Source organism: Dama dama, chromosome 19 (assembly GCF_033118175.1).
Source record: "Dama dama isolate Ldn47 chromosome 19, ASM3311817v1, whole genome shotgun sequence".
NCBI lineage: Eukaryota > Metazoa > Chordata > Mammalia > Artiodactyla > Cervidae > Dama > Dama dama.
In genome coordinates this window covers 682,921-827,099 of record NC_083699.1, presented here as the reverse complement: position 1 = coordinate 827,099, position 144,179 = coordinate 682,921, and the positions used below count along the sequence as shown (strand labels likewise).

Here is a 144,179-nt window from a genome sequence, read left to right as displayed (position 1 = left end):
TTTATTCCTCTCTTTCCTTGTTCCTGTTGAATGTTGTTAATGAGCACTGCCTTGCTTCATCTTTTGAAAGTTACTGCTTATATTTATGTTGTTATTTTCTGTTTTCCCTTTTAATTCTGTTCAATGGGAGCTATTTATTGTATTTATTCATTTGGTCCCTTTCTTTCACGGTGTTGTTTTTTCTCAAAAGGTAGGTGATTTTAGATGAGCTGTTCTTATTTTCTGTTGAGGTTCTAATTTGAACAGGCATTTCTTCAAGCCAAGACAGAATTTTATTTTGTCTTTTAAGAAACTTTATCTTGCTTATAGTCTTTGCTGCAGTTTATTCAGGTCTGGTTTTCCTGTCAACTCAATTCCATCTATTTTTTATCTTATAGGAATTCATCAAAATCTCTGGCTTACTAGGTATTTATATCAAGAGAGATAGAAAGTACTCTGCTTAAATATATTTCACTTTATAATTCTTGGAAACTTTTCAAAAATTAAACACATACTTTCATGCAGATGCAATATGCTGTTTTGGCCCAGTTAGCACCTATTTTTCAACCTTCTACTATAATCAACCAACTCCGGGAGTTGGTGATGGACAGAGAGGCCTGGTATGCTGCAGTTCATGGGGTCACAAAGAGTCGGATATGACTGAGAGACTGAATTGAACTGAATAATTTTTTTTAATTATACATCCATATTAATAATATGATGATTGAAGAGTGGTACTGTTGCAGTATTATTGGCCACTGATGGAGATTTTTAATTCAAATGCAATCACTTTTTTAACTGAAAGAACTGGATGCCAGCTTGATATTTTTTGTATTTCCATTATTTCCAATATTGCTTTTATTTGTAAAATATAGATGCAATCTATGATAGAGATCCAGCCCTTACATCAAATCCTTACATCAAATATTAAATGGCAATCTGCATGCTCAATGAATGACAAGACTAAAATTCTACTACAGTGTACATTATTTCATTCTTCTTGTTAAAATTAAATCTCTTTGAAGAAAAAGATCTTTTTAAAATTTTTATATGCACCTTCCATTTCCTGGATGAGGTATTTAGAGTTCATCAAACAGTTCACACTTTCATGTGTTCGATGCTGGCGCCTGGGATGACTCCTCTGCTTAGAGTTCCCACACTCCTCCTTTGCTCACTGACTCACGTTCCTCTTCAAGATCCAGTTAAAGCTGCACCCCTTATGAAATAGATCCTCAACAATCCAACCTCCCCCAACCTTGCAACATGCAGCTCAGATGTGCTGTATTCTCGCGAGAGCATAGGACTATGATGTCGTTCATCGCGCTGCATTAAGGGTCTCACACCTGCGCCTAAGAGCACCTTAAAGGGTACATCTTGTATCTCTAATGCCTGCTGCTGCCGCTGCTACGTCGCTTCAGTCGTGTCTGACTCTGCGACCCCACAGACGGCAGCCCACCAGGCTCCCCCGTCCCTGGGATTCTCCAGGCAGGAACACTGGAGTGGGTTGCCATTTCCCTCTCCGATGCATGAAAGTGAAAAGTGAAAGTGAAGTCGCTCAGTCCTGTCCGACTCTCAGCGGCCCCATGGACTGCAGCCCACCAGGCTCCCCGTCCCTGGGATTTTCCAGGCAAGAGGACTGGAGTGGGGTGCCACTGCCTTCTCCACTCCAATGCCTAGTTTGTGACAAAAACTCAGAAACACCTAACTATCTCCTAAGCTAGTTTATTAGCACCTTGAGAGTAGGGACACTGGCTCTTTTGTCTTTGCTTTCCTGGCATAGTAGCAATTATTTGTACCATGCCATCTCTCTTATAAGTGATAACCTGTTTATATATATATATATATATAATTAATTTAATCAGTACAACAAATCCTTGAGATGGCTAATATTATCCCATACATTTTTAAGAGAAAGAAAATGAAGCCACAGAGAGATTAAGTCAACTCTCCAAGGTCACCAGCTAGTCAGTGTCAGAACAAATATTCAAACCAAGGAGTTCAGTACCAGAGTTTAAACACTTAATACTGTGCTTGAACAAGCTTGATAACACTGATTTGATGAATATGCATCAGAAGAGCGTAAAGCATACTGTGAATTCTCAACTCTCACAGTTTCTAAGGGACATTGACTATTATAACAACTTGTATTTATAAAAGTGAACAGGATAAAGACACAATTTATTCAAAGTTCTGCAGCAATTTTCCTATGATATTTATTAACTTGTGAGTGAGTGAGTGAAGTCGCTCAGTCGTGTCTGACTCTTTGTGACCCCATGGACTGGCTACCAGGCTCCTCTGTCCCTGAGATTCTCCAGGCAGCAATACTGAAGTGGGCCACCATTTCCTTCTCCAGGAGATCTTCCCGACCCAGGGATTGAACCTGGGTCTCCCGCTTTACCCTCTGGGACACCAGGGAAGCTCTATTAACTTGTAAACAAGTGTTTTAAAACAAATTTAAATTAAATTTAAGAAAAGTCTGTAACATATGCTGCTTATTGGAAGTAAATTTCACCATGTCACTATATTTCTAAATCAGTGTAAATAATCTAAAACTTACATTTGGATAGATAGTATCTTAGTATAAAGGAATCTAGTTTATGTACTTTCAGATGTTTTCTTAAATTTCAGGGTAAGATCCACTTATTCTTTGAATAAATAGATATAAATAATCAAATAGAGGTTAAGATTCAAGCATCAACTAATTTTATACTGTATTGGAAGAAATTTTATCTCAACCCTTTAGATAGATGCAGAATACATAAATTTTTAAAAAATATCTTTTAAAATCTCCATATTTATGAATATTTGAGATTCATTTCTATACACGTTTTCAACCATGTCTTGTTTGAGAACAACAAATAGAGAAAAACACATCTTCTTTATTCTGACAAACATTCTATAGAATAAGCTTTTAAAAAGCTGCTGATTTAAATAAATGTTAATTCATTTTTCTTGCATCAGAAATAAACTCATTAACTCAATAAACCAACACTTGCAAAAATCACACCCTACAACACACACTCACACACAAAGTTAAGTACGGGACTTGTCTGCACACTGAGGTAATTCATTCCAGCCATCCTAACTCTCTCTGCATGGAAGTAATAATATTACATATCCCTAGGTTTATTTCACTTCCTTTTTTTCTCTTCTCAAGCACTGTCGTAAAAATAAATGAATATTGTTCCACTGTGCATGCTTTTTACAGTCCTCATGATGAGAATGGATTCGGGATAACCCATTTATTTTCTTTTCTTCTAACAATCTTTGCAGCAAGAATGAGATGCCTAGATTTTAATGCCTAATATGATCTTTGGAAGACTATAAACTTTTAATAGACTTTTAACATAAAGTGAGGGAAAGGATAAATAGCAGGGAAGTCTGTGGTTGGTTCCAGGAAATCCTGATTGATTGTGCTGAGACCACCCTGAATATGTTCCGAAAACAACTGGTTTATTTTATGACCAAATAAATCATAATTGAACTTACCAACTTCCAACCAAATTAAAATCTACATGAAGAGGAAGGGGCAGAAGAACATACATTTCTTTATGGGAGAAAGCTTCTAGGACTTGTCTCACTTTATTTGCTCTCTGCACTATATATTCCTGCTAATTTCATGTGATTATCACAACAGGTTTGGACGACAGAGGCTTTCTTTTGAGACTTGCCCTCTCTGTGAATCGCTGTTGGATAACTACAAATTAACAGAAAATCAGAAATATTCAACATTGCTCCTAAAGTCTTAAGGGCAAAATACTGCCTAATTTCAGTGGTATACAAGCACAGAATTTAAAGCCTCCTTGGAAGGAAAAATACCTTCTTCAAGATCACATTTAGCAATGCTTACTATATGATTAGAAATTTTGTTTCTATTTCAAAAACTTTTAAAATAAAATTTAAGTATTATGCTCATAGCTTTTTAAAATAAGTCAGCCTTTCAAGGCCTGAATGTAACAAAAATGCAAGTGTACTTCATAACCAAAAAAAACCAGCTTAGGCATTGATAAAGTGCAAAATGCTCATATATATTTTTAAATTTTCTTTTATCGACTCCTTTTAAAAATATAAAATGAATTTTTATGACTAAAAAGAAAAGAAATGACATAATCTCTTGGAGTGATAAAACACTGCAAATGATTCTTCCAAAATTGCATCGCCCTTTAAATGGATTGGAGAAGAAAAGAAAACCGTTAAAAAAAAATTAGTTGGTACTGCTACAACATACACAGCCCCCTGAGCTTTGCCTTTTAAATCAGCATTCTGCTGTTAAATAATAAAAGAAAAGTCCCATTATTTTCCCAGCTTCCCTTTGCTTAAAGTGATTGATGTAGAATTTTACTGCCATCCAATGGCAGTTGCCTAATATAGCTCAAGTAAATGTCTAAAGCTTTTTGATCAAATTGCAGTCTGGGGAATTTAACTTATGTAGTGCACTTGGAACTTACATCAATATATCTCTGTTTGTTACACAGTGAGAAAGAAATATGACTACAGTTTCAATTTATTGTGCATTCTCCAAATTCAATTTAACAGTGAATTACTAATATTGCTGAACATAATTACCTAAATGAATAAATCAACCTAGGCTACTCACTAGAGAGAACATTAGAGCATAATATTAATTTTTACATGCACCTCATCATATTAGTTTAAAAGGTTTCTTTTTGCATTTAACAATCTTTTCCTACCAGGCAAAATGGCCTTTATTAAAAGACTATTCTCAGCTTTACTTCTGTTATTTGGAAGTCATTTGAATCTTCTTAGCTGCTACTGTATATCATATAATTTCTGATTAACATTAAATTGCATACTGTTTTAATTATAATCTCTATTCCTAAATGATTGAGTATTTAGATCATTTCTGAAAAAGGCAAAATAAAAATTATGTCTGATTGATATGAATGAGTTTGTGCTTTAAATATTCAAGCTCAGTTATTTAAAATTCCCAATTTGAGGTAGAAGAGTTGGTGGGTAATAAACCAATTTTATTTTTAACATTGAAACACACTACATTTGATATCATAGGTAAATTGTTATTACAAATTGATATTATAATAAAATTTGAATAGTACTTTATAATTTATTTGTATATCAATGATCCTTTGCTAAAATATAAAAAGTTTAATTCAGTGATTATTTTAAATATAAGGCAAATTCAGATAAATATCTAGCTCATTAGTTAAAAAGTCTTGCCAATATTTTTATTCAACTGAATGTTTTAAAGTTGGTGTGTGTGTGCATGTGTGTGTGTGAGTGTTTGTATAAAAACAGCCCCAGGCTTTAAATATGTTTTGGTACTCTTAAACATCTGAGACCAATAATTCAATGGAACTGAAACACAATAACTTATTTATTTTAAGTGATTTTGCATTAGAGCACTTAATTCCAACTTTTCTTTCTGTTAAAACCTCTCAAGGTTATTGTTTCTCTAAAAGATTTCCAAGTTAAATCCAAAACATTTTTAGAAAAATCCAGGCAGACTTCATGCTGAGAAAGATATTTTTAGGAGCTTAAAACAATTTGAGGAATCTTGGGTGCAATGAGATAAACTTAAGGGCATTTTCTGGTATTAGATGAAATTTGAAGATTTGGTGTTTCCACAATACAGGAAGTGTGCCTCTCTATGCGCTGGGAACCATACATTATAATATCTGATTTGTAGAGGTATCGCAACGTTACAAGTCATGACTTTCACAGATACGAACAATGAAGAAATATTAGGATAGTAGATACTGAAAAACAATTATTGTTTTCAAATATTCCATTTCTCTATTGGGTTCAATTTTTATTTTACAAATTTAATAATTATACCATCATTTAAATCCTCCTTTCCAATATAAAGGTTTTGGTCTGGCAGCTAGAGATCTGTTTTTTAATTATGTCCATAAAGAGAACCTAAAGTTCATTCCACCTCAGTCACATTATTTACAAGATTAGAAACTAAACCTTAAAGAGTATTGTCAACATAAAAATCAGCGTATTCAGGCATTTTAAGAAGTTTGAATAAATTTACACTAATTCTTGTCAAAAGTTCCATTCTACCTATATTATATATATATATATATATGCATATATGTATAGCTGCATACAAATACATTTCTAGACTCTAAAACATTATCTTCAGAAATTTTTATATTTGGCCTCATCTCCATTACTAAATTTAGAAAGTTGTGACTGTTTTAAATTCACAAATTACAGATTCATTTAATTCATATTACTCTATGGATTATAACTGAAGGGTCTCTTACTTTGCTACCAAATGATCACCCTGTTTAATAAGCACAAGTTAGCAATTTTTTCTCCACCTGCCTGCATGTTTAAGCAATTAAACCAAAGCATAAACAGCATCTGCAGTTTTACTACTTAAAACTCATTTGTGAATAGGAACATTTCCACTGATATGATTTCTATATCTCTGCCTATCATTTTGTCATCCAATGCAACAAATAAGTGAGACAAATTAATTTATTATACATAAAACACAAAGTTTTGAAAAGTTTCAGTTACTTGAAACAGCTTGTTCTATAATTATTTGAATTTCTTTTTCATTAACAAGAGTACAAAGGACTATTTGAATACTTTTTACAAAGCATTCATTCACTGTAACTTGGAGAAATATCTGCTTTGTGTTTAATCTAAGATAATAAGGGATACAACTCACATCCATGTGTTTTGTTTGATGTGATAAAAGGTCTGATATGAGAATTGGTATAGGAAAATATTTAATGAATTTGTGATATCTTTAGCTATCAGCGGTGTTCAATACTGTATTAGTTCTTAACTCTAGGAAATATATTTTTAATATGAAATTAATAGCATGTAAATGTATGACATACTATTAATTTCATATTATAATACATGTTCATATACTAAATTGTTATGCCCATAAGTATTAAGCATATTTATGGTGCCTTTTTTAAATGTAGAGAGTGAAGTAGGAAAAAATAATGTACATAGGCCAAGAGACAAGAATGGGTAAATTTTTAAGCTGTACATCTTTGCTGATATAAGTATTCCAAGATGTATTTAGCCGTCTCTTTATCTAATACACATCTTGCTGCCAAACCTTTGCTCTCATAGTTTCATTACATTTTAAAAAATAATTTGGACCAAAGCCTGTTTACATTAAATCTGTGATTAGTTACAATATTCTGTTTGCTCCCTTCTTGAAAAGAAAAATCTCACACCATGGGTAACACAATTCCTATGCCATGACACAGAAGTTCCCACAGCTTTCCAATTTCATCAAAAATGGAGAAGCCCATTATGTTTCTGCAAGACAGCACTGCTGAAGGCTTCTGCCAGCCATCTAATAAAATGATAGCTATTTTGAGTTAAGCATTCTAATATAAGATCCTATCAAACCAAAGAATTTCAGAAGTACAGAGCTTGGTCTTTCTTCCTCCAAAGACAGCATCAAAATCTGATCAAGATAAAAGCAAAAACTTCTGATGAATATACACTACATGATTAAAACCCTAAGTCCCTATGGTTTAAACCTTGAAGACATTTTAATTATCTATTTAACATCTTGCTATTTCTGGAATTCTGACTGAGAACGTTTCTAACACAGTATTTCATGGAATGTCCTTTTCTCATACTGGGCCGCTTTTATACTCCAGATGTAAACACAAAAGCTTGCCTTTCATCTTTTTAAACTCTGTCACATAAAAGGCAAAAACCCTAAAGACTACTTTTTCATTGAGTCTCCTATATATACCATAGATTATAAAATTAATAACCTCTTTTAAAATAGAAATTTCATTATTTTCTTTAATGTTTATGTACTTCTCAAGAGTATATTTAAATTCACTGATTGTCATGATTTAATTTTATTTCTTTGAGAGGGAAAAGAAAGATATTTTAGATGTGGTATATGTACTGAGATGATTGCTTCCTTCACAGGAATTAAGTCACTACTCAAAATTTTCACTAGTTTTAATCTTACCAAAGTAAAGTGATTATAATTAAAAACTCCCTAAATTTGAAAGTAGTATTTGCTAAATAAATTTTCACTCAGAACAGTTTGTCTGAACTAAACTAAGCTCCATAAAAACCTCAGGAAAATTTGAAGTACCATGTTATTAAATGTATCAGTATCACATATTCAGATACTCAAAGTAACATTGATTTTTTATAAGAGAAAAGCAAACATAAGTTTTAATATATGCCAGGTTGTGATTTTTCTTCATATTTTTTGTCATTTTAAATTTTCTTGTCAGAGGGTTTAGCTGTACATCTCTGTTTCTCTGAATATGTCTGAAGGTTTAACTGTATTCTTCTATAATTATATGTTCATTTTACCTTTGAAAAGATAAGTGGCATACCATGATACATTTTATATTGTCACACATATCTCAGAACGCCACAGTCATGAAACTAACTTTTTGAATTTGGTTTAAAAAGTGGGTAATATGAAACAATAGTTATTTCTAAAATGTGCCTAATTTATAATGTGATTTGGACCAAAAAAAAAAATCTCATTTGGGTTTATCGGCCTTATGGCCCTGATGGCTACTCATCGGAGACAGATTTCATCTTAGAAGGGGGTATTTGCTAACTAGGATTGAAAGCATCACGGTGGTGGCATGTTCCCAGATTACCACTTGAGATCCATTGCTAGCTGATCAACGGAGCAGCTTTGATTGCAATTTCACAAAGCCAGGTTCCTGCTGTCCTGGCTACAAGGTTTGTTTTCTTTTGTTGGTAGCAAGAGGGGAGGTGATGCTTGATTTTCTACTACCTCTAAACCTGAAAGCTTAATTTTGGCCTCAGGAAAGAAGACAGTTTCTTAAAACTGAAGTGTTTCCCTTAGTTGCATAAAGTGGACAATAAAAAACAGCCCTTTCTTGTTTTTTTGTTCATATTCCATCTGCCAACGTTTGGGTTGAACCTTCCTTGTAAGTTCAGAATGACCTTGGAACCAGAGATCAAGATAACTGAGGTCCAAGGCCCAGAAGTGGAGACAGATCATTCATACAATAAAGCAATAGTGAAAGAGAAAATGCAGAGGCACCAAGGCGCCCACCAAGTCAGTGCTAAGCTCCTCTGCCTGACAGTCAAGATCTTGGTGCAGCTGGCCACTGTTTTGTTTTGTTTTGTTTTGTTTTTCAGGTCACAGTTCCTGTCCCACGTCATCTGTGATCATCTTCATCTTTTCCTTATATAACTTCACTTACTCCACCATGAATAAAAGCATGTAGAGGAGTATAAAATATCCAGTAGGTTGTGAAATTTGACTGCAAGGTCATATAGAAAGTAACGGAAGACAGGATAAAAAATTAAGTATTCCATTACTAAGAGATCTGAATGACAGCATATGCCTAAATTAGACTTTAAAGAACCACTAAAAGTTGCTTGGATATGATGTTTGTATTTCCAACTTTGGTGTGGCTTGTTTTCAAAATGGATCATATATATTTGATGTCAGAGATTATCATTATTAATATATTTTGCATCACCATCTTGATTTTCATATTCCAAATGTGCAGTGTATGTCCAACAAACTCTTCTGGAACAGAACGATGACTGAATAAGACTAACTGCAATATTTAGTAGGCTAACAGTATGCATTATGACACATCATTCTCACAAATCTTAATTGTTAATATTAAAATGTAAATGAATGGTATTTATTCAAATAACTCATTCTAAAATCAACCACATTCATCTCATACAAAATAATTAGTTCAGTGATAAAATTATTGAGAGTAGAATATTTTTTTGCTACTAAATATAAGTCATGGAAATTATAAATAGATTCTGTCCAACTTTGTGAGAGACTTGGCAGCAAAATCATTACTTACGCAACAGTGTAAGATTATCTAAAACCATGGCTAACTAAACCCTGGAGAAATCATATGTAAGCATTTACATACATACAAGATGGTCCACTAGCGATTATTCAATATTTCAAACTGGTCACCTCCATGCACAGGCCAGGTTCCTTGGGGCTTCTGCCGAGATGGTCTTTATGTCTAGATCAGTTCATTCTTTTGGACAGCAGTTCCTGGAGTCACTTATCAGTCAGTCATTGGTTTTCTCTGGAGTGGTGAGTCTGAAACATCTGCCTAAGTGTGTCTAGAATCATCAAAATGTTTAGCTGCCAATGTATCTGTAACGGACAGCGTTTCCAGGCCATAGAAACTTTCTATTGAATATGGTCTACACAGTCTGCAGTAGGCTCATTTAAGGAATGTTTCCTTAAATTTTCAACCTGGTATGGTTTTATATGACACACTGTTCCCATAAAAATATACATGCTCAGGTGAACATGGTGAATATCAGTGCTTCATATAAGAAGGATGACTGAAATACACTGTCTACTCAATAAATCATGGTTTTGCCAAGGCCACCAAAATGCTTGTTTATCGGGTGACAACAATAATAGCAACAATTTTTTGAGCCCTTCAGTCAGTTCAGTTCAGGTCAGTGCAGTTCAGGTCAGTTCAGTTCAGTTCAGTGGCTCAGTCGTGTCCGACTCTTTGCGACCCCATGAACCACAGCACACCAGGCCTCCCTGTCCATCACCAACTCCCGGAGTTTACTCAAACTCATGTCCAACCAGTTGGTGATGCCATCCAGCCATCTCATCCTCTGCCGTCCCCTTCTCCTCCTGCCCCCAGTCCCTCCCAGCATCAGGGTCTTTTCAAATCAGTCAACTCTTCACATGAGGTGGCCAAAGTATTGGAGTTTCAGCTTCAACATCAGTCCTTCCAATGAATACCTAGGACTGATCTCCTTTACGATGGACTGGTTGGATCTCCTTGCAGTCCAAGGGACTCTCAAGAGTCTTCTCCAACACCACAGTTCAAAAGCATCAATTCTTCTGTGCTCAGCTTTCTTCACAGTCCAACTCTCACATCCATACATGACCACTGGAAAAACCATAGCCTTGACTAGATGGACCTTTGTTGACAAAGTAATGTCTCTGCTTTTTAATATGCTATCTAGGATGGTCATAACTTTCCCTCCAAGGAGTAAGCGCCTTGTAATTTCCTTGCTGCAATCACCATCTGCGGTGATTTTGGAGCCCAGAAAAATAAAGTCAGCCACTGTTTCCACTGTTTCCCCATCTATTTGCCATGAAGTGATGGGACCAGATGCCATGATCTTAGTTTTCTGAATGTTGAACTTTAAGCCAACTTTTTCACTCTCCTCTTTCACTTTCATCAAGAGGCTCTTTAGTTCTCCTTCACTTTGTGCCACAAGGGTCATGTCATCTGCATATCTGAGGTTATTGATATTTCTCCCGGCAATCTTGATTCCAGCTTGTGCTTCCTCTCGCCCAGCCTTTTCTCATGATGTACTCTGCATATAAGTTAAATAAGCAGGATGACAATATACAGCCTTGACGTATCCTTTTCCTATTTGAAACCTGTTGTTCCATGTCCAGTTCTAACTGTTGCTTCCTGATTGAGCACTTATAGAAATCAAATATCAAAGACAGACGTAGAGACAAAAAGTACTTAGGGGAAAAAATAAGTTCACTTGCAGAAAAGTTTTCATCAGATTGCATATTTTAGCAAAACTAGTAAAATTTTAAAGATAGAAAATCAGCCAAGCATTTATCAAATTTGTAGTGAGTGTTCATGGTAGAAAATCAGTAATTTTCTTATAATGATTATCATATTAACAGAGATTGTGACATATCAGCAGTATCACATTAGAAAGATCAGGATGAAATTACTTTTGTTAGCGAGTCAGTCCCAAGAAAGCTCCAGATTTGGTTCAATTTGGGTCTAGAACTAGACAGAATGCTTCTGTTTTCTGTTGTTGTCATTACTGTTACTCACTTTGCTTCTGTTTACCTTTTCTCTCTCCCTGATATGGAATATGATGTGAACCCTTCTTCTGTAAGGGGTGCAGGGCAGAGATTATTTCTTCACAGACATTATACTGGACCTTAATTCACTTAAATTTACCATTAAGCCTATGATGTTCACAGGGTACTATTTACTCACTGAATTTAAAACTACACTAGAGGTGAAGTCTAATTTGAATCAGTAATACATTACTCTTGGTAAATAATTTAGTCATCCCCCTTGAGAATGATCTAAAATGCCAGCACCCAGTTGTAGTATATGTATGGTCAATATTATTTTCTGTTTGAGACTCATGATGAGATTATAGGAAAATTAGAAACTAATTAAGCATATAGGACCAAACTTTTCACTCCCTAGTCCATTATATGCAGCGTATTACTCCTCCAGGAGCTTCTTAAACTTCACTTTAACAAGCTGGAAACACATTATGAAGATGAATGTATCAAGGTTCTAATACATATTTGCATATGATTAACAAAGCCAGAATAAAACACTTGCAGAACCAGACTTGGTAGCATGTGGTCCTTTCCCTTCTGAGATATCTCTTTCATGCCTATTTACTGTTAATAGTTATTATTAACAATATATTGATAACTAAAATATATCAAAAATGTTATATTGATAATATAGCTTTGTACATTAAATTATCTTTAATATTATTGAAAAATTAGTTTAAGAAACTGAATGAAAATAGAAACCATTTGCATTATGTCATATTTAAAAGACATTTTACATATTTAAAAGACACACTTTATTTTTTTTTCTTTCAAAAGCATTCAATAATGAATTGGCTAACACACTAAGACCTCCTTTTGAGCTTGGGCCAATGAGTAGATCATTGTGATTGGCATTTATTTGCTCATTAATAATTAAAGTGCTAGCGTTTTTTGAGAATTCATAAGTTACGGTCTAGTAGGACCAGGACTGCATTGATTATAAAATGAACATTAATTTTTGTCTCACTCAGGTTGGACTGATACAGTCTTCCCTTTCATCCAGGTGGTGGAGGATGACAGACAGCACAGGACTCTGAGCCTGGATGCTAACACTGGAGTGGGGACAGAGAGCAAACGGAGCAAGCCAGGCTGTCGCTGCGTCCTGGGATTCCCACTGCCTTCCGGATGCCTCCGACGCAGCCCTCTTCTGCACCCTCACAGCCTCTACGAGAATTCCAGAAGTACTAAAACAACCTCTTCTCTTCTCACTGGTCTGTCTCCAGGCCCTTTCCATCACCAGCTCTTTTCCACACTAACAACAAAGTTTATTTCTAAAACAAGATAAAATCAAATTTAATTTCCCTTTCTAAAAACCACACACTGATTGAGTAAGCGCCCAATTTCAGAGTACCTCATCTCCATTTTCACTTCTCAACTTTCACCACCAGTATCCCTTTGCACCATGTGTGGCTTGGTTCACATAGCCTCTGATCTATTTTCTCTTCTTACACCTTTTCCCCTCTTCTCCAGTGGGTCCCTATGTTCCATAACCCTGAACATTCTCTTTCCAGTGTTTAGGACAGGACTAAACCTCTTTCCCCCTCCACATTATTAAAATTTAATGTCTTTAAAATGTAGAAATGATTCCTTGTTTTTGAAGATTTTTTTAACCTTGAGTAAAATTAATCTTTTATTTCTCTGTACCTTTATTTCTCTTTCCCTCCCTCTCTCCCTTCCTCCCTGTCTCTTCCTCTCAGGAGCTAATAGATAGGTTGTATTGTGCTTGTCTTCCTGTAATACTTAAGCAGGTCATGTTGTATGCTAATTAAAGGATGAAACAATATATTCTCAAAGGTCATTTGCCTGTTTAAAGAGTGAGGTGAAGTGTGAGTCACTCGGTTGTATCCAACTCTTTGAGACCCCATGGACTGTAGCCCACAAGGCTCCTCTGTCCATGGAATTCTCCAGGCCAGAATACTGGAGTGAGTTGCCATTTCCTTCTCTAGGAGATCTTCTCTACCCAGGAATCCAACCTGGGTCTTCCTCACCCCAGGCAGATTATTTACTGTCTGAGACACCTGAGAAGCCCATAAAGAGTGAAGGACTGCCCAAGCAAATAATAAACAAAGGAAGAGAGTCACAAAGACAGAATCACACGCATCAGTGACAAGGAGACTTGTCTTTGTTGTCATTCACCCAGAAAACTAAAGTTCTCTGAAGACAGGGTTTACTCCCATGTCTACGGCGAGAGTAGTTCAACCACAATAAAGTGTTGGGTAAACTTATTCCAAGGCATTCGGGGGTTCAAGTTATATGCAAATATTACATTTCCAAATGAGTAAAGCTAAAATTTTAAGTATTCCAAGTATGAGAATAGTGTCTTTTATATAAAATAAAGCAATACAATTAAAATATTTATGTTTTCATCATGGTTGCTACCAAGGTCATCATCACTGTTCTTGCTAATGTTAGTTACTTTGGATTCCACTATATAGGCTTAATCTAATGCTTTCTGCACCAAATGTTGCTTGAGTTAAAGAATGTGTCAGGCTATGGCCTCAATAATGCTGCATGATCACCCATTCCAGAACATGGTAGCATTTTTTAGAAAGCATGTATAGTCGACCCTTAAACAACATAGACTTGAACTATACCTCAGATTCGAGGTTGGCTGAATCTGTGTACAGAGGTTGGACTATGGGACTTGAGCACCCACAGATTTTAGTATCTGCAGTAGGTTCCAGAACCAATTCCCCACAAATATGCAGGGAGGCTATTTCTTGCCTTTGCATCCACAGATTGGCTGCAGTTTGACTAATCTAAACTGGGTTTGGTTTTATCTCAGTTTTCTGCACTATGTCCCCTTTAAACTAACAGCTAACCGAGTTATTTTCTTCTCATGAAGAAAGGCAAGAAGGTACGAGGGCAAGCCACACTTCCCAGCACATTTCAAGTCCCTGCTCGCATTCTGTTTGCTAATATCTCACTGATGCCTGGCCAGAGTCTAGGAGATGGGAGATACAATTCTGTCATGACAAGGATGAATATTTGCTAAACAATAAAATTATTGCTAATTTCATCTGACTCAAGGCAGGCAGTGAATCCTCAGATTACACGTGAGTATAATATACGTGTTGCATATATTCCCTCTCCTCCAAAAATCTATACCCTGTGAGCCTCTTCCTTGCTTCTGATTTTAGAGGTGGTCACTCCTCCCAACCTCTCCTAACTTCCTTTAGGGTCAAAGTGAATTGTGCCTTGACTGTAAAGGTTTATTGGTCTTGTATCTTTCAGTAAAGAATCCGCCTGCAATGCAAGAGATGCAGGTTCAACCCCGTTCGAATTCCAGAGGAGATCTGGCAAGCTAAGTCTATCGGGTCACAAAATCAGACCCTGACTTAGCAACTAGACAACATTCTTGCAATTTGTAACTTTGCAGGTTGCTATGCATGTTACTAGTATGTGTGGCATTATTTTTATGAGACAACATATACTGTAGTTACGTATGCATGCGTGCCAAGTCGCTTCAGTCCTGTCTGACTCCCTGCGACCCTATGGACTGTAGCCCACCGGGCTCCTCTGTCCATGGGGATTCTCCAGGCAAGGATACTGGAGCGGGTTGCCACGCCCTCCTCCAGGGGATCTTCCTGACCCAGGGATCGAACCCAGGTCTCCTGCACTTCCTGCAGTGCAGGCAGATTCTTTTACCGCTGAGCCACCAAGGAAGCCCCATATGTACATATATACACATACAGTATATGTAATTTATTTAACTAAATACCATCAATGGCTAATTTGTTACATAGTATTGTAATTTAAGTAAACCATGAAAAATTGGAGAAGTTATCAACATAAGTAGTAAATATTTCTGGTCAAATGCAAGGTAATTTGATCTGTTAACAAGATATTTTTCTTATTTAAATAATTATATTAGGACTTATTTATGAGGAATTTTATTCTCAATGACCAAAAACAGTTGTCAAAAAGATCAGAATATTACACTAATTCCATATGATAGGTTTTGACATTAATTTGTCTTCTAATTCTAAAATGCCTTCCTATTGTAATAAAGATATACATGACAACCTAATCTGTTTTCTACCTTTTTTAGGACTTGTTTTAACAATGGATCAGAAAATTAAATTTGTGTATTTAATAGTATTATTGTAGTCTCATTTTTATAAGTAGGCTTAGCGCCCTGTAAATGATGATACATAATATGCAGACACAAGAATAGTCTTGAGCCTTTACTAATTTTGCTTAGATGTTATGTATAGTTTCTTGTAACTAAAGAGCCTAGAATTAATCAACACATCATAGATTTAGAGAATTAAATATCCCAAATGAGAGGAATATATTTCCCAGATCCGAGATCAAATAAGTTACCATGGAAAATTATTAACAGAGGCCTCGTTTAAGAGGATTTCAGACACTAAACTATGCTTAGTGGGATTAGCAGCATAACGCAGCACAAGGGCGCGGAGTGAGACTTCATGATTAGTGCTTTGCTGTGGATGCAGGTAGGCTCTTGATTCTTGCAGCAAGACGTGTGCCCCACTCCATGTGAGTGAACTGCAGGGAGGCACTGTGGTTTTAGAGGGAAACCCGACAAGCAGAATCAATGCAAGGGCGGAGTCCCAGATTTGCCTGCAATGTTCTATGACCTATCACAAAGTGGTTATAAAATAAGACCAAACAGCCTATCTTTTCTTGAATTTGATGTCACAACTAAAACATTACCTTAAATTTAGCTGTTCTTACTCTAAATGGTTAAATTCACTGTTGTTCAAGATTTAAAATTTAATCCGAAGATTCTTTAACATTACAAAGAAACAAAGTTACCCTAAGTTACAATCGATTAATGGACATTGAAATAACTACAAAGACCTCTGAAATTCTTCTTCAGGTTGGCATAAATGAAAATATTTTAGGATTTCATTTTGATTTGTGCTCCTTACTCCATTAGGAGTCCCAAGGAGTAAAGGAATCAAGACAGATTTACTTTTGCTATAAAAAGTATGCACTTTTCATTGGAGGTAATGAGTTTCTGAAAGAAGAAATTTTCTAATTCCTAAATACCCGACTAGTGGTATCATTTTTCATATATAAGCCTTTTTCACTCATCATGAATTATTCATGCACCTACCTTAATTTTAATTACCAAGCTAACAGACTTAAAAATCACACTGTACCTAAAAATATAAACTGTATCACACTGAAGTTGAGAACGCATTATTCTTTATACATAATTGCTATCATGCTGAGGTTGGGTTGGCACCTTTTCCCGTGAAACCACGAAGAGGTTCTGTATGTATGTCTTCAACATATGCACATGTTAGTTAAAAACAGACCCTTTTGGCAACCTTCTGTCTTCTAATATTTTCATCCTAGAAGGTTTATTAGTTTTACTTTATAGAACGATTCAGCAGTTACTGCTACTATTTAAATAGAAGACTTCTCACCAGATAATTGAGTCAGTAATTCACAAGGAGGACAGAAACTAGGGCTTTAAAAACTGCAAGTTAGAGGTCCTTCTAGGAGTTATTAGTAGCTCTAAAGCTCTGGCATAGTTCACTAGAAATGAAGATCCATAGGATAGTCTGTGTAGGACTGCCTCTAGTAAAGGCTATTCAAGACTGATACCGGTTTCACTTATTCCAGTTACAGACCCATGAGTCAGTGAAACAACTCTTTTCAAATGGTGTGGGTTACCTTTCCCACACCAGGGAAACAGGGAAACCAGGATTGCATTCTGTATTCCAAATATCCTGTAATCAACCCTCCCAAACGCATTCAAATGAATACTCATTTCTTGGCAATAGAAAATATATTTTAAACCTTAAATTTCTAGGTTAGATGTAAGTATGCTATTAACTGTTAATCAAATGCCCTCTTTACTGATAGTGTTTTTTTTAAAAATTATAAATTATTTATTGACTCTATAAGTAACTATCAGAACTTGAAGTACTGAAAAATCATTTTAGTATTATTGGTAGTAAGATGCTTGAAAAATTTTATGTCAAGTTGTAGTCTATATATATATATATGGAAGGTTTTACAAAGACTCAAGATTACAGGCTAAATGAATGAACTCTATTATGAAGTCAGAAGAGCAAATTACAGAAAAGTACTTTTAGTAGGACATGATTTTTGTTAAAATATATACATTAACCCATTTAATCTTTGCAATAACCATGTGAAGAAAATACTATCATTATTATAATACTTATTTACAGATGGAGGAAATGAAGTACAAGTAAATGTTTTTTAAATGGCCAACAAACCAAGATTTCAACCCAGGCAAACTAGTATCAGAGCATAATTCTCCTAATCCAATCACTCACTGCTTTTCTAGAAGAGTGATTTTACAGAGTTAATAAAAAGAAATATATATATATATATATAAAACTTTATCAAGATGCAAAGTATTTCAATATTCAACTTATAAAAACATATATCAAAAAATTCTCAAACTGATTGTAGCAAAATGTACTTCTGTACTTTACACTGACTTCAAATCAATCTCCTCAAATTATTCCAAGTCATTTGGGGGGAATATTTCTGGCTGTAGGCTATCTCTTCTAATAACAAAATAAATCCTTCTCATAACAAAAAAAAAAAAAAAATGCAAAAGGCATGAACATGTAAAATCTACTCACACCTTGCCAAAACTACATACATTTCTTTTAGCCATTTTTAATATATAGATTGTACCCTTGGAGAACAGGTCCTAGATTTGTCAACACAGCATGACAATATTAAAGATATTGGGGGATTTTGTTTGTTTGTTTGTTTGTTTTTGCTTACTAATTACTTGGATGATAATCTTCATGGAACTCTGCAAAGGAGAAAACAGAATACCAATAAACTCTGCAATTAGATCCCTTTGTTCCTTTCTAGAGAACCTGAAAACTTTCAAGTGCTTTATAGTTTGCATCTCTTGTCAATCTTATATTCCTTTTGGCAATTAGATGCCAACTGCCCCAGAACGCATAGCCATTCAAACATTTATTCTTAAATTCCACTGCAATTAAAAACATCTCCAGTTAAGATACATAGCTTAATTTAAAGGACAGAGATTTATTAAATAGTGAGATTGCCCATTTCCTACTATAATTTTTATTACCATATATTAGGAGTATTCAGTGCAGATTTTACCTTGCATTGTTGACTAAAACTGACCACTAACACTATGTTCCAATTTTGTCTCAATCTTTCAAGCTATTATAAGCACTGAAACTGTATAGGAAAATTCCTATGCAACATAATCCAACAATGTCCTTAGTAGTTTGTGAAAAGCAATAAAAAGCCTTTGAACCAAACTCCTTTTTTTGGTGTTTGCTAAACCATTCCAGGGAATGTCATGCCTATTATATGTATCAGATTCCTTCCCATCATGACTTTGCAAGAAACTCTTTCCATATCCAAACACACCTGCTATAAAGCATAACTGTGCTGGGTATTTGCAGTATGTCCAGAGGTGAGCTGGCACTTACTCAGTTGAGGCTTTGAGAGCTGAATTTTAAATATTCAGGAATTTTGCAAGCCTGTTCTTAAACCATTGGAAGTTTAAATGGGCCATGGGTTACATAATGAAACTCTGCCAAGCCTTCAAGATTAGGGGTTTCCCCCGTCTTTGAGAGCTGTTTTACCCACATGCCACTGGGCTTACCAGGTATCATTTCTTAACAATGCTATCTGTTAACCTTATTGAAACTAAGGAATTTGTGGATTTCATACAGACTATCATCCTCATGTCTAGCTACTCTTATGTAAGTGGTTGAGCAAAATTATAAAAGATGGTTTTCTTCAGGTTACTGGAGAAGGAAATTAATTTTCACAACTTTTCTAGGTTTCCCGTTGCCAAAAGATCACTTTATGTGGAAAAATACAGAAGACAGTTCTGCTGACTTAAAAGTGATTTGTCAAGTTGCCTTAAGTGTTTCCTTTCTGTTTCAGCTGAGACTTTGTTAGCCTACAAGCAGCACGTTCAACATCTTGTCCTGTCTGCTCTTTTCTCCTTTATGCCACCAAAGTTACTTGCTTTTAGCAGGCACTGTGGAGGTAGAACAAGGTGCTTTACTACTCAGTCAGAGTTAACTGGGGCCACAAGTGGCCTCATATGAGATCTAGCGAGCAGATGGGCCAGTAAGGCAGAGCTGTGGTGACCAGCCATAAAAGAAGTCCTCCCAGGGTGTCTTAACAACAGCCGAGGGATTACAGGCGTTTCCTCTAGAGCCATCTGGCTTTGATTTTTCCAGCTATTTTTCCTGTTGACACACAGGGCCACAAAGCTAAGGAAGCAATAATTCTTCTCTAGTTAACCGTAACTGCTGATGCAAAACCACCAAGTTTTCTAAAGCCACTCATCAGGTGCAGGGACCCATCTCATTGAAGAATATTCTGTGGGTTAAAAGACTAGTTAAGAGGGGAGTGGTACAACGTTACACTCTAGTTTAAAGTCAGTGTATGTACTCTTATAGGTTGAATTGGTGTTGTTTGTTTTATCCCAATTGAAACTGAAGACCCAGTCATTCCCTTCTACCACTTCTAAAGTGGTAGAACAAAAACAAAAAGAAGAAGACTAAGCAAAATAATGGTACTCTTTTGGAAAGTTCTCCTTCCCCAACTCTCACTCTAAGATTTATTCTGACAATAACTGAAGTCTTGTTAATGGTACCTAGGTAATAAGTTGAGTTATATTTACTAAAGCTTTTGAAGTTTTGATCAGACTTATCATTCAGTTAAGGGAATCTCACAAACATTGTTGAAGGGGAATTTTCCCACTAGGAAAGGGCAAGTGGCTGATGAGGTTCAAATGTAAAAGCATGTAGAAGATGAGGAAGTCAATTAGGGAAGATGAGGTAAATGAAAATTTATGATACTGTTTGAGAGTTTTTGATGAATAACTGGGCTCAAATCAAATGTTACATGTGATGTAAAGACAGAGAATTGATGGCCCAAGATCAACCTTGATGCCAGAGTAAAACAAAAAGAGATGCTTGCCATTGTGGTCTCTCCTAAGAAAGAGTTTAAGGAAAAAGACTGGATTCTAAAAAAGCGGTAAATAAATTAAAACGCTGAGATGGAATTGTAACCAATATAACGAGATGTCACTTGAAGAGATAAAGCCATGAACAGGAAAATGAACCATATTTTACAATCTACAGAAACATAGTCAGGTATTCCACAGGGTGCAAGGTGGATCTGGTTGAAGCCAGAAAGTATGAACAATGCACAGATTCACCAAAAGATTAAGACCTAAGCATAGCACTATAGTATGCTTCCCCTCCCCTACACCTCACCACCACACTACTGCACTTCCTTTCACCCAGTAGATCACACCTGTCTTTCAGCAGAAGAAATTACAGAGCATACTAAAAGGCATTTTAGTCTGAATTGTTTGAAAAGACTTAACTGTAAGAACCCAGAATTGGATATAGCAAGAATGTTGCAATTGTCAGACCAAGAATTTAAAGCAAAAAACACCATGATTAATATCTTAAGGCCTCTAACAGAAAAAGTAAGCAATATACGAGAAGAGACAGATAATGGAAGCAGAGAGATGGAAGTTGAAAGTTTGAAATCTTGAACTTAGTTAAACAAAGACAGTAAAGCCTATCAATAAAATGAGCTAAGACTTTGATATCAAGCAGAGGTAACACACTGAAAATTCTGAGTTGCCAAAACTGATATTCTGTCACTAATTTTCTCTGAGAAAATGATAGGAGGCAGGATTTATAAATATGAGGCAAGAAAAAGCTGCTTAACTGAACTAAAAAGTTGGATTATCTTAACACTAATTTTAAGTTATTCTTAAATTATCTTTAATTTATACCAAGTTTTTTACACAAACACAACATGTATATTTTAAGTGACTTAGAGGGTTGCCTTCTGTGTAAAGACTGCACAAAAATATTTCCATTTGTTCTATATTAAAAAAACAAAAAGGGGGAACCAAAAAAACAAAAAAGGAAATTAGTTTTCACGAGAAATAGGGGTGAGTCTGTACCTTGTCACGGGGAAGTCTATAAGGGCTAAACTTACATGGATATGAATAAGATGCTGAAAAATATGTCTTAAAGCTATATTTTCCAAGTAAGCACATATGTACTTAGTTTACATATGATACACAGGGGAGGAGTGCTAGGTAAGCCACCACTTGCCCCTACTCTGATCATGAACCACATGCTGAGATACGGCTGCCAGAGGTGTTCTGTAGGACATTCAGAGCAGGTACTCAGTTACACACTTAGAGATACTGGGGGGAGCACAAAATTCTTTTCAAGGAAGCAGCATTCTTTGAGTCATACACAGAATACCTCCTCCCCTGGAACATCCAGATCCCAGTATATTATTTGGAGTGCATTATAATTCTCAGTCTTGCGGGGCTTTATAGCATAGCAGAGAATGTCAGACTGAAAGAAATAGTGGAGAACTATCATGATAACAGGTACTAGCTCTTGGTTTTTAGAAAAATCAAGGAATATTGGAGATGAGAGTTCCCAAGATGGCAGAATAGGAAGACCCTGAGTTCACTTCCTCTCATGAGCACACTGAAATTACAACTATTTGCAGAACAACTATTAACGAGAATGGAGAAGGAAATGACACCCACCGCAGTATTCTTGCCTGGAGAATCCCACGGACAGAACAGCCTGGGGCTATAGTCAGTGGGGTCACAGAGTCAGACACGGCTGAAGCGACTCAACACAGCACGTTAACAGGAAAGACCAGTGCCGGGGTCCAGCCCCAGCAGGATCCAGAGGGTACCCTCAGGAGGAACGGCGTCGGCAAGAGAGAGGACACGTGAGACCAGCCTTGATAGGGCCAGGTCTGCGAGGGAGAGAGAGAGAAAGAGAGAGAGAGTGACCAGACGGGGGTGTTTGCAGGGTCTGGCAGAGTCTGGCAATGCTTTATTTTTTACCATGGCACAAAACCAGGGTGTTTTCTGCATACTTCTTTGTTTATGAGGGTCTTGTACATTATCTTCTGGCCTTGGGGCCTATTAACATTTTATGCAGGTCAGGTGAATGTAAACCTATTTTCCGTTTCTATGGTGACCTTAACTGAAAGGTAGCAGTCTCATAGGGCAACAGTACAGAGTAGAAGTATAACCTTGTTAACACAAAAATTAATCCTTCTGCAGAAGTTGTCAGTTGCGTTTATCTAAGATGTTTACGCCACACTGACTCTGCGACTTTGGTGAGGCAGCTTCTGCCTAGCACTCTTGGCTGACAATTAACAACCATCTCATTGTTACCACACTAGGGCTAAGTTCTTATTTCTCTAGATCTTTAACTATATTAACAGTGGTTTCTATAACACAACCTTAGCACATTAAAAGCAAAAACACAGCAAGCAAAACACAGCAAGCAAACATCAACCCAATAAACACTTTTATAATAATTTTTTGTTATATTTTCTAATAAAACTCCTTCACCCCTCAAAAATGCTCTATGTCTATTAGGGCTTTTATATAATCAGATTCTTTATGCTATTTTATGATTAAAATATTATAAGCAATCATGCATATTAGTACCAAGGGCATAAATGCATTTGGCTAACAAACTACCAGCAAAGGAGCTTAAATTAAAACACTCCTTTCACCCTAAATAATCTCATAAAATACCACCACCCAAAAAATTTATAGATTAAAGTTCTAAATTAATTCTTATTTGGAAAGAAATCTGGGAAGGTCTTCTGTCTAAATTACAGAAATTAGGGAGTAGTTTGTTAAAGCAAGCATAAGAAGAACAGATACCATCTTTAAGGTGAGCGCCGGGGGCAGCTTCGGGGCAGCTTTTTGGAATCCCTGAAAACCTGATCCGCCTTGCCCATCAGGCTTTCTCCCTCATGACCTTGTCATGGGTAGGATCTCGTGTGCTGGCTCCCGGCAGACCAGAACCTACCAGAAACATCTTCTGCAACTAAAGACATAAAGAAATAACCTCAACAATGGGTAGGAGGAGCACAGCTGCTATAAAAGTAAGACTCACACACTTAGGTAGGCAATCCACAAATAGGAGGATAATTAGAATAACAAGAGTTCTCCCAAATGAGAAAGAGATCTGAGGCCACACTGGGTTCCTCAACCCAGCCTTGCACTGGGAAGTCTTGCACTGGGAAGATGAGTCCCCAGAATGGTTGGTTTTGAAAACCAGCGGGGCTTACTTTTAGGAGAGGCAGAGAGCTGTGGGAAAAAAAGGCTTGACTCTTAAAGGGCACAAGTAAAATTTAATACAGTTCAGAAAAAGAAACAGAAGCAGTAATTTGATAGGAGCCTGGGTCAGGCCCACCTGCTGATCTTGGAGAGTCTCTCAAGAAGCAGGGGGCACCTGGAGCTCATCTTGGAGACATGGACACTGGTGTCCGCCACTTTGGGCAGCTGGTTCTACCAGATGGGCCCTGGAGCTGGCAAGTGCCATGTGGGAATCCTCCCTCTAACTTACTAGTATCAGGAGCTAGCTCTGCCTCTGCCCATCAGCCAGTAGGCACCAGTACTGGGGCAGCTCAGATCAAGCAACTGGGTGGGAATGCAGCCCCGCCCATCAGAGAACAAGTTGCTTTAAGACCTTCTGACTCCAAAGCCACTCCTGGACACAACTCTGCCCACCAGAGGGCCCAGGGCATGGTCCCACACACCCATGCAGAAGGCACTGGACCCAGGGCCCTCAGGGCCCAGCGGCCAGAGACCCCCAGGGACCAGTTCTGCTCACCCGTGGTCAGAAACCCAGAAACTAATAAAACACTCTCAAGGGACTTCCCTGGCTATCCAGTGGTTAAGACTCAACTCCCAATGCAGGGAGACTGGGTTTCCTCCCTGCTTGAGGAGCTAGAACCACATTCCAGAACTAAAATCGAAAATCCCATGTGCAGCAACTAAGACCTAGCCCAGACAAATAAATAAAAATAAGTAAATATTTTAAAAAGACTCTCACAATATATATTCAAAAATTTACAGAATGGAAGACAGAAATTTATAGTTCTATAATAATCATGCCTTCACAAACCACTTTCCAGACTAGATAGAACAAGATTGAGGGGAATAGACAAAAGAGCATACAGGAAGACGCTGCGCTCGCGGGGAAGACCCTTCCCCACAGGCACACCAAATTCAGAACTATTTACAGAGAAACGTCAATAAGAATGATCTGAAGAGAAGCAAAAAATATTTTCCACAACTAAAGATATTAAGAAGGAACTGCAATGAGATAGAAGGAGAAGCTGAGATATAATATAATCAAGATCCTCACCCTTGGGTAGGTGACTCATAAAAAGGAAGATAATCGCAATTGCAGAGGTTCTCCCCAAGAAGTGAAGGGTCCAAGCTCCATGTTAGGATACTTCACAAGGAAGACAGACCCCCAGAATAGCTGACTCTGAAGACCAGCAGAGCTTTGTGTAGGAGAGCTGGAAGAGACTGAGAATGCACCCACAAAAGATTCACATAAGCTTTCAGATGCTCTGAGACCCAACAAGGAGGCAGTAAATTGAAAGACTTAGGCTTCACTCTTAAAGGGTAGAAGCAAAATTTAACACACTCCAGGGCCCAGAGAAAAAGCCCACCAATGATCCAGCACTAGTCCCTGGGCACCAGGGTTCCACAGCCAGCTTCCCCGTGACCCAGACGTGCCAATCAGCAACCAGTAGCCTCTGTCCAAGGCGGGGCTTGGCAACCACTCAGACTGGGGACCAGCCTCACCTACCAGAATGCTCACAGGAGTCAATCCCATACAACAAAAGGGTGCACACAGCCCACAAAGGGGATGCCCCTAGAGCATATATAGCTCTGGTGACCAGAGGGCAGTGTGCTCCTGGGACATATAGGACATCTGTTATGAGAGGACACTTTTCCAAGGTCAGGAAACAACCAACTTATGAGGTGCACAGAAATAAAAACAGCAAATTAGACAAAATGAAGTGATAGAGGAATATGTTGTAAACAAAGGAACAAGATAAAACCTCAGAACAAGAACTAACTGAACGAGAGACAGACAATCTACCAGACAAGGTATTCATTGTAATGATTATAAAGATAATCAAAGAACATGGAAGAAGAATGGATGAACAGAATGAGAAGTTAGAAGATTTTAGCCAGAATGCATAAAAACTACAATAACCAAAATGAAAAATATATTAGAAGAAATCAACAGCAGTTTAAATGATACAGAGGAACAGATCAACAAGCTGGAAGACAGAACAGTGGAAATCACTAAAGCTAAACAAAAAAAGAAAAAGGATTAAAAGAATGAGGGTAGTTTAAGAGATCTCTGGGACAACAGAAATCATATTAGCATTTTCATTATAGGAGTCTCTGAAGAAAAACAGAGAAAAGGATGGAGAACATATTTGAAGACCTAATAGTTGAAAACTTCCCTGCATGCAAAAAGAAAGAGATTTTCAAGTCCAGGAAGCACAGGGTCCCAAGAAAGGGTCAACACAAAGAGGACCACATCAAGACACATTGTACTTAGAATAAAAAAAAAAAAAATACTAAAGATAGAGAATATTCAAGTACGTATGGAAAATTCTCCAGGACAGATCACATCCTAGGCCACAAAACAAGCCCAAGTAAATTCAGAAAAACTGAAATCATATAAAGCATATTTTTCAACCACAATGTTGAGGTTAGAAATCAACTTCAAGGGGAAAAAAAATGGGAAAAAAAAAAAAAAAAAAAACCACACACACACACACACAAACCTATGGGGGTGAAACAATATACTACTAAAAAAAAATGGATACTGAAGAAACAAGAGTCAAAAATGACTAGAGGCAAATAAAAAAGAAGACCGAGTGATCCAAAAATCTATGGGCAGCAAAAGTGGTTTGAAGAGGGAAATTTATAACAATATAAGCAAGAAAAATACAAATCAATAATCTGACCTTACAACTAAAGGAACTAGAAAAAGAAGAACAAACAAAACCCAAATTTAGTAGAAGGAAAGAAATCATAAAGATCAGAGCAGAAATAAATGAAACCAAACAAACAATAAAACAGTTCAATAAAAGTAAGTCAGTTTTTTGAAAAGATAAACAAAATTAATAAACCTTTAGCTAGATTCATTAAGGAAACAAGAGGACCAAATTAAAAAAAAAAAAATCATAGTTGAAAAAGGAGAAATTACAACAGATACCACAGAAATACAAAGGATAATTAACAGATTACTATGAACAATTATATGGCAATAAAATGGACAAATCCAATAAATGTACAATCTCCCAAGATTGAACCAGGAAGCAAAAATAAAGAGATCAATTACCATTAACAAAATTGAATCAGAAAAAAAAACTCCCAGCAAACAAAAATCTCAGACCGGAAGCCTTCAAGGTGAATTCTACCAAATATTTAAGGATGAGTTAACACCCATTCTTCTCAACCTATTCAAAAAAAAGAAAGAAAGAAAATTCAGAAGAAACAACACTTTCAAACTCATTCCATGAGGCCAGCAATGCCCCTATAACAAAACCAAACAATGATATCACAAAAAAGCAAAACTACAGGCCCATATCACTAATGAAGGTAGATGCAAAATTCCTAAGCACAACATTTGCAAACCAAATCCAACAATACATTAGAAGGATCAAAGACTGGATTAAGTTGATTTATCCCAAGGATGCAAAAATGGTTCAATATCTGCAACTCAAACAATATGGTACACCATATTAACAAATTGACAAGTAAAAGCCATATGATCATCTCAGTCAAAGCAGGAAAAAGTCTTTGATAAAATTCAACATCATTTACTATAAAAACTCACCACAAAGTAGATACCTTAACATAAAAAAGACCATATATGATAAGCCCACAGGCAACATCATATTCAATGCTGAAAAGCTGAAAGCATTTTCCCTAAGATCAGGTACAAGACAAAGATGCCCACTCTCCTTACTTTTATTTAACATAGTATTAAAATCCCTGCCACAGAAATCAGACAAGAAAAATGAATAAAAATAGCAAAGGGAAGAAGTAAAACTGCCAAAGTTTTAGGTGACACTATAAAATACATAAAAAATTCGAAAGATACCACCACAATCTACTAGATGGAGCTCATCAATGAATATAGTAAAGTTGAAGGATAAAAAATTAATACATAGAAATCTGTTGCATTCCTACATCTTACAGAGAACTATCAGAAAAAGAAATTAAGGAAACCGTCCCACTTACAATTACATGAAAAAAAAAAAAACAACAATATACATAGCAATAAGAAGGTAAAAGATTCACACTTGGAAAACTATAGGACACTAAGGAAAGAAAACGGAAATGACACAGATATATGGGAAATAGATACTGTATTCACAGATTGGAAGAAATAATATTGTTAAAAGGATTATACTATCCAAGGCAATCTACAGTTTCAATACAGTCCCTGCCAAAATAATGAGAGCATTTTTCACAGAAGTAGAACAAATGATTTTAAAATTTGTATGGAACCATCAAAGACCTTGAATAGTCAAAAAAAAAAAAAAAAATCCTGAGAAAGAAGAACAGAGCTGGAGTAAAGGTATAGCAATCTCTAACTTCAGAAAAGTGCAGTTATAGCGATCAAAACTGTAAGATTCTGGTACAAAAAAATAGATCAGTGGAACAGAATAGACAGCCCAGAAATAAAACCATGCACTTATGGTCAGTTAATCTCTGTCAATGAGGCAAGAACATACCATGGAGCAGTTTCTTCAGTAAGTGGGGCCCTGGGAAACTACATAAAAATTAGAAATATTATCTCGCAACATATACAAAAATAAACTCAAAATGTATTAAAGATCGAATTTAAGACCAGAAGTCAAAAACTCCTAAGAAATCACAAGTAGAAGATTCTTTGACATAAATTATAACAATACTTTTTGGATCTGTGTCCTAAGGCAAAGAAAATAAAAGTGGAAATAAATAAGCAGGACCTAATTAAAACTCAAAAGCTTTTGCACAGCAAAGGAAACAATCAACAAAATAAAGAAAACCTACTGAGTATAAGAAAATATTTATAAATGATATAACCAATAAAGAGTTAATATCCAAATTATATAAACAGCTCATATAACTCAAAAAATCAAACAATCCAAATAAAAATGGGCAAAGAACTGAATTGGGCATTTTTTCCAAAGAAGACATACAGATGGCCAACAGGCACGTGAAAAGATACTCAACGTCACCTATCATCACAGAAATGCAAATCAAACCCACAATAATATATCACCTCACACTTGTCAGAATGGCTATCATCAAAAAGACCACAAATAAGAAACGCTGTCTGGATGGGGAGAAAAGGAATCATTTGCACACTGTTGGTGGAAATGTAAATTGGTGCAGCCAATGTGGGAAACATTATGAAGTTTCCTTTAAAAACTAAAAGCAGAGGTACCATGTGACCCAGCAATTCCACTTTTCCATACAGATCTGAAGAAAACGAAAACCCTAACCTGAAAAGATACACACACACTCCAGCACTTATAGCAGCGTTATTTACAACAGCTTTGTATGGAAGCAACCTAGGCAACCGTTGGCAGCAAAGGGGGTAACAGACTACTTTCGCCGTTTGCAACAACACAGATGAACGTGGGGGCATTAGGCCTAGTGAAATAAGTCACACCAGAGAAAGACAAATACTGTATGTTATCACTTAATGTGGAATCTAAAAAGTAAAAAAAAATGACTGCAACAGAAATATAAAACAACCTTAGCAGACTAGGACTAGATGAGCATTTCCTTAATTATATTAAGTATATCTACCACAATCTCACAGAAAATATCAAATATCACCTTAATGATGAAGCTGTAAGAACTTTCTTCAAGAAAAGTTGGAAAAAATGCAGATTCCTGGTATATTTCTACTCAACCTTTTTTTGAAGCTCCTAATGAATATGACAAAAAAATATTTTGTAAAAAGTTATAGGAAAGAAAATAAACATTATTTGCATAAGATATGATAATTTATGTAGAAAAATCCAAAGAAATGAAGATAAATTATTAGTTTAAGAGTTCAGTGAACTTAAGATTACTAAATACTAATTTTAATTACAGTATCAAAAAATAATTAGAAAATTTAAATTTTAATTGATAGTATTTACAAAAATAAATTATCAGGCATGTAAGAATAAATATAGCAAAAGTGTGCATTACTTTCAAAGAAAATCATTAAACTTTTTTAAAAGACATAGTAATGGGGTCAGCAGATCAGTTAAGTTCAGTTTAGTCACTCAGTCGTGTCCAACTCTTTGCGACCCCATGTAGTGCAGCATGCCCTGCTGATACAAACTAATAAATATAAAATAGCATGTTCCTCCTACATAGTTCAGGGAACTATATTCAATATCTTGTAATAACTTATAACTAAAAAGAATATATATGCATGCATAATTGAATCATTTTTTTGTATACCAGAATCCAACACAATATTGTAAATCAGCTATCAAAAGTGTTCAAAGTGTTAGTCACTCACTTGTATTCCAACTCCTTGCAACCCCATGAATTGTAGCCCGCCAGGCTCCTACATCCATGGGATTCTCCAGGCAAGAATACTGGAGTGGGTTGCCGTTTCCTCCTCCAGATCTTCTCAACCCAGGGACTGAACCCAGGTCTCCTGCATTACAGGAAGATCCTTTAATGTCTGAGCCACCAGGGAAGCCCAAATACTTCAGTTTAAAAAAAAAAAGACACAATAAAAGGCAACCTAAATAGAGATGCATATCATGTAATGATAAAGAGGTCTTTATAAGGCACAAACAACCTCACCACTAAACCCACTCTATACATTCATGATGGGTCACAAGCAGGCCTGTAAAGCCTAGGAAAAGTAGGCAACACCTGGAAGGAGATGAACAAAGGACATCAAGGGAAAACTTAACTACATCACCATTTTGCTCTAACGAAATTCCACGTTGATAGTTCACAGAATGACTTTAATTTTTGAAGGTTATTCTGAAATCTCTATCTCTATGGTTAAGAGTCTCAAGCTCAACAATGTTCATAGTTGTAATATGTGGTCTGAGGGGGCAAAACATATTGAAATTCTGGGTATATTGAAATTCAAGTGCATAGAGGACTCAGATGAAAGCAATGCTATTAAGGCCTCGAATTCAAGAGTATTGAATTCTCTTACACATAATTTTCTTAAAAGCCTGCATAATTTTACATTTATTGGAGTCGTCACCTTCAGACACTGATTATTTTGGAGAAGCAATCACAGAAACCTGAAAAATCAAGGTATGATGAGAAGCCCTAAATAAACCAAGTTTCAGAATCCCAGATCTAAAAGCAAGGAGTTTTCAACATTAACAATCCAAATTCTATATTTCTTCTCTACTGAGGAATCTGATATTGCACGTATTAAAACAGACTGGGAATACGAAATAAATAATAACTGGGTTAAGAGAAGTCACTCTCAGGTGAGTTAAACTGACATACAAATACAAAAGAAAAGAAAAGGATACAGAGAAAACATCAGCTAATAGAACTTAGAAAAATTATTTAATGTTCGCTTATAAAATATTGCCACTAAAATAATTTATGGGTATGTGCTCAGTCACTTTAGTCATGTCTGATTTTTTGCAACCCCACAGACTGTAGCTCACCAGGCTCCTCTGTCCATGGGATTTTCATCACAAGAATACTCGAGTGGATTGCCATGCCCTCCACCAGGGCATCTTCCCAACCCAGGGATCAAACCCACATTTCCTGAGCCTCCTGCATGCAGGTAGACTGCTGAGCCACTGGGGAGCCTCTTAGTAGTTTTATATATTTACATATAGTATGTGAGTGACCTCACTGTTTACATTTGAATACCTGATCAAATATATTCTATACAATTTTATTATTTCTGCAATTTGCTAGCTAATAGCTAGTTGTTTCAATATCTCTAAGTAATCTGTCTTTTCCCAATAATTTTAACATAAACTTTATATGTATTTCTTTGGCTCGTCTATCAAAGTTGACAAAGGCCTGGGGTTGTTCAGGCCTTAATTGTGCTTGGTTCAAGGTGCAGGCATTTTCAGGGCTTTAAACACCACTTCTATGCTGACCACTGAACAAATTCACATTTCCAGGACAGATCTTTTTTTTTTTAATTAATTTATTTTAACTGGAGGCTAATTACTTTACAATATTGTTGTGGTTTTTGCCATACGTTGATATGAGTCAGCCATGCGTGTACACGTGACAGATCTCTGACTGTCAGATGGGACACATTCACATTTTTACTTTACGTTTCTACAAAGCAGAGTGAAATCTCTTATGTTGCCCACAAAACATGGTTCCTCCTATGATATTCCTCTAGCTCAGGAAGTATCAGTACCATACACCCAGTATTTCAAGCTAAAAATTGAAAGAAATAATCCTTGGGGCAATGTTTTCTTAGCGGTTCTTTCTCCTTCTTGCTGAACCCTTCAGTTCTAGCTCTGTGCCCTGAGATTTATATAGGCACAGTAAATAATGACTGCCTCCTAAATAATCTATAATTATTCACTTTTCATTTTATAAGTCATGTCCATTTCTTCACATAATATCTGGATCTTTGAAAAGTCAATATTGGAGTAAGTATACTACTTTGCCAGAATATTCTTTTCTTCATCACCAGGAAGGTGTTTCTCAAAAATACCCACACCAACCTATACAGAGTAATTAATTTAAATTGGGTCTTTATTTCAGGGAAAAGCACAGGGCAAATATAATTAATTGCAATTATTTTATCATATAATTTTATAACCACACTCTCAGGTGATATATGTTTTTAACCCTATTTCACAAGCCTCAAATCTGAGACTTAAAATAGTTAGCAAACTTCTCAAAATCCATTGTCTGGCTACAAAATTGACTTCTTTCCAAAATGTTAAGGTGCCTCCCGAGAAGAGCTTTCTCAACAATCAATGAAGAATCAGAAATATCCTTCCTTCAAAATCTCCCAGCTGAGCCAAAGTCTAAGTTTCCATGTGCAATCTCACCAAAGCTTTTACAATTTTTAACTACTGCTTCAATGACCTACCTATTCATCCCACACCTGCACACCTACCTTAACACAAAACAATTTAGAAATTAATAAAAATAAGAACTGTTCTCATTATAGCCTCTGACATCTCAACCTGCTTTCCCATAGTACAGGAATACCTGAAGTTCAAAATGTCAGTCTCTGGGTTTTCAATATAATTTTTGTGGCAGTGCAACATTTACACGTTATTTTGCCACAGTGGTGAAATACTTTTGTTAACTACTGTTATTCTACAACAAGAAATAAGCATTGACATATGAGTATGTAGCCAGAAATTTTGTGTACCCAAGGAAAATATTCAGCAATATGCTTCTTATTGTTTGCTAAGTTACAAACCTATAGGTTTCTGACTCTTAAGAAATGCTGGATGGATGGAGTATTATTTGCCAAGACAGAGAAAGGATATGAAGGTAGAAGATTTGGGAAGGCTGCGGGTAGGAAGGAGATACATTTTTCTGACTCTAAACGTGCTTTCCACTGTTTTTGTTGTTTTTGCTAGTACGTCAGAGCACAGTTGCTCAAACTTTCTCAAAGATAAGAACTACTTGAATCTTTTAAAAAATCCAGAGTTCTAAGTACTTTCCTTGGATATTCTAACCCTGTGATCTGAAGTGAAACTTGTAGAACCTCTATTTTTAACAAGTATGTTGAGAGGTTATTGATTACCAAAAAGACAATTGTGAAATATTTAGTGGACCATCTAGGAGCTATGTAGTTAACAAGCAGTTTTGTTTTGTTTTGTTTTTCTGTAAGAGTCCGGTGTTTTGTTGAAATAGGTATTTAAATGTATCCTTTGTGTTGTTACCTACTCACTAAGTCAGATCCAACTCTTTGCGACCCCATGGGTGGTTGTCCATCAGGCTCCTCTGTCGAAAATGGGTTTCTTTCACTACACTCCAACCCACTGGAGTGTATCTTCTTGACCCAGGGATTGAACCGGCATCTCTTGTATTTCCTACATTGGCAGGCACTTTCTTTTAGCCTCCAAAAAAAAATTTTGAAGTTTTTTAGTGAGTATCTTTAAAAATATTTTGCTGAAATGGCAAAACACTTTAATTCATTTAAAGTTAGAATTATAGACTTCTGAGTTGGCTTTTTAGAAACCTTCATATCACGTGTTCCGAAATTTATCTCGGATATCTATGAAACTTCAGATAAACACTATTAAAATATACATGGAAAAAGTAATACTACTCAAAAAATATCAAATTTTTAAAAATAAACAGGAATGAAAGGTATTAACATAAGAGAAAAAAGAGGATACTTAAAAGAGAAAACTTTTAACAACTACTAAAAATGAAAAGATGTTCTTACACACTAGTAATTAGAAAGATACTACTTAGAGCTACATAAAGTTCCAATTTTCAATCTCTTCTCGGCATTTTGGCTAAGATCAAGTGTAGTATTTGTTCTTATCAGTTTAATATCTGATACATCCTCTATCCAATTTTTATTCATTAGCTTGGCAACTTTTAAAGTAATCATACCAATTTCTGACAAGGAATAAATCTGTTGTACCAATCTACAGAGTAATTTAATGTTATATAGTAAGGTTAGGGGACTATAAATTTTATTATTAAACTGTGACTCTTTAAAAGTAAAACAGTATACTAAAATGTAAAGTTGTGTATTATTTAATATATTTATTTACAGACTATTTTTATTACATTGAGGGACCTATAAATAATTCTGTTCAAAACAGCTTTTAAAAATGAAATTCTTCAAAAATTTTAAATTGTAATTGAAGCAAAAGGGAAAAATAGCTTTATATTTCTTATTTAAGCATTAAAAACAGCAAGCAGAATAATTATTCTGTAAAATATTTATATACTTAAAGCCAGTCAATTTTGTCTGATTATTTTCTGAAAAATGTATTTCTCTCATAATAAAGTTGATTATTGATTTTTAATAAAATCATTTGCAATCTTTTCCAAAATAGTTTCCAAAGTTGTCACCACCACCAAGAGTTATCATCAGTGTTTAGCTTCTTAACTGAATTTTACGAAGAACTGATAACATTGTCAAAGTTTAATTTCTAGCAGAATAAACTTCCAAAAGCGTTATTTTGGTTCCATTAATTAGATGCTTGATCAAACCATTTTTAGATCTAATTTCCTATGTGAAACATCTAAATGGCATTATTCCACTGCTTGTGATTTTTCTCTGTTGCTAATGGAGCTAACATATTCACAGCTCTTGCTGCATATTTCAAAAGTACTGAAAAGATCTGGAATAAAACATAAATACAATTTACTTTAGAAAGCAGTAATTTGATCTAAGTGAAAAGCCATGCTTCTCAGAGTGGTATGCTTACACATTTTCTCCAAATTCCCAAGTTAAACATATGAAAGGGACATCTTTAGGCAGTTTTCTTAATGTAACCAATAACTTTTGAAACCCAACCCAATATTGGGTCCTCAGATTTGCATCTTCTGGGTGTCAGGAGATCAGTGTTAACCTTTATGGCCTAAATAATGGATAGAAAATGCCAATGGATATATTGTACCAGTTTTATGGTTGCCCTAAACTTTCTTGAAAGAGAAGTTCAGTACTTACTTTTTAATTAAACACACTTTTTAAAACTCACTACTGAAACATTATTTCAAAGTAAGTAACCAATAAATTAAAGTGGAGGTATCTGAGAGATGGTAAAACCACTCTAGCAAGACCAAGTAGCGACTATGTGTGCTCAGCTTATATTCTGCACATTATTCATATGTACCTAAGTTCTTGTTTCCTTTGTTTTCTCCAAACTCAGCATATGGTGGCCTGCCAGTTTCACTTAAGTGGACAGCATGAAAAATTGTGTCTAATGCTTATCCCACCATTATGCAAGATTGGAAGGCGTTAGTCGTCCCTGGCCACTGCTGACCCAGTGCATATTGTTTTATCATCAACACTCTGCCTGCTGTCCTTGAAACGGAGACACCAGCCCTGTTTTGTTTGAAGTAGGTGAGGAGAATAAGGTCGATTTTCAGATTTAACCCCCTAGGGAGGTTATAACTCTTAATATTTCATTTGTCTCCCATTTTTATACAGCCATGACAAAAGCTGCAAGTATTAGACAAAATGGACATATGACAAATAGATGCTAATTTTTAATCAATGCAATTGCTAAGAATACATCATTAAAACAAACAAACAAACAAAAAAACAGGACAGATGTTAAATCAATCAGAATGTGTGGACAAGAACAGCACAGTGGCACTCACGGGAACGAGAATGCCTGGTCTCCCCAGAAGTGAAACTCTGCACACTCTGCAACCCAGCTCTCCTTCCAGTAGACATTCATTAGCAGCTCATACACGTGCAACTAAAGTACAGAGAAGGATTCCATTATAGCATCTGGATAAATACATTATGGAACACAACGGAATACAGTAGATGGATGTAGGTAGCTCTCAACATGAATGAGTGGGAAAAAATAATATTTGTGTAAACATTAAAAACTCACAGTACATTAATAAGTGTTATATACAGCACATATATTCTAACGAAACTATAAAATCATGAAGGTAAAGCTAAATATCAGGTTCATAGTAATTGTACCTCTGAACAGGGAGATGGAAATGAACTTGTGGTATATTCCAGTTATAACTGAATGTAATATACATGGAACAAGATAGGCATTAATCGTGATAATTTCTGTGTGGGGTTAAATAGGTACTCTTATTTCACTTAGTATCTTATTTTTCCAAATTTCACTCAGAAACAAAACAGTATCATAAGGAACAATATTCAGTTTAACTTGGAATCATATTGTTACATATTTATTTTGCCTACAAAATGTCCTTCCTATGACACATTCAAGGGATTCAGAAAAGGAAGCATGAAAAATATGGTACTTTATTTAAAAAACATTCAGTTCAGTAGCTCAGTAGTGTCCGACTCTTTGCAACTCCATCGATTGCAGCACGCCAGGCTTCCCCGTCCATCACCAGCTCCTGGAGGTTACTCAAATTCATGTCCATCGAGTCGGTGATGCCATCCAACCATCTCATCCTCTGGTGTCCCCTTCTCCTCCCGCCTTCAATTTTTCTCAGCATCAGGATCTTTTCAAATGAGTCAGTTCTTCACATCACCTGGCCAGTATTAGAGTTTCAGCTTCAACATCAGTCTTTCCAATTCAGGACTGATTTCCTTTAGGAGGGCCTGGTTGGATCTCCCTGCAGTCCAAGGGACTCTTAAGAGTCTTCTCCAACACCACAGTTCAAAAGCATCAATTCTTTGGCACTCAGCTTTCTTTCAAATCTCTCACATCCATACATGACTACTGGAAAAACCATAGCCTTGACTAGATGGCCCTTTGTTGGCAAACTAATATCTCTGCTTTTTAATATGCTGTCTAGGTTGGTAATAATTTTTCTTCCAAGGAGTAAGCATCTTTTAATTTCATGGCTGCAGTCATCATCTGCAGTGATTTTGGAGCCCAGAAAAATAAAGTCAGCCACTGTTGCCACTGTTTCCCCACCTATTTCCCATGAAGTGATGGGACCAGATGCCATGATCTTAGTTTTCTGAATGTTGAGCTTTAAGCCAACTTTTTCACTCTGCTCTTTCACTTTCATCAAGAGGCCCTTTAGTTCTTCTTCACTTTCTGCCATAAGGGTGGTGTCATCTGCATATCTGAGGTTATTGATATTTCCCCTGGCAATCCTGATTCCAGCTTGTGCTTCATCCAGCCCAGCATTTCTCATGATGTACTCTGCATATAAGTTAAATAAGCAGGATGACAATAAACAGCCTTTATGTACTCTTTTCCCTACTTGGAATCAGTCTGTTTTTCCATGTTCAGTTCTCACTGTTGCTTCCTGACCTGCATACAGATTTCTCAGGAGGCAGGTCAGGTGGTCTGGTATTCCCATCTCTTTCAGAATTTTCCACAGTTTATCATGATCCACATAGTCAAAGGCTTTGGCATAGTCAATAAAGCAGAAATAGATGCTTTCCTGGAACTCTCTTGCTTTTTTGATGATCCAACAGATGTTGGGAATTTGATATCTGGCTCCTCTGCCTTTTGTAAATCCAGATTGAACATCTGGAAGTTCATGGTTCACATACTGTTGAAGCCCGGCTTGGAGAATTTTGAGCATCACTTTGCTAGCGTGTGAGATGAGTGCAGTTGTGTAGTAGTTTGAACACTGTTTGGCATTGCCTTTCTTTGGGATTGGAGTGAACATTGTCCTTTTCTAGTCCTGTGGCCACTGCTGAGTTTTCCAAATTTGCCGGCATATTGAGTGTAGCACTTTCACAGCATCATTTTTTAGAATGAAACAAAATATGGGACTTCCCTGGTGGTCCAGTAGTTAAGATTTCATCTTCCAATGTAGCGATGTGGGTTCAATCCCTGGTCAGGGAGCTAAGGTCCCACTTGCCTCAAGGTCAAAAGAACAAAACATGAAACAGAAGCAATATTGTAACAAATTCAATAAAGATTAAAACTGGTCCACATAAAAATCTTAAAAAAGAAGGAAAATATATAACCAGTACATCACTGTTCACACTTTTTGACATGTTATCCATACATTTACAATCAGAGTAAGAGGACAGAGAAAAATATATGCAGAATTTGACTCCTAAATTAAGGAAATCATGTTCATGTTTAACTATCTACAATATATATTCTTAAAAGAGATGAATAACATTTCAGAATTGATGTTTTTACAATGAGAAACGATTGAAACATGCCAATAAAAGCTATATGAATTTTATGGAAACAATGAATAATTCTCTTAATGTTTTTTAGTGTATAAAAAATGGGAACAGCTATCTTCTTGCAATTTAACTAGACTTCAGTTTCACGAATTAAGAGAACTAGTTTAATCAGTCAAATGGTAGATTGGTTATAATGGATGTCAAAATCATTCTTTAATAAGTTAGGTTTAGAATCATATCTATTTTCAGAAACATTCAGAAACATATCTATTTCAGAAAAAAAATACAAAGAAAAAGATTGATATTGCAGATTAGTATGGTTTCAGTGGAACATGTATCATCTTCAAAATCTGATAAGAAATTTCCAATCCATAAAACACTAAAAGAAAACTGTGAATCAGTCTAGACACACATTTCAAAGAGCTGATGAAGTTGCAACCACTTACGCCTCACTCTTGAGTTACCTTGATAATGCTCAGCATTTGCAGAGTTTTTTAGCTTCAAAGAGCCTACAAACTAACTAATTAATCCTTACACTACCCAGTGAGACAGTGATAAGAAATCCCTGGAAGACAGCATCTAACTATATACTTCACACTTGCCTATATAGAATTCAGCATATATGTCATGCTGCGTTCCCTATCTTTCTATTTCAATAAATCTTATGAGAGATGATATCCACATGTGAACACATGATGCATAGCTGTCCATTGTGTATAAAATGATGTACCCTGCACTCAATCTGCAGCTAAAAGCTAACAAAAAGAGATATATGCACAGCCAACACATGAAAAACATCTGGTACATTCTGCTGTGTTTTCTTTTCTCATTCATTTTACATCTTGCTCTTGGTCATTCCAGGGTGGACTTGATTTGAATAAGCTACAGCTCTTCCATGGGAATATCCAATTCTCTTGTCAAAGATTATTTTCATTTGTTCTGAAATAAAGGGTTTTAAAATTAAGAACCTATAAATTATGCTGAATGTAAGGGAATACCATATGGGAAAGCTTCACCCAAATGAGGGAATATTTAACTACTGTATTAAGAATTCTTTCTACTAGGATTCCCTTCTCTCTGCAGGTAGCTGGCTACAACAGTCTACCAAAACAAATCTATTCCCGCAGTAAGGGCCAACAATAGGTCACTCAGAGAGAGCACTTTCTGTCTGCAAAGGGCTCTACATCTTTTTGCTAAAATAGGGGAAATCCTTATCCTGTTTCCCTGTTTAACTGAAAATTCATTTTAAAATTAATCCTCTCCTTTCAAAGAAATTCTGAATTTCCTTCAAATTGCTTGACCCTTTTCTAATCTCTGTAACTATCTAAAATTACACAGATATACACATATGCAAGAGAAACAGGACGACTGGATGACCATCCCGTATGTCCATGTATTGTTTTAAAAATTCTCTCATGTACTATTTGCATTAAGGTTGTAATTGTTATTCAATGCAGGATCTATCTGACCAACATTCCAAGGACACCACTGAAGGATGTATACACAATGTGAGTTAACAAGATTTCTACCTGTACACACTTTATTTGTAAATAAATTTACATAGTCAAAACAATCAGCTTTGCTGTCAAAGATACTGCCTAAAACTTTAATTTTTTTAATATTCTTCTTTTTACCTTCAAGAGCCAAGCATTTTTTCCATTAAGTTTATCTAAAATAGACTGTTGAACATTTACACTGAATGAAAAAAGGTAAGTTGAAAATATTTGATTTCTTAGTATAAGTAATAATCTCAGTTTTTCCTTAATTAATTGCATAGGATTTGGGAAAGAGCTAATATGCCATATTGATGTATTATTTGAGCCTCTAGAGAAAATAAGACTTAATTCATTAGTAAGTGGAAATAAACTAAGGAGTTTTACATGGATCTACCTTAAAACAGTTGAGATGTTTACAAACACGAAGCTCAAATTCCTTCCATTTACAATTAAACTTATCATATATATATGATAATATATATGATATGATATATATATGATATATATCACATATAATATATATGATAATATGATATATGACATGGGCTTCCCTTGTGGCTCAGCTGGTAAAGAATCTGCCTGCAACGTGGGAGAACTGGGTTCGATCCCTGGGTTGGGAAGATTGCCTGGAGAAGGGAAAGGCTACCCACTCCAGTATTCTGGCCTGGAGAAACCTGTGGACTGTAATAGTCCCAGGTCCCAAAGAGTCAGACACGACTGAGCGACTTTCACTTTCACAATTAAATTTATCATATATATCCGTGTGTGTGTGTGTGTCTTGGGGGGGGGGTTCCCAGGTGCCTCAGAGATAAAGAATCTGCCTCCCAGTTGAGGAGACACGAGAGGCGCCAGTTTGATGCCTGTGGGCAAGACCTTCTAGAAGAGGAAATGGACCCACCCCAGTATTCTTACTCTGAAAATCCCATGAACAGAGAGGACCTGGCGGGCTATGCAGTCCTTGGGGTTGCGACGAATCAGGCGTGACTGAATGACTGACGTGTGTGGTGTGTGTGTGTGCGATGGGATACCATCGCGCCAAAAGAAAAGGAAATCCTGTCACTTCTAACAAGATGGATTGACCTTGAAGGTATCATGCTAAGTTAAATAAGTCATACAGAAAAAGAACAAAGCCTGTATTTTCTCATTTACATGTAGAATCTTAAAAATGCCACTCACAGATATAGAGAGTAGAACCATGATTTCCAGAGATTGGGGATTTGGGGAAATGGGGAGATTTGGTCTAAGGGTATAAACTTCCAATTTTAAGATGAATAAGTTCTGAGGATCTAACATACAACATGGTAACTATATTTAAAAATACTGCATTTCATATTTAGAGGCTTCCTTGGTGGCTCAGTCGGTAAAGAATACGCCCACAATGCGGGAAACCTGGGTTCGATCTCTGGGTCAGGAAGATCCCCTGGAGAAGGAAATGTCAACCCATTCCAGTATTCTTGCCTGGAGAATTCAACGGACAGAGGAGCCTGGTGGGCTACAGTCCATGGGGTCACAAAAAGTCAGACATGACTGAGTAACTAACTTTTACTTTTATACTTAAAATCTGCTGAGAATCGATCTCAAATGTTCCCACTGCAGCTGCCACCCCTCCAAAAATGATAGTAGCTATGTGAGGTGATGAATGTGTTAAATAACCTTACTGTGTAATCATTTTGTGAAATTAACATACACAGACCAATACAGTGTTCTCAAACCTATACAGTGTTATACTTCAATTATATCTCTGTAAAGCTGGAAGGGGAGAATATCAAGGGATTTTTTTAAAAGAGTAGAAATGATAAAAACCTTTGGCTATAATATTAATCAGAGAAACAGAACAAACAGGATGTGTGTGTGTGTATGCACACACACACACACACACACACACACACACACACACAATATATGTGTATGTAAAAAGAAAGATTTATGTTAAGAAATTAGCTCACATGATTGTGTAGATTTGGCAAGCTCAAAATCCGCAGGATGGGCCAGCAGACAGGAAACCCTGGGAAGCTGCAGTTAAGTCCAGAGGCAGACTTCTGGCAGAATCCCATCTTCTTGGGAAGTCAGGCTTTTTCTGCCGAGGCCTTCAGCTGCCTGGATGATGTCCACCTACCACTGTGAAAGGTAATAAGCTTACCTCTAAGTTTACTGATTTAAGTGTCGTGGCTTCCCTGGTGGCCCAGATGCTAAAGCATCTGCCTGTAGTGTGGAAGACCTGGGTTTGAGCCCTGGCTCCGGAAGATCCCTCACCTTCATCTTAAAAAAATGCTTTCACAAAAACCTCTAGAATAATGTGTGACCAAATATCTAGGTGCTGAGACCTAGCCAAGTTTACACAAAATTAAACATTACAGCATAGAAAGAAATTTTGTAAGATTTAATATGCACTGAAATACCTTGCACGTATTTAGTCTGATTCCATCTGAATATAGACAGCCAAGACTGAGAGGCATTTAGTCTCATTACAGGGATAAGGTTGTGACCTTTTCAACTCAGTCCTAGGACTGCCATAGAAAGGAGAAACATATCTACTGCTCACGCCTTATGAGCAGTCTCTCTACCAATAGATCACAAACTTGAAAACATCTGCCTACACAGAGCCACTGATCTGGGGAGACAGCATCAGAATTTGAGCTTGAACTGTAATGATTAGCTTTGGGATCTCTGACCTTAGTTGAACTAAAAAACCTAAAAGGAGTTCTCTTTGGCAAGAGAAGTTGTCTTCAGTCAAACATTCTATCCTGGGAAAACCTAGCCTAGCGGAATGTTTGGTTATGAGATGATAACAAAAACAATCTGGACCACAGATCGCCAGTTTAATGGACTTCAAGAGAAAGCATTTGGTATACTAATATCAAAGTTTGTTGGAATTAAAAACAATGCAGCATTTCCACAAACTGTCTTCTGTTTTTGGATGTTTCATTTTTGAACAGGAATTTATCTTTACAACTTATTATTGCTTTTAATGACTCATACATGTATGAGTCCTGCAACACTTGCTTATGAGAGGTCAGACGTGGAGAACTTCCAGAAGACTGATAACAAAACCAGGAGTATGGACCTCATGAGATGACTGAGCCTAAACTGAGAGGGCACATTTTGCTTCTTTCTGGGTCTCCCATTTTTAACAAGGCAAACTACAAAATGATTACAAATAAGATCTAAGAAAAGTAGGACACATTCTCTAGTGCTCAATTTGTTCTCTCTTATAAATCCCTTATGTCATCTCAAAGATTTCATTTGAATGTCTTAAACATTGGATCCTGATCTTGTATCCATAAATGGGGAGATTTGGTCTAAACATAGAAATAAATGATAATGCAGATAAGTGAGCAGTGGTCCAGAACCAGATTTCCTAACTGATGCATATATAAACCTATCAGGAATTCCCATATTTGGGTAAATGAAATTGTTTAATAGTGTGCTTATAAAACTAAGCAAAAGGACATCACAGACAAAAGTGATACTGCAAGTAGAAATTTGATCTGGGTTTTGGGTAAATCCTCCAATCACCAAATCAATGTTACATCATAAAACATGTTTGAAACAGGTTTTATATATATATATATAATTCAATTTCTAGTTGATTTTCATTATTAAAGGAAATGTAAACTTCATGAAAACTAACCTTATATTGTAAGATTAACTTCAATAAAATTTACTTAACTTGCCATAAACAAATGTGAATTTTCTTTTTTTTTTTTTTAATGTTAAAATGATAGAATTAAATCTGAATCTCTTTGACATTCTTACCATGTGGTGTCATGGCCACCATGCTAAATGGTAAACTCTGTGCAAAATTAACAGCAGAATGCTTATATCAAGATTTCCCCTCTTCACAATAAGGTTATTTTAAATTATGACCATGAAATGTGTCTGCTAACATCAAGAGCCAAGAAATATTATTTGACAATAACAACAAAACTTTGGGAAGAGTAATATTGCCAAAAGATACTACCACATTTTTATTGGCATGTGAAAAGGAAGTAGAAATTTCTCACCTCGGTAATATTCGGAGTCTTTTAATCATATTTTTCACACTAGTCAAGATTTGTCCCAGGTACTAATTCTAACTTTGAAAATCTTTTTTTCCTGTAGATTTCTGGATATTGTAAAAATGCCAAATATGGTTGTAATTGTGTAAGTTTCATAGAACTTTATTTTGGGGTGAGAGCTTTCGTTACAGTTTATAAAAGATATTTTCCTATTTAGAACTCAGGGCTATTTGGGGACCTACAAATAAATGTGACCCCAGCTGTTTCAATTCTTGATATACACAAGGTTAATCATTTTTAAGTTAAATAGGATATATTATTTAGCAGAAAGGATGTATTTTTCTTTTAACTTCTAATAAACTGTATCTAAAGTTTAAAAAGTGTTAACAGAAAAGATGTTGTCATATAAAAATGTGGGGAAACTGTGGCTACAGAATTAAAAATCACTTGTGAAATAAAAAATAAAATCCTCTTTTTTTTTTTAAACTTTACTTATGAGTTGGGTCAGAAAAAGCCCCATACAACCTCAATCACTGTCCTGATATTTTGCCTGCTTTTGAACTTTGTGCAGAAACATAAAAATTAAATACTGTTATAGGTTGACAAAAAATAGATGGACAAATGTATGATGTATGTTGATTCTCCACTTCTACAATCTTCTTAATCACTATTTGTCTTTTACCTTGCACATTAACACTAAATTTTTCAAAATATAATTTCTTTAAACAGGGATACTAATTATGTTTTCTTTCCCTTTTGTTAAAGAATGATTTTGAACCTTTTCTCTTTTTTAATTTTCAAGTATATCAATATTCTAGTAAATAGAAATAATACTTCTCCGAGTATATATTTACTGCTCATTTTTAATCCCTACGCTGACAACATAATCTATTTATGGACAAATATATTTTTCTTTCTCGATTTATTCTCTGAAGATTGAATAAAAGGCATTTTAGTGACTCCACAATTCTTTTGGAAAGAGATCTCAAAACTAAGTTCTTTCATTCTTCATTTTCAACCCAACCATATGACCAAATGTGCTCCAAAAGTAACTGGAATTGTTCATAATTCATGTTTTCCTGGAGATAAGAGTCTTTAAAATTATTAACTAAACGCTTCTCTGTGTTATGATCAGGTTAATAGAGATTTCTGGGAATTGAGTAGGGTCTCTAAATACATAAAATTAAAGAAAAAATAGTTGAAAAATATGATAACTGAAAGAAATCTTAACTACAAGAATCAGTGAAATATATACAGTGCTTTTTTCCTGCAAATTACATATGGTCCACCCTCCATATCCCCTGGATCAGCATCTGCAGATTCAACCAACTGCAGATTGAAAATATTTTTTAAAAATTCCAGAAATTTCCAAAAAGTAAAATTTGAATTTGCCATGCCCAGCAATTACTTAGATAGCATTTACATTGTATTTATAAGCTATCTGACGATAATTTTAAGTATACAGGAGGATGTACATGGGCTAAATGTAAATACTATGCCAATTTACATAAGGATTTGAGAACTGGAAAATCTGGGAATATTCAGAGGGGTTCCTGGAACCAATCTCCCACAAAACCAAGGGGCAACTGCATATTTTTTTAAAAGGAACAGCTCCTAATGCACTTTTTTGGTTCTTTCTCTGCAATTATGCTAACAAGTATCATGCTGAGAAAGGATTAGTCCTGATGGACAATCAAAGACAATGCTTCCTTCCTGTAAAAAGGTGAGAGAAGACCTTGGCGCCGAGCTGCAGTGATGAGGCGTTGCAGCAGGAGGGCCCTGTGGCCGGTTAGTGAGCACGCTCAGAGTGTGCGGGAGTGGAGGGGCGGGCCCCTCTGAGCCGTCACACGCGCGACTGCTCTGACTCGGCGGCCGGAAGCCACACAGCGCACATCTTCCTGACAGGCCGGCATGGCGTCCTTCCCTCAGCCTGGCAGCCATGACACCGGCCGGGTAAACGCTCCTGGTGGGATGAAGCATCTGGCATAGCAGCAGGACATGGGCACCTGGAAAATCTGAGGGAACAGAAATCATTTCTTAAAAGAAGAGCCAGGAACGACCCAGCCACTTAGTTCTGTATTAACAATAAGATGAGAAAGCAAGATTCAAACACAAGGTTAAAATGTATCCATTGAATTCTCATAATGTCCCCTGTAGTAGCTAATACAGCAAAATGATGAAAAAGGTAGAATAAAATCTCCTGCTAATTTTAATGATATCGCTGAATGATTATATTTTCATACAGTTGTATATTTCAGTTTGTGTTTTTTTGTACGGCCTCCTGAAAATATTTTCCTTAACGTCAGTTTGAAACCCAAAAACGAAGTAAGATTTATTTTTTTTCTTTAATGTTGACATTATGTCAAAACTCAATGCTAACATTTTTGAAATATTCATTTAAGTAGCATAATAGGGTATGTGTTAGCTTGCCCTATATATATTGTAAAGACTACTGATATTAGCATGAGAAAACCATAGGTCTCCAAATGAACTAATCATATAATACTAAGTAAACATGCCTTGTCTAAAGAATACGGGTTAGGTTACATTCCAAAAGGACAACGTGGAATAAAAACATGGTATCTTAGAAATGGGTGTCTAATACAATCATTTTTAATGTACCTCCCAGAGATTGCTTTAAGGCAAAGGTGACCACAAGGCCAGTGGTAGATGGTTACAAGCCGTCTTCCCCAACATCTGTGTAAACAGATTCAAAGAACCAAAGGCTGCAGTTTCAAAAATTAAACTACAAAAGGCCATATCTATAACTGTACACAAAATTGCCTTGTCTACCCCTTCTTCTTACCCCCTACCGCCTCTGGTGCTATTAAAGAAAAAGAATGTCTGAGGACCACCAAGGTGAAAAAGGGCAGCTAGAGGACATGGGAATAGTTATTTTCAAGGGTGCCCTAAAAGTCATTAGTTCTTGTTTCTGTATTCTAGAAAAGGAATATCTGTGCATATAAATCAAGGTAGTGGGCTTAAGATACATATTGGCAAAAATGGGCAGCTTCTATTGTTATTTTTCTTTCTGTTTTACTACTGTCTTAATTTGTTGCAAGAACTTGAAATATGACAGAAAGGAATGATTCTACCAAGTTGACAGTTATGGGCCCTAACACAAAAACTGGCTACCCAAGTCGTCAGCACGAAAACTCAAGGGGCCCTTCTGTGCGTCTTCCGCCCACCAATCTAACATGATCATCCCCAATTAAACTTAAGGGAAAAGAACAGATTTTGATCAAAACAGAAAAATGATGTGAGTGTGAGGTTGTGCCGCAGAGTAGGGGCGCCGTGCTGTAGCTCACGTTCCGAAAGCTCAGCCTTTAACCTTCACTGAAACCACGTGTCAGATGCACAACATACAGCGAAACCACCTCAAGGCAAAGACATTAAGACGCTCAGAGTTTCCTGAGGGTGGGAGAGTTCACATGTGACAGAGCCAAGACCAAATTTACCTCACCTCCAAGTTCTGTTTCTTTTCTCCCAGCCTTACTATATTTCTTCCAGAATTATCAATTCACAGATGAAAACTTTGCTGACACTGGAGTAATTTAAAATTAAGATTCAGGAAAAACTGAAAATATATAGTAGCTTCCCTAAGCAACTAGCAAGCTACTATCTTTCTGATGCGAAGGCTGTGAAATTCACCATGCCTCCTTTTGTTTACTAATTGCTCAGAATCCAATCTATTCTCTACCCAAATAATACCACAGACATTAGCATTTTATTTACTCTGTTCCATGGTCTTTTCTTCCTTTCTCTGTAGCTTTATTACATAATCATTTTTTGAAGCAGCTAGGAAATAAGAAATACGTTGTATAATGTACTATGCCTCTATGATGTGAGAGCATATTTTCACATTCTCGTTTTATTTTCCATTGATTTTTTTTTTTTGCTTGTTCACTTAATGGAGTGGTAAAATAAGACCTTGTTCAAAATGGTTAGCTTCGGTTTCAGATCTTCAGTGATGCCTGGAGGTCTTCTGCATAAAACATCAGTTCCTTGAACTAGGCAGAAATAATCTTTCCTGATCCTGCCTTCTTTCTGGTTTCCCTGCCTTCCACTTTAAGTGCTAGAAAAGCAGCTGCTAATTGTTCAACACATTTGATTTTATATTGTTTGAGATAATCCTGTAAAGAACTGTAATGTCTCCCTGCTTCCTGGAGATTGAAGTGAGCATAAGCTGAGATTTGAGAGTCATTGTTTAGTCACTAGTCATTTCTAAGTTTTCCAACCCCAAGGACTATAGCTGCCCACCAGGCTCCTCTGCCCATGGGATTTCCCAGGAAGAATACTGGAGTGAGTTGCCATTTCCTTCTTCAGGGGGTCTTCTTGACCCCTGGAGACCCCCCTTCAACCCAGAGTCTCCTACATTGCAGGTAGATTCTTTACCACTGAGCCACAAGGGAAGCCTGAGGTTTGAAATGGCAGCTCCACGGTGGCATGAAAACCAGAAAACTGAGCCGTCTCAGAAAAATGTCATGAAAACTACCTTTAAAAGGGATGGACCAACCACAAGTTTTTTTCCTCCACTCGTCCTTCTGATACCCACATTAATACATATGTGATAGTTAGGAGAGAGAGAAAACTTCTAATAACCAACAACCTGACGTCATAAAGCGCATGGAGAAAGTCGACGACAGGACAGTTAAGACCACAGCCTAGAGCATGTCTGAAGGGAAGCCAACCGAGGGGGACGTTCAAAGCTGCAGAATCCCCAGGAGCCTCCAGATTGGGAAATGGGGTCTGAACAATTGAGCCCTCCACCTTTCCCCTCACTCTGGGAGAAAATTTGCAGTCAAGTGTGTCTTCCCCACTTTCCCCTAAAAGCAAATAATAGAATGGTTCTTCTATTTAATTATATGCCAGCACCTGGATCCAACCTCCATCCACTTATTACTAAGACTTAGGTCTTACACTTTCTTTCATTTAGAAGAATCTCAGCATAAAAGTTGATTTGGTCATATGGTAATTCTATTTTTAATTGAAAATTGAGAATCTACAGAGAAGCCAGTGTACTTCTCACTTCAAGTATTCAGGAAAAAATGAGAGAGTCAATTTTCCATAGTAAATACAGCTACTAGTATTAATCAAGGAATGATAAATTGATATACACTATAATTTCCTACAATTTAAACTTTCAATGTTTTTATTTTTTACTGTTTCTTATTTTTATTAAAATATAATTGATTTATAATATAATATTAGTTTCACATGTACGACATAGATATTCAATATTTTTTATAGATTAAACTCTAAGGTTATTATAGTCAGGACATGGAAGCAACCTAAATATTCATCAACAAGATGAATGGACAAAGAAGATATGGTATATATATCAATGGACTGTTATGGCATCGGTGAACTTATTTACAAATCAGAAGTATAGACACAGATGTGGAGAACAAATGTATGGACACCAATGGGAGAAAGAGGGTGGGATGGATTAGAGACTGGGATTGGCATCCAGATACTACCACATATAAAATAGGTAACTGATGGATCACAGCAAACTGTGGGAAATTCTTCAGGAGATGGGAATACCAGACCACCTGACCTGACTCTTGAGAAACCTGTATGCAGGTCAGGAAGCAACAGTTAGAACTGGACATGGAACAACAGACTGGTTCCAAATAGGAAAAGGACTACGTCAAGGCTGTATATTGTCACCCTGCTTATTTAACTTATATGCAGAGTACATCATGAGAAATGCTGGGCTGGAAGAAGCACAAGCTGGAATCAGGATTGCCAGGAGAAATATCCATAACCTCAGATATGCAGATGACACCACCCTTATGGCAGAAGGTGAAGAAGAACTAAAGAGCCTCTTGATGAAAGTGAAGAGGAGAGTGAAAACGTTGGCTTAAAGCTCAACATGCAGAAAACTAAGATCATGACATCTGGTCCCATCACTTCATGGGAAATAATTGGGGAAACAGTGGCTGATTTTATTTTTCTGGGCTCCAAAATCACTGCAGATGGTGATTGCAGCCATGAAATTAAAAGATGCTTACTCCTTGGAAGGAAAGTTATGACCAACCTAGATAGCATATTAAAAAGCAGAGACATTACTTTGCCAACAAAGGTCCGTCTCATCAAGGCTATGGTTTTTCTGGGGGTCATGTATGGATGTGAGAGTTGGACTATAAAGAAAGGTGAGCACCGAAGAATTGATGCTTTTGAACTGTGGTGTTGGAGAAGACTCTGGAGAGTCCCTTGGACTGCAAGGAGATCCAACCAGTCCATCCTGAAGGAGATCAGTCCTGGGTGTTCATTGGAAGGACTGATGCTGAAGCTGAAACTCCAATACTTTGGCCTCCTGATGCGAAGTGTTGACTCATTGGAAAAGACCCTGAAGCCGGGAGGGATCGGGGACAGGAGGAGAAGGGGACGACAGAGGATGAGATGGCTGGATGGCATCACCGACTCGATTGACATGAGTTTGAGTAAACTCCGGGAGTTGGTGATGGACAGGGAGGCCTGGCGTGCTGTGGTTCATGGGGTTACAAAGGGTCAGACACGACTGAGCGACTGAACTGAACAAAATAGTTTAATAATAACATAGTCTGTGTTCATACTTCAGGTCACTTTACCCTAAGAGATATTCTTTCACTGAAGTGCTGTAATTTATGCCTTCTTAGTGTGCACTATATATATTCTGATGATGTCTAAGAATGTCTGCAATGAAACAGCATGGTAGATATAACTGATATTTTGCTCATTCTGCTTAGTTAGATGTTACATTAATATCCCACTTTTTCCAGCTTTGTATCCTCTGTAGCATTCAGTCTGATATCTAACACAGAATACAGGCTTGCTTACCCTTCTTTTATGGATTCTTCTTTAATGGTTGATATTTTGCTTCCTATGCACCTCCTTGATAACCACCAATGCATGCTTCCTATGTATTGATCTCCCATGGATACATTACATTTTCAAAGGTAAGTTAAATAAACTTTATTTTTAAAGCAATGATATAAATGAACCTATTTGCAAAACAGAAGTTGAGTCAAAGAGGTAAAAAACCAATGTGATTATTAGGAAGGAGACAGGAAAGTACAGATAAATTGGGAAACTGGGACTGCCATGTAAACACTGCTACATATAGAATAGTTAACTAATAAGAACTGACTGAATAGCACAGGGAACCCTATTCAGTACTCTGTAGTGACCTATATGGGAACAGAACCTAAAAAAGGAATGGGCACATGTGTGGGGGTGTGTGTATATGTATATGTGTAACTAACTCTCTTTGCTGCAGAGCAAAAACTATCAACATTGTAAATCAACTATAATAAAATAATATTTAAAAGATATGAGGTATGCTGTATTATACAACACTGATAATATAGACAGTGCATTACAAGAACTTTTAAACAATTTTTAAAAGGTTTTTATTGGAGTACAGTTGCTTAGCAGTGTTGCATTAGTCTCTGCAGTACAGAACACTGAGTCAGCTGCGCAGACACATACATTATCCCGGCTTTCTCGGAGCTCACTGCTGTTCAGGCCACCACAGAGCCCTGAGTGGAGAGCTCTGTGCTACACTGTCCGTGCTCATCAGTTCAGTTCAGTTCAGTCACTCAGTCGTGTCCGGCTCTTTGCAACCCCATGAACCACAGCACGCCAGACCTCCCTGTCCATCACCAACTCCCGGAGTTTACTCAAACTCATGTCCATCGAGTCGGTGATGCCATCCAGCCATCTCATCCTCTGTCGTCCCCTTCTCCTCCTGCCCCCAATCCCTCCCAGCATCAGGGTCTTTTTCAATGACTCAACACTTCACATGAGGTGGCCAAAGTACTGGAGTTTCAGCTTCAGCATCAGCCCTTCCAATGAACACCCAGCACTTATCTCCTTTAGGATGACTGGTTGGATCTCCTTGCAGTCCAAGGGACTCTCCAGAGTCTTCTCCAACACCACAGTTCAAAAACAGCAATTCTTTGATGCCCAGCTTTCTTTATAGTCCAACTCTCACATCCATACATGACCACTGGAAAAACTACAGCCTTGACTAGACAGACCTTTGCTGGCAAAGTAATGTCTTTGCTTTTTAATATGCTATCTAGGTTGGTCATAACTTTCCTTCCAAGGAGTAAGCGTCTTTTAATTTCATGGCTGCAATCACCATCTACAGTGATTTTGGAGCCCAGAAAAATAAAATCAGCCACTGTTTCCACTGTTTCCCCATCTATTTTGCCATGAAGTGATGGGACCAGATGGCATGATCTTAGTTTTGTGAATGTTGAGCTTTAAGCCAACTTTTTTTCCCTCTCCTCTTTCACCTTCATCAAGAGGCTTTTTAGTTCTTCTTAACTTTTTGCCATAAGGGTGGTGTCATCTGCATATCTGAGGTTATGGATATTTCTCCTGGCAATCCTGATTCCAGCTTGTGCTTCTTCCAGCCCAGCATTTCTCATGATGTACTCTGCATATAAGTTAAATAAGCAGGGTGACAATATACAGCCTTGACGTAGTCCTTTTCCTATTTGGAACCAGTCTGTTGTTCCATGTCCAGTTCTAACTGTTGCTTCCTGACCTGCATACAGGTTTCTCAAGAGTCAGGTCAGGTGGTCTGGTATTCCCATCTCTTTCAGAATTTTCCACAGTTTATTGTGATCCACACAGTCAAAGGCTTTGGCATAGTCAATAAGGTAGAAATAGATGTTTTTCTGGAACTCTCTTACTTTTTTGATGATCCAGCAGATGTTGGCAATTTGATCTCTGGTTCCTCTGCCTTTTCTAAATCCAGCTTGCATATCTGGAAGTTCACGGTTCATGTATTGCTGAAGCCTGGCTTGGAGAATTGTTAGCATTACTTTACTAGCGTGTGAGATGAGTGCAATTGTGCAGTAGTTTGAGCATTCTTTGGCATTGCCTTTTTTTGGGATTGGAATGAAAACTGACCTTTTCCAGTCCTGTGGCCAGTGCTGAGTTTTCCAAATTTGTTGGCATATTGAGTGCAGCACTTTAATAGCATCATCTTTCAGGATTTGAATTAGCTCAGCTGGAATTCCATCACCTCCACTAGTTTTGTTCATAGTGATGCTTCCTGAGGCCCACTTGACTTCACATCCCAGGGTGTCTGGCTCCTGTGTGAATCCCAATCACCTTAAGATTCACACCATCAATAAAATCTCTTTTCTGAGGTGTGTACAACTCAGTGTCATTCCTAAAAGATATGAATCTTAGAGAAAAATAAACTACTACTAGTTTACATTCCATAAAATCGTCATAGAAATGAAATAATATTTTTCTTAAAAAATGTGGAGAACAGCTTTGAAGTACAAAGTCACTGTGAGGCCTGTGGGGGTAGGGGAATGGTAAAACATCTTTGAATTGGTTGTATGCCTATTTGAGGATCAGGAATTCCTTCATAATAGCTAACATATATCATGGCTAAACAGGATAATAGAAAGTTTGAGAACACTGGAGTTATAGTCAGTTCTGAAAATTGGCAATACCGTTTATCAGGTGCATTAACTTGGACAGTCATTCTCCTTCTCTGAGCTTCAGTTTCCACATATGAAAACTAACATCTAACCTGTGTTTTGTCCAAAACTTTTTAGCTTCACTGTCTCAAACCAGGACATTAGCCCAGTTTTTCCTTAGTATCATTTTTTTTTTTTTTGTTCACAACACCATTTACTTCTCTCAAAGATGGCATTTTCTCATCCAGCTGCAGTTAAAATGGTGCCATTTTTTTCATCACCTATTCTCAACTTACTTCTCAGTTGCAGCCTCCACTAAGGAAGCTGGAAAATCTAAATACTGATTTTTTTTTCAGCCTCCATTGTAACTGTGTAGTCATGTGGTATACTTTTAGTTAATAAGATTCAAATAAAATCCACTGAGAATTCTAGTAATTTCTAGGATTTTTTGCTTTCAAGATAAACATGGATCCACTTGACTTAGGAGGCTCTTATCTCCTTCTTCCCTATTTGAACACAGATGTAATACCTAAAATTACATGCTCTATGGAGAAAGCAACAAGAGAATCACTGAGATGCTACGAGCATGCAGGGGGGCATCTGAGCCAAAGGCAAAGCTTCAGCCAAAGCTGAGGCTCCAACCCTCTGGCCACCTGGTGCGAAGAGCTGACTCGTTGGAAAAGACACTGATGCTGGGAAAGACTGAAGGCAGGAGGAGAAGGGGATGACAGAGGATGAGTTGGTTGGTGGCATCACAGACTCGATGGACATGAGTTTGAGCAAGCTCCAGGAGTTGGTGATGGACAGGGAAGCTTGGCGTGCTGCAGTCCATGGGGTCACAAAGGGTCAGACGTGACTGAGAGACTGAACTGACTAAATTGGGTCACATGTGGGGGAAAAAAATTCCTGTTTAATCCATGGTTTTTTTCTGGTATGGGAAGTCCAAAACATTCCTTTCTGGCCCATTGTTTCTTTTGCTCCTTATTCCCTAACATTTTTTTTGTCTTTTGACATTAATTATTTGTAATATGCAATTTCTTTGTCAAATGCATTCTATGAGGTAGCACTGGAGTATTATCGAAGGAACACTGTCTGAGAAATCATAGGCGCATTTACTCAGTTTTAATATCTATTAGGACATAAGACTTTGGGAAAATATTTCTTGATTTCAGTTTCATCTTATATATGGTAACTTAACTAGATAACATTTTATGTTTAAATCTCAAGAGAATAATCTCAAAATCTTCCCAAGGACACAACCAGAGGACAGGGTATATTGGAGTCCGGGTTAGAATCACCCCACGGAAGATGGCAGCATGATAAGCCTATCTGGGAGGATGCAGAATCATGTAAATGCATAACCCTTGCAAGGGCTTCCCAAGTGGCTCAGTGGTAAAGAATCTCCCTGCCATGCAAGAGATGCGTTCAATCCCTGGGTCAGGAAGATCTCCTGGAGAAGGAAATGGCAGCCCACTCCAGTATTCTGAGTCCATCCAGTATTCCAAGCCACTCCAGTATTCTAGCCTGGGAAATCCCACGGACAGAGGCACCTGGCAGGCTGTAGTCCATGGGGTCGCAAGGAGTTGGATATGACTTAGTGACTAAAACAGCAGCAACAATAACCCCTGCAAGGGGTAGACACATGCTGGCTTCTCTAATCTTCCTGCCCTCTCAGCCTCCCGGCATCATCCCCTGGCTGAACTCAACTAGGAAGTGACTTACATGGGAGCCTGGGACCACGCCATGCAGTTCTAACACAGAGCACGCCCAGGGAGGTGTGAAGGGCGCATCTAGACACACAGGACTACGCACACACAAATATCGGAAATAAACTTGACATCAGGGAATTAAAAGAGAGATGGACCCAGAGAGCACTTTAGATAACATTTGTGAAAGAATCAAAAACAGGAAACAGAGTTTGTGAAACAGAAAATCAAAAAAATATCACCAAAATGTAGACAAAATCAGACCAAATTATAAAGACAAATATGTTTACCTTTCCTTCTTTGGATGTCTTTTTATCCTTTTGATGGCCTTTCATCCACTTTCAGTTATTTACTCATTGATTGATTCACTCAACAAATACTTATTGAGCACCTACAGTTTTCCAGGAACTAGGCACATGTAGTCTTTATTATTCTATTCATGTACACACCATGTTTCTTTTCCCTGGACTTCTTTCCTTCTAAACACTCTTCTAGTAAACTCTTGTCTTTCAAGACCCAGTCAATAGTCCCTGCCCTGAGGTTTCTAAAATCCCTCTAACCCCAGTTAAGAACTTTGTTCTTATTCACTTCAAACATTGAGTTTGTATGTAGTTTAGCACTTGTCACAGCAATTATTGGTCTTATCTTTATTCTCCAACTGAGATAAAAATATTTTGAGAGGAAAGACTATAAAGACCACTTCTTGATCTTTGTCAGAGTTTATTTTACAAAAATATTTGTATATGTTTTAGTGAATTTATGCTGATTTTTGGAAAATAAAATGAACTAAACAACTGTCATCTGCCAATTCCTCTGAACTGTTTGACTATAAAAACTGTCAATGTTTTTGAAGCAATTACATAAAAAAATCTCAAAGTGGAAATTCTTGATTTTGTAACATTGTGATACATTGGACCTAATTTTTCCTTCAAATTTGTCTGTAGTTCCAATGGGGTTTGGGGTCAATTACTTATTAATGGTGACATGTAGCTTCTTATATCTAATTGCCCACTTTTGAATCTTTATTCTGTTTACTAAAACCATAAGAATTGATAGTTAACTTAGCTGAAAACCAACTACATTTTTTTGTCTTTGTTTTTAATTTACAAAGACTAACATAGAGATATATTAAGAATCAAAAGGACAATTATTTTTTTATATAAAATATTTGTCTTTGTACACATGGCAACAGATTGAGGGATTATGGTATTAAACATTATAATACGGGGAATACTTACTCCTTAATATATCCTATACACTATTTAGGCCCTCTGTATTCCTTGCATCATGTTACCCACACTATAGCTTTATGAGCTAAATAAATAATTTTCTGAAATACATATAAACTAAAGTTTACCTAAGAAGTCATAGTTAGTATAAAAATTCACATTAAGTCAATAAAACCCATAAAACGCACAGTTCAGACTGGGAACGTATTCCTCACTCATAAGCACCAAAACTTTTTGTTTTAAATAAAAGAGGTACTGGGGTGACTAAAAATTGTGATGTTATAGACCATTTAAATTGTCTCCAGAGAGGCACAAATGTGTACTTGAGCACACTACTGGGATGCCATATTGCGGGTATAATTTAAATTCCCTTGCTTTGAAACATTTATGCTGGAGCTTTATCATTACAGCTGAGGCATCCTACATGACATGAATATTTTCAAAAAACACCCTGAAATACACATCTTAGTGATCAATTCAGCACTTGCAATTTCCCAAACTTTATTTTAATCAGCAGTTAATGATGTACGGCACTTCTAGTAAGTAAATGAATGTTTGAATTGCTGTAAGTTATTTTAATAATTGCTCAGCTAACCATTTAAATTATCAAAGATCTTTACTTGTGCAATGTCATATAAATGCTGGAAATTAAAAATTAATCAACACAATTTACGTAACTAAAAGCTGCCATCTAATGGGATATTTTTCAATAAGACGACAGTAGTAATTATGCTGAAAAATATTCATTCCTGTAGTTTGAACGATTATAGCAATTTCCACCAGGGGATTTCGCAGTCAGATCCTAGTTCTGGGCAACAGTGATTAATATAATGGTTATTAATGAGAAGTCACTTTGATACTTCTAGCAGTGTTTAGGTGTCAATGCCTTGAATGCAATGTGTTTAGCATATTAATAATAAAGACTGCATTGGACTGAATAAGTAATTTTATTGATATTTTCCCTTATCCTCTATAATGTGGAAGGTCAATTAGATATATAGAAACAATGGAACTTTTCACAGAAGGACCTACCATTTCTCTGTGTTGACATCTTTTAACCATGTTCAAAGTTGACTACAAAGGTAGTTCAGTTACAGGAAGAAAGTGGCAGGGTCAGAGGTCACAATCCATAAAAAGGTGACAATCTCTTGTGGATGCACCCAAGGAGTTGAGTTAGAGTGAGAATTGCCTTTCAGGTTGCCAACAGGGAATGAAGAGAATAATGCCATCATTAATTATTAGTATTGAATTAATTAAAATGAATAATGACAGAGATTTTGTTGGCTTTACATCAAACTGAGTATAGATAAGGTAGTCCCTTATCAGATTCCAAATTTTGCATAGGTGCAAAATTGTAGATTAAGAAAAAGATTATATATGTTTTGGGTATAACCATATAAATATAGATATACATTTGCAAACTTCCAGTTTATAACAATATGTATATATTTATATGCATCTAAATCTATTGGCCCAGAGGTAGAAAAAAATATTCTTCCACTTTATGGATCCCTTTCCTAAAATTTTGTCAAACATATTGTCCCCTTATCTATTTGAACTCTACTCTTTGGACACATAATATATAAGAATATAGTAAAACTACATCAGAGAGTTTGCGGCAGGGAAAAGGATAAAACTTACGTCATAGAAGTTCTATGTTGTGAGGAGACAAACCTAGACAGCACATTAAAAAGCAAAGACATTATTGTACCAACAGAGGTCCGTACAGTCAAAGCTATTGTTTTTCCTGTAGTCTTGTATGGATGTGAGAGTTGGATCATAAAGAAAGCTAAGTGCCAAAGAGTTGATGCTTTTGAACTGTGGTGTTAGAGAAGACTCATGCAAGTTCCTTGGACAGCAAGGAGATCAAACTGGTCAATCCTAAAGGAAATCAGTACTGAATATTCATTGGAAGGACTGATGCTGAAGCTGAAGCTCCAACACTTTGGCAACCTGATGCAAAGAACTGACTCATTGAAAAAGACCCTGATGCTGGGAAAGAGAAGGCGGGAGGAGAAGGGGATGGCAGAGGACGAGATGGTTGGATGGCATCCCCGACTCAATGGACGTGAGTTTGAGCAAGCTCCAGGAGTTGGTGATGGACAGGGAGGCCTGGCGTGCTGCAGTGTATGGGGTCACAAAGAGCTGGACACAAATGAGTGACTGAACTGAACTGAATGTGAAGAGAAAGATAAACTAGGTATCACTATGGATAAAAAGTATGATCTCATCTAACACACAAATTAGTCCATGAAATATACTTCTAATGTTTTATTAAAAATACATAACCTAGGGCTTCCCTGGTGGCTCAGTGGTAAAGAATTTACTTGTCAATGTAGGAGACACGGGTTTGGTCCCCTGTCCAGGAAGATCCCACATGCCACAAGCAACTAAGCCCATGTGCTATAACTACTGAGTCCATGCTCTAGATCCCAGGAGCCACAACAAGTGAAACCCGTGCACCCTAGAGCCCGTGCTTAGAAGTAAGAGAAGTCAATGCAATGAGAAGCCCATGCACCACAACTACAGGGTAACCCCAGTTTATTGCAGCTACAGAAGAGCCCATGAAGCAACAAAGACCCAGCACGGTCAGAAATTAAAAATTAATTATAAAATTAAAAATAAATAAAAAATACATAATCTAAAGAAACTTCAAGTAGAATAACACTACTGGCAAAATCAATGTAATTTGTTACCAATTCCAAACGTAACATATTAAAAATTATTGTATAAGAGTTACAAGAATTCTTTTTGGGTTTCATAAAACTAGTAGTCTCAATGGTATTATTCCTTCAGACAGGAATTTCTGTTTATCATTATATGTTATTTTCATTGTTTTCATTCTCTGGGTGTTATTACTGACTGAAAAAACATTTATATATATGAAACCTCAATTTTGTTTATTTTAGCAACTTAAGATCACAGATAATGTTAATTATATCAGGAAGCTTGTATGTGCTTGAAGTGGTTATTTTAACATTCATTTTCTTGAAGTCTCATAGTTCAGTAGAGATCTGACATGGAGTTGCATGTGATTGCTCTTTGCTTTCACAATCAATGCCAAGTTTTTCATGTAGTGTTAGCAAACAGACTTTCAAGCTTAATTTCTTCTCCCTGGTCTCCACCTCTTTGTATTTGTGTATCAAATATCAAGGTAATATACATGCATCATTTTCTGACATTAGGTGGGTGAAAAACACAAGCACTAACATGACTATTTTCTGACTCAGAACAGACAAAATAAAACTAAAAGATAACTGTCCTCTACATATAGGTCAGTGATATCACAGAGTAGCTGTGAAGCATAAAAGTAACTAAACAGGTAGGTAGGTAGGTAGATATCTCATCCCAACATGAGAGATTAAAAAATTAATGGAAAGTACATTTAAAAAAATTTTTATTATTTCCAGTAAGAGCAAGTGACACTGAAAATTCTATTTTATTATTTTATCACATGGAAATATCACTGTATCTTCAAGTTTTATGATAAAAGTTAACTCTAACTTAAGCAATGGTTGTACACCATTTCAAATGGATCTGCAGCATTATCAAATTTCTAAGAAAATTTTTGGGATTATTATAATTTTGGTTTTTGAATATTAAAACTGATAAAATTATTCTGACTGTAGTCTTATAATTTAATTGTTCTTTTTTTAGTGTTTTTTCTTTTTAAAATGCAAATGTTCCTCAAAAAACACACATAAATATGAAATAAAAAGTCCAGTGCACAATAAAAATTGCACTGTAAAGATACACATTTTCAAGGTTTTTATGATGAGAATTTCACATTAACCATGTGACAAGCACATGCCAGAGATGCTTGTAAGAGTAATGACTCACTCTTGTGTAGCACCTGACATGATACACAGAGATACCAAATATACTCATTTCATCTTCATAAGAATTTCAAACCCCTGTTTCATAAATGAGAGGTATGAGAGTAATATAGAGCAGAGCAGCTACATCTCATGTCAGCCAACGATGCAGGGCATTTGTGCACTTCTGGAAGAGGGAAGAAGGAAAAATCCATGAAAATCATGAACCCCCTTTTTCCAGTTTCAATAGTTCATTAATGTTAAATATATGAAAATTGTTACTACTGCCTTCAGTTATATGTTTCCAGAATTGGCTCAGGATAGCAGCTATCACACCTCTTGCTATGTCTCATTATCTCTCTGCCTGCTGGCACTGTGCTCAGTAAGCATGTGCCTTGCACTCTGCACTTCTGAGTCCTTCACAGAGCACAAGACCTTACTGAACTAAAAGAACTAAACAGACGCTTCTCCAAAGAAGACATACAGATGGCCAACAAGCACATGAAAAGATGCTCAACATTACTCATTATCAGAGAAATGCAAATCAAAACCACAATGAGGTACCATTACATGCCAGTCAGGATGGCTGCTATCCAAAAGTCTACAAGCAATAAATGCTGGAGAGGGTGTGGAGAAAAGGGAACCCCCTTACACTGTTGGTGGGAATGCAAACTAGTACAGCCACTATGGAGAACAGTGTGGAGATTCCTTAAAAAACTGGAAATAGAACTGCCACATGACCCAGCAATCCCACTTCTGGGCATACACACTGAGGAAACCAGATCTGAAAGAGACACGTGCACCCCAATATTCATCGCAGCACTGTTTATAATTGCCAGGACATGGAAACAACCTAGATGCCCATCAGCAGACGAATGGATAAGGAAGCTGTGGTACATATACACCATGGAATATTACTCAGCCATTAAAAAGAATTCATTTGAATCAGTTCTAATGAGATGGATGAAACTGGAGCCCATTATACAGAGTGAAGTAAGCCAGAAAGATAAAGAACAGTACAGTGTATTAAGACATACATATGGAATTTTAAAAGGTGGTAACGACAACCCTGTATGCAAAACAGAAAAAGAGACACAGAAATACAGAACAGACTTTTGAACTCTGGGAGAAGGCGAGGGTGGGATGTTCTGAGAGAACAGCATTGAAACAAGTATACTATCAAGGGTGAAACAGACCACCAGCCCAGGTGGGATGCATGAGACAAGTGCTCGGGCCTGGTGCACTGGGAAGACCCAGAGGGTTGGGATGGAGAGGGAGGTGGGAGGGGGGATCGGGATGGGGAACACATGTAAATCCATGGCTGATTCATGTCAATGTATGGCAAAAACCACTACAATATTGTAAAGTAATTAGCCTCCAACTAATAAAAATGAAGAAAAAAAAAAAAAAAGGCCTTACTGAGGCTATCTGTTGAATGTATGCAATGTCTACACGTCAGTATACACTCAAAGTCACTTGAAAATAATTTTATCTAGGTTTGTGGAACTTTTTTTCTTATTTGTATTTTTTAAAGACCATCTTAAGAATACGTTTATCCTCAGGCTAAAGAGAGAATCATTTAAGGTATTCTCCAATGTTAACTGATACCATTTTAGTTGTGATTGCGTCTTTTATACCTGCTAGCTGCGTTTTCCATAATATTTTATTAATTCTTTTTAAGTGATAAATATCTATTTTAATTTAGGCAAAAAGCATTTTATTTTTAGAAACACTCAGTAATATAGTCTCACAGGTAATAATCACATAATGAATTATTTGTAATTTTGGTAATACCCCTAAAACTGCTTTAATAACTACATATTTGAATATAAATATACCTTTTACTTTTCTCTTATATTTTTTTAAACTTATTTTTTTGTGAAGGGTAATTGCTTTACAAAATTTTGTTGTTTTCTGTCAAACATCAACAAGAATCAATCATAGGTATACATATGTTTTCTTTCTTTTTGCTCTCCTTCCTTTTTTCCTTCTCTCTATCCTTCCTGTTTCCTTCCTCCCTCCCTTCCTTTATCTTTAAGAAAACAGTTACTGAGCTACTATAATATATTCATTCTTCCACGAATCTCAGAGACAAGAACAAAACTTACCTGCCTGGAGCTTAGATTCTACTGCTAGTATTAAGCATGAACCGACTTTTAGAAAAATGCTGCAAATATACAAATCTAAAAACCAAGGAAAGAGTCAGGAATCTCATAGCTGCTTTGATACAATTATAGAATTAATAATATACATAATTTTAACTGAAAGCATCTATGACAGAGTGTTCATGAATTAATCATAATTGAAAACCAGTTGCTCGAGCAAAATAAGGGAAAATTCCTTACCTTCTCCTCAACTGACAATATCTGTAACACATATTTGAGTTTTTTTTTCAACTTAAATACACCCAACTCCATAGCATTTGTAAATTTTAAAAGAAAAATCTATGTGTAAAATACTGGTATTGAAATAATTTTCTATGAAATTCTGTCTATGTCAAATCTGAGAAATGTATTGGAAGAGTAAGTAGATGATGAATCAGATTCTGATTGAGAAAATCAAAACATTCCACATGGCAACATAACAATCACATACAGATCTATTAATCAGTTTCTTTTCTTTATTAAATCCATATTTCAACTAATAGTTCCAACACCCTCAGAGAAGGGAAAGTTATGTACAAATGATCCCAGCCTGAGAAAAGCTGTGATCTGAATGATAGTGAAAAGTGCACAAGATTACACTGAAATGAACACAGCAGTTGTTCCTCCTTTGTATGTTATTATAAAGAGAACTGGGGGTCAAATTGCATGAATGATAAATGGAAGGTGCTTGAATTGGGTTGGTTCTTTTATGAACATTATACATTGACCTTGGCAGTTTTGACAATTACATCCATCATGTCTAGGAATCCATTCCAACACCCAGCCTGTTCTCTAATGTGACCAAATAAACAGGGCTTGTGAATATAAGAATCAAAGATTGATCTTATGTGCCATTGCACTGATGAACAGTTTGTTACTTGCTGAAGGTCTTTCATTCCATGGATTATGCAAGGATCATAATTCACTATGGCACACCTGTAGATAGCATGTGAGAATGCTTTAATCTTCACTTACAGGCTTCAAAAGGCTGAATATTAGACTTCTAAGTTTGATAACCAAAATGAAATAAAACCTTTAAGGAGTTCTTTGCATACTTCTAATGTGCATTTTATTATTTCCATGTTGCTTTAATAGAAACAGCTGGTTGAAGAAGGAAATACACCAAGCTTTCTAATTTTTACACTATTTTCCCTTTTGAGTAACCTAAACATCAATTTTCAAGTTTAAAAGAATTTTTCTTCTTCAAATATCTTTGACATGAACAGAACTATGTATAGGTTAAGAATCAGGTCTTCCTCCCAACCAAAAACATTAAACGCAACAATATTTGAAGTGATAAAATTTTCCCCAGAAAGTTTATTATCAACCCTACAACAGTACCTTAAAAGGCTATGGCTATGTATGTGTCTGTGTGTGAGCACTGGGGAATTCTAAAGTATCTGCTGTTTTCAAATCCAGGAACTTACAAAATGGAGTTATTTAATAAAGACTCGGGTTTCTTTAAAATGATACGGTGACAACTGCTCCATGTCATAGCTGGCTGGGTCATCTCACTGGCAAAAGCCTCATAGTTGAACTGAGAAATAAATTTTCAAAACAGAAAAAGAGACACAGATGTACAGAACAGACTTTTGGACTCTGTGGGAGAAGGTGAGGGTGGGATGTTCTGAGAGAACAGCATTGAAACAAGTATACTATCAAGGGTGAAACAGATCACCAGCCCAGGTAGGATGCATGAGACAAGTGCTCAGGGCTGGTGCACTGGGAAGACCCAGAGGGATTGGATGGGGAGGGAGGCTGGAGGGGGGATCAGGATGGGGAACACAAGTAAATCCATGGCTGATTCATGTCAATGTATGACAAAAACCACTACAATACTGTAAAGTAATTAGCCTCCAACTAATAAAAATAAATGAAAAAAAAAAAATTCAAAGTCAGGTATGTGGCATGTATTTACAAGCCCGCATTTCACCTTGGTTTCAAATAGATAATCTGGATCATATCAAGCATTCAGTCCAATTGAATAATTTCTAGATTCAACGTAAATTTCATTAATCGGTAAACCTCTTCCAGGATTCAAACTTCTTCATGTACCTGTTTCCTTTATCCCTTTCCTGGCCCAGCTTCCAATCTCTGATGGCACAGTCCAAGAATCAGTTGTGTCGGGACCCTGGTATAGGAAGCCCAGATAAATGCATCCTTAGCCTCCATCAGGTGCATGCTTCTTTGCCCTGCTGAGCAGATCCTATCTGTGTCTGCCCTGGATTTGTGGGACTATTAACACCTCTCCTAAATCCACAGCAAACACAGACAATGGCCGGACTACTTCCTGTAGTGCCCTGCCCCCTGTAGGATACAGTTTTGAGTCTGCCGCTAGTGATGGAAAGCAGAATGTGACTTTCACTCTTCTAAACTCCTCATTTCTCATCCTACGTTTCCTGACTCAGAGAGGGTGAGAGAAAGTACCTAAACATCACATTTCCTACAACCAGGCTTTATCTCCTCCAAGTTCTACTACTTTCCAGCACTATTTCCTGTCTGATCTGAGCTAGGAGGAAATTAGTGTGCAAGGTCCTGGACCAGGAGCAATGTCCCTTTTACTTACTAATTTAATAGTTGTCTTTGCTTTCCGGAATGCATCAGTGGACAGGCTAGGGATCTTCCTCTCTGCCCTTTTAATCTTCTCCTGTTCATCCCCTTGTCCTCTTCTTGACCTCATGAACAGATTACTGGTAACGGTAATGAAGATAAACAGAATCCACAGCAGAGTGGATTCCACAGCCTGCTTCCCTGCTGGCTGAGTGGTAGAGCATCTGCCTGCCAGTTCAGGAGACGTGGGTTTGATCCCTGATCTGCAAAGATCCCACATGCGGCGGAGTAACTAAGCTCGTGTACCACAGCTATTGAGCCTTTGCTCCAAAGCCCGGGAACCCCAACTACTGAGCCTCAACAGCTATTGAGCCTTTGCTCCAAAGCCCAGGATCCTCAACTACTGAGCCTCCAGGCCACAGTCACTGCAGCCCGCATGCCTAGAGGCCGCTGCCGTGAGAAGCCGACACACCGCGAGTGGGGAGCAGCCCCCGTTCTTCACAGCTAGAGAAAGCCTGTGCATAGCGACAAAGGCCCGGCACAGTCAAAAATGATTAATTACATCAAATTTAAAAGAACTCACAACAACACCTCCAAAATTGTTTAGAATTATGACGTAAAGCAGCAAATCTATGTAATTACACATTTATATTACTACTGCACATCACTGCGTTACATCTACATCAGATAACACACCAAAAACAAGCTCCAGTTCCTGCCCTAAATGCCTTTGATTTCATTGAGCTCCTAACATGACCACTTTCTCACAATTGTCGCTTCAGAAAGATCCCTGTTAACAGCTCTCCAGGCTAAAGCGGGGTCATTTCCTTCTGCCCTGTTGTGACCGCGGGTGCACCACCTCAGGGGTGTCGGACTCTTTGAGGCCCTATCAACTATAGCCCGCCAGCCTCCTATGTCCACGGGGATGCTCCAGGCAAAAATACTGGAGTGAGTTGGCACGCCCTTCTCCAGGGGATGTTCCCAGCCAAGGGACCGAACCCTCCTCTCCTATGCAGATTGCAGATTCTTTACCACTAGCGCCACCTAGGAAACCCCACTGTGACTCATAGGATCTCATACCTTAAATTTTACCTCTTCCAAATAACCATTAAGATTGAACTAGAACTGATAATTACCTCTTTTTGATGATTTCACATATGCCATCAGTTCTCAAGGATTATCTGATTTGTTCATATGAAATTCTTTTCAAATGCCATCAGTCATAGTATCAGCATATTGTCAAGAAAAAAACACACCGAATACAAATAATAATTTAATAAAACTTTGACTACCAGTGATATTATATATATTGATGTATTGCCTAGTTTTCTACATATGGTTCCTGCTTCAATTCCATAAATTAGGAATATATTCATGCTTTAAAATTACTTTAAAATTATAAAGTATTAGAAGAATAATGATTCTCCATTTTTCTTTCATCTGCTTCTATTCTAGTGAGTATATTACTAAAAGAACAAAAATAATTGCCTAATGAAAAAAAGAAGAATTAAATAACTTACTGAAAGTGGCACTAGGTAAAAATCTCTGAATGTGGATTAAAATTAAATTGGATGAAACAGGGTAATAAGTTGGCCTCAAGCATAGATCATATCATACACAAGATTATTATTGAATACCAGCTGTGATTTTCTTTGAAGTAGCAGGTTTATCTCTTTTTAAAAAGTGAATGCCATTGCTTAATTTAATACAAAAATTTTTGTGATTTTTCAGATAGCAAAAATGTACTCATTAAAAACATTTAAATAATTAAAGGGTTCTCTTTTTATTCCAAGATGATATTATTGAATCAGTGTTCTCATCCTGGCTCTTGGCTGGAACACACCCCAGCTCTGTCCCCCCAAGGTCAACAGTTTTGCAACAACAGGCTCTTGTAAAAAGGAAGAATGCAATTTACAAAGGTTTGAGACCATAGCCTTCACTATATCAATAGCAAAGAGATTATAGTATGCACTTGAATAATAAAGTCATTAAATATTCTATATAATGAATGCCATAAAATACACACTTAAAGATGGAAGGAAAAACAATTTAATTGGTAAGGGAAATTCAGCCCACCATTTTATTCAATGATTCAGTTCAGTTCAATGACTCAGTCATGTCCGACTCTTTGTGACCTCATGAACTGCAGCACGCCAGGCCTCCCTGTCCATCACCAACTCCTGGAGTCCACCAAAACTCATGTCCATAGAGTCGGTGATGCCATCCAGCCATCTCATCCTCTGTCGTCCCCTTCTCCTCCTGCCCTCAATCTTTCCCAGCATCAGGGTCTTTTCAAATGAGTCAGCTCTTTGCATCAGGTGGCCAAAGTATTGGAGTTTCAGCTTCAACATCAGTCCTTCCAATGAACACCCAGGACTGATTTCCTTTAGGATGGACTGGTTGGATCTCCTTGCAGTCCAAGGGACTCTCACGAGTCCTCTCCAACACCACAGTTCAAAAGCATCAATTCTTCAGCGCTCAGCTTTCTTTATGTATGGTCCAACTCTCACATCCATACATGACCACTGGAAAAACCATAGCCTTGACTAGAAGGACTTTTGTTGGCAGGGTAATGTCTCTGCTTTTTAACATGCTGTCTAGGTTGGTCATAACTTTCCTTTCAAGGAACAAGCATCTTTTAATTTCATGGCTGCAGTCACCATCTGCAGTGATTTTGGAGCCCAGAAAAACAAAGTCTGACACTGTTTCACTGTTTCCCCATCTATTTGCCATGAAGTAATGGGACTGGATGCCATGATCTTAGTTTTCTGAATGTTGAGCTTTAAGCCAACTTTTGCACTCTTCTCTGTCACTTTTATCAAGAGGCCCTTTAGTTCTTCTTCACTTTCTGCCATAAGGATGGTGTCATCTGCATATCTGAGGTTATTTATATTTCTCCCAGCAATCCTGATTCCAGCTTGTGCTTCATCCAGCCCAGCGTTTCTCATGATGTACTCTGCATATAAGTTAAGTAAGCAGGGTGACAATATACAGCCTTGACGTACCCCTTTTCCTATTTGGAACCGGTCTGTTATTCCATGTCCAGTTCTAACTGTTGCTTCCTGACCTGCATACAGATTTCTCAAGAGTCAGGTCAGGTGGTCTGGTATTCCCATCTCTTTCAGAATTTTCCACAGTTTATTGTGATCCACATAGTCAAAGGCTTTGGCATAGTCAATAAAGCAGAATTAGATGTTTTTCTGGGACTCTCTTGTCTTTTCAATGATCCAGCAGATGTTGGCCATTTGATCTCTGGTTCCTCTGCCTTTTCTAAAACCGGCTTGAACATCTGGAAGTTCACGGTTCATGTACTGCTGAAGCCTGCCTTGGAGAATTTTGAGCATTACTTTACTAGCGTGTGAGATGAGTGCAATTGTGCAATAGTTTGAGCATTCTTTGGCATTGCCTTTCTTTGGGATTGGAATGAAAACTGACCTTTTCCAGTCCTGTGGCCACTGCTGAGTTTTCCAAATGTGCTGGCATATTGAGTACAGCACTTTAATAGCATCATCTTTCAGGATTTGAAGTAGCTCAACTGGAATTTCATCACCTCCACTAGCTTTGTTCGTAGTGATGCTTCCTAAGGCCCACTTGACTTGGCATCCCAGGGTGTCTGGCTCTAGGTGAGTGATCACACCATCATGATTATCTGGGTCATGAAGATGTTTTTTGTACAGTTCTTCTGTGTATTCTTGCCACCTCTTCTTAATATCTTCTGCTTCTTTAGGTCCATACCATTTCTGTCCTTTATTGAGACCATCTTTACGTGAAATGTTCCCTTGGTATCTCTAATTTTCTTGCAGAGATCTCTAGTCTTTCCTGTTCTATTGTTTTCCTCTATTTCTTTTCATTGATCGCTGAGGAAGTCTTTCTCATCTCTCCTTGCTATTGTTTGGAACTCTGCATTCAGATGGGTGTCTCTTTCCTTTTCTCCTTTGCTTTTCACTTTTCTTTTCACAGCTATTTGTAGGCCTCCTCAGACAACCATGTTGCTTTTTTGCATTTCTTTTTCTTGGGGATGGGCTTGATTCCTGTCTCCTGTACAATGTCACAAACCTCCATCCATAGTTCATCAGGCTCTCTGCATATCAGATCTAGTCCCTTATATCTATTTCTCACTTCCACTGTATAGTCATAAGGGATTTGATTATCCATGCCATAATGAGTGTACAATTGAAAGCATAACTCAGTTCTCTTGATCCATATTACTGTCTTTCTTATGGTGTTAGTAAATGTTTTCCCATGCAAAATGACCCATAATGAAGATAAATTCTTTATCCAACATTCAAATAAAGAAATAGATACATAACCTAATGTGAGACTATTAATTTGTCTGCAAATACTGAGAGACTGCATGTTGAGTACCAAGGTAGCATCTTTATAAGGGATTCTCAAGGTTAGTTTTGACCTTAGTGATCCTCACTGAGGCTGAAGACTTCAGACCAAAATCCTCCAAAGATGTACCACCAAAAGAGTTGACACAATGTAAATATGAATTTCATGTCCCCCCCACATCCATCCTACCACAGTGAACTTTTGCCCTGTCATATTATCATGGTGCTTCTCTTATTTTATCCTCTGTTTTAGACTCCTTCACATGGGAGATCATAGCTATTTGGTCCCTCTAGTATTCTCTTGGCCAGAATCTCCCATTACATCTGTACTCTTTAGATTTCTGTCAGAAATTTTATGGCTTCAAGATCTCCTCCTTCAATTAAAAATAAAAATTTAACTTTAAAAAAAAAAGATCACCTGTGCCTGCCCAAGAAGCTAACATCGAAACTCACTTTTGTGACATGCAGTATATTCTCATATAGAACATATGCTCTGAGCTCCAAATTCCACTTGGCTTCTGTATCACTGAGGGCTTCCCTGGTGGCTCAGCTGGTAAAGAATCTGCCTGCAATGCAGGAGACCTGGGTTCGATCCCTGGGTTAGAAATATCCCCTGAAGAAGGGAAAGGCTACCCACTCGTGTTCTGGCCTAGAGAATTTCATGGACTGTACAGTCCATGGGTTCACAACGAGTCAGACACAACTGAGGAACTTTCATTTTTCTGTATCACTGAAAATTATCTGAACTACATCTAATGAGGAAGTTGTTGTTCAGTCGATCAGTCATGTCTCTTTGTGACTCCATAGATTGCAGCAGGCCAGGCTTCCCTGTCCTTCACTATCTCCTGAAATTTGCTCAAACTCATGTCCATTGAGTTGGTGATGCCGTCCAACCATCTCAGCCTTTGAAATCCCCTTCTCTTCCTGCCTTCAATCTTTTAGAGCATCAGGGTCTTTTCTAATGAATCAGCTCTTTGCATCAGGTGGTCAAAGTTTTCATAATAAGGCCAAAGTTTCAGCTTCAGCGTCAGTGCTTCCAATGAACACCCAGGATTGATCTCCTTTAGGATTGACTGGTTTGATCCCCTTGCAGTCCAAGGGACTCTAAAGAGTCTTCTCCAACACCACAGTTCAAAAGCCAGTAAGTATTCATCCTTAAATTCCAGGATACTTTTCAGAATTCTTTTTACAGCTTCCAGGCAAAAGTATGAAAGTATCTAGCCCCCAAAGGAAATTTCATCTCCCTCAACTAAGATTTCCAGTTGTCAGCCTCCTATTACAGCAAGCAGCAAAACCTACTTATGAAAAACATATGTTAGAGAGTACAATATTTTATTTCTTTTGTGAAGGCTTCTTATTGATTGGTCCTGAGGGTACAAGAATGGATGATATTTATATCCTGCTGTCTAGAAGTCATAATAGAAAAGAGCAAAGCAGATTGTAAAACTTTATTTCAAACATTTAAGTGATATAATGGAGGCATGGGAAAAGTACCCTGGGAGTCTAGACAAAAAAGGAACCTATAGGCTTAAAGGAATTTGTGGTAACATAGCAGTGACACTGTGAGCAGGGTCTTAAAGGAAGAGGATGACTTTTGCCAAACAAGGAGTGAGGAGCATCTCTGCACAGGGCAGAGGCAAACGGGTGGAGACGTAAACAGGCCATTTACAGTGGGATTGGCACAGACAGAGCGAGACTGAAACCTGAGTCCGAGAGACAGGAGTGGTGGGAATCCATCACTACCACACGGATCACAAGATACAGATCCCTAAGACTGCAGAGTATTTATCCAAAACAGACATCTGAAACAGACATCTGTAAGCTGAAAAAAAGATGTAATAACGTGAGTATTCTGACAGAAATGTGCAGGGTGAATCCAGTAGGAGAAACAAGATGATCTGTTTCTAGAATCCAAGTAAGAGATATTACCAGCTTTTACTAAAGTAATTAGTCATCAAAATACAAGCAGATGTTAGGAAACAAACTTAGGGTTACCAGGGAGGAAAGGAGAGGGGAACAGACGGGGAAATTGGGTTGACACACGCACCCTACTGTATCTGATATAGACAACTGATAGCACCTGCAGGTCAGTGCAGGGACCTCTAGTCACTGCTCTGTAAGGACTTACACAGGGACTGATCTAAAGAAGAGCACATGCGCATGTGTTTGTGTAACTGATTTACTTTGCTATAGCGGGAACTAACACCGCTTTGCACATCAACTATATACACTATATATATACACATATATATACACACACACACATATATATTCCAACAAAATTAATAAAAACGCATACTTAGTAGATTATGGAACAGGATCAACAGAAATTTAGAGCTAATTTTATCTGGGAAGTGAAAGGAATGAATGAATTCAGCATTACTCAGAATGTTTGTAGAGAGGTGTGGTGCTTTACTTGCTAAATTGCATCCAACTCTTCTGACCCCATGGACTGTAGCCCCCTCGGCACCTCTGTCCATGCGATTTTCCAGGCAAGAATACTGGAGTTGGTTGCCACCTCCTTCTCCAGGGAATCTTCCCAACCCAGGGATAAGACCTGGGTCAGACCCTGTAAATAATAATTTTGCTTCCTAACAAAGGAGAACACATCTGGGAGGGAAGAAAATGAAAGAATGAAGATAAAGAGATAGATTTCAACTTGTAAAACATCCAGGTAAAGATATATATCCAGTACATAGTTGGAATATTCTCATGAGCTTATTTTCAATATTGCACATTACAGATATTAGAAAAAATATAATACTAAGTTGGAATTTAAATGCTTACTTATGTTTTCCACATAAAATACTCTGCAAAAAATAACATGTGTAAATTACTCATGACAGTTGCTATACCAGTTCAAACAGTAAAACATCTGAAAAGTTTATATTTAATTAGAGTTACTCTTTCCTTGAAAGGACATTATATTTTCTAAAGTCTTATTCCATAGAACAATTGTAACTTTATAAGTGTCCAGGGCAATTAGTAAGCAGTTAGAAGATTGTCTTGAATCAAGTAAAAAGTCCCAGAAATTCTGATTAGTTTACCCTAAATGTAAAATTAATAAAATAACTCTAAGCAATTATATAATGTCATTAGCATTGTCAGTCCTGGACAAGTTCTCTACATTTTATGTCTTTGCTAAATTTATGGCAAGTTCCTAAAGGGTAAAATGACAGGGAAGCCATAATATAGAGGTTCTATGAGTCAAGATGAGCTAAGTTACACTGTCGTAAAATATGAGTATTCCTAAATCTTAGTTGCTTAAGCACAGTTAAATATATTCTCTCACCCATACAAAGTCCATTTTGGGTCAATAGATACTGTTCTCCCTTTGAAAACATATAAATAAAAATTCAAGCCAACCCCTATGATAATTTGAAATTTGCCATCTCAATATGTATAGCTTTCTATGTTTCCTTGGTGGGAAGAAGAAAGAGCAAAGAAAAACCCTGTTAACAGGTACCGACAGAAGTAACTCATCTCTTCCACTTAACTTCCTGTTGCACATGGTCATGTGACAAGATCATATGGTCATAACCCAACTACAACAGGTTTTGGTAAGTATAGAGCCACACATGGATATTAAATAAGCATTATTTGTGTCTGTCATAGAGACAATCACAGGTGAACACAGGGTTGAATGCTTCAATAATCCCTTAATTGTCACTTACAGGAACTAGGGAGTATCAGAAATCTGAGCTCTTTAGTCACCAGAGATTCAGTCCATTCTTTTAGAGACACTTTTAAAAGAGCATCAGGTGATAAGACTCCAAAGGAATCTTGCTCAATTCAAGGAACAAGAATCCAACTTGTTCACAATTTATTATTTCCAAATATTATATTCATGGGATTTTTAGAATGAGAAAGAGAGTATTTAATCTGCTCATTTAAGTATGAAGGAAACTTTAATTCACAAGAAAAAAATGAAGAACTTACCCTGAGTCACAAAGTAATTTAGTGGAAGAGATGAAATGAGCACCAGTAATCATTTTCACTACACAGGATCCCCTTAGAAGAGCCATTGGTTCTCTATCTGAAAACACAAAATTCTAGCATTAGTAGAAATTACAGCCAAGACTATCTGACGTAAGTTAGTTCAGTTGCTCTGTCGTGTTCAACTCTTTGCGACTGAATAGACTGCAGCGTGCCAGGCCTCTCTGTCCATCACCAGCTCCCGGAGTTTACTTAAACTCATGTCCATCAAGTCGGTGATGCCATCCAACCATCTCATCCCCTGTCATCCCCTTCTCCTCCTGCCTTCAATCTTTCTCAGAATCAGGGTCTTTTCCAATGAGTTAGTTCTTTGCATCACCTGACCAAAGTATTGGAGTTTCAGCTTTAGCATCAGTCCTTCCAATGAACACCCAGGACTGATTTCCTTTAGGATGGACTGGTTGGATCTCCTTGCAGTCCAGGGGACTCTCAAGAGTCTTCTCCAACACCACACTTCAAAAGCATCAATTCTTCAGTATTCAGCTTTCTTCATAGTCCAACTCTCACATCCATACATGACTGCTGGAAAAACCATAGCTTTGACTAGATGGACCTTTGTTGGCAAAGTAATGTCTCTGCTTTTTAATATGCTGTCTAGGTTGGTCATAACTTTTCTTCAAGGAACAAGCATCTTTTAATTTCATGGCTGCAGTCACCATCTGCAGTGATTTTGGAGCCCCCCACCCCAAAAAAAATAAAGTCTGCCACTGTTTCCACTGTTACCCCATCTATTTGCCATGAAGTGATGAGACTGAATGCCATGATCTTAGCTTTCTGAATTTAAGCCAACTTTTTCACTCTCCTCTTTCATGTTCAAGAGTCTCTTTAGTTCTTCGCTTTCTGCCATAAGGGTGGTGTCATCTGCATATCTGAGGTTATTGATATTTCTCCCGGCAATCTTGATTCCAGCTTGTGCTTCTTCCAGCCCAGCGTTTCTCATGATGTTAAATAAGTTAAATAAGTAGAGTGACAATATACAGCCTTGACGTACTCCTTTTCCTATTTGGAACCAGTCTGTTGGTCCATGTCCAGTTCTAACTGTTGCTTCCTGACCTGCATACAGATTTCTCAAGAGGCAGGTCAGGTGGTCTGGTATTCCCATCTCTTTCAGAATTTTCTGGCACCACAATGTATAAAAATTTGCCTTTTATATCATTATTGTTTGAGTTGACATTCATGGTTATTTCCTAAAACATTTATCAAGGAAGAAGAATCGAAGAATTAAATAACCCAATTACTCTTACATGCAAGTGATCAACTCTGATAGTCCAGTAAATCTTATTCATGAATTAGACTTGAACATTCGGTCTCTAAATACTTCCTCTGACACTTACATAATAAATTCACCTAGTCATTTATGCATTTAATGACTCATGTGGCAATCATTTGTAGGTATGTATGTGTCTTCAATGTCTTAATACTTACAAATTAAGAATAAGACAGCTCCCCCAGAATTTTACTTTATGATGATGAAGTCAGAGCCAATAATATGCTGAGAAGAACCCGAACCATGAAATCAGGAGATTCTCATTCTAAGCCTGCTTCTGTCACTGACCTTTAATCAGACTCCACAGTCTGCCTTGAGCTGGGTTCCTCTGCAGAAGCAGAGATGAGTGGGCCTGGGGAACCCCATCCTAAACAAATAGCCTTAGCACCCCACCCCACAGTTCCCATTCTCAATTCTTAGACATCACATTCTGTTCCATCTTTTAAACACCACTCTCTTTTTATTTGACTTAACTCTAATAAATGTTTATACCAGTCAGAGATTTTTTGACACAAAAATAAAACACTTGATTTTAATGGTTTCCTACTAAGAAAAAAGTAAATATAGCAAAATACCAGGAAAAATCAATTTCTTCCTCTCTCCCTCCTTCCTTCCCTCCTTCTTTCCCTCTTTTCCTTTTTACTTTCTTCCATCTGTCTTTTTCCCCTTTCTCTGTCTCCCTCTCTTTCCCTCTATCATTTATTCATCATCTTGTTTCACTACTGACATCAAGTGTGCTCTTAAAAGTACATGGAATTTAATTTGTATAAAAGACCGTGAGAAAGCAAAACAACTTAGGATTTCCATTAAATCATTGTGAAACATCACTTGCAGAAAAACTTACTTCTAGAATTTCCCTTAGGATATAACTTGGGACAAGTTCAGTGACTTAGACACAGTGATGTACTTTTCAACTTCTTTTATAACACGAAAAAAATGTGGTATATTTACACAATGGAATTCTATTCAGCCACCTAAAATAATTATATTAAAATATTTTATGGCTTGTAAAATACTCTTGATTTGTTTGGTAGTTAACAAAAAACATCAAAACTTTAATAGTGTAAATTTCTGGATGAGAGGTTAATTTACTTTTAATTTGTGTTTTTTGTACATTTATATTAGAAATATGCAGTATATCTGCAATTGAAAAAAACTAACTCAAATATCGAAATGGAGCTTTACAAAAATATGTCATAGATTTAATTTTGGAATAATATTTATAGAACTGTGACATAAAATGCATATCATAAAGCAAAAAACACAGCAACTAAAAAATTATTGAACTCTACTAGAAAAGTGAAGAAAAAAAAAACAAAACCTCTTAGAAAAGATTTCTCAAAAGAAATACTATCGGCACCTTCAGTGGTGTGCTTCTCCCGGGGCTGAGCTATCCCAGAATACAGGACATGCAGCAATCCTGGCTCCCGCCCACCAAACGCCAGCAAGTGTTACTTGCTCAGTCCTGTCTGACTCTGCAATCTCAGGAACTGTAGCCCGCCAGGCTCCTCTGTCCATGGGATTCTCCAGGCAAGAACACTGGAGTGGGTTGCCGTGTCCTCCTCCAGGGGATCCTCCCGACCCAGGGATTAAACCCAGGTCTCCCACATTGCAGGCAGATTCTTGACCAGCTAAGCTACCAGGGAAGCGCTCCCAAATGCCAGTGAAAGTGAAAGAAAGAAAGTGAAGTCGCTCAGTCAAGCCCGACTCTTTGCGACCCCGTGGACCCATCAGGCTCTGCATCCATGGGATTCTCCAGGCAAGAGCTCTGGAATGGGTTGCCATTCTCCAGGGGATCTTCCCGACCCAGGGACTGAACCCAGGTCCCCCACATTGCCAGCAGACACTTTAACCTCTGAGCCCCCAGGGAAGCCCACAAATGCCAGCGGCAGACCCCAATCGTTGAGATTGGATCCAGTGCCCTCAGGGCTTCCCTGGGGGCTCAGGGGTAAAGACTCCGCCCACCATCGCAGGAGAGGTGGATTGCATTCCTGGTCGGAAATCTCACACGCCCGTGGACCACAACTATTGAGCCTGTGCTCTAGGGCCCGGGAGCTGCAACTACTGAAGCCTGTGCATCCGAGAGCCGGTCCTCAGCATGAGAAGCCGCTGTAAGCAGAGACCCACACTGGAGAGCAGCCCCTGCCTGACACGACTGGGCAAGAGCCCCGCGGCAGTGGAGACCCACGATGCATAAGCAAAGTTAGGTTTTAAACGCGTCACTATTTCTAAATGCTCAAGGCTTAAGAACCACGGCTAGAAGATGACTGTACCAGTGAAAGACAGCCACCTGGCCATATTTATGAACAGGTTTGCCAGTAAGCTGCCCCCATAACATGGTAATAGGTATTAAAGATAAAAATAACTCCCAACTGATGTTTTTTTCTGCCCAGGGTCCTTGGGTTAGAGCATGATTCCAGGAAAACTGATACATGTCTACTATCCTTACTCTCCATTAGTTCTGAGCCTTAGGTTTTAATTAAATTGCTTCCCACAATTCCCTCTATGACCTTAGAGGTCACTTTGCTTCACTCTCCTGGTATCACTTTGCTGAATCTTTTCCAAATTAGGCTAATGAAAATTCCAGCCCTAAAATTCCAATGTTAATTGATTTATAGTCTCATTCATGAATATATTCATAATTTTTACCAGGAGCTACAAAGAGGCAAAATAAGCAATAACCTGTACTCTCAAAGTCACATAAGAGGTTATGTATTCAGCTTCTCTAAGAGAGTTCATTGAGTAAATTCTTAACTGTCTGTCTGCCATTGATATCAAAATAAAAAATGGCTGATGAGCAGAGATTCTAATTTTAAGAAAATTGGACTCAGATGTGGGAGTAAAAAAGATCCAAATGATAGAAAAATCATGATACATTCAAATCGACTAGTTTAGAACAAATCGAACTTTCGAAAACTGGAATCTCTAATGACAATCCACTTTCTAATCTACATTGTCCTAGATGTCTTCATATTAGTGTCCTTATCACATGAGCACTTGGTATTTCTATGACTATACTCAACACCATTATTTTTAAAATGCTTTCCTTTCTCACTAAGCTGTAAGTGCTGAGAGAGAAGCTTGGCTCTGGATGGAATATGATTATTTAACTCCTAATCTCAACAGCTTTCAGGTGCTTTTTCTTGCCAAGCATCTTGACTGTTTCATTGTGTCTGACTTTATGTATAATCTGTTTGTGACCTCCTCATTTACCGCTACTTCCCACTTTTATCTTAGGATTCTTAGCACAGGCGTTGATAGCGAAGAACTGCTGAGACGGTGAAGCAAGCCTCCGTGTGAAAACAGCTGCAGTGTCAGCCGCGATCCCCTCGTTCTTGTTGGTCCTCTCCGCGGACATTCCTGGTCTGGCCGTTTCACATGGAGGACTACTGCTGGTTCTACCCTACTGGAAACTTGAGAGGGGTACAATCTTGTTAAATCCTTCTCCATTTCTCTCTCCCCTAAAAAGAAGTTCACAGCTTGACGCTAATACCTTTATGTTTTTTCCTTGTCAGTGTTTAGTCATTAAGTAGTGTCCATCTCTTGACTCTTTTGTGACCCCACAGACTGTAGCAGCCAGGCTCCTCCGTCCATGGGATTCTCCAGGCAAGAATACTGGAGTGGGTTGCCATTTCCTTTTCCAGGGGATCGTCCCAACCCAGGGATCAAACTCAGGTCTCCTGCTTGGCGGGTAGATTCTTTACCGCTGAGCCACCTGGAAAGCCCGCATTTAATTACACTTAAAATGTTACTATGATTCCTTTTTTAAACTTCAGACAAAGTGCTTTGTCATACCAAAATAATATATTTCATCTTGAGGTCAGAAGCACTTTTACTTAGAAAGATTTTTTGTTATTTATTTTACTTTCATAAGTAGAATAAATTTTTCATATTAAGTAAAGTTTTATTTACTAAAGGAATTTATGTATGATGGATTTTTAAAAATTAGAAAATCTTTATATAATAGGGACAATATTTATATATAAGTTCTATTACTTCTATCACAAAATCTCACTTATCACACTAAAGATTTTTTTTAATCTACCCTTTAAAGTAAAAATTTTGCTCTTATAAAGATGTTTAGGATATATCAATCAGTGATTTTTATGAAAGGTATGTATTTTTTCAGGTAGCTTATTCTCAAATAAAACCACTCACATAGTTATTGGAATTTGGAGTAAATGGAAGAATAATTTGATGTTGCTTTTGGGGAATTTAGAAAAGAGTTCTGGATAAGTTTTGAGACATCAGAATAACTCAGAAAACCAAAAATACAGAATCTATCTGAGTGAACTGCTCACATTAGTCTTGACTTCTCCATGTTAGTTAGAAGGACAGAAAGGTATCACGAAGAGACAGCAGACAGCAAATATCCACATTCCCATTAGCATCCCACTCATTGTGCAATTATGCAATTTTCTTTGCATAATATAAGTATTATATTATAATGCCTTTAAAAAGACACCATATCAAAAAGTGTGCACAGGAGATATTGAAAAGTAACACAGGAGAAATTAAGTAAAATAAACAGAAAAACTATGCATTCCATAGAATGCTTACACTCATTTGTAGCAACCAAAGACAAGGCCATGGAACTATCTTTTCCCCAACAACTTGCAGCCTTAGTTTTAGGAATGCAGCCGAGTGAAACAGAATTTGATGCTCCGGCTGCATTCCTCAGTGTAACGTGGGCAGAGAGCACCCCCTACTTTCTCCTGATTAAATAGCACCCCTGGCCAGGAAGAAAGGAGATACTGGCTCCATGTGGGTATTTTGCTCAGAAAATCAGAAGGGATTTGTCTATAAGGTTCATTACCTCTTGGCCTCTATTGGCAATAACCCATATTCAGGAGGCCAGCATTGTGACACCCTCAAAGGAACTCCCTGAAGGAGGCAAAGTCTGGAAGGAGAATACCTGCTCTGAAGTTTCCCACCTTCCCTGAACTGAATCTGCACAGCCACCCCAGGAGGGGAGAATGCAGCTTTGAAAAATAACACCTTTGTTATTCCAAGTGTTAGAGATGAAGCTGAGTTTTCAGATGGCCTCAAGGTTTGTGCACCCTTCACCAAACACAGATGGAAACTGGACTCTTTGAACTGCTTTGAAAATCTGTTACTAAGTATTGCTGTGGGTCTGTGAAGCAGCCATTGCTAACTTCTGACTGCCTGCAATTTTTATGGCTGTATGATGACAAGGGATAAAATAGCTTCATTTTAGAAATAAATGGCTTATATGCCAGGGAGGGAAAACCCACCGATTAAGCAAGATTTAATCTTAACTATGGTAATTTGAAATGGTGGTCCTTAAAGACTGGCTGCAATATTTGCATTATAAATAACATTTGCATTATAGAACATGCTGCTAATATTAACCTATTCACACTGTTCTCCTGAATATTTTGACTTTCTATGGTTTCAGTACTTTTTTCTGAAGACATTAAGATACATAAAGATGGATATCATCTATTTATATATCAACGATTGGCATTACATTTTTTCGAACTTTGTAAATTCCATCAGAATATATTGACTCTTTGAATCTAAATCAGAAACACTTGCTGTTGTAAGTCAATGTCATGCTCTGGGTTACATAGTGGTTCCATGAAAAATAGCTTATATGTTTAACACCACAGTTTTCATTTGCCTATATTAGGAACAACCATTCAATATAAACCACTGCAAACTGACAATCTTGAATCACATTTAAGCCAGTGGAATTTACAATGTACTACCCATCAGAGTCTGTTACACATGCAGCATACGCCAAGCTAGGTTGTTCTTGTTTTTTCCCTTCAAAGAAAACAGAGCTACTGGGAGAAGGAATCTAGACATTTCTACAAACTAGTGGAAGGCTGTGAGAACTACAGCCGCTTGTTCTCAAGGATAAAATAAGGTTTGCCCACACAACACACAGCATTAAACTCTATGTCCTCAATGTAGTTTTATTACGATTTTAGAAACACTAAAAGTTGCACAAGTACACCCAGTATGTGCTCATGTCTGGACCAAAAAACAACTATCCCGGGGGTTAGCAATGCCACATTCAGCAAGTTTTAGGTTGCTATGGAGACATTAACTTAGCTGTTTTACTTACAACTTTTTTTATGGTGGGAGTTTAACTGTATCAACAGAGGTACATTATGAAATATATTTAATAAGAACATATGTTTTAGCCACAGCAAGCTGCCTCCTTGAAGCCTGGCAAGGATAGCTGTGTGACCCCACCCCACCTCAGGATGCACACCAGGAGGACTGAGCAGACTCAGTCATCTCTTCCCTGGACTTACTGGATATTTTCTTTTTTCCTTCAAAAAAAAAAAAAAAACTTGATGTATATATGGAGACCAGGAATCTGAGCTTCCTTGCAACCTCCACACCCCAAGGTTCACTGAGTGACTGTAAAATTCTGGCATGCACAATCTTTATTTCTAATTCTTTATTTCATCCTTCCTACCACAGGTATTACTTACAGTGAGAGGAAAAACCCTCACATCATGAGAGTTTACAATCTCTCCATCTTCCCTGAGTTTAAAATGCTGTGTAATTCAAAGGTGGCACTGAAATTTCAATGATGTTTCAAGAAGGGGTTTGTGGAACTATTACCAGTATCTCATAATAACTACCTGATGGAAGAAAAAGAATGATAACCTGGAACTAAACAGAAGAAAGCGCAGAAATGAGAGAAAGCCTTGTCACCTGGTTTTCTTCCAATCTATTATTTTGTTGATGAGGAAGCCAAGAAGATGTGTAAGAAAAACCTCATTCCTGTTCTTGAGATAAAAATAAATAAATAAATAATTGAATGGAAAAAGAAACTATATGACTGCCTTGCTGGTGTCCCCGCGTTATTCTTAAAAAATACTCTCAGAAAGTATAAGGGCAAGAATGATGATACAGAACTGATGGCATCTTCAAGTGACTAGACTTGCATAATAACTTGAGATCACTCTAAATTCAATCTAGGTTCATTATTTTAGAACTGCAAATTGTGCCAAGGGCTAGAAGTAAAATGATTAGAGCAGAGTCTTTGCCAGGGCCACCCTGTGTGATGGTGATGTTTGTGAACATCCTTGAGACTGCCAAGCCAAGGATGGAAGTGGGGCTGTAATAAGGCCACGTTCTGCTCACCAAGCCACAGCCTCACAATGCGCTGCCTACCCAGCAGGAATGGGATGGAGAAGACATTAAAAAAAAAAATCTTCATATGAACCAGGGACGCCTTTTTAAATTCATACTCTGTCACTCCACACATGCTCTCTGGCCTCAATGTGGTTCAAAGAATACTGACTGGTTATGTCAGGTCCCAGAACTGGATTGGATACTTAATTTTCCATGGAAGAGGCAAGCTGCCAGCAGCTGTATATAACTTTTTTATCTTAGTCCTCAAAAGAAAGAGAGGTCTTTCTCAGGACCAGCACGGTGTGGTCCCCAAGCTCCCCCACCGTCTGCCCTCACGCCTCTGCTCCTCGCCGGCCCCAGGGGTCACTGCCCTTCCCCGGGCCTCTGCCTAGAACACGCCCTCTGCATGGTTGCCCAGCAGTGCCCAACCATCTCCTTACCAGGAAAGCCTTGCTGGCAGGTCTGTCTAACAGGGAGCAACCTCTCTGCTAATCCCCAAGCACATTGGAATGGTGGTCCCCTTATGGTTCCTAATTTTTCTTCATTTAACTTACCATTCCCTACATACATTACATATTTAATTAGTGGTCTATTTATAGTCTGTCTTCAGAAACATGAATCTAAGTTTCAGAAAGCAGAAATTTTTGCTTATTTTGTTTTTTGCATTATCTCTACCTTTGCCAACTCTGGGATGTCATCAGTGATCTAATCTGTCAGCAGCCCATCTGGGTAGACTTGTCTTAGGGTTTACCCCCTTCATCTCCTCTCCAGACATATTAAATAAAAGTCAACATGTACTAGAAGGAACTCCACTCCCATCATTTAATCAATATTTAAAAATTTAAGTAATGTATTCTTTTCTGAAGAAAAAAAAATTTTGAATACGTTATGTAAAATATGAAAAAGTTCCTTAAAAAGTGATTTATGGTGATACAGGAGCTTACTCCTGTCTACCTCAAAAATCAAGGTTCTTATTGTCCCTGCATCAGTTAGGAATTCTCTTAGGCTACACATAATAGCACCATTATGCAATGGGAAATATGTATCGGGAACTACCTTTTCCTCTAGCAAGAACTTTTGAAGCTGACAGTCTAAGACAAACACAGCCATTCAACAACAGCTTCAATACTTCAGTTACTTTTACTTTTCTTCTCCTCATTTTTGGCTGTATCTCTCACCCTCATGGTGATAACATAATGTATTCCCCATCATTCTCCATCACTGAGATCATATTTTAGGCAGGAAAGTTAAGTTGTGGTGAGGTCAAAAATAAAATCCAGTAAAGTCTGACCATTTTTAAGAAGATTTTCCAGAATTTTGTCCAGAAACTCCTACATATATCCCATCGGGAGCCAGAAAAGTGTAACTTTTTGAGGAATGAAATTCTACCTCCATTTAAGTCAGGTTTTGGTGGTAACAAAGAAACAATGAATAATGAGATGAAAACTAGTACATAATCCATCATTGTTCCTACAAGAGGGTGGTAGATATCAGATTATCAACCAACAGGTCTGCTAAAGTGAAAAAAAGGAGAATGCTTTCTTCACAAAAATTAAAAAAAAAAAAATCAATCTTCATCTGGTCTTATTATACAGTGTAATTTTTATAGCAGTGTCATACACAAAGGATTATTCTAAATCATTAATAAAAAGACAAATATCATAATAGAAAAAAAGGACCAAGGGATATGACACTTGCCCACAATAGCCAAGAGAAACCAAAAGATGCTCAACCTCACTTATATGCAGGAAATGCAAATTACAACAATGAGATATTATTTCACGTCTTCAGTTTGGTAGAAATAAAAAGCCTGGATAATATCAAACATCTGCAAAAATGTATGAAAATGGCAGCTCCTATACCACTGAAGAGAGTGCAAATCAATATGATAATTTTGAGGGCAATTTGGTGGTGCTTAGTGAAGCTGAGAAGGAAATGGCAGCCCACTCTAGGATTCTTGCCTGGAGAACTCCAGGGACAGAGGAGCCTGGCAGACTACAGTCCCTGGGGTCGCAGAGAGTCAGACGCGATTGTGACTCACAAACGCACACACACAGTGAAGCTGAGGATGCTAGCATTCTGCCAGTGCCAAATATCCCAGAATGCCCTTGCACATTGAGCCCAAAAAGATGTGCAAATATATGCAGATTTTATTATTGTCTGTGATGCCAATTGGCTAGTTTGAGTGGGCAGGGCTGTACTACACCCATTTTATGGTTTGCTCCTTCCTATGACAGGTGCAAAGTGGAGGATACTGAAATATTACACATTTTGACTTGGAATGGTCCTAATATCTTAATACATATGGAACCAATTTTCCACATATCAAACACTGCTGACAGAGGGGACATTCACAAACAGCCCTTTTGGGGTCTACGCTTCTATCTTGTAATGGAGTTAAGAATAAATGTACTCTGATTTTGTTACAGCTTTGCAATCTGCCACATTTGTGACACTTAATCTCTACTTCATCACAGAGTGAAAACCTGGTGGAGATAAACTAAATATTTACTAAACAGTAAAGCTGACTTCAGGAGTGACATCAGCAACATGGCCAAACAATAAAAACTTGGCAGCCATCCACAGACAAAAACACCTTGGAGGGAGCTCTGGGACCCAGAACCACATGCCCATGAATCCAGGAGTCCTGCCTACCCCTGCACCTGGTAATGAACATAAAGACTCAGTCCTGGCTCCAGTCCCTCTTGGCCACAGTCTGGGAGCCCATGGAGAACACTGTCTTAGACAACCACACATAAATGGGAGAACTTTTTTGGAAGGGAAAGTCTTTAGCTGAGCAGTTTCAGCACACTGTTGGAGCAAAAAAAAAAAAAAAAAAAAATGAGTTTGAATTCTCTGGAGACAATAAGAGAAACAGACTTTACCTACATCACTTCTCCCCAAGGCGGCACAGCTCAGGGCCAGGAGACATCTTCTTGGCCCATGATTTCTCCTGCAGGGGAACTGAGAGTGTGTGAGTGAGTGCTCAGATTCCCCAGTTATGTAGGAAGCTGCCAAGAGAGGTCCTCTTCTCTCTCACTTTCTCTCTCACCCTCTCCCCAGTACAGACTCATGAGCTACATTACTGCAAACTGGGAAGAAGCTGAGAGAGCAGCATTGAGACTCTTGGAAGCTCTAAAGGGAATCAGATCCCATTGTGTCACAGACTCCATCAAGAAGTCCACCCAAAAGCACTGGGGATCCTTCCCCTACAGGATCTCAGGATCAGTCCATGGACACCAGAGCACTCCATGGACCCTCAACCCTGGGCTGGCTCCCTGAATGTACTCCCTATGGCGGCGGCACTGAGTTTTGGAAGATGCCTAGTGAGCACATGAAAAAGTTGGTCCAAATCTGCAGGACAAGGAGAGATCTCAAACTTTAGCTTTATCTCTGCCCTTGGCAAAGCAAGAGAGAAACTGTCAGCACCTGGTTGAGTGCATGGCAAGACTGATAAAAAGGCATACAAGATACAAGCTTAAAAATGCTTCCCTAAGAGGGAACAAGAAACGTGGAGCAGGTATATCCACAAAAGGTCTGAGAATGCCACAGAATACTAGCAGGAAGTGCAAGTTACAGCAGAGCAGTTTCAGCACAGCGTTGGGACAGAAAAATGAGTCTGAGTTAACTGGAGAGAGTAAGAGAAACAGACTTGACATCACCTCTCCCTCATGGCACCACAGCTCAGGGCCAGGAGAGACCTTCTTGTTCCATGATTCCTCCCATAGGGGAACTGAGAGCAAGTGAGTAATTTTTCAATCAAAAGGCACTGAATAGTTGGATGGGTAAAAAATAAATAAACAAATCTTGAATTTTTATGGAGTCACTGAGAACTCACGATGGAAAAGCAATACTGAGAATGAAGAACAAGATTGGTGTCATTATGCTTGTGGATTTCAAACTACAATTCACAGCTATAGACACACATACCAATGGAACATAATCTAAAGCCCAGAAATAAACCCTCAACCTCTATCTGACAAGGGGGTCACATAATGTTGAAAAAACTGGATACTTACAAACAGAAGAATGACATCAGACTCCTATTTTACACCACTCACAAAAATTTGCTCAAGATGGATAAAAGACTGAAACATAAGACCTAAACAGTGTGGAGATTTCTTAAAAAACTGGAAATAGAACTGCCATATGACCCAGCAATCCCACTTCTGGGCATACACACCGAGGAAACCAGATCTGAAAGAGACACGTGCACCCCAATGTTCATCGCAGCACTGTTTATAATTGCCAGGACAGGGAAGCAGCCTAGATGCCCATCAGCAGATGAATGGATAAGGAAGCTGTGGTACATATACACCATGGAATATTACTCAGCCATTAAAAAGAATTCATTTGAATCAGTTCTAATGAGATGGATGAAACTGGAGCCCATTATACAGAGTGAAGTAAGCCAGAAAGATAAAGACCAATACAGTATACTAACACATATATATGGAATTTAGAAAGATGGTAATGATAACCCTATATGCAAAACAGAAAAAGAGACACAGATGTATAGAACAGACTTTTAGACTCTGTGGGAGAAGGCGAGGGTGGGATGTTTCGAGAGAACAGCATCGAAATGAAAGGTTGTTGCTGAACGATAAGACGTGGGATTCTTGGCCTCCGGAGGAGACAAATTCAATCTGGGGCCAGAGACAAGGCTGGATCGCTCAGAGCTTTTGTGTAATAAAGTTTTATTAAAGTATAAAGGAGATAGAGAAAGCTTCTGACATAGGCATCAGAAGGGGGCAAAAGAGTACCCCCCTCCTAGTCTTTAGCAGTATGTTACATAGTCACTCACAGTCTGTTAATGAAAAAAAAGGAGTGTCATAAAATTTAGAATGGCAGCAGATAATTCATCCCAGGCCCCAAAAAAGATTGACTTGAATCTTGTAGAAGGGCAGAATACCAAGAAATAGTTTCATTTACATAGATTAGGGAACAATATCTGAGTAAGTAGGTTAGGCCGTTTGGCGGAACCAACTTGAAGATACAGTCTGGGGTACATTAACATAGCTTAAGACAACAGTTCCATAAGAAAAAGAAATGTATTGATTAACTCAAGGTTTGAGAGTAGTTAGCTTCAGGTGAAACCAGGTGTCATGGCAACACAGCATTTTAAGAGAAACCTCCTTTTAAATTTGTATAGAGAAGAAAAATATCACTGGTTTGTTTCTTCCTGCCGCTTAAGAGAGATAAAAATGTCTGGCACTTGCAGCTTCTTTCCTCCATTTGGAGACCCCTAGCCTTCCTGCCTGTTACCCTCTCAGAAACATGTATACTATCAAGGGTGAAACAGATCACCAGCCCAGGCTGGATGCATGAGACAAGTGCTCGGGGCTGGTGCACTGGGAAGACCCAGAGGGATCGGGTGGAGAGGGAGGTGGGAGGGGGGATCAGGATGGGGAACACATGTAAACCCATGGCTGATTCATGTCAATGTATGACAAAAACCACTACAATATTGTAAAGTAATTAGCCTCCAACTAATAAAAATAAATGGAAAAAAAAGACCTAAACCTCCTAGAAGAAAACATAGGGAGAAGCTCCTTTACATCCTGACAATGACATTTTTTTCTTTTGGATATGGCACTAAAAGCACAAGTAACAAAAGCAAAATAAATGGACTACATCATAAAATCGGAATACTGAAGGGAAATTTGCACCCCCATGTTCTTGCAGAATTATTCACAGCAGCCAATATAGAAACAACCTTAGTATCTGTCTATAGATGAATGGATAAAGAAGATATGGGGTGTGTGTGTATGCACAAATATTATTAAATACTTAGCCAGGAGAAAAAAGGGAATCCTGCCACTTGTGACAACATGGCTAGCCCTACGGAGCATTATCCTAGACACAATAAATCAAACCAAGATAAACACAGTACGAGATTACTTATATGTGGAATTTCAAAAAGTTATATTCATGGAAAGAGAGTAAAATGGTGGCTGCCAGGGGCTGGGAGATGGCGAAATTAAGAGATGTTGGTCAAAAGGTCTAAACTTTCAATTATACGATATCAATAAACAGGTTCTGGGGATCTAATGTATAACTATAGTTAACAATTCTGCACTATATGTGAAAGTTGTTAGGAGAGTAGGTCTTAAATATTCTTACAATAAACAAGAACTTATAATTATCTGATGTGATGGAAGTGTTAACACTATGGTGGTAAGCATTTTGCAGTGTGTAAGTATATCAAATCATCACAGTGTACACATTAAACATATAAAATGTTATATGTCAATTATATCTCAACAGACTTAGAATACAACACTGGTTTCTAATCAAGGAGGAAAGCATTGCCCTAAATATCCTTGCCCTAAAAAAGAAAAGCAGTACCAATAAGCAAATATACAAAGAACATATAATGGTGTGAGAAATATATAAACTTTATATTCATTATTTTGTCATTAACAAATCATATTATTTTGAAAATTATGAAGAAAATATTTTTTCACTTAAAAGTATTTGTTCAATCGTGTCCTACTCTTTGAGATCCCATGGACTGCAGCACTCCAGGCTTCTCTGTCCTTCATTATCTCCCAGAGTTTGCTCAAACTCATTTCCATTGAGTCAATGATGCAATCCAACCATCTCATCCTCTGTCGTCCTCTTCTTCTCCTGCCCTCAATCTTTCCCAGAATCAGGGTCTCTTCCAATCAGTCGGCTTTTCACATCAGGTGGCCAAAGTACTGGAGCTTCAACTTCAGCACCCCTCTTTGCAATGAATACTCAGGGTTGATTTTCTTTAGGACTGACTGGTCTGACCTCCTTGCAGTCCAAGAGACTCTCAAGAGTCTTCTCCAGCACCACAGTTCAAAAACAGCAATCCTTCAGCGCTCAACCTTCTTTATAGTCCAACTCTCACATCCTTTCATGACCACTGGAAAAACCATAGCTTTGACTATATGGACCTTTGTTGGCAAAGTGATGTCTCTGCTTTTTAATATGCTGTCTAGGTTGGTCATGGCTTTTCTTCCAGGGAGGAAGCATCTTTTAATTTCATGACTGCAGTCACCATCTGCAGTGATTTTGGAGCCCACGAAAATAAAGTCTGTCTCTGTTTCCATTTTTCCCCATCCATTTGCCATGAAGTGATGGGACCAGATGCCATGATCTTAGTTTTTTAAATGTTGAGTTTTTTGTTTTTTGTTTTTGTTTTTTTTTTGAATGTTGAGTTTTAAACCAGCTTTTTCACTTTCATCAAGAGGCTCTTTGCCCCTCTTCACTTTCTGCCATTAGGTTCACCTGTCATCTACACATCTGAGGTTACTGATTATTTCTCCTTGCAAGCTTGATTTCAGCTTGTGCTTCACCTAGCCTGGCATTTTGCATGATTTACTCTACACATAACTAAATAAGCAGGGTTACAAGATACAGTCTTGACATACTCCTTTCCTCATTTTGAACCTCTCCACTGTTCATGTCCGGAACTTAAAAGTATATGTGAGTGTTTTGATGCAGCCATCACTGTATCATTGAAGTCATCTTTAAGAATAGTGATTCCACTCTTTCAGAAAAATTAAGAACAAATTTAGGAGCGCTAAGGGACAGATTCCTGGTTTGACCAGAGAGAGTCTCATAGAGATTTCCTACTGCCTTTCTAAGAGTTTCAGTTTCTGGCTCCACCATTCTCAAGAGACTGGGTTAAAAAAACAAACAAACAAACTTGATATTTCTTAATAAATCTGTCACATTCAAATTGTTAATTTTCCTTAAGGGTTATTTTTCCTTCTATTTTGTCATTTCAGCTTCTGTGTAATTTCTCATGATTTTATAAATTGCATTTACTTCTACCATAATACAAGCAATGGATACATATCTATATGTGTGTGTGTGTGTGTGTGTGTGTGTGTGTGTGTGTGTGTATGTACATAAAAGTTTCACACAATTTCTTCTAGTGAATTTGATGTGATAAAAAATATAAAAGTATTATTAGAAAATAAATGGAAACATTTATCATATTGTGAGCACATAAAAAATGTATTACATTTTAATTGAGAAGTTACACTTCTTAAATCATTAATTTGTTAATCGTTTTAGTTCACAGCAATATTTAGTGTATTTTCTTTCTCAGGGGATGTTTTGTTTTCTCTTTCATGCTCCACAGGCCTCTATTAAAACTGAAATATGCCAACAGATCACTAAAGAGTCATTTATCAAAGCATTCCTTCGCTCTTAGTATTTGTGACTGGTGCCCTTTAATGCAAAGTGAACAGACTATATATTATCCAAGTTATAGTTCTTCGTTCAGTGGCTACCTAATGGAGACATGCATATCTTAAAGGCATAGTAAAAATATATGCAATCTATACATACAATATTTTCATTTTCATGTAACTCTCATTCTAATGTAAATTTGGAATTATATATTTTTAAATATTACATAAAGATTCAGAGATTAGTTTAAATTATTTCTCTATCTTCCCAAAAACCAGTGGGGGAAAAATAATATGAAAATATACGCATAGATACGTGAGTCACTGATGTACACAGAGATTAACACAACATTGCAAATTAACTACACTTCAATAAACTTTTTTTAATGGCAGAAATGACGTGTCTCCAAGTCCGGTTTATAAAAAGCACAGTTTCTGTCTCACTTGCTGCCCATCTCTCTCTTCCCTGGATTTGGGTAAGTCATGTCCCTAACAGCTCTGTGGGGAGGCACATGTGGTGACTGCATCTGCGGCTGATGCCTTCCCCCATGAAACTCTAAATCAGAAATGTACCGCAAATCTAATCCCAGATTTGTGACCCTCAGAAGTTGTGTTAGACAATAAATGTTTATTGTTTCAAGCTGTTGTGTTTTAGGCTGATTCGTTATATAGTCATAGATAATTAATGCAGCACCTAAGCACAGCAGCAGAGACAGAGAAAAACAGTGGACACTAAACTTTTATTTTCAGACTCATTAATAAAAGTTCTTCCTTAAATGTATATAAGTGGGAAGACTTTCCACCAATAAACTCCAAGACATATTTAACATGTATTTTACATGTATCATGCAATTTAGACTGCCGTTAAGCAATTCATCAATATAATTTCCCTCTTCCTGGCTTAATATTCACTAAGCAGCCCTCTGATTGATTTGACTTTCCAAGAAGTCTGACTACAAAGAGAAACTTCACTGATCATGCTGGCATGAGTATTCAGATCACTGGGGAAGCTGCTCTCCCTACTAAATTAAATTGGCAATCTGATTTTAGGCATTTATGCTGAGAGACTAGTTACTATGAACCTGCCACTAAGACAGCCTGCTCTTGATGGGCTGTGAAACTTGGGATTCCCAGACTAAAAAATAGAGCCAGATCATCAATGCACAAAAAACTCGGTGTATTTACAAAAGTACGGTCTTCTCGAGAAGATAGACTGTAGTCCTTCTGCAGACAAAACTTCCCTTAAAATCAGCATTTCTTTGTGAGAGTACCTCGTGGCTTAATAGCAACATGAGAAAAGAAATTCCCTGTCACTGAAATCAAGTGAGAATTCACAACACAGTCACATTTCAGACCATGGAAGCCCCATGAGGAAAGAGATTCTGTCCTGTTCATTCATTGATATACTTTGTGCCAGGTGCAGTAGGAACTCAGTAAATTTTCATAAATGAACATAAATTTGGATACTATGCAAACATTTTTGTGTGTTTCACGACTGAGTTCTCTCCCTCTCATTTCTCATGGAAGCCATTGAATATCTTTAATTTTCTCATATATCCAAAAGTGAAAAATGTATTAGTAAATTACTTATTTCCTAATTCAACATTATAATGTAAATCTCAAGGGATGATCTTTCAGCCTCCTGCCACAAAATTCATAACAATTTGTATTGACAATAGGACATATTAACATGTCCTAAAGACCATTCCATAATCACACATACATATGTACCTAAGTTGGTTAAAAGTGATGCATTACTTATTTCTAATATTTCAACTGAGTTATAATTAACACACAATATTATATTAGTTCCAGGTTTACAACAGACTGATTCAATATTTTAAGCATAATGATCACCGTAATACAGCCAGCTACCATCCATCATCAAACTGGTACAGTATTACTGACGCCATTCCCCACGTGCACATTACACCCCCATGACCTTCACTTTGCAGCTGGAAGTTTGTACCTTTTAGCCTCTTTCACCTATTCTGTCAGTCCCCCCACCTTCCTTCCTCTGGCAACCACCAGTTAGTCTTCTGTATGTATAAGTCTGCTTCAGTTTTGTTTTATTCATTTGCTTTTTTTAGATTCCACTTATAAATGAGCTCACACCATATTTGTTTATCTCTGATTTATTTCACTTAGCATAATACCCTCCAGGACCATCCATGTAATTTGAAAAGATGAAAGTTCCTCTTCCTTCATTGCACCACTATTTACAGTAGCCAAGATATGGAAGAAACCTAAGTGTTCATCAACAGATGAATGGATAAAGATGTTGTATATATATATGTGTATACAATGGACTATTATTCAGCAGTAATGAAGGATGAAATCTTGCCATTTGAAGCAACATGCATCAACCTAGAGGATGTTAAGCTAAGTGATTTGTTCCTAATGTTATTGGAAAATCTATAATGTCACCATGTAGGACAATAATAACTTGAGCTTTATAAGTGTATATATAAAGAAATTATGTCTCTAGTCTCCTCTACCAAAAATTTTAATAAAAAAACAAATGCATCACAAATTATATACCACTGTTTCTAGGTTTTAGAGTAATATTCTGGTTAATTAATTTCTAGGTCAAGAGTACTACATTATGAATGGTATTATCCTATTACTCTCAGGAATCTTTGACTACCTTACAATTTTACCACTTTTTTTTTTGGTCAAGCCACACAACTTGCAGGATCTTAGTTCCCCCACCAGGGATTGAACTGGGCCTGGCAGTGAACGTGCAGAGTCCTAACCACTGGACAGCCAGAAAATTCCCTTTACTACTATTTTATGAGTAATCCTATGTCTACATATACTGGCTAATTATATTATAAATGCTGGCTAATTCCTTAGAAGAAAATTGCTTTTTGCATGAATCCTTTATTTAATATTTCTCAAATATTTTGCATATTTTTCAGTTAAATGTAAGATTGGCCACTGTTTTGTGTTTAATCCATTTGAATATTTTTCCAGTAAGAGGTCTGTTTAAGATTTAAAAAAATATTTTTCTACTCATTTCTTACTGATATGTGTGAACTCATTTCATAATTTTTTTTAATTTAAAAAATGCTTTATTACTCATCTGACACATGTATATTTCTAGTTTTTGCTAGCTTTATTACTATTTGATATATAATCTATAACAAATCTATGAAGTTATAAGATATATGAATAAAATGATCACCCATCTTCATGACTACCTTCCATCTATTCATGAGGCCTAAAAAATGACTTGGGGAAAATAGACTCCTAAGGTGTCCTGTGTTCCTTTGTATGGATGCTATTCTAAATGTACTGTTTTTTTAAAAATTCTACATTCTAGCTTGGTTTCTAATGACCTCATTCTTTTGCTAAATTCACTGTCTAAAACAAGTAGTTTATGTTTATATTTTTTAGAATTTTTCTATCCTACACACCATGCTATGTGTGAAAAATAGTTTTATTTCTTGTATTCTAGGCTTTACATTTTTCTTCCTGCTTCATTGCAATAGCTATGACATCTAGGACAACGGCAAACAAACACAGTAAGTGTGGGTGTCCTTGCCTTAGTCTCTGAGGGAAACTTTAATATTTACAACCACTTAGCATGCTATTTGCTGTATTTTGAGTAGATGTCTTTAAAGTAATTAAAGCTTATTTTTAGGCTTCCCTGGTGGTTCTCACTGTAAAGAATCTGCCTGCAATGCAGGACACCCAGGTTCAATCCCTAAATTGGGACGATCCCCTGAAGAAGGGAATTGCTACCCACTCCAGTATTATTGCCTGGAAAATCCCACAGACAGAGGAGCCAGGTGGGCTAGAGGTCATGCAGTTGCAAAGAGTGGACAAGACTGAGCAACTTTTGCTTTCAAGTTTATTTTTAGCTTACAAAGTTTTTTTTTTTTTTTAATCATACAACACTGTTATATTTTACTAAATGCTATCTCTTCATTTACTGAAAAAATTACTTGATTTTTCTCACTTTCTTTGTTACAGTGGGGAATTATACTAGGTAATCTTAAAATGCCTAAACTCAACTCATATATCTTGGAATAACCCCAAATTGTTCCTCATATCTAGTCTTTTTATACATTGCTTGATAAATTTGATCAGTTTGGTTTGAATCATCACATCCTTGTTTATGGGAGATATTTTTTTTAAGTTTCTCTTCAGGTTTTTTTCATCAAAATTTTGCATAAACCAAGGTAGACAATTTCTCTTTTTTTCTATTCTTTTTGTTATTTCTATTATAAAATCTTCATATGTTCAATTGTATATCACCTAAAACTTTTTTTTTAATACAGAGGTAAGCATACATGTGAAGGATTTAATTAAAGATCCAGTATCTTTGATAGGTATAGGCCTGTTCAGATTTTCTGTCTCTTCCTATATTGGTTTTGGTGACTTCTGGTTTTAAAGGAAACTGTTTATATAATTTATGTGTAAAATTTGCTAGAAAGTATTTGTTCATAATTTCAGCTTTGCTATCTTTTAAATTACTACAGAAACTTCTAGTACTGCTTCTATTTTCATTTCTGACATCGGTAAATTTTCTTTCCTCTTTCCCTGGATAGAGGTTGTTAATACATCTTTTTAATGGCTTCAAGGATGATACCCTTGACTTGGTTGATTATCTCAACCGTACATTTATTTTCTTTTCTACTATCTTGTTTTATTTTTTCTATTTTTAAATTTATTTTTCTTCTAATTTCTTGAGATATATTTAGAAATTGATTTTCAGCCTTCATTTTTGCCTAACAGAGGCACCAACTACATTATTCTGTTTGTGCTTAGATGCAGAAAAATACAAGAGAACATTATTTCCACACAGTGAGAAAGAAAAGCCAGAAAATCTCCAAACTATATATATAGATATATGTTTGTGTATATATATATACACATGTATATATATGTTTGTATATATATATATAAACAGTAAGAGTTGAGGTTGTTAGGTAGTTAGAATAGGGAAAAAAAGGAGTCCAAAATAGCTGTGGCTAAAAGACAAAGAAGGGACAAGCCCGCAAAAACAGAACAAAGGAAGGTCGGAGGACCACAGTGAGGACCATTAGGTAAAACAAACAGCCCTCCTGGCGGGCCCAGTTTACACAGGGCAGGCTCAGGAGGAGGAGAAAAACTGTATACAAAGAGAAGCCAAAATTGAGCCCGGGGCTTCCCTTCTAGTCTTTTGGGTCGGCCCACCTTTATGCCTCAAGGATGTATTTTCCTTTGCTTGCCAATTAAACAGCTATAACACTGGTCCATCTGTCACTTCACATTTTTGCAGCGGCGAGGCAGAACAAGGAAATTACAAACTCCTCCAACAAGGTCAAAGGCAAGCAGGTGAACTGAGTTTCAAAGGGTTACAAAGGCCTCTTAAGTGATACAGACACAAACTGTTTTACCTTTTTCAGAGCACTGGAAGAAGAGACAGCCACCACTCCAGAGTAAGAAGAAAACTAACAATTTCACAAATCCATAGTAGCCGGGATACGGTGACACTTTAGACTCCAAGGGAACCCCAAACAGCAGCGGAGCCTCTACTCACCGAAAGCACTTTTCCCAGCCTCTAAACCCAGAGCTCCAGGGCACAGAGGCGGAGACCCCGGGCAGCCCCCTAGCCCGCCCGCCTGTAGGTCTGTCCACTTCCGGGGGCCTGTTCTCAGCCAGCAGGTCTCCATCTGAGCAGAGAGCGCTCAGCTGCCAGGGTTCAAAGGAGCTGCTTACTGTGATGAAGGGGTGGAAAGGCAACACCCTCAGCCCTGTTTTGGGGACAGGGGAACTGCTGGGGGAAAGCTGGGAGGTAAAAGCTGCCTGTACTCCAGGCGGGAAGCAGGGGTATCCATCTGCCCACACCCAAGAGCCTTGACACAGAAACAGTAAGCCCTCCCGCCACGAGGCCCGGGTATGATGCTACTGAGAGAAGTAACGCAGAAGCCCCTGCTGAGCCTGGGCTAAGGTAGGAAATCTGACTGAGCTCGGGACACCAGACCACACTCATACAAAGCGCCTGAGCTGTCACGGAGACGCCACGGACCTCTCTCCAGCACACCTAGAGGGGAATTTAGAGAGGAGGGGTTTACATTAGAACATTTAAAAAGGTTTCAAATCAATGAATTCAGCTTCCTTCTTAAAAAAAAGAAAAAAAAAAAAAAGTAAAAATAAGACAGAGAAAGAAAAGCAAATAAGCCTAGCAAGAGAAAGAGAGGAATAATGAATATACAAGCAGAAATCAATGAAATAGTAAACAGGAGGGGGAAAAAAGAGAGAAATTCAATGAAATCCAAAACTAGCTCTTGGAAGCAATCAATAAAATTGAAAAATCTCTGGTCAGACTAACCAAGAAAAAAAGAGAGAAGACAAAATCACAATTTTAGGAGTAAAAGCAGAGACAGTGTGTGTGCGCGCTCATGCACTCTAAGGCACTTCAGTTGTGTTAGACTCTGCAACCCTATGGAGGTCGCTACAAATTCTACAGATAATATAGGATAATATGAGATAATAATACACAGCTGTATTTAAATACATTCAATGACTAGCAAAACTCACTCAAAAAACCAGATAAACTATGTAAACTATGTACAAATATATTTCTCAGGTTCTTGAACTCATAATTCTTTCCATATATACTTCTAAATTCTTTCAGATATCTTTTAAATAACAGAAACAGAAATAATACAACATGATTCTGGATAGATAAAAAATGCTAATCAAAAGACAATGATTTTATGAAATAAATGCACAATGTCAAAGACCTATATTAAATTCAAGACACATAGGGCTTCTAAAAAGGAAGTCTTTGAATAACTATAAAACAACACATTTATATGAGAATAGAGTAACTGATTTGCAGTCTTGGGAAGAACAGACAGGAATAAATCATATCAAGAATGTAAGCATTTTCTTTGAGAACACAATTTACTAGATATATTGCCTGGAAAGTAAGTTCTCCTGAGGTGGCTGCATTAATGTTCATTTATCCAAACAATTAAAAAATTCTAAACTATTTTTAAGAAAATTATTTTCAAAGCAAAAATTCATTAAGCATACTAGTTTCATGTTGTTGCACTGGGATAATCTGCCATAAATATAATGCCTTAAAACAACATAAATATTTTCTGTTACAGTTCTGGAGGCTAGAAGTCTGAAGTCAGCTTTACTGGATCAAAGTTAAGGTGCTGACAAATTACATTTCCTTCTGAAGGCTCTCAGGGACAATCCATTTCTTTGTCTTTTCAGCTTCTGGAAGTCATCTACATTCCTTGGCTGGTGACTCCTTCCCTCACAACACTCCAGCTTCTTACTTCCATCACCTGTTTCCTACTTCTGACCTTCCTGCACCCCTCTTATAAGACTCATATGATTATACTTATGGCCCATTGGAATTATCCAGGATGGCTAGATATTGAGTTATGTCCCCCCAAATTCACATGTCAGTTGAGTTCTCAACCCTCATACCTTAGAACATGACTTTATTTAGAAATCAGGCCACTGAATCATTAAGGTGAGATCATTAAGGTAGGCCCTAATGCAACATGATTGATGACATATTATAAAAAGAGGAACTTTGGACACAGAGACAAAACATCCTGAGCACAGGGAAAACACCGTGTGAAGATCAAGGAGATGATTGGGGTGATGCTTCTTCAAGTCACGGGACACCTGATTGCCCGCAAACCACCGGAAGCGAGGGGAGAAGCTTGGAGCAGATTCTGTCTCCCAGCCCACAGAAGGAACCAATCCTGCCAACACCTTAATCTCCAACTGTCAGACCTCAGGACTCTGAGACAATGAACATCTGTTTTTAAGACACCCAGTTTGTGGTACTTTGTTACATTAGCCTTAGCAAACTAATACAACAATAATTTCCCATTTCAAGATCCTTAATCATATTTGCAAATCCTTTTGCCATATAAGGTAACATTCATAAATTCCAGGGATTAGGGAGTAGGTATACTTGGAGAGTCTTTATTCAGCATGCTTATTGACAGACCATTTTAAATACTGGAGGATATGGGTTAAGTAAAACATTCCTTTCTCTCAAGATTTACTGTTATTTATAGTCTAGAAATCCAAGTGTCAAGTGGATTATTTGCAGGGACTTCTATGGACCTGGCATTGTGCTTGATATTTTATTTCATTTTTTTTGTGTGTGTGTGTATTTTATTTTATTTTATTTTATTTTATTTGGTGCAAGTCCATTGTTTATTAGTATCTATTTTTCTTTTTTTTTATTAGTTGGAGGCTAATTACTTCACAACATTTCAGTGGGTTTTGTCATACATTGATAAGAATCAGCCATAGAGTTACACGTATTCCCCATCCCGATCCCCCCTCCCACCTCCCTCTCCACCCGATTCCTCTGGGTCTTCCCAGTGCACCAGGCCCGAGCACTTGTCTCATGCATCCCAACTGGGCTGGTGATCTGTTTCACCATAGATAGTATACATGCTGTTCTTTTGAAACATCCCACCCTCACCTTCTCCCACAGAGTTCAAAAGTCTGTTCTGTATTTCTGTGTCTCTTTTTCTGTTTTGCATATAGGGTTATCGTTACCATCTTTCTAGATTCCATATATATGTGTTAGTATGTTGTAATGTTCTTTATCTTGCTGGCTTACTTCACTCTGTATAATGGGCTCCAGTTTCATCCATCTCATTAGGACTGATTCAAATGAATTCTTTTTAACGGCTGAGTAATATTCCATGGTGTATATGTACCACAGCTTCGTTATCCATTCATCTGCTGATGGGCATCTAGGTTGCTTCCATGTCCTGGCTATTATAAACAGTACTGCGATGAACATTGGGGTGCACGTGTCTCTTTCAGATCTGGTTTCCTCAGTGTGTATGCCCAGAAGTGGGATTGCTGGATCATATGGCAGTTCTATTTCCAGTTTTTTAAGAAATCTCCACACTGATTTCCATAGTGGCTGTACTAGTTTGCATTCCCACCAACAGTGTAAGAGGGTTCCCTTTTCTCCACACCCTCTCCAGCATTTATTGCTTGTAGACTTTTGGATAGCAGCCATCCTGACTGGCGTGTAATGGTACCTCATTGTGGTTTTGATTTGCATTTCTCTCATAATGAGTGATGTTGAGCATCTTTTCATGTGTTTGTTAGCCATCTGTATGTCTTCTTTGGAGAAATGTCTGTTTAGTTCTTTGGCCCATTTTTTGACTGGGTCATTAATTTTTCTGGAATTGAGCTTCAGGAGTTGCTTGTATATTTTTGAGATTAATCCTTTGTCTGTTTCTTCATTTGCTATTATTTTCTCCCAATCTGAGGGCTGTCTTTTCACCTTACTTATAGTTTCCTTTGTAGTGCAAAAGCTTTTAAGTTTCATTAGGTCCCATTTGTTTATTTTTGCTTTTATTTCCAATATTCTGGGAGGTGGGTCATAGAGGATCCTGCTGTGATTTATGTCGGAGAGTGTTTTGGCTATGTTCTCCTCTAGGAGTTTTATAGTTTCTGGTCTTACATTTAGATCTTTAATCCATTTTGAGTTTATTTTTGTGTATGGTGTTAGAAAGTGTTCTAGTTTCATTCTTTTACAAGTGGTTGACCAGTTTTCCCAGCACCACTTGTTAAAGAGGTTGTCTTTTTTCCATTGTATATCCTTGCCTCCTTTGTCAAAGATAAGGTGTCCATAGGTTCGTGGATTTATCTCTGGGCTTTCTATTCTGTTCCATTGATCTATATTTCTGTCTTTGTGCCAGTACCATACTGTCTTGATGACTGTGGCTTTGTAGTAGAGTCTGAAGTCAGGCAGGTTGATTCCTCCAGTTCCATTCTTCTTTCTCAAGATTACTTTGGCTATTCGAGGTTTTTTGTATTTCCATACAAATTGTGAAATTCTTTGGTCTAGTTCTGTGAAAAATACCGTTGGTAGCTTGATAGGGATTGCATTGAATCTATAGATAGCTTTGGGTAGAATAGCCATTTTGACAATATTGATTCTTCCAAGCCATGAACACGGTATGTTTCTCCATCTGTTTGTGTCCTCTTTGATTTCTTTCATCAGTGTTTTATAGTTTTCTATGTATAGGTCTTTTGTTTCTTTAGGTAGATATACTCCTAAGTATTTTATTCTTTTTGTTGCAATGGTGAATGGTATTGTTTCCTTAATTTCTCTTTCTGTTTTTTCATTGTTAGTATATAGGAATGCAAGGGATTTCTGTGTGTTAATTTTATATCCTGCAACTTTACTATATTTATTGATTAGCTCTAGTAATTTTCTGGAAGAGTCTTTAGGGTTTTCTATGTAGAGGATCATGTCATCTGCAAACAGTGAGAGTTTCACTTCTTCTTTTCCTATCTGGATTCCTTTTATTTCTTTCTCTGCTCTGATTGCCATGGCCAAAACTGCCAAAACTATGTTGAATAGTAGTGGTGAGAGTGGGCACCCTTGTCTTGTTCGGTTTTCTATGTAGAGGATCATGTCATCTGCAAACAGTGAGAGTTTCACTTCTTCTTTTCCTATCTGGATTCCTTTTATTTCTTTTTCTGCTCTGATTGCTGTGGCCAAGACTTCCAACACTATGTTGAATAGTAGTGGTGAGAGTGGGCACCCTTGTCTTGTTCGGTTTTCTATGTAGAGGATCATGTCATCTGCAAACAGTGAGAGTTTCACTTCTTCTTTTCCTATCTGGATTCCTTTTATTTCTTTTTCTGCTCTGATTGCTGTGGCCAAGACTTCCAACACTATGTTGAATAGTAGTTGTGAGAGTGGGCACCCTTGTCTTGTTCAGGGGAAATGCTTTCAATTTTTCACCATTGAGGGTGATGCTTGCTGTGGGTTTGTCATATATAGCTTTTATTATGTTGAGGTATGTTCCTTCTATTCCTGCATTCTGGAGAGTTTTAATCATAAATGAGTGTTGAATTTTGTCAAAGGCTTTCTCTGCATCTATTGAGATAATCATATGGTTTTTATCTTTCCATTTGTTAATGTGGTGTATTACATTGATTGATTTGCAGATATTAAAGAATCCTTGCATTCCTGGGATAAAGCCCACTTGGTCATGGTGTATGATTTTTTTAATATGTTGTTGGATTCTGTTTGCTAGAATTTTGTTAAGGATTTTTGCATCTATGTTCATCAGTGATATTGGCCTGTAGTTTTCTTTTTTTGTGGCATCCTTTTCTGGTTTTGGAATTAGGGTGATCGTGGCCTCATAGAATGAGTTTGGAAGCTTACCTTCATCTGCAATTTTCTCGAAGACTTTGAGTAACATAGGTGTTAGCTCTTCTCTAAATTTTTGGTAGAATTCAGCTGTGAAGCCATCTGGTCCTGGGCTTTTGTTTGCTGGAAGATTTTTGATTACAGTTTTGATTTCCTTGCTTGTGATGGGTCTGTTAAGATCTTCTATTTCTTCCTGGTTCAGTTTTGGAAAGTTATACTTTTCTAAGAATTTGTCCATTTCATCCAAGTTGTCCATTTGATTGGCATAGAGCTGCTGGTAGTAGTCTCTTATGATCCTTTGTATTTCAGTGTTGTCTGTTGTGATCTCTCCATTTTCATTTCTAATTTTGTTAATTTGGTTCTTCTCTCTTTGTTTCTTAATGAGTCTTGCTAATGGTTTGTCAATTTTGTTTATTTTTTCAAAAAATCAGCTTTTAGCTTTGTTGATTTTTGCTATGGTCTCTTTCGTTTCTATTGCATTTATTTCTGCCCTGATTTTTAAGATTTCTTTCCTTCTGGTAACCCTGGGGTTCTTCATTTCTTTCTTCTCTAATTGCTTTAGGTGTAGAGTTAGGTTATTTATTTGGCTTTTTTCTTGTTTCTTGATGTAAGCCTGTAATGCTATGAACCTTCCCCTTAGCACTGCTTTTACAGTGTCCCATAGGTTTTGGGTTGTTGTGTTTTCATTTTCATTCATTTCTGTACATATTTTGATTTCTTTTTTTATTTCTTCTATGATTTGTTGGTTATTCAGAAGCGTGTTATTTAGCCTCCATATGTTTGAATTTTTAACATTTTTTTTCCTGTAATTGAGATCTAATCTTACTGCACTGTGGTCAGAAAAGATGGCTGGAATGATTTCAATTTTTTTTAATTTTCCAAGACCAGATTTATGGCCCAGGATGTGATCTATTCTGGAGAAGGTTCCGTGTGCACTTGAGAAAAAGGTGAAGTTGATTGTTTTGGGGTGAAATGTCCTATAGATATCAATTAGGTCTAGCTGGTCCATTGTGTCATTTAAGGTTTGTGTTTCCTTATTAATTTTCTGTTTAGTTGATCTATCCATAGTTGTGAGTGGGGTATTAAAGTCTCCCACTATTATTGTGTTACTGTTAATTTCCTCTTTCATACTCGTTAGTGTTTGCCGTACATATTGCGGTGCTCCTATGTTGGGTGCATATATATTTATAATTGTTATATCTTCTTCTTGCATTGATCCTTTGATCATTATGTAGTGTCCTTCTTTGTCTCTTTTCACATCCTTTATTTGAAAGTCTATTTTATCTGATATGAGTATTGTGACTCCTGCTTTCTTTTGGTCTCCGTTTGCGTGAAATACTTTTTTCCAGCCCTTCACTTTTAGTCTGTATGTGTCTCTTGTTTTGAGGTGGGTCTCTTGTAGACAGCATATATAGGGGTCTTGTTTTTGTATCCATTCAGCCAATCTTTGTCTTTTGGTTGGAGCATTCAACCTATTTACATTTAAGGTAATTATTGATAGGTGTGGTCCCGTTGCCATTTACTTTGTTGTTTTGGGTTCACGTTTATACAACCTTTCTGCATTTCCTGTCTAGAGAAGATCCTTTAGCATTTGTTGAAGAGGTGGTTTGGTGGTGCTGAATTCTCTCAGCTTTTGCTTATCTGTAAAGCTTTTGAATTCTCCTTCATATCTGAATGAGATCCTTGCTGGATACAGTAGTCTAGGTTGTAGGTTATTCTCTTTCATTACTTTCAGTACGTCCTGCCATTCCCTTCTGGCCTGGAGGGTTTCTATTGATAGATCAGCTGTTATCCTTATGGGAATCCCTTTGTGTGTTATTTGTTGTTTCTCCCTTGCTGCTTTTAATATTTGTTCTTGGTGTTTGATCTTTGTTAATTTGATTAATATGTGTCTTGGAGTGTTTCGCCTTGGGTTTATCCTGTTTGGGACTCTCTGGGTTTCTTGGACTTGGGTGGCTATTTCCTTCCCAATTTTAGAGAAGTTTTCAGCTATTACCTCCTGGAGTATTTTCTCATGGCCTTTCTTTTTGTCTTCTTCTTCTGGGACTCCTATGATTCAAATGTTGGGACGTTTCACATTGTCCCAGAGGTCCCTGAGGTTATCCTCATTTCTTTTGATCCTTTTTTCTTTTTTCCTCTCTGCTTCATTTATTTCCACCATTTTATCTTCTACCTCACTTATCCTATCTTCTGCCTCCGTTATTCTACTCTTGGTTCCCTCCAAAGTGTTTTTTATCTCTTTCATTGCATTATTCATTTTTAATTGACTCTTTTTTATTTCTTATAGGTCTTTATTAAACATTTCTTGTATCTTTTCAATCTTTGTCTCCAGGCTATTTATCTGTAACTGCATTTTGTTTTCAAGATTTTGGATCATTTTTATTATCATTATTCTAAATTCTTTTTCAGGTAGATTCCCTATCTCCTCCTCTTTTGTTTGACTTGGTGGGCATTTTTCATGTTCCTTTACCTGTTGGGTATTTCTTTGCCTTTTCATCTTGTTTAGATTGCTGTGTCTGGAGTGGGTTTTCTGTATTCTGGAGGTCTGTGGTTCCTTTTTATTGTGGAGGATTTACCCATTGGGTGGGGGTTAGACGATTGGCTTGTCAAGGTTTCCTGGTTAGGGAAGCTTGCGTCAGTGTTCTGGTGCGTGGAACTTGATTTCTTCTCTTTGGAGAGCAATGGAGTGCCCAGTAATGAGTTTTGAGATGGGTCTATGTGTTAGGTGTGACCTTGGGCCCCCTGTATGCTGACGTTCAGGGCTATGTTCCTGCGTTGCTGGAGAATTTGCGTGGTATGTCTTGCTCTATAACTTATTGGCTCTTGGGTGGTGGTTGGTTTCAGTGTAGGTATGGAGGCTTTTGGACGGTCACTTATTACTTAAAGTTCCATGTAGTCAGGAGTTTTCTGGTGTTCTCAGGTTTTGGGCTTAAGTCTCCTGCCTCTGGATTTCAGTTTTATTCTTCCTGTAGTCTCAGGACTTCTCCAACTATACAGCACTGATAATAAAACTTCTAGGTTAATGGCGAAAAGATTCTCCCCCGTTAGGGACACCCAGAGAGGTTCACAGAGTTACATGAAGAAGAGGAGAGGGAGGAGGGAGATAGAGATGAGCAGGAGGAGAAAAAGGGGGACTCAAGAGGAGAGAGACAGATCTATGCAGTTGTCTGTTCCCAGAGTGTTCTCCGTAGCCCAGACACCCACCAAGATTCACAGAATTGGATTGGGAAGAGAAGGGGAAAGGAGGAAATAGAGGTGTTCTGAGGTAGAAAACAGAGAGTCAAGATTGGGAGAGAGTAATCTTCAGTTTAAAAATAGGGCTTCTCTTCTCTTTTTTTTTTTTTTTCTTTGTAAGGTTATAGTGTACTGAAAATGAAAATTAAGGAGTAGTAGAGGAGTACTAGAGGACTTTAAAAGAAATAAGAGAAAAAGAAAAATAGAAAATAGAAGAGAAAAAGGAAAGAAAAAAAAAGAAGGAAAAAAAAAAGAAAAAAAAATTTTTTTCCCTAATTAAAAAAATCATAAAAATCTATGAAAATGAAAGTTAAGGAGTAATGGGGGAGTAATAGGGAATTTTAAAGGAAAATAAAAGAGAAAAAATAAAATAAAAAAATTTAAAAAATTTAAAAAAACATTTTTTTCTTACTTAAAAAAAAAATTAAAAATATATCTAGTTATATCTCTGGAGCTGTTGCAGTCAGTGTGGGTTCGGCTCAGTTTCAGATAGCTCCTTGTTCCAGCTTACACTGCTCGATATCTATAGGGCCCTTCCGGTGTAGTCCGTGTTTTCTACGGGGATTTTAATCTGTTGCACCAGTCCCTTCTGAAGCGGTTCCCTTTGTTTATTTGGCTTCTGTTTGCCGGTCTCTTCAGAGCCTCATTTCCGCCCTGACACAGGCGGGCGGAGGTGGACTCTTATTCAGGTAGCTAGTTCCGTCGCTCCGCGGGGAGGGGCTGGCTCTGCAGGGCGGGGCTGGCGCTGTGGGGACGGGCTTGCGCCGCGGGGACAGGCTGGCGCTGCCGGGAGGGGCTGGCGCTGCCCTCTCCGTCTGCGCTGCTCAGGCTCCCGGCTGTTCTATATGGAGCGCGCCCCGCGCTGCGCGAGGTTCCAGCCCTCGGGTGTTCCACAGAAGCGTGGAAGGAAAAGCTGCGCCTGCTCTCTGTGCCTTCCCCGTCAGAGCGGTCCAGGCAGCCAGGGGCTTGGTGGGCGCACTCTCCCCAGGTGTGGCGCGCCCGCTCCCCTCCGCGGACCCAGTCTCAGTCTCCGCTGGCGCCAGTCGGGTGCGCGCGCCCTCTGCCCTCCGCGTCCCCAGCCCCAGTCCCCGCCCGCGCCGGTCGGGTGCGCGCGCCTTCTGCCCTCCGCGTCCCCAGCCCCAGTCCCCGCCCGCGCAGGTCGGGTGCCTGCGCCCTGTGTCTCGCCGCGACCTTCCCCTCCCCCCTGCTTCCTGCCTCCGGCGGGGCTGGGCCGGTCCGCAGCCTGCGAGCTCCTCTCTGGACCCTCTCGGTCTCTTTGTTCTGCGAACGGCCGGCAGTGTGTTCGGGCCGGTTAATTTTCTCTCTCTCTTTGGGTCTCCCACAGTTCAAGTTGGCAACTCACAGAAGCTCCCTCCGATTGTCCTCAGGGCACTCAGGCCCGGACCCTACCCCAAGCAATGCCGCCTAAGAGCTCCCGGGACGGATCTCCGTCCTTAGCTCTTTTGTCTCACTTTTTATCTTTATATTTTGTCCTACCTCCTTTCGAAGACAATGGGCTGCTTTTCTGGGCACCTGATGACCTCAGCTAGCGATCAGAAGTTGTTTTGCGAAGTTTGCTCTGCGTTCAGTTATTCTTTTGATGAATTTGTAGGAGAGAAAGTGGCCTCCCCGTCCTGCTCCTCCGCCATCTTGGCTCCTCCTCTAAGCAGTGTATTTTAAAAACCTGTGCTTGATATTTTAAAGAGGAAAATGAAGCTTCAGTGAAGTACATTTTCAGTATCACAAAACTATTCCTAAAATTACCCCTTGCCAAAAACAAGTGATGCTTTGGCTTAATCTATTTTCCAGGTTGACTATGTTGAATGGACAAATTAATTTCAGAATAATAGGTAAGGTAACTTATTTGATTGCATTTCAGTAATAATAATCACTTATAACTAACACTATATCTCAATAAGTCATTCAGAATTCTGCATAGAAAGTAAAATCATTTATTGTTTTATTATATTATTACATAGTTCTAGTATTCCCAGATATATACAATCTTTTCAGATTTTTACATTATATAGAAACCTTGCATATGTTTATAGAAATACCAGGGAAGATCAACTCAGGAAATATAAACCTGTCAGTAACTTCATAGTGTGGTAGTTTGTTTTTCCAAATCTTCTATTTATATACAGTTGATTATTTTTAATATCTCAACTTCCCTTCCAAAAAGTCAAAATCGATACTCCCATATGTCATTTGCAAAAGAAGGCAGAAAATAAAAACCACTGTAGGTATTTCAAGTAGAAAGTTATTAGGTTTAGAGAAGTAAGTGCTTATAAATTTGTTGGAAGAGCTAGAGAATCAGAAATCTCAATGTCTCCATGGTATTTTAGCAGGCAGGAGGCTACTGTTACTACTAAAGATACTACCGTTCATCCATACCAAATTGAACATTAGATACTGAATGCAAAATCAGGACCCTGTCTTCATACCTAAGTATTCACAACTCCACTATCTTGCTTGTCAACTGCTATAGCAGCAAAAGTATACCTTTTCTTTCCATTTTTCATTTCTCATATAAAGTTAAATAATGACCAGAATCTAACCTGCATTTAGACATCTAACTGTGATATAACATATAAGCTGTCAAATTATTCCAGTCACTGAAGCAAAGAGATAGAAAAAAAATGTATAAATGAGAAAGAACAGAGTCTGAGGATTTAGTGAGAAGAGACCAGCAATTTCCAGATTAATAGAGAACAGACATTTTATAGAGCAAGAACTAATACTCAAAGCTTTTGCCTGAAACTATGAAACTATGTTCATCAAATCTAGAAATACCTTAAAAGAAATAGTCATAATTTTAGTCTACTGCACTCTAAAAATTTCAAAAACAATTAGGGTAAGTGATCCATTCCCAAGCCACACTGAATCCACTTTAAACTAGCATTGGATGAGGAGCTCAGGGTGGAGAGCTGATATGATGCACTCTGTGCTGGGGGAAAACTGGTAGAACAGGTGTCAGATAGCTAGATATTTCAGGAGCTGATTTTATAAGCTCAATTCTTATATTTCTTCATATCTAGAAAAAGCATTAAAATCCTTCATGGTAATGACTGTGCCTCATGACTAGCGAAAACTTCTACAAAATATATGTGCTTGATTTCATGTACTCCCCCTTTACCAAAATCATGTATATGCTGTCCTTCCGCCTGCCTCCTTGGAGCAGTTTCTCAGAGCTATCTGAAGTGCTGCTTCTCTGGCTGCAGTCCTCATTTTCCCCAAACAAAGCTTAACTTGCAGCTCTGGCATTGTGCATTTTTTTTTTTTAAGTCAACAGAGATATATGCCTAAAGGTAGGTTTATTTCTACTTCTCTGCCAGACCTGCATCCCTAAAAACACAGCTTCATTTTTGCCCCTGACCTGTTGAAAACTCAGTGCTTCTTCAGAGGTAGAGTACAAGATGGACTCAGACAGAACCTGGTGATCTGACAAGAGGCCCATTTCCCTTCACCTCCCATATGGACTTTTAACTAAGAAGTTATTCTTGTTCCTCAATGAGGAAGAAACATATATTCAAGTCAGAATTTCTCACATTTAAAATTCAGGTTTCCTTTGAGTAAAAATAAAAATCTTGTACTACTCTGGTATCTGAATTCTTCAGAAATCAGTACTGTGGAGCCCTATACCAAGGTCACAGGAAAAAAAATCACCAGAATTAGCCAAGCCCCATAGCAACTGTTGCCATGAGCCTCCAGATCTAAATGAGCCAGTTCCTCAACTCCATGTTAGGTAAAATGCCCTGTTACCCACCCTGTAGCTTTCTACCAATCACCTAATGCTACGCTTCCAGCAGCAATCTCCTCTGTCTTGAGGCCATAAAGATTGGTGACTAGCCCTGGGCTCCCCCTTGAGCTGGCCTGCAGTTCTAACAGCTATCCCACTCTAATAAACTCTATTCTCTCACTCGGCCTCATGTCTGGAAATTCCTTTCCAATACCCACACAGACCAAGACAGATACCAAAATCAATGCAAAGGTAATTTTCAAAAGTAACACAACATATCTTAAATTTTGAATATGGAGATTTTAACTGGCTGATTTGCTTGATGGAAGTATACCAAATCTATCAACTCTGAGTAATGGAGCACAGCCTGATCTTAACTGGTATCAAAGCCAAGTCTACTGTGCTTCCAGTTTGTAAATGATCTCGGTGTCAATGGCATGTTAACACACCCAGCTGGGTGATTTGAATGTGCACTTTAAAGTGAAGCTTGTGCTCCAGGTTGTCTTCGAGTTGCTTCCCTAAGGGAATGCAGACAGGGAGGAAACAGGGCCAGAAGTGAGCTTCTTCCCGTCATCACCGAGAACCACAGCCCTACGTTATTTGTTCTTATTATTAGCCCACACTATTATTATTAAACATAACACACATACTATTATCCTTTGCATTTTAGCAAATGATATATGAATATGTTTATCTTGTGTTGTGTTTGGAGCTAGTTCTTCTCAAATACAGTATATTGTTCAATAAGCAAATCAATCAGTGGGATGCGTCCAAGTTCCTATAGCAGTTGGAGGTGGCTGGCATCTCCTCTGATTGGTCAGTGCCCAGTCTGGAACGGCCAGTGCTTTATCAAAATGCTGTTAAATATTTTTAAAGTTGTCTTTGCCCAGAATATTTAGACAGATCAATGAAGCCTAAAATAAAGAATAGAAATAATTCAAAATTTGTACAGGAATTTTGAAAACTGTAAAAGTGACATTTAAAACCCATGTGGCTAGATGAACTATTGAATATGTACTGCTGAGGCAAATGATTTGTCTTTTTAAAAATAAAACAGTGAAACTAAATATTGCTTATGACTTACAAAACTCCACATGAATAAATACTTCTTGTGGGAACAATGAAACTATTGGGGGAAACAAGGGCTGAAACCACCCACCCTGGCCAGGTACCATAGTAACCACTTGCATGAGCTATTTTACAGCAAGAGGTCCTGGTAAGAAACATGGAACTAACAAGCCACCACCAACTGGAAACATCTGGGAAAGGTCAAAAGGACGGGCCACGTGTCCCACCACCTCCCAGAGTCCTCCACACTAGAATCCTTGGCTGGGAGATGTGTGCATCACCAGGAATGATGCTGAGTCAGAATGACTGGCCAGAGACAACCCAGAAACTTGTCACATCACCGTAAAAATCTGAGACTGCCAGCCACCTGGCAGGGCAGCCCTTTGGCCCCTTAACCTCCTCCTCTCCCCCCAGGTGCCCTTTCCCAGGAAAGTCTCTTGATTTTTCAGCATGTGTGTCTCCTCAGACAATTCATTTCCGTGTTAGACAACAGCACCCTTTCAGGCCTTGGAAGGGGTCCTCCTTCCTGAAACAAAACAATAAATGTACACCAGAGGAAAGGATGATACATCTTATTAATAATCTCAGGGCCAGATAAGGCTAATCTAAGTTTATCACAGACTACAGAAGCTATAAAAGAAAACATCAAGTCTGACTACCTAAATTTTTTTCATAAAGAAAAATAAAATACTACATACAAAGAGGAAAATTTATTAAATGTTTGGACTAATACTCAAATAAAAATAGCATCTGCTAATCAAAATTGAATAAAATTATAAAGACAAGTAACCTGGTGTAAAATGTATAAGAAGGAAATGGAGAAACTAAAATTAACTAGTTATATTGGGAAATTATTAGATGTCAAATATTTTTTTGTCAAGACAAGATTAAAGAGAGACATTATTGGAAAATGTGTGGTAGATAGATATTTTTTAAAATGTTTGGAACGTGTGTTAATTTTTCAGAGGTCAATTTGGACATGTTTATCAAAATTTTAAATGCTTAACCCAGCTTTTTCCACTTTTAAAAATTTCTGGAAGGCATACTCAAATAGACATTATGTATGTATACATACACACAATTGTTTGTGGAAGGGAACACGAAAGAAACCTAAGTGTCAATGAACTGGGGACTAGTTAAATGTCATGATAAATCAATGCAATATTTTATTTTGTTGCCAAGTGAAAGAATAAGGTAATCTTGTATATATTTTCAAAAAAGGTGATAAAAATAATTTAGGTGGAAGAAAAAAACAAATTAATGTTGCATGATCCATTTTAGTAGAAATATGTTTACATGTATATATTGTTAACAGTGGGAGATTCAATATTTTTACTTTATTCATGACCCTGCTTTATGACTTATATTTGTTTATAAAAACTGAGAGTAACTTCAATTTTAAAAACTCTTTAAATTTTTTTAAAGACTATAAGATCTAACAACATACTGGTCTTTATTCAAATCCTATTTCCCACACAGATTAACTATGAAATTTTTGACAAATTACTTACTTTTAAGCTTCTTTGGAGTTTGGAGGAGTTTGGGGGAGGATGAAATATAATATACTTAAAGTGCTTATCCTAGATCCTGACATAAAGTATTCAAAAAATGAGAGCTGTTATTATACTGTTATCACCAATTCTATGATGCTGCTATAAAATCTAAGGGTAACAATATTGTTCCAAGTTTGCTATAAGTAAATAAATTAACAGAGGAACCCAAGTTATAATTGCAGTTAATATTTTTAGACACCAAACAATATCTGTATTGTTTATTGGATAATTTCTTAACTAAGCTTGTTTCTAATGAGTTTCTCTCCATATTCTTAACAGATTTGAGGTAGACTTTATAAAATCATTACATTTTAAACGAATTATCCATTATCTAGGGACATGAAATAGACAAACTGAAGAATTATGACAACAAAAGTTTTCATTTCATTCACACTGAAATTGTTTAAATTTGCTATGTGCTCAGTTGTTCAGCTGTGTCTGACTTTTTGTGACCTCATGGACTGTAGCCTGGCTCCTCTGTCCATGGGATTTTCCAGGCAAGAATACTGGAGTGGGTTGCCATTTCCTTCTCTAAATTTGCTATAAAGAAATATAAATCACTAGATAATGGCCAACTCTGTTTTACTTTTGGATGAATTGAAACAACTGAAGTAGTCACTAGTTATATTGGCACACAAAGAAATAAAGTAAGATTCTCTCTCAACATCTATATCTAATATACTACCTATATTAAAATTGTTGAAAATAATTTCTACAAAAAGAAAGCTTGTATACATTTTCTATGCCTCTTGTTACAAAAACTGATCAATCTCTAACTGCACAAACACCCTAACCAGGATTTTGGAGAAATGAAAACCCTCAAATTTTTCTCATTTGGAATTTTAAAGTTTAAGAAAACTTTGGCAAAATAACCAAGAAGGGAATGGCTCCCCACTCCAGTATTCTCGGGACTTCCCTGGTGGCTCAGACAATAAAGAATTCACCTGCAATTCAGGAGACATGGGCTCAACCCCTGGGTTGGGAGATCCCCTGGAGAAGGTAACATCTACTCACCCCAGCATTCTTGCCTGGAGAATTCCATGGACAGAGGAGTATGGAGGGCTAGAGTCCATGGGATTGCAAAGAGTTGGACATGACTGAGCAACTAACACTTTCACTTTGGCAAAATAAACACTTTCCCTGATGGAAAAAAAAACTGTTTTAAATTCCATCCCTGGTCCCATTATGCTACTAAAATACCTATGAATTTCAAGTGCAATATAATTGGCATTATAATAAACGATCTAGCAAAGTGTTATGGAACAGTAAAGAACACAGAGATATTATGTTCCATTGTTACTATGAATAGAACCACTCAGACACCAATTAACATCCCCTTGCTATGATTACTTGTTATTGTTCTTGTTGCTCCAATCAAACTCACATATTTTTAGTTCATATTTTGATTCAAAAATCTATGCAATATAAGATTTACCATGAAAAAAAAAAATAAGATTTACCATGAATGGAAATAAATGTGAAATAAACAAAGCTAATTAAGTTTATAACCAACAAGAATAATAGGAAAGGAAAATTAAATTGCTTTGCTTCAAGGAAAATCTTTTAGGAAACATTTGTTGAATAAACATTAAAGAAAGTTTTTACATGTTTTCTTACACAATTGATACTTGGCTTATATTTTCCATATGTATTTCCTTTAATTTTCAATATATACCAACTACTGTCTTCATATTGTCTTAATATTGTGTGTTGGTGGTTGGAGGGAGGGAAGAAATATATTTACCAAATATTTAAATAGAGCTCTTAAAGCATGCAGTGATAAGATAATACCACTTATCAGTGGCAAATAAGTTTCAGAAACAAGCAACGTGACAATTTATGCGTAACACAAAGAAACACTGAAAATTATGGTGGCATAGTAACATTAAATAAACAATGTCTTGACATTAATGACATTATAATGATTTAATCGAAAGAGTTATGTCTTTTATTTTATTTTTTTGTCTTTTAAAGATATTCTTTTTAATAAATCTCTGCTATTCCCCACACTCATGTATGCAGTAGGAATTATTTTCTATGCAAGTATTTCAATCCTTATGGAACTGGGTTTGAACTTTGAAATGCATCTGTGATGATTTATTGATTACTTTTAAGTCCTATGTAAGGAAAAAAAAAAGATGATTGAGTGTAAGTTTTACTCCAGTAATAATTTTTTGGTACCCCAACTGACAAGTTTACACATTTCAGCTTTTAAAATGTTTGCTGGCATCCCCAGGATGCCTCTCCAGAGTGGAGGAGAGTTTAGATCGACTCTAGGGTATTAGCATATGATGAAGGTAATATGTTTCCTGAGCTGAAGCTCACAAACAAAGCAGTTAAATCCCCATCACAAATGGCCAAATCGGGACTCATTACACTTTTCATAGGCCTGGATCTTTTTGTTTCTGAGTCTCTTAAACATTTATATAGGGCAATGAAATTTTCACAGAATCTGAGCCAGTTCTTTTAATGAAGAATGAGATACATTGCTTTGAAAGGTACAGTTTTCTTCTAAAAGTAGGAATATAATTTGAGGAGTAGACAAAGAAGGCAGGAATGAAGAATTGACATGGCCTCCTCTGCTCCTGGTTAGAGCAGGGACTTTCCTCTTGAAACGCTGCTTATTTTGCCAAAGTTTTCATTTACATATCAATTTTACACACTAAAGCCTGCATATGTAGGCTTTGTGTGAGGAGTTGAGATAAGAAAGTATGACATGATGTCAACTTAGGAGGAGTTTAGTCTAACAGAAGAGGATAAATTGTTAATAACAATATTATAAATATTGCTATAAGATCATATTGTAGATATTGTTATAAAACAGTGTGATAGGATCTACAAAAAATAAGTAAAAAGTACCTAACATTGTGGGGAGAGAGATAAATGGGCTGTTCAGAGAGTATTTAGACTGGGGTGAATGAGAAGGCTGAGACAGAAGGAAGTGAGAATTTCCAGGTATAAAAGATGAGGTTTTTTCTGAAATTGGTTTTAAAGTTTGACATGCTGCGTGCAGCAAACATAATTTTCTAAGTGGATGCTAATGCTATGACCTTTCCTATCTAATTTCCAACTTACTAGGCCAAAGGCCTACCTCTAAATGGGAAAAGAAATGCCTACAGAAACATCAAAACAATATGGATGCTAAATTTTTAATAAATTAAAAATAAATAATTTAAAATTGTAGATAAATATTCATTATGTATCATCTTTATAGACAGATCCATAGAGATAGAGAGTGAGAGAGAAAAAGTGAAACTAGGAGAAAAAGAAACAGAAGAAGGAGAAAGAGATAAATTTAGGAAGCCAAAGAATTGATGCTTTTGAACTGTGGTGTTGGAGAAGACTCTTGAGAGTCCCTTGGACTGCAAGGAGATCCAACCAGTCCATCCTAAAGGAGATCAGTCCTGGGTGTTCATTGGAAGGGCTGATGCTGAAACTGAAACTCCAGTACTTTGGCCACCTGATGCGAAGAGCTGACTCATTGGAAAAGACCCTGATGCTGGGAGGGATTGGGGGCAGGAGGAGAAGGGGACGACAGAGGATGAGATGGCTGGAAGGCATCACTGACTCGATGGACATGTGTTTGGGTGGACTCCAGGAGTTGGTGATGGACAGGGAGGCCTGGTGTGCTGTGGTTCATGGGATTGCAGAATCGGACACGACTGAGCGACTGAACTGAACTGGAAACTGAGTTGTCAGAGCTGGAAATGAATGCTGCCCAGGCAGTGGTGAGTCTCTGTAGCAGAGTATGTGCACTTTGCTAACAGTGCTCTAAGGTCAAGAGCTGTACTAACTCTGATGAACTTAAGTCGGATGTTTAAAGCAGAGCTAGAAACTATTACTTATTGAACACTTACATGCTAAGATCTCTTGCAAAAATATTCTACATATGGTATCTTGTTTAATCCTCAAAAATCTTTATGAAACAAGTTGTATTCTTTTACAAATAATGATATAGAAAGACTCAGTTACTTGCCCTAAGAAAAAATAAATTACTAAGGGTAAGGAATCAGCGGTGATTTTAAAAAAAGATACTAAATCATGGGAAAGCACAGCTCATGCTAGGGACAGCAAAGAAGTTTGTATAACTAGAACTTAGAATCTAGGAATGAAGAGGAGTAAAGGGAAACTGGGGAGGGGATATTCTGTAAACAACCTTGCATTTCATGCCAAGAAGTTTTGGCTTCAGAACCTATTTGAAAACTTGTGCTCACTAGGTCAGAGTACAGGGCCTATCAAAATGAGCTTTTTATCTACTTAATGTCATGAACATGAGTCTACCAAATCATCAGATTCTACTTCTTCTGTTGCCTACTATCTCATTCCCTTGTCTACACTCAGACTAATCTGGTAGTTTAAGACTTTATCAATTTACCTATTTTCTGTAACTTTTTTCAGAGGGAAAATGTTAATGTTGCAGGCAAAATTGGGAACTACTGTTCTATATGCATCCAATATTTCTTTCTCTAGTTACTAAAGACCAAACGTTTCTTGTCCTAAAGGCAATCTTTCACTTTCTTCTTTTTATTCCATCCTCATTTGCCTTTTCTAAGGAAATGTACATTATTGATGAGTCTATCTCTGAAGTTTATTAAAAATCCTTTCTTTGGTATACACACTGCTTGTTTTCTTCTAGTCAGGATCCCTACTTAAACATCACTCATTAAACCCCTCATACTATTCCAGGACCAAATCTAAACTCTCTCTCATAAAACTTTTTAAGAGTTTTGCCTTGGTTTTCTCATAGTCCACTTCCCAACTCCCACAAGTCTTGCTTCTACTCCTGTATATCTATTGCCTTAGACTGCAAATTATACCCAATGGCCATAGGTCATTATTTATCTAATTTAAGCTCCTGGAAGCATCATCCACTACTGACCTCTCCTTTCTGCTTGAAATGCTCTCTACTCAACTCCTCTGGCACTATAATCTCCTAATTTCCTTTGTATCTCCATGATGGCTTGTCTCCTTATATCATCTTTCTCTATGACATCTTTAAATGATGGAATTCCACAACACTCTTTTCTTTTATCCTCTATTATCATTCCCTGGACATTTTCAACCATGTCCATGACTTCAGTTATGATCTATACCGCAGCAAGCTGTTTTCTTCAATATAAATTTCACCACTGTGTTTCAAACATATTCAGTTCCCTCCTTGACATTTCATGGAATTTTGAATGCACCACAAACACATGTCCAAAAATTCACTCAAGATAGTTTTTCTTTTATTTTATCACTTCAGTAATTTGCATGATCATCTATCCAATTATTTAAGACAAAAACCTAATACCCAAGCAAGGGATAGACCATACATGACTCCATTCACAGTCAAGAGAAATGTAAAAAAAAAAAAAATATATATATATATATATATGTGTGTGTGTGTGTGTGTGTGTGTGTGTATGTATATATACATATATATATATATAAAATGATGCAGTATTAAGCCATGTGTGTATAAAATTAACTGCATTGCACACTGCATTACTGTAATAGTTTCACAGTCACCTTCTGCTCCTATTGGGGTGAGTGAAAATGTTGCAACTATTCACTTAAAACACTGTGTGGCTCTGATCATCTCCATGTGAGTACATCATCTCTTCAGTAAACTGCTTATCTTACTAAAAAGTGATCTCTTGTACTTCTCACGCATTCCTCACAATCTTTAGTGCAATACTGTGAACCTTAAATAATACCATGGGATGTACATGACATACCACTAGCAATGCTGAAAGTTCTCCCAAGAAGCAGAGAAAAGTCATGACTTAATAAGAAATAGTTGAATTGCTTGATATATACCATAGATTGAGGTCTGAAGCTGCAGCTGTCCTCCATTTCAGGATAAATGAACCCAACATAGGGATGACTGTTAAAAAAAATTTTAAAAAATCATGAAGCCAACACTGTAGCTATACCAGCAGGCACAAAAACCTTGCACTTTTTGTGAAACACCTTTTTATCATCTTATTGAAAATGCAACTTTTATGTGGGTGCAGGATTGCTATAAGAAAGGCATGCCTGTAGACACTAATATGATTCAAGGAAAAGGAAGTCATTATATGACAACTTCAAGCAAAAGGAAGGTAAAAGATCTAAATCTGGAGAATTTAATGTCAGCATAGGATGGTTTGATAATTTTAGAAAGAGGTTGGACTTTAAAAATATCAAGATAAGAGGAGAAGCAGGTTCTTCCAAGTGACTGCAGACATGCTCCCAGATGCCATGAAGAAAATCGCTGAGGAGAAAGGATATCTGCCCAGACAGGATTTTAGTGCAGAGAAAAGTGCCCCATTCTGGAAAAACAACTCCACACAAACATTTATTAGTTACAAAGAAAAGCACATACAGATTAAGGCAGGAAGGGATCAGCTAACTCTGTTTTTTGCAAATGTAGTTGAGTTTATGATATGAATTGCTCTTACCTAAAATCTGCTAAGCCATGAGACTTGAGAGGAAAAGATAAATACCAGCTGCCAGTCCTTTGGTTGTACAAGAAGGTCTGGACAGGAGAGCACTTTCCTTCATTAGTTCCATTGATGATTAGTTCCTGAAATCAGGAAGTACCCTGCCAGTAAGTGACTGCATTTTAGGTTTGGCATGCTAACTCTTAGTTGCAGCATGTGGGGTTTAGTTCCCTGACCAAGGATCAGATCCAGGCCCCCTGTATTGGGTATGGGGAGTCCTAGCCGGTGGACCACCAGGGAAGTCCCATGACTGCCTTTTTTAAAGTTCTTCTGATTTTGGACAATGCCCCTGGCATCCCAGAATTTTACGGGTTCAACAATGAAAACATCAACGTGGTCTGCATACCTCCAAACACAAGGTCTTTAATTCAGCCTCTAGATTAGGGGATCATAAGACCCATTACATTACATAGGCTCATTACAAATGGTACCCTATGGAAAGGATTGGCATACAAAGGAAGAGAACCTCAATACAGAGAACATCATGAAAGTATGGAAGGATTATACTACTGAAGATGTGTCCTTGTTTTAGAAAAAGTGATGAAAGCCATCAAGCTTGAAACAATAAATTTCTGCTGGATAAAACTGCATCCAGATGTTATGCATGACTTCACAGGATTTACAACAGTGCCAACCAAGGAAATCATGAAAGAGATTGTGGATACAGCAAAAAAGATACAAGATGAAGGGCTTCAAGATATGCATCTTGGAGAAATTCAAGAGCTAACAGACATCATACCAGAGGAATTAACAGAAGGTGACTTGATGGAGATGAGTGCTTCTAAACCAGGACCAGATGATGATGACGAAGACATAGGAGAAGCTATGCCAGAAAACAAACTGACATTAGACAACCTGGCAGAAAGATTCCAGTTATTCAAGACTGCTTCTGACTTCTTTTATGACATGCACCCTTCTGAATTATATGAGGACTGAAACTAAGGCAAATAGGGAAGAAAGACTGGTACATATAGAAATATTCTTAGAAAAATGTAAAGGCAAAAAGCCAGGCAGAAATTATGATGTATTTCCATAAAGTTACACCGAGGGTACCTTGTTTCCCCCTCTGCTTGCCGATCTACCTCCTTGAACTCCTCCATCTCTGCCACCCAAAGGCAGCAAGGCCAACCACTCCTCTTCCTTCTCCTCAGCCTACTTAATATAAGGATGACATCACCAGATGGTCAAAACCAAAATCAGATTGATTATAATATTTGTAGCCAAAGATGGAAGAACTCTATACAGTCAGCAAAATCAAGACCGGGAGCTGACTGTGGCTCAGTGATGAACTCCTTAATGCCAAATTAGACCTAAATTGATTAAAGTGGGAAAACCACTAGACCATTCAGGTATGACCTATATTAAATCCCTTATGATTATACACGAAGTGACAAATAGATTCAAGGGATTAGATCTGATAGAGTGCCTGAAGAACTATGGACAGGAGTCCATGACATTGTACAGGAGGCTGTGATCAAAACCATCCCCAAGAAAAAGAAATGCAAAAAGGCAAAACAGTTGTCTGAGGAGGCCTTACAAATAGCTGAGAAAAGAACAGAAACAAAAGGCAAAGGAGAAGGAAACATATATCCATCTGAATGAAGAGTTCCAAAGAATAGCAAGGAGAGATAAGCAGCCTTCCTCAGTGATCCATGCAAAGAAATAGAGGAAAACAATAGAATGGGGAAGACGAGAGATCTCTTCAAGAAAATTAGAGATACCAAGGGAATATTTCATGCAAAGATGGGCACACACACACAAAAAAAAACCCAGAAATGGTATGGACCTAACAGAAACAGAAGATATTAAGAAGAGGTAGCAAGAATACACAGAACCATACAAAAAAGATCTTCATGACACAAATAACCACGATGGTATGATCACTCACCTAGAGCCAAACATTCTGGAATGTGAAGTGAAGTGGGACTTAGGAGGCATCACTATGAATAAAGCTAGTGGAGGTGATGGAATTCCAGTTGAGCTATTCCAAATCCTAAAAGATGATGCTGTGAAAGTGCTGCACTCAATATGCCAGCAAATTTGGAAAATTCAGCAGTGGCCACAGGACTGGAAAAGATCAGTTTTCATTCCAATCCCAAAGAAAGGCAATGCCAAGAAATGATCAAACTACTGCAGAATTGCACTCATCTCACATACAAGCAAAGCAATGCTCAAAATTCTCCATCTAGGCTTCATCAGTAAGAACTTCCTGATGATCAAGTTGGATTTAGAAAAGGCAGAGGAACCAGAGATCAAATTGCCAACATCTGCTGGATCATAGAAAAAGAAAAAGAATTCCAGAAAAACATTTACTTCTGCTTCATTGACTATGCCAAAGCCTTTGACTGTGTGGATCACAATAAACTGTGGAGCATTCTTCAAGAAATGAGAATACCAGGCCACCTTACCTTTCTTCCTGAGAGATCTGTACATAGGTCAAGAAGCAACAGTTAGAAGTGGTCATGGAACAACAGACTGGTTCCAAATTGGGAAAGGAGTACAACAAAAGCTGTATGTTGTCACCCTGCTTATTTAACTTATATGCAGAGTACATCATGAGAAATGCTGGGCTGGATGAAGCACAAGCTGGAGTCAAGATTCCCAGGAAAAATATCAACAACCTCAGATATGCAGATCACACCACCTTTATGGCAGAAGGTGACGAGGAACTAAAGAGCCTCTTGATGAAACTGAAAGAGGAGAGTGAAAAACCTGGCTTAAAATTCAACATTCCAAAAAGTAAGATCATGGTATCTGGTCCCATCACTTCATGTCAAATCGATGGGGAAACAATGGAAACAGCAAGAGACGTTATTTTCTTGGGCTCCAAAATCACTGCAGATGGTGACAGCAGCCATGTAGTTAAGACACTTGCTTCTTGGAAGAAAAGCTATGACCAACCTAGAGAGCATATTAAAAAGCAGAGACATTACTTTACCAACAAAGGTCGTCTAGTCATAGCTACGGGTTTTCCAGTAGTCATGTCTGGATGTGAGATTTGGACCATAAGGAAAGCTGAGCACCAAAGAATTGATGTTTTTGAACTATGGTGTTGGAGAAGACTCTTGAGAGTCCCTTGGACTGCAAGAAGACCAATTGAGTCAATCCTAAAGGAAATCAGGCCTGAATATTCATTGGAAGGACTGATGCTGAAGATGAAGCTCCAATACTTTGGCCATCTGATGTGAAGAATTGACTTCTTAAAAAAAAAAATGATGAAGCTCCAATACTTTGGCCATCTTATGTGAAGAATTGACTTCTTAAAAAAATAAAAAAACTTCTTTAAAAAAAAAAAACTTCTTAAAAAAAAAAGACTGAAAGCAGAAGAAGGGGACGACAGAGTATGAGATGGTTGGCGAGCATCACCGACTTGATGGACATGAGTTTAAGCAAGCTCCAGAGTTGGTGAAGGACAGGGAAGCCTGCATCCAGCAGTCTATGGAGTTGCAAAGACTTGGACACAACTGAGTGATTGAACTATGGGATATACAAGACACATCACAAATACCTAAAATTAATGTCTCTAACTTTTCTCCAGAGCAAGAGGAAAGACAAAAATTAAGCAGAAGCAGAGTAGTGGCTAGTAATTAATGGAAGTTATCAACTCACAGATTCAAGATATATAAAACCCCTAAATTGGATAAACACATGCAAACCATAAATAGGCTAACCATCATACCACTCTAAAACAATGGAAAAAATGTAAAAGCAGAGAGAAGAGAATCACCACCTTGAATGACAAAAATAAAACAGATGGCTCACTTCTTATAAGAAATTATGTAAGTCAGAAAACGACTAAATGTATTTTAAAGAGCAAAAAGAAAAAGATCAATCTATTCTCAGTGAAAATGTAATTCAAAATGCAGGCAAGATAAAGACATTATAGAGAAACAAAGCTGAGAATATTTGTTGCCCAAAAGATTGGAAAGTTGTTCAGATCAACAGAATATATTCTCAGTTAGAAATGCAGAGATAGAAGAGGAAATGTTAAACTCATCAGAAAGGGTAAATATATACAAAAATATACTATCCAAAAAATGAGTACAGTATATTGTGGGGTTTAAATATATGTAAAATCATAGCTCAGTGGTGAAGAATCTGCCTGCCAATGCAGGAGACACAGGAGATGTCTCAGAAAGATCACCTGGAGCAGGAAACGGCAAAGCCAATCCAGTAATCTTTCCTGGAAAATCCCATGGACAGAGGAGTCTGGTGGGCTATAAGCCAGGGGTCACAAAGAGTCAGACATAAGAGCAGGCATGACAATAATCATACATGCAACAATAACACAAAAGATATGAAGAGAAGTATGTTAAAAGACTCTTGTACTCAAGCAGTATTAGGAAATAGTAAAAGCATTTGTTTTACGTACATCTTAGACAAGGACACATGTTGAAACCTAGGGTAACCACATAAAGAACAGAAAGGTAACATATAATTGAAAATGTCACAGAAGGTAAAAATAAAATGATTATATATATATTCATTAACCCAAAAGAAGATGAGTTAAAAATTAAACATATAAAGGATAATCAGATGGAATAAGATAGTAGATTAGTAAACCCTCTAAGTGAAGACTGAGGTTGTCAGATTGAGCATTAAAAAAAAAGAACCTGCAAATTGCTATAAGATAGACATTAAGTACAGTGACACGTAAAGTTTATAATTAAAGGGGTAAAAGAAAACAAAAGACCACATACACCTAAAGATATAACTATCATAACAAATTTACATCTAAAAATGTATTTTAATATCAAAGTAGATTTTAGGGTCAGATATCAACCTTATTTATTGGAAATTAAGTGAGAAAATTCCTAATAATAACCTAACAAGTCAATGAAGCAGGAAGATACAAACATAAAAAATCCTTGGCATTCAAAAGTTGAATAATGGATTATGTTAAGAAAAAATAATAACATATTTTTTAAGAAATAACATATTTCTTAAGAAAACACAGAAATGAAAAATCAGCATATAAGAAATTCAAAAGTGAAAATATTCTAAATAAAAATTAGAAAATATTTTGATTTGCAAACTATACAAAAAGCAAACTATACTGATTCCCTGGTAGCTCAGCTGGTAAGGAATCCACCTGCAATGCAGGAGACTCTGGTTCAATTCCTGGGTCATGAAGATCCCTGGAGAAAGGATAGCCTACCCACTCCAGTATTCTTGGGCTTCCCTGGGGGCTTAGCTGGTAAAGAATCCACCTGCAATGCAGGAGACCTCGGTCCAATCCCTGGTTTGGGAGGATAGCCATCCTGGAGATGGGTATGGCTACCCACTCCAGTATTCTGGCTTGAAGAATTCCATGGATGATAGTCCGTGGGTTTGCAAAGAGTCGGACATGACTGAGCAACTGTTCCTTCACGTGCCAAAACTATGTTGTGAGACTAAACCATGCTTAGAAGGAAATTTATTGGCTTATATGTCAATGTTTTAAAAAGCAGAAAATGCAATACTATTAACTTTTAACTAAAAAAATTAGAAATACAAGAGAAAAATCAAGCTTATGAAAGTTAGAAAAAAACAAATACTAAGGATATCAATTAATAGAAAACAGGTGTCAATAGAGAAAATTAGCAAAGCCAAAGTTGGTTATTAAAAATTTAATAAAATTGGTATCTTATAAAAAAATGGAGCAAAGCATAAGACTAGAAAAACAAAATTTGCAAATGTTAAGAATTAAAAGAGAAGCAACTCTATTGATCCTAAAGTTTTGATAAAGATAATAAAAGCACAGTTTGAAAAACAATATTAATATAACCATTAATTTAAAAATATGTTATTAAAAATGACAGGATAAAAATAATAATAACCTTAAATGCATTAAACAATAACTATTAAAAATGTTCCTACCAGAAAAAGGCTCACACAATGTCACTAGTGATACCTTAAAAATATTAAAGAAACAATACCAATCTCACACACACCCTTCCAGAGAACAGAAAAAAGAGAATACTTCTTAACTCTTCTATAAAGTGAATATACATTAATGCCAAAACCTCAAAGGACATTACCTGAAATAATATTTAAAGATTCACTCCTCCAAGAAATACATCTGTAAAAGACTTCAAAATTAACAAAAATTGGACCCATAATTAATAAATGGATAATATATCAGTAGGGATTATGGTTAGAAATACATAATTCAAAAATCAAGGAAATTCACCACAAAATTATTGGAAAAAAGAAAATCATATGATCAACTACATAAATGCATAAAAAATCTGAAACACCTTTTGATGGAAAAAATTCATAGTAAACTAGAAAAATGAATAGGAAGTATCTACAAAAACCTTATAGAAAATATTGCATTTTTCTCATGTTCTTAGTGATGCCTATTATCATCAATGTACTCTATGGACTAAGTAGTCATTGGAAGGATTGTTGCTGAAGCTCCAATACTCCGCCCCCCTGATATGAAGAGCCAAGGAGCCTGCCAGGCTGCTGTCTCTGAGGTCACAAACAGCTGGGCATCACTTGGTGACTGAACAACAGCTAGGACCGAGGCAGTGAAGAAAGGAAGGATGGAAGAAAGGAAGGGAAGGAGGGAGGGAGGGAAAGAGAAAGGGGCAGTGTAAACACTGGTGAAGAACACATAAAGCTGTCATTATTCGTAAATGACACGGTTACACACTTAGAAAGTTTGAGAAATCCACACGTCATCAGAATCTGTAAGTAGGCGCAGCGCTACTGCGGCCGCCGTTGCTCGGTCGTCCTCTGCGCCCCGTGGACCGCAGCCGGCCAGCACCCTCTGTCCACGGGGCTGCCCAGGCAAGAGTGAGGACTGGAGTGGGTTGCCATTTCCACTTAAAAGGGCATAAAATACCAAATATACCTAGTAAAGATGTGTAAGATCTCTATAATGAAATTATAAAACATCATTGAGAGAAACAAAAAGGGCATGAATTAGTGGAACAGAATACATGTTTTCATATAGTAAGAGGATATACAAAAATGTCATTCTCACTGACAATCTATTAATTCAATGTAAAGGTAATGAAAAATTCTACCAATTTGGGAACTTTTTTTTTGGTAAAACTTATCATTGTAATTCTGTTTTATGTGAAAATACAACAGGCCTAGAAATGCCCTAGAATAACAATGGGGTGATCAAAGAAGATGCACAAAGCTGATGGACATACATAAAAGATATCCATATCCATAAGAACGCTATCGTAATTTAAGCAGATGATGTATTTGGACCAAAAAGTTAAAAACCTACAAATGAAAGAGAATAAAGATTAAACACAGATTCACACATATCACTTCATTTATGACAAAAAGTCAGTTGCAATGTTATGAAGAAAAGAATAATCTTCTTAATAAGTGGCAATAAGTCAAAAGAATATTCGTTTAAGAAAATACATATCTTGACCCCCAACTCACTCTATTATATGAAAACTCATTCCCTATTATTTGCTGAACTAGATGTCAAAAAAAAGCAGTAGGGTTTTAGAGAGTAAAACATAAGAAAGCATAGTTGTGACATTGAAGCATTAAATATTCCTTAAATAGCACCAAAATTACTAACAATAATTTTAAAATGATAATTTAGAAAATATTAATGTTAAACTTTTTTGTTCATCAAAAGAAACCACAGAAACTATAAAATGACAACTTAAGATGTAAAGCTATTAAAGAAATTGAGTTAATAATTAATAACTTCTCAAATCAGAAAGCACCAGAGATTGGTACACTCATGAATTCTACCAGAAAATTTAATGAAGAAGTTATACCAGTTCTCTACACTCTCAGAGGATAGAGTCAGAGGGAATACTTCCTAATTCATCTGAAGAGGTCAACATTGCCCTAACACCAAAACTAAAGGCATTACCAAAAAAAGAATTCTAGACCAATTCCTCATGAACAGATGCTAAATTCTTCAACAAAATGTTAGCAAGCTGAATCCAATAACATATAAAAATATATATGCATCAAGTAGACTGTATCCCAGATATTCAAGTCTGGTCCAACATTTGAAAATCAATTATTGTAATCCATCACATCAAGAGGCTAAAGAAGAAAAATTACATATATCAACATACATAGGAAAAGCTGCTGACAAAATGCAATACCCATTTACAATAAAAATTCTCATAAAAAAGTAATGGAGGGGAATTTTCCCAACATGTTTAAGAATATCTACAAAAAGTTACAGCTAACATCCTAACATCATACTTATTAATAAGAAACTTGAAGCTTTCCTATTAATACCAGGTACAAGGCAAGGATGTTATTGTCACGTTTTTAACATCATACTTGAGGTTCTAGCTAACACAATAAACCAAGAAAAGGAAACAAAAGGGAATAAAAGATTGGGAAGGAAGAAATAAAGCTGTCCTTGTTCAGAGAGGATATAATTGTGTATATAGAAAATCTGAATGAATTGACAAAAAAAAAAAAATCTCCTGGAACTAATAAGTGAATATACCATGGTGCAGGATACAAAGCTGGTTTACAAAAGGTCAGTGGTTGGCAGGAGGTGGAGGTGGGAAGGGATAAATAGGTACAGTACAGAAAAATCTTAGGGCATCAAAAATACTCTGTGTGATATTTTAATGTTAGAAACACATCGTTATACATTTGTCCAAACCCATAGAATTTACAGCACTGAGTGAACCATGGTGTAAACTATTAATATTGAGCAATTATGATGTATCAATGCAGAATGTCAAGTGTGACAAATATACCATTCTGGTGGCTGACACTGATAATGGTAGAGACTACGCAGGTGTGGGGGTAAGGAGTATGTGGGAAATCTCTGTTTTTCCCCTCAATTTTGCTGTGAACTTAAAACTTCTCCCAAAAAGTCAGTTTTTTTTTTTTAAGGCAAATGACACAGAGTAAAAGATATTACCAATACATATATGCAACAAAGAATTCATAGCCAGAGTGTATAAAGAACTCTTAAAACCAATAGGAAAAAAGACAAATTAATGAACAATTCTCAAAATAGCTAAATAGCCAGTTCACAGAATAAGACATTCACATGATCAATAAATGTATGGAAAGGTACTCAACCTCATTAAACATCAGGGACAATTCTGTAAAGATCAGCGAAACATCACTGCACATCCTCCATAATATCTTAAATTTCAAAGACAGAATAGTCCAAGTATTGCTCAAAACTGGGTTAAATGGAAGTTTCATACATTGCTGGTGAGAGTGGAATTTAGTTCAGCTACTTCAGAAAACTATTTAACATGATCTATGAGAGCTAACCACATACCTTTCTTATGATCCAGCAAGTTCACCCCAGAAATATCAACAAAAAACATCAGGGTTGTCTAGGGAAATATTGGTTAAGTCAGAATGGGACATATCAATACTTAGATTCTGAACAGCTGTTAGTGGCCAAAAGACTAACTTTCCTTAGGAAAAGAAAGCAATGTAGCTCTTCATTTTTATTAGTTTGTAGGAAGGACAATAAAAGAATTCCAGGTGACTGAGAATTTTTCAGTACCATCTTCCCCTTTGTATCTACGACAGCATTGATAGATGCCAAGCTTCCCACAGGCTGCTTACGGCTCGTCTGAGCCCAGCGGGGCTATTAGTGCTGGTCCGTTATTACAAGATGCTTGGCTCTTCTAACTGACGACTCTATCCATGAGCCTGATTAAACTTTCCTAGAACTGTGCTGCAGTTTGAGAGTCTTCCAATCAAACCCCATTTCTTTCCTCCTGTCTTCATAGGTGTCAGTCAAAAGCAAATGCAGAAAACAGAAAGTTGTCTCAACAGAAACTAGAGTCCCTTAATGACAAAGGACTTGATGGTCAAAGGACACACATTAAGTTTCCCAAGGTTACTACTACTAACAGAAGGAATAAAATCGCTGTGTCAAAAAATTTAATCAGATATTATGAAGACTCAGATTTTGTGCATTGGATTCACAGAGCTTGATCAGAGTACATGAGGTCCATCAAGAGAAGTCCCACTCAAGTTACGTGCCTTGGTCAGTCCCAAAGAACAAACTTGGGTATGCAAATTTTGGTGGGACCTCCAGGGAAAGTGGAGCAGGAAATGGCAACCCACTCCAGTGTTCTTGCCTGGAGAATCCCAGGGACAGAGGAGCCTGGTGGGCTGCCGTCTGTGGGGTCACACAGAGTCGGACACTGACGCGACTTAGCAACAGCAGCCGCCAGGGAAATGTGTCAAAGAATAGCTCCGAGACGTTTAGTTAGAGTGTAGCTGTTAGCTTGTATCTGAGGGAGGTCAATCTTATATAGATGGTCTCTCTTTACATATGCAAAGACAGTATTTATTAAAGCAAAACCACAGACAATGTGTAGTCTAGAGAGTTTTGAGAAGTCTTGTTTTTCTACACCTTAGGCAAACGGACTGGCTGAAAGCTACCAAGATGTCTGTCTGTCCTTATACAAACAGGCTGAAAGTGTATTGGGGGTGGCCAGTTTGCTTTTTCGTGGGCTTTATGGGCTTCCTGAGGAATTCTGTGATTTATGGGATAGCCACTAGTGCGTTCTGTTGAGGTCTCCACCTTAACCAGGCCATACCTTCCTCATTTCCTCAGCATGTTTCTCACTAATAAATTAACAACTTGATATCATTGTTACCAAGTTTTACTCAGAAAAGTAAACAAGGGCTATGTGACAGATGGTGATGTTTATATGTGGGGAAAATGTTTTAAATGGATAGTCATAGACATTATCTCTGTGGAGAGGAGGTGATTTTTAAGTTGAGTCTTTATTGATTAGGTGAATCAGTCAAGCAAAGAGTAGAAAGACAGTTCCTATAGGCCAAGGATTTGATGTTAAAATCCATTTGTCTTTTTGGGGGAACAAAAAGAAAGGCAAGTTTCTTGGTCTGTAAACATGATAAACAAGCTTAGATAAGTAGGGCACAGTAAAAGATTTTCACTTTTAATGGAAATGGGAAGCCACTAGAAGGCATTATGAAGTGCAGTTACATGATTTGCTGCATGTTTTAAAAAGATAACTCTGGCTGTGCAGTACATAATGAACTGCCGGTGGGAGTGAGTGGAAGCAGGGATGTAGTGTATTATAATTGATTATATCATAAGAAATAGGAAATAGACATGAACATCATGATGTTTTTGGAGACAAGAGTGTCAGGTTCACTGTAGACTTTGTGCACGTGAGGTGAATTAGGGGAATGAATGTTGACTCTGGTTTTTAGCATGAACAAATGGGTGGATATGATTCCATCAGCTGCTGTTGGGAAGATTAGTTGAGGAACCCTCTAACGTAATGGAACAGTTAGGCTTACGCTGCCCTGTGACATCCCAGTGAAAATGTCAAATGAACTGGTGTAAGTCTGGAATACAGGAATGATAATGTGCCAAGGACATGTGTTTGGAAAGATCAGAGTATGGACAGTGTTTTAAAGTCACAGAACTACATGAAATTACTCAAGAAAAGAGGTATTTTTTAAAAAGCAACACTTAAGATAGAGTATTGGGGTATTGCAAAATTTAGAGACAGAATAAAGGAGGACAACTTAAAAAAAAAAAGACTAAGAAGTCAAGAGAAGAAAGGAAAGGTTGAATGAGGGCAGAAAGAATTAGTCATTGGATTTAATGATATGGTATAGTTATTAGTCACCATCACAAAAGCAGTTTCAATGAGGTGGTGGGAATGGAAGCCCACAGGCTCCATTGTAATAGGAGAGAAGACCTAGAATGTCGGTTTACATGCAGGTTGTTAGGAAAATGTTTTGATGAAAGTTGTTTCATCAAGTTGTTCCTATAAAATTGCTTAAATCCTGAAAAATGTTCTTAATGAATTATTTCATCAGGCACTGGGTATTGGTGGAGAGTGCAAAGCTCCACACTATAGAAGACAGAGGAAAAGTTTATTTAAATATCCATATACTCGACAGGACTTGGCTGTAAGTCCATGAAATTCTAATAAACTGACCAAAAAGATTAACCTTCCCTAAGAGTTAGTACACACACCTGTGACTAGAATTGATTTGACCTTTGCTATTTCCTATAAATGCCCTATTTCTAAAATATTCAGATCTATTCTGATATCAGTTGAAAGGTTGACATAAAAAGCACCCAAACAATTGTTTGTTTACATCAATTCATATATAATTTTCCCCTCAAAAAATAGTAATATACTTAGTAATATACTTAGTAATATAATAATTCTAGGGGAGTAGGAATAGTATGTTGGGTCCAAACAAGAAAATGTTTGAGAATAAATGATTTAAAAGATATGTTTGAACTGATATAAAAAGATGTATTTGAATTCACAAATATTCTCAAATTATAAATACTAAGATCTAAAATAGGTTCCTTTTACAGTCCCATCACCAGCCAAACAAACAGGAAAACCGATAGACCAACACGTGGCCAGCTTTTTGTACTGTCTAAAGAAGCAGTAACTTCTCTTCTCTAGCTGAGCGATAAATAAGAGATAGGTGATTGTTAACATATACACATACTCACATTCACATCCATACAGATAATAAATGAAATCCAAAGTGGTAACAGATAGGCACAAATCAATAGTTTCCTAACAGTCCATAAGGAGGAGGTTTTGGTGACATGCAGGAATACTTTCATCATCAATGTGACAATTATTCAAGATCCCTACAAAAATCAACTTTTTATTCAAGCGATAAATATAGCAGTTAAATAATCGTTTCCTCAGAGTATGGTTGGTTCTTTATATATATATTGACTAAACCTCAATATAAGACTGAATAGAAGTATCATTAATCCCCATTTTATAGACAAAGCAACTAGGACTCCGGGAGATAAATGACAAATCTAAAAGCACACAAGTATTAAGTGGTAGAGCTTGAATCCAAATTCATGTCGTTCTTAGTCCATTGTTGTGCTTTTCCCACTATGCTACATCATCTCCCCCCGAAAGTCTGAATAATTTGTGTATTCTACAAATGATTGTATGTACAAAACCATTTCACAAAAGGACACTTGTGTATGTATCTGTCCCAAACCAGATGCAAAGCATGTCCTAGAACATTCAGATAGCTGCCAAAAACAAGTCAACATTAAAAACGATTTAGGTGATACCTAAATTCTGAATTTTCTCCTACTATAAAACATTTCCCCTGAGCAAGATATGCTGCTGCTGCTGCTGCTAAGTCGCTTCAGTCGTGACTGACTCTGTGCGACCCCATAGACGGCAGCCCACCAGGCTCCCCTGTCCCTGGGATTCTCCAGGCAAGAACACTGGAGTGGGTTGCCATTTCCTTCTCCAATGCAGGAAAGCGAAAAGTGAAAGTGAAGTTGCTCAGTTGTGTCTGACTCTTAGCGACCCCATGGACTGCAGCCAACAGGCTCCTCTGTCCATGGGATTTTCCAGGCAAGAGTACTGGAGTGGGGTGCCGTTGCCTTCTCCGGAGCAAGATATGAAGACATATTATATTGAAACCATAAAATACATATACCCAAACTTTTAAAATCTACTCGCCTTCCTCAAAGCACACAAACAGACTCCCTGATAACTCCCAAAGGTGGAAATGTGTCCATTTCTCATTGCAGTCTTGGACATCTTTCAAAGCAGTAAGAAAAGATATGGTTGACCATTGATAACCTACACATCTACTGAAATTGAACATTTTCCATTGAGCCTCATTTTTTATTTGCCTTCAAAGTCTGCTAATGTTTAATCAAATGCTATTGACAAGAGTAATTTACAAACAAGGATTTCAAGAAAAGACAAAGTCTTACTACTCAGATGAATATTAACTGAGAAAATCCATCCTATTCCATTTCATATGCATTTCATTTCTTAAAGTTTTTACACCAATTTCCTCCACTGTAATCATGGTTTCCATCTAAATACTGAATATGAATATGATGATCAGATTCACTCTGAAACCATAAAATCTTGGCTTAGAATGAATGCTTGAAAATATCCATGACTAAACTTCATTATTTTTAGGTGCAGTTACACTTACCAAATTACATAGCCCAACTGGCCAGATCTTTATGAAATCTGTTGTTGCTTTTAAAACTGTATTGTCTTCAGACTGATTGTTGTCTGCAATGCATTGATTCAGACATGGCAAATGCAAATATATCTATGTTTAGGAGGCAGTCAAAGAAGGAAAGAGAAAGTGAGTGAAAAGAAGCCGATGTCAGTGTAAGGTCAAACAACTACTTCCTAGGAAGATAGGGGAGTCATCCCTGACTCAGCATTTCACAATATAGTTCATAGTTTCCTATGAAAGAAGTAAATGAAAGAGCTAGGGCTACAAATGTGAGTGTTGTCACTGAATCCTATTATCTACCTGTGCTTTTTAGTTATTATGACAGAAAGGAAAGCTTTTGTAATGTTATTACCTATGTGTCTTTATTTTTAGACATAAATATAATTTCTACTTGCACGCTATTTTAATTTCCTATAATCTCAGAGCTATTTTAATATGCATCAAAATGCTCCTGGAAAACACCAACGAGAATAATTTCCCATGCATGCACAACATATGCACAAAATCCAGGCAATAAAATAAAATCTCACAAATAATTCTGTGTATTCCTATGTAAGAAACCAATATTTTGTAAATATTTATAGCTTCCTGATAAGTAATACCTTCCATTAGCAATCTATCCAATCAAGATATAGCTACTGCAGCAGGAATGATAATAGAGCAATTCGGTGATAGTCTGAAATTTTTGTATAGCTGGAGCTAGAGAGCCATGCTTAGTAAGTACTACTCTATAAAAAATTTTGAATTATAAACACTTGATGAGGCTGCAAAAAAAACCTATATAAAACTAGTTACTTGTTCTGATCTTTAATGTCAAATTACATGATAAACACATATTTGATAGGCTGCTAAATATTACTCTTGAAATCTACTAGTAAGAAATACCAATTTCTGAAATTTAATTCCCTATGCTTAATGAACCTGATAAATTTGATCTGATGCCTCCCCAAATTAATATGGTAAGCCTAAATTGACTTATTTTTATAGGGACAAATGTGTTCACATTTAAATTAATCTTGTAGAAAATATTATTACCATAGATATGTTACTTATAGTCCTCATATATGAGGTCTTTACTTGATTTCATTCATTGGATGCTTTAAGAAGGGATAGAAACAATTAACTAAACCTGCAATGCTTGTATAGCGTGCTAATTTCTTGCATTTTTAAAGATGAGACATTCATTATGTGTGACCGACTGCCCATTGAGTGCAAGCTCCTAAAGTAGGTGCTGTGAAATATACAGCCCTCGTTGAGACACAAAACTTCTCTCAGGAGCTTCAAGTTCATGAAAATGGCTTCTATTCATCTGCATGTGTTTTTTCAATATAATTTTCTATTTGTTTTATCGATCCTATATGTGCTATTGCATTTGCTTGCCTTTTATACCTATTTCATGATAGAGACTATAAACAACTGACATTTATAGAAAACTTAAATATAACTCATGTTTACAGAGAAAAAAGAGGCTTACATTTAGAATATTAAATTGTAATATCACAAAATCATAAACCAGAAAACAGAGCATGCATAAAGGCAATAGTATAAACAATTATAATAGAGGGAGAAGCAACTAAATTATCATAATGAATAGGTCCATTTCATTTGCTAAGTACACAAGGATGTAAATAGAAGAGAATTATGGATTATTACATTTAGACAGACCACAGTTAATTACTTATGCAGCAGATATATACTGAGTACCGTCTTTGGGTTGAGCCCTGTGAGGCATATAGTGAGGTTTAAAAGAGACAGTTCTGCCTTTGTAGAACTTACAGCTTCTGGGAATGAGGGTGACAGTATTAACCAAGTAATTATTTCAGACAGGAACACAAATTATGAAAAGTGCTGGGTTGTAAGCACAGAGAAGTCTCACTTTAGCTAAGACGTGAAGTGTGAAGAGAAGTTTCTATGTGCATTTGGATGAAGCAAGCGTTAGAGCGTGTTCCCAGGAAACAGGAAAATGGCATGGAAAGAGGTTTTGAAGCAGCAGATAGCAAAGCACATCTGAAGAAGAGCCAGAAATATGTGTCAGAAATGTTGAAGAGTGGAGGCAGAGTATTGTAAGCTGAGAGCAGAGATATAGTTGAGAGTCAGTACACGCGCAGTCATGTTGGCCACTGAAGCATCTGGATCTTTATTCTAAGTATAAGGGAAAATTGCTGAAACATTTTATACAGAGATAATTTGTAAAAGGATGATTCTAATTGGAGGATGGAGATTATATTGAAGATTTTCCAAAATGAAGGCGGTACCAGCTAGGAGACGACTGCAACAGTTCATGCGTGAGGTTGTGGCAATGTGGGTTAATATGATGTGCTAGAAGTGCAGATGTACTAAAAAGATATTAGTCTGAAAGACAGGTTAGTGAAGAAATCAAAAGAACTGTCCATTAATTGAATGTAGGAGAGGACGACAAAAATTGTGTCAAAGACTCCTCCTAGTTTCCTAGCTTGTTCAACAGGTGACACCAGTTACTAGAACTGGGAACCCTAACGCAAGACAGGAGTGAGAGATCATGCTTTGGGTTTTTGGTGTAGTGGACTTTAAGTGGCCAAGAATAGACGCCATGTAAAATTTCGGATAAAGAGTTATGAAGCTCAGAGGAGAGAGATCTAGACAGAAATTTGGTTAAAGAGACTCAGTAACTTTCTCCAATGTTTAGTTGAAGAATGAACAAAGAAAAGAAGAAGGAAGAAATAAGTGAGCTGTAGTGTTGAAGGAGATAAATTCAGAGGTAAAAAATTTACTGAAGAGTCCTTGTCCCTAACGGTTTCAAAATATACTGTTTAACTTCATGATTTCAGATCAAAATATGGACTTCTGCGCTATGCTTTATGACACAGGATTTTTTTCAGTTTCACTTTGGTTTAGATCACAAGATATTTAATTACTATTAATAAAAATGCCAGAGAAGGAAAACCCCCACTGAATGGCAGACTCATGTGGACATAAGCAACCTACTCTTTCTCTGCAGAATCATGCACATGAAAAGTTTAGTTACAAATGGTGGTTGTGGATAATAAGATCTTAGTTATGTAAAGGGTAAAGGCATCAAGATTTGATAATCTTATGCATTTTTCCTGGAAATATCTAGTTATAATGCCCCATGAGTCTTTGGATCTTGGTGCCTTTCCCCTAGTCATTGTTCAGAGGTGACCCAGTTCTGGTTATTTAAGCTCATAGTTTCTATTCTTCATGCCAACATAACCTTTCTGCTCCAAGACTTTTCTCAGACAGGACTGTTGTCCTTTCTCTATGCCTACAAAGAGCTGAAAGTTCCCCTGTGAGAAAATATAACCACATTACAAAAAGTAAACAATTATTCAAAGATTTAAAGAAGAAAGTAAAAATCAGTTGAATACCCACTACTCTAGGAAAATCACTATTAATACTTTAATGATTAATTCATGCAGTTTTAAACATCACACATGCCAGGCAGCCATTATTACTATTATTTATGATGATGATAGGGCTTCCCTGGTAGTTCAGCTGGCAAAAAATTTGCCTGTAATGCAGAAGATCTCAGTTTGATTCCTGAGTCAGGAATATCCTCTAGAGAAGGGATAGGCTACCCTAGTATTCATGGGCTTCCCTGGTAGCTCAGATAGTAAAGAACCCACCTGTAATGCAGGAGACCTGGGGTCAACCCCTGGGTTGGGAAGATCCCCTGGAGGAGGACACGGCAACCCACTCCAATATTCTTGCCTGGAGAATCCCCATGGACCCAGGAGCCTGGTGGGCTCCAGGCCATGAGGTTGCAAAGAGATGGACACAACTGAGCAACAAAGCACATGATGATGATGATGATGACGTTTCTTTACTCCCTTTTCTGTCCTTCATTTTCTAAGATTATCAAAATAATCAGTTTAAAGAAACAGCTGTACATCTCTTCACACCTTCTGTGGTGCTTATATAATAAAATACAGATACAGAAGTACACAACAGAGATAGATGATAGGTATGTATATGTGCTTACAAATAAACATTTTTGTTATTTGTTCTATAAAAATAGGATCACAGTTTTCCACTGCTCAATTTCATGCTTTTTCCTTATTAAGTGAAACAATTACCTCCTTCTTTTAAATTCTGGATACTAATAATATGGATGGTAGTTACGTTATGGTATGAATATCATGCCATACATATAGTAACATTAATTCAACCATTTTCCTATTGATGAGGGAATCACTTGTTTCTACTTTAAACCAGAAACATGTTGCAATAGACATGCTTGTGAAAAACTAATTTTATACTCTTACTTTATTTAGCATATAGTGCCAGAAGCCATATTGCTTAGTACAAAGATCTTTTTATCCTTCAAAGGGGCTGTAACAATTCATGTTTCCATCAGCAAACTTGATCAGCAAACTACATCACTGTGAGCAGCAGGTGTTACCACTTGATTTAATTTCTCAATATGAATTCACAAATGATATACTTACATTACTATAATTAATTTAGACTTTCTTGCTACAGAGTAAAGAATCATTTATTGCTTTTATGGCTTCTAAATTATTTTCTAAAATATTTGTTTTATTTATGTATTTAAATTTTAACCTATCTAGATTTGTTTTTCATCCAAGATGGGTTGTGTGTTGCATCATTTCTATTCAGTAAATGTTGTAGCCCACCAAATTGAAATAATAAATTTTTATCATATATAGTTTCCTGACCTAGAGGATGGCATAGGGGAGAGGGGAGGGAGGCTCAAGAAGGAGGTGATTATGTATAATTAAGGCTGGATTTGCATTGCTGTTCAACAGAAACCAACACAACACAGTAAGGCAATTTTTCCTCAGTTAGAAACACATTTAAAAAAGGAAAGTTTCCATGCACCTTGACATTTACTTTGGCAACCCACTCCAGTATTCTTGCCAGTATAGTCCCATGGACAGAGGAGCCTGGCAGGCTATAGTTCATGGGTCACAAAGAGCCAGACATGACTGAGAACATACATGCATGCAAGCAGAAAGACAATATTTACAATGATTATTTCATTTTCCTGTTCAACTGTATTTACTAAAATCTCCAAACAAAGGGTGGATCTAGAGACTGTCATTCAGAGTGAAGCAAGTCAAAAAAAGAAAAACAAGTATCGTATATTAATGCATATATGTGGAATTTGATAAAAGATGGTATAAACGACCTCAGTTACAAAGCAGAAATAGACACAGACATAGAGAACAAACATGCAGATACCAAGGGGAAGCGGGGGACTGGCTGAACTGGGGTACTGGGAGGACACACACGCTCTATTGATGAGTACACATTTGCTCAACTGTTCGGCCGTGTCCAACTCTTTGCAGCCCTGTGGCCTATAGTCCGCCAGGCTCCTCTGTGCATGGGATTTCCCAGGCAAGAATACTGGAGCAGGTTGCCATTTCCTACGCCAGGGGATCTTTCTGACTACTGATACTGTGTATAAAATAGATAATTAACGAGAACTTACCATACAGCACAGAAGAACTCTGCTCAGTGACCCATGGTGGTGTAAATAAGAAGGAAATAAAAGAAAAAAAGAGAGGATGTATGTACACATACATGATTCACATGTATGAATCATACATAACTGCTTCACTTTGCTGCATGATAGAAACTAGAACACTGGAAAGCAACTAGGCTCTAATAACTACTGGGGGGAAAGGAAAGTAACAGTGCTGAATAATAAGGGAGAAAGCCACTTGTGCCTTCTTTCTAATTTTAATAGAAATAGCTTCAATGTTCCACCGTTTACAATAATGCTTGTTGCTGATTTTGGCAGTATTTATGATATTTAAGTAGTTGCCCTCTATTGTCACATTCTTTTATAATCAGTTTTTATTTGGAATGGCTTCTGAATCTATCAAATTACTTTTTAGCACATATCAATAATGATCACATGAATTTCCTTCATTGATTAAATGATATTATAGATTAGGTTGAAAGATTTCCTGATATTTAAAGATCTTTGCCTTCCTTGATATAAATACTTTTGGTGTGGTATATATTTGTTTTATCATACCAAGTCTTGGTCTCCCAGAATTTTATTTAGAATTTCTGTGCCTATATTAAGAAATTGGTATATGTTGTTTTTATTTGTTTTGCTTTGTCTTTTAATAATGACTCAAATATTGACATAAAAGTATTAATTGATTTCTTAAATGAATTGTGGAGCTTTCCATCATATTTGAAGCCATACAGTCTTGGCAATTTTAATTTTTTTTTTACTTGAGACTCTTCTACTACCCTTCTAAACTTGTCAGGGGTAACCAAATTTTAAACTTTCAATTTCACTAACTAATATATGTTTTCTTCTTAGGAAAGTTATGATAATTTATCATTTCTCTTTTTAACTCAAATAATATGAATTATATAGTATTTTTATATTAAAACACATTTTATTCCTGCAACAAAAGATACATATATAGGTTTAAATGAAACATATTCTCCCCTCCTCGCTCACTCCTGCTTTCTTTCTCCATTCCTATAACTTTACTTATCTTTTTATCTTTTTAATTTTTTTTTTACTTTTGCCTGTTTAAATCTTTATTCAATTCATTATACAGTGTGTTAGTCACCCAGTCGTGTCTGACTCTTTGTGACTCCAAGGACTGTAGCCCACCAGGCTCCTCTGTCCATGGGATTCTCCAGAAAAGAATACTGGAGTGGGCATCCATTCCCTTCTTTTCGACCCAGTGATCAAACCTGGGTCTCCTGCATTGGGAAGAGACCTCCCAAATACATTGGGTGCATGAAAGCAACAAACATGACTCGTTCTCTTGACTTACCAATTGAGAGAATAATGAATTTGTTACTTTTTTGTAAGGAGACAAACTAGATTTTTAAATTCAGACCTCTAAAGTCAGAGAAGGTTAACCTCTATGAAGAAAAAGAAATACAAAAAGGCAAAATAGTTGTCTGAGGTGGCTATACAAATAGCTGAGAAAAGAAGAGAAGCGAAAGACAAAGGAGAAAAGGAAAGATACCTAATGAGTGAAGAATTCCAAGGATAGAAAGAAGAGATAAGAAAGCCTTCCTAAGTGAACAATGCAAAGAAATAAAGGGGAACAACAGAATGGGAAAAACTAAAGAAAATTAGAGATAACAAAGGAACATTTCACAAAACGATCGACACAATAAACGACAGAACAGAAAAGGTATGGACCTAGCAGAGGCAGAAGATATTAAGATGAGGTCGCAAACATACACAGAACTACACAAAAAAAATCTTCAAAGTCCAGAAAACCAAAATGGTGTGATCACTCACTTGGAGCCAGACATCTTGGACTGAAAAGTCGAGTGGGCCTTAGGAAGCATCATTACAAACAAAGCTGGTGGAGGTGATGGAACTCCAGCTGAGCAATTCCAGATCCTAAAAGATGATGCGGTGAAAGTGCTGCCCTCAATATGCCAGCAAATTTGAAAACTCAGCAGTGACCACAGGACTGGGAAAAGTCAGTTTTAATTCCAATCCCAAAGAAAGGTCATGTGAAAGAATGCTCAAACTACTACACAATTGCACTTATTTCACTAGCTAGCAAAGTAATGCTCAAAATTCTCCAAACTAGGCTTCAACAGTCAGAGAAGGCAATGGCACCCCACTCCAGTACTCTTGCCTGGAAAATCCCATGGATGGAGGAGCCTGGTAGGCTGCAGTCCATGGGGTCACTAAGAGTTGGACACGGCTGAGCAGCTTCACTTTCACTTTCATACATTGGAGAAGGAAATGGCAACCCACTCCAGTGTTCTTGGCCTGGAGAATCCCAGGGACAGGGGAGCCTGATGGGCTGCCGTCTGTGGGGTCACATAGAGTTGGACATGACTGAAGCGACTTAGCAGCAGCAGCAGGCTTCAACAGTACATGAACTGAGAACTTCCGAATGTTCAATCTGGATTTAAAAAGGCAGAAAAACCAGAGAATAAATTGTCAATATCCGTTGGATCATAGAAAAAGGGAGAGAATTCCAGAAAAACGTCTACTCTGCTTTATTGATTGACCAAAGCCTTTGACTGTGTAGATCACAACAGCTGTGGAAAATAAAGAGATGGGAATACCAGACCACCTTACCTGCCTCCTGAGAAATCTGTATGCAGATCAAGAAGCATCAGCTAGAACCGGACATAGAACATACTGGTTCCAAGTTGGGAAAGGAGTACGTCAAGGCTGTATATTGTCACCCGCTTATTTAACTTAATGCAGAGTACATCATGCAAAATGCCAGGTTGGATGAAGTACAAGCTGGAATCAATGTTGCCAGGAGAATTATCAATAACCTCAGATATTCAGATGACAATACTCTTAAAGCAGAAAGTGAAGAAGAATTAAAGAGCCTCTTGATTAGGGTGAAAGAGGAGAGTGAAAAAGCTGCTTTAAAATTCAATGTTCAAAAAACTAAGATCATGGCATCTGGTCCCATCACTTCATGGCAAATCGATGGGGAAACAATCGAAACAGTGACAGACTTTATTTTCTTGGGCTCCAAGATCACTGCAGATGGTGATTGCTGTCATGAAATTAAAAGACACTTGCTCCTTGGGGAAAAAAAGCTATGACCACCTAACAGTGTATTCAAAAGCTGACACTACTTTGCCAACAGAAGTCCACATAGTCAAAGCTAGTGCTTTTTTCAGTCGTCATGCATGGATATAAGAGTTGGACCATAAAGAAGGCTGAGTGCCGAAGAACTGATGCTTTTGAACTGTGGTGTTAGAGAAGATTCTTGAGAGTCCCTTAGATTGTAAGGAGATCAAACCAGTCAATCCTAAATGAAATCAATCATGAATATTCATTGGAGGGACTGATGCTAAAGCTGAAGCTCCAATAATTTGGCCCCTGATGCAAAGACCTGACTTATTAGAAAAGACCCAGATGCTAGGAAAGATTAAGGGCAGGAGGAGAAGGGGATGACAGAGGACAAGATGGTTGGATCTCAATGGAGATGAGTTTGAGTAAACTCCAGGAGATGGTGAAGGACAGGGAAGCCTGACGTGCTGCACTCCATGGGGTTGCAAAGAGTCGGACACAACTGAGTGACTAAACAAAAATAATTTCTATGACCCCAGGGCTGGGTCACTTCAGGTTAAACAACTAAAAGGGAAGGAGCACAACCCACCCATCAGAGAAAATTGGGTTAAAACTTTACTGAGCACATCTATGCCCACCAGAGCAAGACCCAGTGCCCTCCCAGCAAGAAGCTTACAGAAGTCTCACAGCTTCAGCTACAAGAGCAGACAGAAAAAGGAAGAAAAATCACAATCCCTTGACTGGAATGAAAATCACATCACAGAAAGTTCAGTTCAATTCAGTCACTAGGTCGTGTTTGACACTTTGTGACCCCAAGGACTGCAGCATGCCAGGCCTCCCTGTTCATCACCAACTCCTGGAGTTTACTCAAACTCATGTCCATAGAGTCGGTGATGCCATCCAACCATCTCATCCTCTGTCATCCCCTTCTCCTCCTGCCCTCAATCTTTCCCAGCATCAGGGTCTTTTCACATGAGTCAGCTCTTTGTATCAGGTGGCCAAAGTATTGGAGTTTCAGCTTCAACATCAGTCCTTCCAATGAACACCCAGGACTGATTTCCATTAGGAAGGACTGGTTGGATCTCCTTGCAGTCCAAGGGACTCTCAAGAGTCTTCTCCAACACCACAGTTCGAAAGCGTCAATTCTTTGGTGCTCAGCTTTCTTTATAGTCCAACTCTCACATTCACACATGACTATTGGAGAAACCATAGTTTTGTTGGACCTTTGATGGACCTTTGTTGGCAAAGTAATGTCTCTGCTTTTTAATATGCTGTCTAGTTTGGTCATAACTTTTCTTCCAAGGAGTAAGCACCTTTTTATTTCATGGCTATAATCACCATCTGCAGTGATTTTGGAGCCCCCCAAAATAAAGTCTGCCAATTTTTCCACAGTTTCTCCATCTATCTGCAATGAAGTGATGGGACCAGATGGCATCATCTTAGTTTTCAGAATATTGAGCTTTAAGCCAACTTTTCACTCTCCTCTTTAATTTTCATCAAGAGGATCTTTAGTTCTTCTTAACTTTCTGCCATAAGCGTGGTATCATCAGCATATCTGAGGTTACTGATATTTCTCCCAGCAATCTTGATTCCAGTTTGTGCTTCTTCCAGCCCAACGTTTCTCATGATGTACTCTGCACATAAGTTAAATAAGCAGGGTGACAATATACAGCCTTAACATACTCCTTTTCCTATTTGGAACCAGTCTGTTGTTCCATGTCCAGTTCTAACTGTTGCTTCCTGATCTGCATACAGATTTCTCAAGAGGCAGGTCAGGTGGTCTGGTATTCCCACCTCTTCAGAATTTTCCACAGTTTATTGTGATCCACATAGTCAAAGGCTTTGGCATAGTCAATAAAGCAGAAACAGATGTTTTTCTTGAACTCTCTTGCTTTTTTGATGATTCAGTGAATGTTGAAAATTTGATCTCTGGTTCTTCTGCCTTTTCTAAAACCAGCTTGAACATCTGGAAGTTCACGGTTCATATATTGCTAAAGCCTGGCTTGGAGAATTTTGAGCATTCCTTTATTAGCGTGTGAGATGAATGCAATTGTGTGGTAGTTTGAACATTCTTTGGCATTGCCTTTCTTAGGGATTGGAATGAAAATGGACCTTTTCCAGTCCTGTGGCCACTGCTGAGTTTTCCAAATTTGCTGGCATACTGAGTGCAGCACTTTCACAGCATCATCTTTCAGGATTTGAAATAGCTCAACTGGAATTCCATCCCCTCCACTAGCTTTGTTCATAGTGATGCTTCCTAAGGCCCACTTGACTTGGCATTCCAATATGTCTGGCTCTAGGTGAGTGATCACACCATCGTGATTATCTGGGTCATGAAGATCTTTTTTTGTACAGTTCTTCTGTGTATTCTTGCCACCTCTTCTTAATATCTTCTGCTTCTGTTAAGTTCATACAATTTCTGTCCTTTATCGAGCCCATCTTTGCATAAAATGTTCCCTTGGTATCTCTAATTTTCTTGAAGAGATCTCTAGTCTTCCCCATTCTATTGTTTTCCTCTATTTCTTTGCACTGATCACTGAGGAAGGCTTTCTTATCTCTCTTTGCTATTCTTTGGAAGCCTGCATTCAAATGGGAATATCTTTCCTTTTCCCCTTTGCTTTTCACTTCTCTTCTTTTCACAGCTACTTGTAAGGCCTCTTCAGATAGCCATTTTGCTTTTTTGCATTTCTTTTTCTTGGGGATGGTCTTGATCCCTGTCTTCTGTACAATGTCATGAACCTCTGTCCATACTTCATCAGGCACTCTGTCTATCCCTATAGTCCCTTAAATCTATTTTTCACTTATATTGTATAATCGTAAGTGATTTGTTTTAGGTCATACCTGAATGGTCTAGTGGCTTTCCCCACTTTCTTCAATTTAGTCTGAATTTGGCAATAAGGACTTCATGATCTAAGCCACAGTCAATTCCTGGTCTTATTTTTGCCAACTGAATAGAGGTTCGCCATCTTTGGCTGCAAAGAATAGAATCAATTGACTTCATTATTGACCATCTGGTGATGTCCATGTGTAGAGTTTTCTCTTGTGTTGTTGGAAGAGGGTCTTTGCTATGACCAGTGCATTTTCTTGGGAAAACTCTAGTAGCCTTTTCCCTGCTTCATTCTGTACTCCAAGGCCAAATTTGCCTGTTACTCCAGGTGTTTCTTGACTTCCTACTTTTGCATTTCAGTCCGCTATAATGAAAAGGACATCTTTTGGAGGTGTTAGTTCATAAAGGTCTTGTTGGTCTTCACAGAACCATTAAACTTTAGCTTCTTCAGCATTACTGGTTGGGGCTTAGACTTGGATTACTGTGATGTTGAATGGTTTGCCTTGGAAAGAAACAGAGATTATTCTGTCATTTTTGAGATTGTATCCAAGTACTGCATTTCAGACTCTTTTGTTGATGATGATGGCTACTCCATTTCTTCTAAGGGATTCCTGTCCACAGTAGTAGATACAATGGTCATCTGAGTTAAATTCACTCATTCCAGTCCATTTTAGTTCGCAGATTCCTAGAATGTTGATGTTCACTCTTATCATCTCCTGTTTGACCACTTCCAATTTGCCTTGATTCATGGACCTAACATTCCAGGTACCTATGCAATATTGCTCTTTATAACATCAGGCCTTGCTTCTATCACCAGTCACATCCACAACAGGGTGTTGTTTTTGCTTTGGCTCTATCCCTTCCTTCTTTCTGGAGTTATTTCTTCACTGATCTCCTGTAGCATATTTGGCACCTACTGACCTGAGGAGTTCATCTTTCAGTGTACTACCTTTTTGCCTTTTCATACTGTTCACCAGAGAAATATCAATAACCTCAGATTTGCAGACAACACCACCCTTATGGCAGAAATTGAAAAGGAACTAAAAAGTCTCTTGATGAAAGTGAAGGAGGAGAGTGAAAAAGTTGGCTTAAAGCTCAACATTCGGAAAACTAAGATCATGGCATCTGGTCCCATCACTTACTTCATGGGAAATAGATGGGGAAACAGTGAAACAGTGTCAGACTTTATTTTTGGGGGGATTCCAAAATCACTGCAGATGGTGATTGTAGCCATGAAATTAAAAGACGCTTACTCCTTGGAAGGAAAGTTATGACCAACCTAGATAACATATCTAAAAGCGGAGACATTACTTTGCCAACAAAGGTCTGTCTAGTCAAGGCTATGGTTTTTCCAGTAGTCATGTTGGATGTGAGAGTTGACAGTGAAAAAAGCTGAGCGCTGAAGAATTGATGCTTTTGAACTGTGGTGTTGGAGAAGACTCTTGAGAGTCCCTTGGACTGCAAGGAGATCCAACCAGTCCTTCCTAATGGAAATCAGTCCTGGGTGTTCATTGGAAGGACTGATGCTGAAGCTGAAACTCCAATATTTTGGCCACCTGATGCGAAGAGCTGACTCATGTGAAAAGACCCTGATGCTGGGAAAGATTGAGGGCAGGAGGAGAAGGGGATGACAGAGGATGAGATGGTTGGATGGCATCACCGACTCAATGGACATGAGTTGGGGTAAACTCTGGAAGTTGGTGATGGACAGAGAGGGCTGGCGTGCTGCAGTTCATGGGGTCGCAAAGAGTCGGACATGACTGAGCAACTGAACTGAACTGAATTGATAATCAAGTGCATTATATTAAAACCTATATCATTGTACTTTGAAAATCTATTAACTGTCATATTTTCTATTACTTTAATTCAATTAAAATGACCAATACATTAGTATCTCTCCTTTACATTATTCTGTAACCCCCTAGGTGATGGCACATTAGTTTATTTTTTTCCCTTGTGCCGTCTGCTCTTACCAAACAGAGCATTTGGTTTTTCCCCCTAGACTAGTTTATGTCCTGTAGTATACTCAC

General features: G+C 37.5%; 1 pseudogene; it reads left to right on the top strand.

Moving 5' to 3' along the window:
- The first annotated feature begins 34,094 nt into the window (after positions 1 to 34,094).
- On the top strand, positions 34,095 to 34,201 carry LOC133074335 (U2 spliceosomal RNA; annotated as a pseudogene).
- The last annotated feature ends 109,978 nt before the right edge of the window (positions 34,202 to 144,179 follow it).